The sequence below is a fragment of the Anomaloglossus baeobatrachus genome, chromosome 5 (assembly GCF_048569485.1).
Source record: "Anomaloglossus baeobatrachus isolate aAnoBae1 chromosome 5, aAnoBae1.hap1, whole genome shotgun sequence".
Classification (NCBI taxonomy): Eukaryota; Metazoa; Chordata; class Amphibia; order Anura; family Aromobatidae; genus Anomaloglossus; species Anomaloglossus baeobatrachus.
In genome coordinates, this window is record NC_134357.1 from 373535162 (window position 1) to 373679340 (window position 144179).

The 144179-nt window shown below is 49.1% G+C and overlaps 1 protein-coding gene across 1 annotated transcript; it reads right to left on the minus strand.

Annotated features, from left to right (window-relative positions):
- Window positions 1-30091: 30091 nt before the first annotated feature.
- NAGLU (N-acetyl-alpha-glucosaminidase) lies at window positions 30092-107878 on the minus strand. Its single transcript, XM_075347621.1, has 6 exons — window positions 107236-107878; window positions 63668-63815; window positions 45925-46071; window positions 37529-37614; window positions 34188-34444; window positions 30092-31464 (listed from the first exon to the last, which is right to left on the minus strand). Exons 1-6 carry the CDS (start codon window positions 107643-107645, stop codon window positions 30254-30256), a joined length of 2259 nt encoding a protein of 752 aa, XP_075203736.1. The 5' UTR covers window positions 107646-107878; the 3' UTR covers window positions 30092-30253.
- Between the last annotated feature and the right edge of the window lie 36301 nt (window positions 107879-144179).

The following is a 144179-nucleotide window of genomic DNA, read 5'->3' on the forward strand; positions in this document are numbered from 1 at the left end:
AAATCACTGACGTGTGAGCAGACCCATTCATTACAATGGGTCTGCGTATGTCAGTGATCCTGGTACGTTTAAAAAAAAGCACAAATGTACCAGAATCACTGACGTGTGAAAGGGGCCTAAGGCTATGTGGCCATGATCCAGCAACACGGCGTCTAGTACACAGTGCCAGCCTTCCTGCAGCTGCCCATGCCCACGATTTGGGTTCAGGCTGCTGTGGAGCTCTATGCTACCTGCAGAGAACACTCATCTCCGCAGCATAAATTGACATGCTGAGGCTCGGGAAGCTGCGCCACCGGTCAGTTTATGTTGCGGAGAAAAGAAGCACAGTGGGCATGGGATCTCCAAAAATCCTTCCACTGTGCTTCTACTGCACAACGCAGCGTTATGGACGCAGGGAAACACTCAGCGCCCATAACGCTGCAAACCCTGATTGTGGGCACACAACCTAAAAAGTGTCAATGGATGAATGGATGTCAAATATATATAACGTCCCTCCCCCGCCTGCATATTCTAAGCTGGCACCTTTAGTACCTTTCATGTGGCACTAAAGGGTGCCTAGCTTAGTATTTATCCAATAAAAAAAAAAAAAAAAAATTAAAAAAATGGCGTGGGGTCCCCCCTATTTTTGATAGCCAGTCAGGGTAAAGCAGACAGCTGTAGCCTGCAAACCACAGCTGGCAGCTTCATCTTGTCTGGTGATCAATTTGGAGGGCTTCCCAGGCTTTTTTTTTTTATTTATAAATAAATTTAAAAAAAAATAACGTGGGGTCCCCCCAAATTAGATCACCAGCCAAGGTGAAGCTGACAGCTGGGGTCTGGTATTCTCAGGGTGGGAAGAGCCATGGTTATTGGACTCTTCCCAGCCTAAAAATAGCAGGCCGCAGCCGCCCCAGAAGTGGCGCATCCATTAGATGCGCCAATCCTGGCGCTTCGCCCCAACTCATCCCGCGCCCTGGTGTGTTGGCAAACGGGGTAATAAATGGGGTTGATACCAGATGTGTAATGTCACCTGGCATCAAGCCCAGCAATTAGTGATGTCACGGCGTCTATCAGATACCAGACATAACTAATTGACAGTAAACAAAAGCAAAAAAAAATGACAAAAATTTTTTTATTAGAAAAAACACTCCCCAAATCATTCCCTTGTTCTCCAATTTAATCAAAAAATTTGAAAAAAAAATGGGTCCGCAGAAATCCATTTGGATGTCCCACGTCGCCTCTGGACCTTTTAGAATATGGGGGCACGTTCAGGGAACGTATCCCCCATTTTCTAGGAGGGCAGACCCTCCATTTGAGGAGAGTGGGTGCAAAGAATCTGCACCCACTCTCCCCGGGTCACAGCTGCAGAGTGCGAGCAGCCAGCACAGCTCTCTGAACACAGTGCTGGCTGTCAGCTGCTCTGCTCATGTGACCGGCCAGCGTGCACTGTGAAGGAGGAGGGGGCCGCGGGGGATCAGCGCTGTGACCGGACAGGTAAGGGGGAATACCGGGGGAATAGGGGGTGACCTGGCAGGGCCTGGGGGGGCATTTTTCTGTCGCATGTGTTATTGCACATGCGACAGAAATCATAGGAGCAGGGCGGCCGGCGCGCTACCGTGCGCGCGGCCATGTTGGATTTTCGGGAGGGGGGTTGGGGGTCAGGGCGGGCACTTTGGCGACACTGGGGGCTTTCCAGGACTTTGCCAGGAAATGAGGTCAACAGGAAACCTCTTGACCTCACTTCCAGGTAAATGCCTGCGTTCTGGCGTGCCGACAAAGCCCGCGGACCGCAACAAAAAAGCAGCTCACTGCGGTGTAGCTGCGTTCTGACCCACATCATTGATTCAATGGGGGAGAGAACGCAGCCACACCGCACAAAAGAAGTGACATGCTGCTTTTCTTTCCGCACCGATTTTTGGCATCCAAAACGCTGCGTTTAGAAACGCAGCGTGTGCACTGATTTTTCAGCTTTCTCATACACTTTGCTGGGAAAGCTGAAAGCATGCAATTTGCCACTGAAACGCTGCGGTTCTAAACGCAGCGTTTCCGCGGTAAAAAACGCAATGTGTGCACACAGCCTAATATACATTCTGAGCTGATGGGAGGGAGCAGCCATTCGGCTCTGCATAAAGCAGTGTCAGGTATTTCATTTTTTCTAAAAATCTGGGGTTTTCAGTCGCTGTTTTCGTTTTTTTCTGTTAGGCAGTTTTTTAAAGGGCTCAAGAAGGGATCTGTTCAAGGGGATAATAGACGTCCTATCTCGATGGAATTGTTAGAAGAGCTGTGGGTTGCTTTGGAGTCAGTTTGTAGGGATGCTTTTGAGACTTTGTTGTTTCGAGCAGCGTTTGTTATTGCATTTTTTCGCTGCGCTGCGGATCTCTGAATTAGTGGCGCATAGTAAAAAAGCGGTTAGTGGGTTATTAGTTGAGGACGTGAAGGTTTTTAGATCTCATTGTTTTATTTCTGTTAATAGCTCTAAAACCGATCAATTTAAGAAGGGTCATTTAATTAAGCTTTCATGCATTCCTGATTCACTAGTATGTCCAATTGCTAACCTTCGGCATTGGCTGAGTGTTCGCCCTCCGGTGTCGGGAGCATTATGTATTCATAGCTCTGGCGACCCAGCGACGAAATTTCAGTTTAACTCAATGTTAAAAAGTTGCTTGTCATTTCTGGGAAAGAATGATTTGAAAATATCGTCACATTCCTTTAGAATTGGGGCTGCCACGGTGGCAGCCAGCTTAGGATTATCTAAGGGGAAAATTATGAAGTTGGGGAGATGGTCATCTGGACGGTACAAACTGTATGTAAGGCCTCAGCTATTGCTTAATTAATTATCTTTATTTATAGAGCCACTGACTGTATGGATCATTGGCCACTCGTTTGTTTACTGGGCCCAGAAACGCGCCGCTTCTCGGATTTATACAGAGAATCTTACTTTTGGACTTGAACAGGTTAATGTTTTTTGGCTTAGCAGCCGGGGCATGAAATGGGAGCATCTTGTAACTATGCTGAGAAGGAATATTGCGTATTACCCAACTCCTGATTTAATAATTATTCATGTAGGAGGTAATGATGTGGGAAGAATCAGAACTCTTGATTTTCTTGCTCGGGTGAAAAGAGACATTATTTTGGTTAAAAATATTTTTCCTACAGCAGCGTTGGTGTTTTCTGAGATTATCCCCAAATTGGTTTGGTGTGGATCCCAATTTTCTTTTGTGGAGAAGATTAGAAAGCGAATTAATAGGGTTTTAGCAAAATTTTTAATTTCTATTGGGGAATCGTTTTTTAGGCATATTGACTTGGAAGGTTTTGAGCAAGGCATCTATAGGGCAGATGGGGTGCATTTATCTGATATTGGGATCGATATTTTCAACCTGGGCCTAGAGAGTATGGTGGAGAATTGGCTTGGTAGCCGGGTGGGGGGACACTAATGATGCATTAGCGTCCGTGTGGGAAAAATCGCCCAGAGGCTCTGGGTGGATTATGGTAATTAGCTCCTTGAATTTGGTTTTGGTTTATTATGGTAATGTTTGGTTATGGTTTATATACCTGTTATTTGGTAACCCTTAATAATAAACAAATGGCCAATTCTTTCCAACCTATACTCTGTAGTCTGTCTCGGTGTTATTTGTATGGGTATGTATGGATCTTGTATGATCATGAAAAATCCCATAGCAACTAGCTGGGGGATTAACATGATCATACAGGTCCTGAGGTATTTTCTACCTAGTAACACGTGTGTGTGGCCTGTGGCCAATCGGAGCACTGCGTGGATGTTTATAATATTTTGTGAGGTTATGAGGTAATTTTCTGCCTAGTAACGCGGGTGTGTGGCTCTGGCCAATTAACACACCGCGCGGGTGTCTGTGTAAAAACATTAAAATTAATACATCTAGTTATCAAATAGTTTATAGTAGGACATATAAGTTCATAGTTCTGTTTATGTTGGAGGGCATAGTTTATTAATAAAGTTTTTATAAGGAATAAGTATTAAAATGCCCATATTGAATATATATATATATATATATATATATATATATATATATATATATGTGCTGAGCATGGAAGGATATATTTATATTCTTCCAGAAGCTTCTAGAAGATTATGTCATGGAACTGTGTTCAGTTAAAACACCCTATATGGTTTGGACAGTTGCCATATAACACACGATGGAGGGGGTTAGTGCTCGCTCCTGCTCATGTCAGCTGCCCAGAAGACTCCGCGCACTGCAAGATGAACAGACACGCTGTCCGGCCTAAGAGATGACATCCCCTGCCTTGCCATTCAGGACCCAAAGAGAGATGGGTAAAGATTTCCCATTGTTCAGTATGGACTAAACGAACTCTTTGCGTAAGCTAACAAAGGATATTATTTTTCCTTTCTGTAACTGAACCCTGGCAACCATTTTTTAAATAGATAAAATACATTTATTTTTTACATTTTTGAAGTCTTTTCTTTCATGCGCTTTTACGTATTTGAAGAAGAATATATTTAAGAGTATATTTTTTAACATTTTGGCGAGCTCAGTCATTCGTGATTTTTTTTTTACATTTTTGTTGTTCCTTCACTTTGCATAAGGGGGGTATCAAGTATCTCCTGCAAAGGATCAGGAATCGACAATTTATAAAAATCACGCAGAACCTAGGAAATACGTATAAGTCAAGTTGCATGAATGTTTTTTTTAATGAACTTTAAAGTCTTTACAAAGCTACAGAAGTTAACTTTTGACGTATTTTTGAGCAAGAAAGATAAAGTCAGTCCATAAGAAGTATTGGACGTGCTGAGCAAGGTGAATCAAGTCTTACAGGATCATCCATCAGATCATCTGATCATTTCAGGTAAGAAAATGGATTTTATCTCTTCATATGTTAAGCAAAGTAAACTTCAGTTCACTTATCCAGATATTTCTAATGTGGAAGAGATTTGGTTACGCTTTTATGAGGAGTGTGAACTTGAGAATTCACGTATAGAATGTGTAAGGTCTTTTAATAGAGAGAAACAGAAAATCAGAAATGTCTGTCATTTAGTCTATGATTTTCACAAGTTAATCGTAGAAAAATGTAGAAATGGTGGAACTAGACAACCTGAATTGTCAGGAGAGTCAGTGACAGAGAAATCCAAAGACTGCTTAGAACCTGGAATGTCAGTCAGTGATATTGTGAATTCTGACTGTAATGTTGGCTGTAATTTTGCAAATCAGAATTTTGATAATGGCGGCAGACATGTGCTACGTAATCAAGGTCATTTTCAGGACACTGGGAAAGAAGCAGGAAATGACGTAGAGAAGCCAGAAGGGGGAGGAGCCAGAGTGGGACACGTGCAGAAAGGACACGTGGAGAGAGAAAATGGCGACGATCAGTTTCTAAAAATGGAACAGGCTAAGTTAGGGATTAAACTTAGAAAAAATTTATTGGACATATGCAAATTAATTCCCGCATATAATCCTAAAATACATGTTTGCAGAAATTCAGAGATATTTGAAAGTTCCATTGAGAAGTTAAATTTAACCAATAGTGAGACGAATCAGTTATTCCGTATGTGGTTACCTCAGCATTTTTTTAGACAATTGGCATTAAAAAAGTCTTCTGACAATGAGACATTTGATTGTTCAAATGATAATGATATCATAAGGCTGAAAAATCTCATCTTCTGTGCAAGGAATGAATCTGATCCAAATTATGAGATGTTGAAGGAATTACAAATTGAACAGAATGAGAGTACGTTCTCATTTATGTTCGTTTTTGAACGTTTGTATAGGGCGGTCATTCCAAATGTCAGATTGGATGGAATGATACGTTTATTCATCAAGAAATTTCATTTCCTTGATAATGCAGCCTGTGCAGTGGCATTAAATAAAAAGTCCCTATTCGAATGTACGACATTAATCGATTTTGTTAGAAGTCGCCAAAGTCAATTAAAACAGAAATTAATTAATTCTGAAAAACCAATACAAAAAAGGGAGAGTTTTTGTGAAAAACCAACAGTGTCTCCCAGATCCAGATATTTCTGTGACAGGGTGTATGAAGTTCGGAGGAAGATGCATACGTGTTATAAACCATACAATCCACCCCAATTTTTGTCATCTAAAAGTCTTTTTCCACAGGAAAAACCCTTGTCACCAGTGAAGGGATCGGTCACTGGGATTGAGGATCCCAGACAAATGATGAGTAAAAGCTTTGAAAACCAGAAACAGGTGTCTTGTACAGATTCTTTCCCTGGGTTGGGATTTCATAGCCAGTGGCAGCTGGGTGGTCTTTCAGAGAGAGACATTCTTTCTCATATAAGAGAAAAACTTGAATTACATAAGTTCAGAGATTCCTATAAGTTTAAAATGGATCTCATAAATCGAATCTTTGAAGAAAAATTTAGGTTTAGTCTTCAGCAAGATAAAGTGGATTTCTGGGGAAATTAATTTTATTGTTTGATAAATATGTTTATTCATATACAGTATTATATATATATATTAAAGGTAGTGACAGTAAATTAAGGTCATATTTTCATTTAATAAAATGATAGTTTAATGTTATAAATTAATAATTTGATCTCTGTATATGAATAATAATATTTAAAATAAAACAATAAGAGAAAGTAACGGATTTTAAGTGTTTCATTTTTATCATAAATATGATAATAATTTTATTCTTTTTATTTCCCTCAGAATTTATCAGTAAAGCAGATTGATGAAGTATTAACTTTTTATTTATACATTTGTTCTTGTCCTCAATCAGGTAACATATATTTTATTGGGTAAGGATAATCGCGAAAGAACGATTAAAAATAATTAATATTTTCTCAGGTACCAATTGCCAGAGTATTATTACTTTAACGTTTCTTTTATGAATATATATCTTCTTTAGAGTTATTAGAAATGTAATCTGAGCTTTGGAGTGTAGTAAAACTGCTTGCTGTTTTGGAATGGTGTTCTTTGCACGTACCAGAGCATGTGACTTTTGAATTATTAAAGCTAATAATAAATGTCTGTCGGTTCCATGGTCAAATGTACAGTATGTAATACATTGGAATTTGTATTTTTCAAGAAGTACTTCAAATTAGTAACATAATTTTTGAAATGCGCATAGAATACTTGAAAAAAAGGGATATGTGTCTGTCAGTTTTTTTGTAGGAGTATATGTTAAAGAACCATGGCAGTCTTGTGTGCATAGATGTGTCTATGAATGATTGATTGTCTGAGCAGCTGCTAAAGTCAAAGTACTTGGATCCAGAGAGGAAAAACAAAAGGGAATTTTTGTTTTAACTTCGAGGTTATAATATTGCACTTGCAATTTATTTATTTATATTCAGGGTATTTTTCATACAATTTTTCTCCTTGGTTTTTTCTAGTCTTAAGGCTGCAATTCACATGCTTAATGTTGCATGTTTACTGAACATTGTTTCAGCTCAGGTTTTTGTGTTTTTTGTATGTTTTCTTGCTTGGTTGCAAGTTGGGGGTGCAGCCCTCCTAGTACTGAGACTGAACAGCTGATTGCGTCTCACTTTGCTGTGTATTTTATCTGGGACACAGCTAACCACTTGCCACCATCCATATTGGAGTTCTGACATGACACAAGTCAGGTATTGATAATGTTTTTAACTTCAGTAGGTTAGGGACTGTCTCAGATGGGTACACCGTGACGAGGTGAGACAGCTTTTTACCTTTTTGCAAAAATGTATACACTAAGTACCCTGTTATTAAGCACTTGCAATTTATTTATTTATATTCAGGGTATTTTTCATACAATTTTTCTCCTTGGTTTTTTCTAGTCTTAAGGCTGCAATTCACATGCTTAATGTTGCATGTTTACTGAACATTGTTTCAGCTCAGGTTTTTGTGTTTTTTGTATGTTTTCTTGCTTGGTTGCAAGTTGGGGGTGCAGCCCTCCTAGTACTGAGACTGAACAGCTGATTGCGTCTCACTTTGCTGTGTATTTTATCTGGGACACAGCTAACCACTTGCCACCATCCATATTGGAGTTCTGACATGACACAAGTCAGGTATTGATAATGTTTTTAACTTCAGTAGGTTAGGGACTGTCTCAGATGGGTACACCGTGACGAGGTGAGACAGCTTTTTACCTTTTTGCAAAAATGTATACACTAAGTACCCTGTTATTAAGCACTTGCAATTTATTTATTTATATTCAGGGTATTTTTCATACAATTTTTCTCCTTGGTTTTTTCTAGTCTTAAGGCTGCAATTCACATGCTTAATGTTGCATGTTTACTGAACATTGTTTCAGCTCAGGTTTTTGTGTTTTTTGTATGTTTTCTTGCTTGGTTGCAAGTTGGGGGTGCAGCCCTCCTAGTACTGAGACTGAACAGCTGATTGCGTCTCACTTTGCTGTGTATTTTATCTGGGACACAGCTAACCACTTGCCACCATCCATATTGGAGTTCTGACATGACACAAGTCAGGTATTGATAATGTTTTTAACTTCAGTAGGTTAGGGACTGTCTCAGATGGGTACACCGTGACGAGGTGAGACAGCTTTTTACCTTTTTGCAAAAATGTATACACTATGTACCCTGTTATTAAGCACTTGCAATTTATTTATTTATATTCAGGGTATTTTTCATACAATTTTTCTCCTTGTTTTTTTCTAGTCTTAAGGCTGCAATTCACATGCTTAATGTTGCATGTTTACTGAACATTGTTTCAGCTCAGGTTTTTGTGTTTTTTGTATGTTTTCTTGCTTGGTTGCAAGTTGGGGGTGCAGCCCTCCTAGTACTGAGACTGAACAGCTGATTGCGTCTCACTTTGCTCTGTATTTTATCTGGGACACAGCTAACCACTTGCCACCATCCATATTGGAGTTCTGACATGACACAAGTCAGGTATTGATAATGTTTTTAACTTCAGTAGGTTAGGGACTGTCTCAGATGGGTACACCGTGACGAGGTGAGACAGCTTTTTACCTTTTTGCAAAAATGTATACACTAAGTACCCTGTTATTAAGCACTTGCAATTTATTTATTTATATTCAGGGTATTTTTCATACAATTTTTCTCCTTGGTTTTTTCTAGTCTTAAGGCTGCAATTCACATGCTTAATGTTGCATGTTTACTGAACATTGTTTCAGCTCAGGTTTTTGTGTTTTTTATAATATATGTATGTATACTATTAGATAATAAGTTATAGTACATAAGTATAAATGAAGGAATTTATACCGAATATATATATATTATTCTTAGACATATTTCTTTAGTATAGAGATATTAGGATTTTTTATTAAGGGTTTATTCTGAAGAGTTACATTCTAGAATAAGGTTATAACGTTTTGATTTTTTTTTTATATCTTTTGTGTTAGTCACTTCTTTTATTGGTACATAGATTGAAAATCATTTTTCTTTTCAAATATGGAAGTGATATTTATAATATGGTCTTGAAGATATACAACACAAATTTTAATTTAATTTAATTTAATCTAAACATATTAATTTTTATAATATCATATTTCATGATATTGAAAGGGAGAGGTTTGGTCTCAATCACACACATTTATATTTGATAAATATATGTGTTTACAGGATACTTTAATAATTAATATTTCAAGTACAAAGGAAGAATTGGAAAAAAAAATATATTTGAAGTATATCATAATGCATTTATATACTAAGAGAAGTGTATTATTTGCAAGGTTACATGACTTAATTATTTTTATAGGTTACTGATAGGTATGGAAATCCTATAAGATATTGGTAACATTAAGGTTCTGTATTATTAAAGACATAGGTGTTATATACAAAGAAGGCCTTATTTTTATTTCAATTTTTATTTTTATTCCGATTTTCATTTTTCCTTTGATTCCTATTTTTTTATATTAATTATTATTTAATATTCACATTTTTAATCAAAATCTTAATTCTACAATTTTTATTTTTTCTTCAGATTTTAAATATCTCAATTGAGAAAACACTTCAATATTTAGTTCAGTAATATCTAATATAAGAATATTACTTTATTAAATATGAATCATATTAAAAGGGAAAAGTTCCATTTTTTGGAAGAAAAGATACTTCCTTCATCAATATATACAATTGTTTACTTTCTGGTAATACATTATTTTTATATTAGTATGTTAACACAATAAGGATGAAATATTACTTATAGTTACACATTTCTTTATAGTAGGTTATTTAATAAATAATAGACAAATCAAATAAATTAAATTAGAGTAATAAAGATGGAAGATCAAGGTACATCTGGGTTTACCTTCCTATATTTACAAATAATATATATTATATTTTCAATCAATAATAATTTATAATGGGTATTATTGTGTTTTGATGAAATCATCCAGTCTTTTCCAAAAGGTTATTTGCTTTGGTTTATAATTTTACAAATGATCTCACTAAAAAGCCACATTGTTGCCTTTCATATTTATAATATGATACATGTTATAGGTACACATTATATTGTTTCATATTTTATATTATATTTTGGTTACATTCAACACATTGCCACCTATGGGTTTGGAAGGGTAATGCACCAACGACAAAAAGGTCATTACAAGGAAATACTATTGTCTATACCATTATGCAGTATTTTATCATTCTAAGTATCAATTATATTAATACTTCTACGATAATAATAATGACATGGTATTATAGTATTAGAGTTATGATACGCTGTGACATTTATTAGTGATAGTTATTGCCATATTTGGTATTTAGATTAGGGAATGAATCAGTCTTCAATCAAGATTATAGAAGATAAAAAGACTTTATAATTATCCTAAAGTTAAAAGGGATTCTGCAAAAAGGTACAAAAGGTAACGTCTCAAATGAGACTGTGAAACATACAAAATACACTTACCGCGTTTGCACCTCAAACACAGTAGTCTAATGGTTCAAGGATGGACAATGACACATGGTCTGGGCATTAAGACCTCCCTACAGATACTAAGAAGAACAATGACGTGTCAAAGTTAACCCCTGTCGTGCTGACCAAGAACGTCTTAACATCTGTTCCAGATTTGACAACAGGCAGCATGAAGGATAAAAGGTGACTAATGCAAATTACACTGCACACACATCAAAGACTTTTGCTATTCTTCTACACTCATGAACTGTGGTTTATCAACATTGGCTATGGACTTTGTAATAAAAAATAAAGTTTATGGACTTTGATCTAACAATGATAAACGCAATATGGGACTGTATAAATTGGTAACCATCCATTTTTATCAAAGGATTTATTTCTAAGAGACTGTGTTTATGCCGGATTACATCAGAGATAAGAAGACATCAACTCAGAGGACATCATATGGTGACCGGATTTGTTTTTTGCATTTCTTTTTAGGTCTAGCGAAGTATAGTTATATATTTTTATATGATTGATCAGTCATGGCCTATCATAACAGGAATCAACATTATTATATTATTGAACTTACAACATGAATAATGCAAATTAATTATTCTTCATCATTATTATTGATATTAATCCGTTATCGCCAAATAAGGAAAGCAGATTTGTTATTTTAATGATGTATTAATTAATTTTCGGGGTTACTCCACCCGCTTCAAGGGGGGTTTGTAAAAACATTAAAATTAATACATCTAGTTATCAAATAGTTTATAGCAGGACATATAAGTTCATAGTTCTGTTTATGTTGGAGGGCATAGTTTATTAATAAAGTTTTTATAAGGAATAAGTATTAAAATGCCCATATTGAATATATATATATATATATGTGCTGAGCATGGAAGGATATATTTATATTCTTCCAGAAGCTTCTAGAAGATTATGTCATGGAACTGTGTTCAGTTAAAACACCCTATATGGTTTGGACAGTTGCCATATAACACACGATGGAGGAGGTTAGTGCTCGCTCCTGCTCATGTCAGCTGCCCAGAAGACTCCGCGCACTGCAAGATGAACAGACACGCTGTCCGGCCTAAGAGATGACATCCCCTGCCTTGCCATTCAGGACCCAAAGAGAGATGGGTAAAGATTTCCCATTGTTCAGTATGGACTAAACGAACTCTTTGCGTAAGCTAACAAAGTATATTATTTTTCCTTTCTGTAACTGAACCCTGGCAACCATTTTTTAAATAGATAAAATACATTTATTTTTTACATTTTTGAAGTCTTTTCTTTCATGCGCTTTTACGTATTTGAAGAAGAATATATTTAAGAGTATATTTTTTAACAGTCTGGTGGTTATTTATTGGTGATTCAATTTTTGTGCGGGAAGGTTTTTCCCTATAAAAGAGTGTGTTTTGGTCAGCTGTGCCAGTCACAGCTGAAGATCAAAGAAGAAGTTGCCCGCCCTCCCGCCCCGTTTTTATGTTCTTTTGTTTTGTTTTGTCATTTGTTTATATTAGAGGGGGAAAAATCGCCCAGAGGCTCTGGGTGGATTATGGTAATTAGCTCCTTGAATTTGGTTTTGGTTTATTATGGTAATGTTTGGTTATGGTTTATATACCTGTTATTTGGTAACCCTTAATAATAAACAAATGGCCAATTCTTTCCATCCTATACTCTGTAGTCTGTCTCAGTGTTATTTGTATGGGTATGTATGGATCTTGTATGATCATGTCCCCCAGCCTGGCTTCCATGCTGGTATATATAATGTTCTCCAGCCTGGCTCCCATGATGGTGTATATAATGTTCCCCAGCCAGGCTCCCATGCTGGTGTATATATAATGTCCCCCAACCTGGCTCCCATGCTCGTATATATAATGTCCCTGAGCCTGGCTCTCATGCTGGTATATATAATGTCCCCCAGCCTGGCTCCCATGCTGGTATATATAATGTCCCCCAGCCTGGCTCCCATGCTGGTATATGTAATGTCCCCCAGCCTGGCTCCCATGCTGGTATATATAATGTCCCCCAGCCTGGCTCCCATGCTATTGTATGTATAATGTCCCCCAGCCTGGCTCCCATGCTGGTGTATATATAATGTCCCGCAACCTGGCTCCCATGCTGGTATACATAATGTCCCCCAGCCTGGCTCCCATGCTGGTATACATAATGTCCCCCAGCCTGGCTGCCATTCTGGTATATATAATGTCCCCCAGCCTGGCTCCCATGCTGGTGTATGTATAATGGTCCCCAGCCTGGCTCCCATGCTGGTATATATAATGTCCCCCAGCCTGGCTCCCATGCTGGTATATATAATGTCCCCCAGCCTGGCTCCCATGCTGGTATATATAATGTCCCCCAGCCTGGATCCCATGTCGGTGTATATATAATGTCCCCCAGCCTGGCTCCCATGCTGGTATATATAATGTCCCCCAGCCTGGATCCCATGTCGGTGTATATATAATGTCCCCCAACCTGGCTCCCATGCTGGTATATATATAATGTCCCCCAACCTGGCTCCTATGCTGGTATATATAATGTCCCCCAGCCTGGCTCCCATGCTGGTATATATAATGTCCCCCAGCCTGGATCCCATGTCGGTGTATATATAATGTCCCCCAGCCTGGCTCCCATGCTGGTATATATAATGTCCCCCAGCCTGGCTTCCATGCTGGTATATATAATGTTCCCCAGCCTGGCTCCCATGTTGGTGTATATATAATGTTCCCCAGCCTGGCTCCCATGCTGGTGTGTCGCGGGCGGAGGAGGGGACGCCGCGCTCTCCCACTGCTGCTCGGGTCCGGCTGCTGCGGCCTGCTGCTGCTCGGTGCTCTAGCGACGCTCCTCGCCCATGAGTGAAAGGGGGGTTTTGGGTGTGGGGATTGTTTATTGTCCGTGACGCCACCCACGGTTGTGGTGATTTGGTTGACACCACCGCTGCTCTGTATGGGGATCCCGGGAAGGATGGTATGGAGCAGCCAGTTGTTGTGTTGCCCCTCCGTGGGTAGGGGTTGGTGATCCCGGGGCCCAGTGATGAGGTGGGAGATGCAGGGCTTGGTGGGGTGCAGGGACGCGGGGGCAGCGCTGTGCTTTGCGGCACTGTGGTACTCACTCAGCCTGAGACGTTGACACAGTTCTCGGTAAAACACACGGCTGGAAAGACGGTTCCCACGGACGGCTGCACTTGCTTTCCCCAGTAGGTGACGGTGATGTCCCTTTTCCTGCACCTAATGTTCCTGTGTTGGTAGCGATGTGTTCCCACCGGTAACCCGCTCCCCGGCTTGGATATGGGCCGGAGGAGCCCTACTTTGCCCGCAGGCGCTGGCCCTGAGAAACTGGTGCCCTGGCGGTGGCGGTGTCTCTCCTCAATGGTTGGACTGTTGCCTTCAATCGGGACTTGGTTGTTTGGAGACAGACGTCCCCTTCACTGACGGATTTGGCAAATTATGGCGACTCCTAGCCTTGCCGGGGGTCCGAGAGGCCCCTGCCCTGGTGCTGACTGTTCTTCGTATACTGCTCCAGACCGCCGGGCCACTCCCCGTCCGCGGTCCTTCCAGCAACCTCCGAGCAGTCACCCCTCCAGACAATCACCGCCGTCTGCTGACCTTGCTGACACTGTCCTGGCACACAGCCGGACCAACTTCAGGCTTTACTACTGTCACTTCAGCTTCTCTCTTTAGCTGTACTGCAACTTCACTTCTACTTTACTTCCCTTAGCTCCTCAGTCAAGCTCCCCCTGAGCTGACTGCCTGATTCCTCCCGCCTCCAGGGCTGTGTACTCCTCGGTGGGTGGAGCCAACCGCCTGGCCCACCCCCCTGGTGTGAACATCAGCCCCTGGAGGAAGGCAACAAGGATTTTGGTAGCCTAGGTGTTCCTAACTGGGGTGTAGGGTGTGGTGGTGTAATGACCTGTGACCCCTGGCTTGCCCAGGGCGTCACAGGTGTATGTATAATGGTCCCCAGCCTGGCTCCCATGCTGGTGTGGCACCCTGGACAAGCCAGGATGTCACAAGTACTGCAACAACACACCCCACACCCCGGCTAGGCACATCTAGGTCAAACACAAATCCTTGTTGCCTCCCTCCAGGGGCTGATGTCCACACCAGGGGGTGGGCCAGGCGGTTGGCCCTGCCCACCGAGGAGTACACAGTTCTGGAGGCGGGAAAAGGAAGGAAGAACAGATCAGTTTTGAGAGGAGTGGAAGTGAGGAGTGAAGTGGTAGTAGAGGAGTCTGACCGTGTCCGGGTGCGTGGCCCGGGCACATACAGCAAGGTTGGCAGACGGTGGTGACCGTCTGCAGGAGAGGCTGATTGAAGTGAACCGTAAGGACCGGGGATGGGCGGTGGGCCGCCGGTACCGGATCGGGGAGCGAAGAGAAGCCAGCACCATCCGGCAGGGCTTACGGACCCCGACCAGGCTAGGAGTCGCCGTAAAACCGGTCAAATCCGTTAGCGAAGGGAACCTCCGGGGTTTCCCAGCAGTCAAGACCCGATTGAAGGCAACCGCTCAAACCGTGAAGGGAAATACAGTGACCGCCAAGGCTACAGTTCCCAGGGCCAGAGCCTGCGGGCAAAAGGGGCTCCCTCGGCATCCATCCAAGCTGGGGAGCGGGTTACCGGTAGGAAGCCATTGGAACCGTGAACACAACACAGGTGCAGGGAAAGGCAGTCACCACCAACCTACCGGGAGAGCTACCGCAGCCGTCTGTGGGACACGTCCATCCAGCCATTTGTTTTACCGGAGACTTTGCATTCATCATTGGCTGAGTGAGTACCACCGTGCTGTGCGGCACAGCGCTGCCCCTGCGACCCTGCACCTCACCAGGCCCCGTAACCCGCCTGCCATTCCTACCCCTCATCGGGCCCGGGACAACCAACCCCCCTACCCACGGAGGGGAGAAAACAACATCCAAGCTGCTCCCTGTCACCGCTCCCGGGATCCCCGTCCAGAGCAGCGGTGGTGTCACAACCTCACCACAACCGTGGGTGGCGTCACGGACAATATCCCTAAACCAAACCACCCCCTTTCACTCACGGGCGAGGAGCGCCGCTCGAGTCCCCGGGATCCGGCCCACCGCTCGAGCCACCACCGAGCAGCAGCAGCAGCCGGACCCGAGCAGTGGGTGAGCGCAGCGTCCCCTCCCCGCCCGCGACACTGGTATATATAATGTCCACCAGCCTTGCTCCCATGCTGGTGTATATATAATGTCCCTGTCACGCTCCCCGGTGCCCGTGCCATGCTCCCCGGTGCCCGTGCCATGCTCCCCGGTGCCCATGCCACGCTCCCCGGTTCTCCTGCCACGCTCCCTGGCTCCCCTGCCATGCTCCCCGGCCACGCTCCCCCGCTCCCGGACCTCGCTTCCCCGCTCCCGTGCCACGCTCCCCGGTCCCCCGCTCCTCAGCCTCCATGCTCCCTCACCTGCGTCCTCCAGACTACCCGGTCCCCGGTCCCGGCGCCCGTCTGCTGTCCTGAGCCGGCCCGGCACTCCTGCCTCCTGTACACCGCATCCTGCTCTGGCTTCTGGCACCCGGGCCTCGCGCATGCGCATTAGGGCGCGCGCGCGGTCATTGACCTTTTCTTAAAGGGCCAGCGTCCTCCAACAGAATATTGAAGATGCAGGTACAGGGTATATAGAGGGTTCCTTTCCAAGTGGGCGGGGCCTGTTCTTCGTGTTTGCTAAGCTAGGAGTCAGGACTCCCTGTGCCATTGTCTCGTACTCACCTATCTCTCTTGTAGAGCCGCTCCTGTCCCGCCAACCGGTCCTGACGATTCCAGAACCCCGAACGGTGACTGTCCGCCATCTCGTCAGTCCCTACCATCTCCGATCCCTGGATCCGTGTGGTGACCCACCTCCTCGCTCTGTTGGTTCCGGATTCTGCCTGACATCATCTCGGCCTCCGAACCTGAGCTCCGTCACCCGGACTACCCTCAGAGACTCCGTGGTCCCAGGGACTTCTTCACTCCACTCCTCTGTACGGACTGTCCTGCTACCCGTAGTGCTCCGGCTACCGGGCACCTTGCCCTCGGTGAGGTGTTCAGCCCAGTGGATCCACCTCCTGGGCCTACCCGTCCTCCTGGTCCTAACAGTAAGAACAGGCCATGGATCCCGCCGAAGCACTAGCGGCCCAGCTGGGCAACTTGCAGCAGGAACTCGGACGACAGCGCGAGACTCAGTCCCGCATGCTGGCCTTCATGTCCTCGGTGGATACCCGCCTGAACACGCTACAAGCAACTGCCACGTCCTTGGCATCTCAGGCTTCTACAGCACAGTCCACGGCCGCAGTTCCCGTGGCAGCCTCCTCGGATACTTCCAAACTTCGTTTGGCCTCACCACCCCGGTACGCCGGTGATCCCAAGACCTGCAAGGGATTCATAAATCAGTGCTCCCTCCATTTCAAGCTGCTGCCGCACCTTTTTGCCTCTGACCAAGCCAAGGTCGCATTCGTGATGTCCCATCTAGAGGGAGAAGCACTGGCCTGGATGAACCCTTTATGGGAAAAGGAAGATCCGATAACCACCAACATCCAGGAATTCCTGCAGGCTTTTCGTAGTACCTTTGACGAGCCCGGACGCGCCTCCGCGTCCGCCTCATCGCTCCTCAGGCTCCGTCAGGGGACCTTGACGGTGGGTCAATATGCCATCCGCTTTCGCACCTTGGCCTCAGAATTGGGGTGGAACAATGAGGCCCTCACCGCCGCCTTCTGGGAAGGACTCTCCAGTCGTATTAAGGACGAGCTGGCAGGCCGCGATGTTCCTTCCACTCTGGATGCCCTGATTGCACTAGCCACCCGCGTTGACCTCCGCTTTCAGGAACGATCCAAAGAGGTGTCCCGCGACAGACATCCGATACGGCATTCCTCTCCTCCGCAGAAGCCTGTCGTACCTCAGTCGGCATCGTCTGGCGTCTCTGTCCACGAACCCATGCAGATTGATCGTGTGCGGCAGTCCGAACAACGCCGAGCAGAACGGTTCACCAAGGGTCTCTGCTTCTACTGCGGAGAGGGCACACACCTGCTACGTTCCTGTTCAGAGAGGCCGGGAAACTCCAAAGCCTAGGGTTGGTAGGAGAGGCCACCCTAGGTGCTGGGACTCTCTCAGACCCGGTTACGTGGACTGTTCAAGTGACAACGGGAGAGACGCGGTTCACGGCAGAGGCGTACCTCGATTCCGGGGCAGCAGGCAATTTCATCCAGCAGGCCATGGTGGACAAGTACCAGGTGCCGGTTACTCCACTCGACAAATCCCTCGTGATTGCCTCTGTAGATGGGAGACCCCTCTCTGACACCATCTCCTGGATCACCAAGCCACTAGAACTACGTATCGGTGCCCTGCACACCGAGAACATCACTCTCTACGTCCTCCCACACATGTCTCATCAAATCCTGCTGGGACTCCCCTGGTTACGGACACATGAACCATCGGTCAGCTGGCGTACTGGTGAAATTACCCGATGGGGCTCCTCTTGCCACGAGAACTGCCTGAAGTCCATACAGCCCATCCGACGACCTCCGATTCCGGAGTCCCTACCAGGACTGCCTTCGGCCTACTGGTCCTTCGCGGACGTCTTTGATAAAAAGGAGTCAGAGGTACTGCCGCCACATCGTCCTTACGACTGTGCCATCGACCTACTCCCGGGAACTACACCACCTCGAGGACGGATATATCCTTTGTCCCCTGCTGAAACAAGAGCCATGTCTGCCTACATCACTGAGAACCTGGCAAGGGGATTCATCCGGAGATCCTCCTCTCCCGCTGGAGCAGGCTTCTTCTTCGTTAAGAAGAAAGAGGGCGACCTGCGCCCATGCATTGACTACCGGGGATTGAACCAAATCACCGTAAAGAATAAATACCCCCTGCCGCTCATCCCCGAATTGTTTGATCGGCTTAGAGGAGCTCGTGTGTTTACCAAGTTGGATCTACGAGGTGCCTACAACCTGGTCCGCATCCGCTCTGGGGACGAATGGAAAACCGCATTTAACACTCGCGATGGGCACTACGAGTATTGTGTGATGCCCTTCGGCCTGTGTAACGCACCGGCAGTCTTTCAAGAATTAGTGAACGACGTGTTCCGGGACCTTCTCTACGTCTGTGTGGTGGTATATCTGGATGACATCCTGGTCTTCTCTCCGGACCTCCAGACCCACAGAGAGAACGTGCAGCTGGTACTACAAAGACAGAGAGAATCGTCTGTACGCCAAGTACGAGAAGTGTGTCTTCGAGCAGTCTTCTTTTCCCTTCCTGGGTTACGTAATCTCCGATACCGGCCTGCAGATGGACCCAGAGAAGGTCTCTTCCATTCTCAACTGGCCCCCTCCTTCCGGACTGAAGGCAATTCAACGGTTTCTTGGATTTGCGAATTATTACCGTCAATTCATCCCTCACTTCTCTGCCCTGACTGCGCCTCTCTCTGCCTTGACCAAGAAGGGGGCTAATCCAAAGGACTGGTCACCTGCGGCCGACGCCGCATTTGGCTCCCTGAAACGGGCATTTGCTTCCTCTCCTGTGCTCCACCGTCCTGAGTTAAATCGACAGTTTACCTTGGAGGTGGATGCCTCCTCCTCTTGAACCGGAGCAGTGCTCATGCAGAAGTCCTCCACCGGGAAGATGGTTACTTGCGGTTTCTTCTCCAAAAGCTTCTCAGCGCCTGAACACAACTACACCATCGGTGACCGAGAGCTATTAGCAGTCAAACTGGCTCTGGAGGAATGGCGCTACCTTCTGGAGGGAGAAGTGTACCCCGTGTTCATTTACACGGACCACAAGAACCTGGAATACCTGTAGTCTGCTCAGCGACTGAACCCACGACAAGCCAGGTGGTCCTTGTTCTTTGCCCGGTTCGATTTTCAGCTCCATTTTCGGCCCGCGGATAAGAATGTGCGAGCAGATGCCTTGTCCAGGTCATTCGTGCCCATTGAACAGGAGGAGGAGACATCCCAGCCCATCATCTGCCCAAGTAAAATCATTCCGGTGGCTCCTGTCACTCTGGCCCAGATACCGCCCGGGAAGACCTATGTCTCTGAGACTGACAGACAAAAAGTGTTGCATTGGGGCCATGCCTCGAAAATAGCCGGCCATACTGGTCAGAAGAGAACATGGAGTACAATTGTACGTCACTACTGGTGGCCATCCCTTCGCACGGACGTCGCGTCTTTTGTCTCAGCCTGCTCCTCTTGTGCCCGGAACAAGACGCCCAAACACCTGCCATATGGTCGCCTTCTGCCTCTGCCAATTCCCTCCATTCCGTGGCAACACATTGCAATGGACTTTATTACAGACTTGCCCTTGTCCGCCGGACACACAGTCATATGGGTCGTGGTGGATCGGTTCTCCAAAATGGTTCATTTCGTCCCTATGGCTGGACTCCCCTCTGCCCAGGAACTCGCTGACGCCTACATACAGCACATCTTCCGGTTGCATGGCTTTCCCTCACACATTGTGTCCGACAGAGGAACTCAGTTTACCTCCCGCTTCTGGAGGGCCCTCTGCAAACATCTGGGAGTGGCTCTGGACTTTTCTTCAGCCTACCATCCTCAGTCGAATGGCCAAGTGGAACGAGTCAATCAGATCCTGACCTCCTTCTTGCGTCACTACGTTAACACCCATCACGACGACTGGTCCACGCTCCTTCCTTGGGCTGAATTCTCCCATAACCATCACATCAGTGAGTCCTCCTCCAGCTCTCCCTTCCATGTCGTTTACGGACTTCAGCCTTCCGTCCGATTACCTGTATCTTCTTCCTCGGATGTCCCTGCTGCTGATACCGTAGTCCGTGACTTTTCTACAATTTGGGACTCTGTCAAGACGTCCCTTGGACGTGCTTCCCTGCGGATGAAGAGGCACGCGGACAAAAGGCGTCTGGATCCTCCGTGTTTCTCTCCAGGAGATCTGGTCTGGCTTGCTTCCAAATATGTCCGTTTGAAGCTGCCATCATACAAGCTGGGTCCTCGCTACATCGGGCCGTTTAAAGTCATCGGCAAAATAAATGAGGTCTCCTACAAGCTGCAGCTCCCGGCCACGATGAGAATACCCAACTCCTTCCACGTCTCCCTGCTCAAGTCGGTTGTCCTTGGTCCCTTCTCCGCTGCTGCCAGCTCTGCTCCTCCTCCTATTGCTGATGATGACATCTATGCGGTAAGGGATATCGTGGCCATGAAGACCGTACGGGTCCGACAGTTCTTCCTGGTGGACTGGGCTGGGTATGGTCCTGAGGATAGGTCCTGGGAACCCCGGGAGAATGTGGGTACTCCTCTGATACGTGCCTTCCTTTCCCGGTTGCGGGGAGGGGGGCGTGGGGGAGGGGGTACTGTCACGCTCCCTGGTGCCCGTGCCATGCTCTCCGGTGCCCATGCCACGCTCGCCGGTTCTCCTGCCACGCTCCCTGGCTCCCCTGCCACGCTCCCCGACTCCTCGGCCACGCTCCCCCGCTCCCGGACCTCGCTTCCCCACTCCCGTGCCACGCTCCCCGGTCCCCCGCTCCTCAGCCTCCATGCTCCCTCACCTGCGTCCTCCAGACTACCCGGTCCCCGGTCCCGGCACCCGTCTGCTGTCCTGAGCCGGCCCGGCACTCCTGCCTCCTGTACACCGCATCCTGCTCTGGCTTCTGGCACCCGGGCCTCGCGCATGCGCATTAGGGCGCGCGCGCGGTCATTGACCTTTTCTTAAAGGGCCAGCGTCCTCCAACAGGATATTGAAGATGCAGGTACAGGGTACATAGGGGGTTCCTTTCCAAGTGGGCGGGGCCTGTTCTTCATGTTTGCTAAGCTAGGAGTCAGGTCTCCCTGTGCCATTGTCTCGTACTCACCTATCTCTCTTGTAGAGCCGCTCCTGTCCCGCCAACCGGTCCTGACGATTCCAGAACCCCGAACGGTGACTGTCCGCCATCTCGTCAGTCCCTACCATCTCCGATCCCTGGATCCGTGTGGTGACCCACCTCCTCGCTCCGTTGGTTCCGGATTCTGCCTGACATCATCTCGGCCTCCGAACCTGAGCTCCGTCACACGGACTACCCTCAGAGACTCCGTGGTCCCAGGGACTTCTTCACTCCACTCCTCTGTACGGACTGTCCTGCTACCCGTAGTGCTCCGGCTACCGGGCACCTTGCCCTCGGTGAGGTGTTCAGCCCAGTGGATCCACCTCCTGGGCCTACCCGTCCTCCTGGTCCTAACAGTCCCCCAGCCTGGCTCCCATGCTGGTGTATGTATAATGGTCCCCAGCCTGGATCCCATGCTGGTATATATATAATCTATTGAAGAGGTTTCTTGTGTTCACGTTTTAACTTCCCTTGATTCAGCCTTCCTCATCCATTTTTCATTAAGACAAAATTCCCACTGTTCAGATGTTTCAGCTGCCTTTGATTCAACCTGTCTCATCTGTTTCCTTTCAAGCCAGGACTTGCTTTGTTCACTTGTCTCAGCTGTTTGAGACAGTTTTGCTTTCTTAGCTTTTGGATTAAGTTGGGGTGTCATTTTTTAAAAAAAACTCTGTAGTATTATGACAATTAGCAATCACCTTATGCTGTTCAGAGATCTAATAGGTGAATCTATACATATAAGGCAGAAAATGTGTGTCCTGAGGAATCTCAATTATGAAAACAGCCTCACAGTCAGACTTTTCTAGTTGTCTATAGCAACAAGAACTCAGCTTTCACTTTCCTCAGCAGCTTCAATGCTAAAAGTTGCTATAAGCAACCAGAAAATTTTTACTGTGAGGCAATTTTCATAAATTAGGCCCCAGTTACTTCTCCAGTAGCTATAGGAAACCAGAACAAGCTTACTGAGAGGCAATTCTCATAAATAAGGCTCCAGTTACTTCGGCAGTGGCTATAGGCAACCACAAGGATTTTACTGTGGGGCAATTCTCATAATTGTGGCCTCGGTTACTTATGCACTGATTGTTGACAGCCGTTGCTATACATCTATATACTTTAGAGCAAAGTATTAGGTTCCCACACCTTAGCAACAATATGGTTGCCCCTTTAAGAGCGACTTTTTGTGCTGTTGCATTAATCTTTAAGACCCTTTGGCGAAAAACTGGTTTTGCAGTCAACACACAGACACTCATTTTCTCCTTTATTTCTAAAGAGCCTTAATTCGGTGGGGGGGCAGATCTCATGAAGGGGGAGTGGGAAATTTCGAGTTGAATGCTTACAGTATTTTTAGTCTGGTGTTAAATTTGGTCCATAGTCAATTTCACTCAAACCAAGTGAAAACTGTGGTTTTGCATTCAACGGGCTACCACACAGATTTTTTGTTTTATATAAAGAAAGCGAGATAATTAGTGATGGCCGGACTCGCAGATTCCTGGGAGATACCTGGGATCAGCGGCTCAATCCAGGTTTAAAAAAAAAACAAAAAAAAAAAAAAAACAAACCCCAAAACTCGACCCACATATTCTCGCCCCTGTTGCACCTGCCAATCAAGTACCAGTGCATTGCTGGAACTTTACTTGCACATATTTCTTAAATAAAACATCCAATCTTAGAACAAAAGTTAAGGTTACATTCAGCATCCTAGCGCCCGTATAGCACTGGCTTTAGTTTACATATGTATGTAAAGTGCTATGGAATTAATGGCGCTATATAAATGAATAAAATTATTATTAATTATTACATATGAAAATCCTGCTGGTTGGTTCTCTTTAAATTACCAATAAAATTAATGTTTTTAATTTACTCCAGTTGGAAATGTACAATGAATCTTTTGATTATTAGTTGGACATACAATATTCTACTCTAAATGATGAATTTGGCTTTTTGACAACATCCAAGGCAGTCAAAGAAAATGTTCCTCACTACAGCTATAAAAGCGATAATTAAGAAATGAGTCATTTAGTACACAGGTCTTTTATATTTTTAACTTACCAGCAAGGTGAGCCACAGATGTAAATAGTCTAACCACATGGCTCTTACCATAGAATCAGCTATTGGTGAGATAGCTTTGACCGTACTATGACGTTTAGGTAAAACTATGATATCTTTGGTTCCACCAGCAGGGCTGTTTTTAGGCAAAGTGGGGCCCTGGGCAAAAGTTAAAAGGGGGGGTCCCAACTACTAAAGTATTGTACCATCACACACAAACATTAAGCTGCATTTACAGGTGCCGATATCAGACCTTTAAACAAGCGCGATCAACTATAGTAATGTCACCCGATGCTTGTGTATAGGCCTCCTCACAAGGGCTGACAAAGAATGATTGGTTTAGAATGATCACTGATAAATACATTTCATGTTATTGGAAGCACATCTCCTGTTTACACCTGGTGATGTGCTGCCGATAATAATGGTCCTGATTCATTAAGGCTGGAGTTGTACATGCCAGTCTTAATAAATGAAACCACTGGAGTAATATTCATCCATTTCATTAAAAGGCGCACACGACTTAATGAATTAGGAATGTTACAAGTTCCGTGCACCTCCAGCACATACAGCATATGTATATACAGACAGAACATACATACAAAATATAATATATACACACTGTGATGAGCAAAAGGGTAGCATATGATTAGTTATGCAGATTCTTGGCATGTCACTGCATTGTTACTGTTTTGATCCTGGTGGTGGAAAATCTTTTTTTTTTTTTTTTTTTTAAACACATTACAATCTGTTCTCACAGTTCCTAATAGCTCAGTGTGTTATTAGGTTGATTCCCAAGTGATTGGTTCGAATTGAGGAGCAGTCATCAAGAAGGTTTTCCAAGAAAAGAGAAACCGCATCATCCAGCTCATCGACAGCGTTCTCTCGGCCAAGAAAATTGCCAAACTGCAACATGTGAGTGCCATGACAGTTGGAAGAATATACGAAATGAAGTCTGTCAAACCATTCAAAAGTCAAGAGGTAGTTGTCCAAGCTTGTCAGTGTGTATATATATTTATTATGTATACACATTATAGATACAAAACCACCATCAGTAAATTAAGGCAGTGCCAGGACCACCATCAGTACATGTATACAGCATCCAGCTTAGTACAGAGATGAATTGTAATGTCAGGTCATCCCCATATATAATAGTATTACTTAAACCTATAATTCCCAGTATAGCCTTATCAATAGAAAAGAGATACTGGGAGTTGTTGTTCCCATTCATCATCAGACTGTGGACCATACAGGAACCACAGCACTGATGAGACCCAGGCAGTATCACAAATAAACATTTACATACAGGTACCTTATAGTTGACATCATCTCAGATTGGAGTTGATCTCATCTCTTTGTCTTCATGACGCCATGATGAGATTCCACTCCCACAGCTTTTCTCTCCAGATTTTCCTCTTCTCTGTCTTCAGCAGCACGTCCCGACACAGTGCCCTTAAAAATAAAAGTATAATTATTCTGCCATACATATATAAATATCTTCCATGCTATGCCCCTGAATAAATAATTGCCCCTCATGGTGCTTCCTGCACAAAATATCCACCCACACTGCCCCTCTCCATACTCTCCCCCACACACACACACACTGACGTTCTAAATAATCCCCCCCATACCCTGCCTTCTACATATCCCCTGCACACTGCTCATCTCTATTATATCCACCCCCACACACACTACCCCTCTGTATAATGTCCCCACACATACTGCCCTTTTCCATATCACCTGTTGTGAATGTCATCCGAGTGGGTGCTGATGTGAAACTCTCTCTGGTGGCCAGGAATGGTAATGAAGCTGAGTCTGAATCTCTGACTCAAACAGGTGATGTAATTAATTAGGAATCCAGGAAGTCCTATTGCAGATCAGCCTAGTGTATTTAGGAGAGCAGTTTCTGCCTGGCGTCCGCCGGTGATGCTTGTTTCCTGCTGTTTCTGAAGATGGCTGGGAGTTTTCCCTTCAGTTTCTCCCATTTATTCTGTGCCTGAATCTACTCCAGATAAATGTACTAGTTTCAGTGCTTAATTGCTGGAATTGCACTTAAGGCTGTTTTTGCTTACTCAATTATGTTTTATGTTTTGGTTTCTTGTTTGTGAGGATCTGTCTCTCTGCTTTTGTGAGCAGGGCAGTTCCTCCAGCAAGAAAGAGCTTGCTCCCTGTTTATGTTTGGATTATTTGCACTTTAGAATATTATTTGTTATGTGATTTTGTTTCTTCCCATTATATCTGCAGTTCTGTTTAAAGTGGCTGGCATAAGAGTACCTGATATAGTGGGGAAGAGACCGTGTGCTCTTAGATCTTTTTTCTATCAGGAGTTTGGTATTTTTTGCAGGGTTTTTTACTGGCCGCAATCAGTTATCTTTCCTGTCCTGTTGTATCTGGTAAGTCAGGCATCTCCTTTGCTTATCTATATTTTCTGTGTATTGTGTTTTCTTACATCACCGTTGTTTACATGTTGGGGGCTTGCTATTTCTTTGGGGACTGCTCCGAGGTAAGTTAGGATTCCTCATTTCTATCTTTGAGGTGTAGTAAGTTTCTCCAGCAGTGACTAGGTGTCTAGGTGTGTTAGGAACATCTCACTGCTACTTCTAGTGTTGTCCGATAGATAGGTGATTGCGGTCAGCTTAGTTTCCAACTACTCTTGTGGTTTTGTTTTTTCCTGATTAATGGGATTTTTAGTGGTCGTTCATGGTTACCAGTTCATAACAATCGCCCCACACACTGCTCCTGTCTATAATATTCCACCACTCAATCCCCCGCTCTCTATTATCCTCCATCCAAAAAAGTCACCAAATTTCTCTTTTCATAATGTCCCCTCAAACGTCCCCTTTCTGTAATATCTGTCTCACACTACATCACCCTCACTCCCCATTATATTATGCCTCCTTTAACAATCTTCCTTAATTGCCTAATAATGTCCTAGTTTTCTCCATAATGTCCTCCATTGTACCCTAATGTTCCAAATTACCCTATAAAGTCCACAATTGCCCCAAAATGTCCCAATTTGCGCCATAATGTTTCCATTGCCCCGTAATGTTCCATTTAAAGTAACACCAATTCTCTCCCACCACGGCCCCCTCACTTAAAATTATACCACATCTCATCTACGGCTCCTCCTGAAGTATTTATTGATGCCTGCCATGTCCTCTCCATCTCTGCAGCACCGCCGGTGCCAGTGTGATGATGTCAGAAGCGTGCAGACCTGATTTCACCTCTTCATGTAGGCGCTGAAGCTGACGAACACCTGGCACCGTGCCCGCACTAATCAAATGTATTTGTGTCTGAAAGATGAAAATACATTAGAATTTTAACATACTCTTGACGACGCTGTTTTTTTGGTCTCTGTTTGGTGTGCCATGCTTTACATAAGCGGCTTTGTTTTGAAACTCCCTAGTATTGATATTCCTAGGTGTGGATTACATGTGTTATAGATCCGTTTATGCAGTGGAAATGCACTAACAATGCATGTGCATTTTTTTCACCTCCGGATTTTCCTTAGCCAATGCAAGTCTATGGGATAAGTCAGCACAGCTGCGGATTGGAAAAACACACCACAGATGAGTTTATGTAGTGTAAAAAAGAAACACAATGGACATGAGATTTCTATAAATCCCATCCACTTTGCCTGAACTGTAAAATGCTTTTTTGAAGTAGCAAAAATATGCAGACTAGGGATGATCGAATACCTCAAATATTCTGCTTCGCGAATATTTTCCGAATACCTCGCCGCTATTCAACTTTTCAATGCACAATGTAAGTCTATGGGAAGCCCAAATAGTACCGAATAGTTGTTATTCAGGTTTCCCATAGACTTACATTGTGCATCGAATATTCGCAAATAGTCGAATAGTGGCAAGGTATTCAGAAAATATTTGCGAAGCCGAATAATCGAAGTATTCGATCATCCTTAATGCAGACTCAAAAACAAGATAACTCATCATGGACACGTAATGTAAGAAGGGAGAGGCGTCTCCTGGTTCCTGTGTGCCACACGTTATGAAGGCTTGTACTCCCACAGTGTTAAGGATCTTTGATGACATCATGGTCACATCACCATGATGTCATCAAAGGTCTTCTGCACTCTATGTGCGCACTAGGCGTTTTTTTCACGCTGCGTTTTTATGTGCGTTTTTGTCTCAAAAAACGCACCCGCGGCTAAAAAACGCGACAAAAACACATGCGTTTTTACCGCGATTTGGTGCGTTTTTTGCTGCGTTTTTGCTCACTACGTTTTTAATCAGTGCACAATGCCATTAAAGATTGTTGATGAAAAAAAAAAAAAAAAAAAAGGTCTGATGTCATTTCCTTCTTCAAAATGTTCATTGTATGCAGGAGAGCAGACAGCTGCAGAACTAGTGTATGCAGGAGAGCAGACAGCAGCTGCAGAACTACAAGGCTCAGCATCCTCCATCCAGGACTGTATGCAGGAGTTTTTTGCCCAAAAAGAAAAAAAAAATGACATGGGCTTTGCTATATTTTTGAATGCTAGCCAGGTACAGCAGGCAGGTACAGGCTGCCCCCAATCCGCACCTGCCTATTTATACCCGGCTGAGAATCAAAAATATAGGGAAGCCCTTTTTTTTTTTTATTTCATGAATTTCAAGAAATAATTAAAAAAAAAAAAATGACATAGGCTTCGCCCAATTTTTTAGTCCAGCCAGGTACAACTAGGCAGCTGGGGATTGGAATCCGCAGTGCACAGTGCACATGCTTTCTGGGATCCCCCACTGCGAATTGCAGTCCGCAGCCACCCCAGAAAATGGCGCTTTCAAAGAAGCGCCATCTTCTGGCGCTGTATCCAACTCTTTCAGCTGCCCTGATGCCGGGTGGCTCACTGGGTAATAATGGAGTTAGGGCTAGCTGTATATTATCAGCTGGCCCTAAGCCCGAAATTCATGGTGTCACGCCAATATTAGACATGGCCACCATGAATTTCTAGTAATGATAAAAAAAAACCACAACACAGACAAATATTTTTATTAGAAATAAAACACAACACAATTAGTGACTCCATCTTTATTGAAATAAAGAACCCCACTCCGCAGTAATCCTGGGTCAAGGGTCCCGCGCCGTCCAATCCGGATCCAATATCATCTGATCGGTTTGCTGGAAGGCAAAGCGATCAGATGATGTGTCAGGTTCTAGGGGCTGAAGCACATCACACATCAGCTGATTGTATAAAAGCCGATTATACAATCAGCTGAAGCATCAGTGCAAAAAAAAAAATAAATACTCACGTCTGTGCTGATTACCGGCAGCTCCTGCAGCGATCAGATGAGAGTCTGATCCTGTCCGATCGCTGCAGGAGCTGCGGGTAATCAGCTGATGAAGTCCCCTGATGGCAGGATCAGCTGATAGCCGGCCGGGCGCGAAAAAGCCGGCGACACCGCGAAAATTACGATCAGCTGATGCGTCAGGTGACTGCATCAGGTGATCCACCTCCAGGTCCTGCAAGCTTCGTACGTGCCCCGGGGAGACTGCACACAGCCAGAGCGGCGGTACCGGGAGGAGATGGGAGTGGGCATGGCACCGGGACCCTGCAGACAGGTGAGTATATATGACATTTTTTTTTTTCTACTGTGCACTTTTATTTTCGCCGCTGCCTCTACCTCCCGCCCAGACATGGCGCCGCACGGAGCTGACATGGCACCGGGCGGGTTGTGGACGCAACGGTGACGGTACCGGGAGGATTCATGCTTCTGTGTTTACCAACAGAAGGAATCCTCTTCCTGTACACGTCACTTTACTGCACACCCCTTGCGTTTATAGCTGCGTTTTTAGTCATAGAAACGCAGCTATATGCGTTTTTCATTGCGTTGTTGAACATCTCATTGAACTCAATGGGTGAAAAACGCAGTGAAAAACGCAGAAATAATTGACATGCTGCATTTTTGTGGTCACCACAAAAACGCAACTACAAAAAAACGCTGTGTGCAGACAGCACTTCTGAAAACCCATAGACATTGCTGGGGAAGCAATGTCACTGCGTTTTCAGCACAAAAACGCGGTAAAAAACGCCGCTAAAAACGCAGCAAAAACGCCTAGTGCGCACAAGGCCTTAACCTCGGAAACTGCAGTCATAATACAGAAGTTTTATTCTCACTGCAGTTTGTTCTTGAAATGCTAGGGGCCCCCAAGAGGGTGAAAGCCCTGGGTAGTTGCCCAGTTTGCCCTCCCCTAGCCACCAGGGCATAATAATACTTAGAGCTACTGGCATTACCAGCTTGAAAGCCACATGTTACTATTTAGCCATTGGTTGAGGACTCTGATATAGTGGCAGTATAACAACAATATAAAAATATTTGATTCTGTATCAAACTACATTAGTGTTTCTACCTGATAGATAGAACTCATGTACAGTTTGGTATCTCTATTGTCCCACAAAAAACCTTAGAAGTAGAAATATTGTGATTAAAAATATTCATTTTTTATTAACCTTCATATCGTGAAGAGCAATGCTGATACAGCAAATGTATATATGAATTTTATATACATTTTAGAATTGTAATTCATATTTACGACTAAAGGAAAGTGAAATTAAAGTACAAAATTTATTTTAGAAATTTGTGTTACCTCTTATAAACCACAATGTCCCATAATTTTAGATTACATCATTTACCTTTACTGCTTTTGGATAATACTTTATAAAAATGTTTTTCACAATATCTATTGTGTCCCCAGTAGGAGTTGAACTATATTTCTTGCTATTGTAAATGAATGCCTTCTCTACACTGAATACAGCCTGATTGAACTTTTCTTGGTGAAAGGGTTGATCAGTATTCAGACTTTCAATTAGGCACCAAAGAAATAGACTCCAGCGTTCAGAATAATAGTCCTGCACTAGTCCACCAAATTGTTTGTTGGCATAGTCCAAAATGTTGCCAGTTGGACCCCATAGAGTGATCTGATTACGAGCATTCATGTCATAAAGAGAAGCCTCTTCTGGAGTTACTGCCACTTTTCTGGCATCTTTCAACCATCTGCCAAGCAAGAACTGAGATTGGCTGGAAAGAAGATTATCAAGGTCAGGGAGAAGATCGTAAACCAATACACCACCTGCAGCCATAAGATTTTCTAGATCTTCAATCTCATAAAATGTTTTGATATCTATATAATATTGAGTTACCAACTGCTGCACAGCTTCTCTAGTTACATCCACCAGATCATAAAGAAACGTAGCACTCTTTGAAAGGGAGGGAGCAGCAAGATACATTAACTTCCAAGCTTCAAAGAGGTAACTTTGATTGTAGCAGACTTCTGTGTTCATTCTAAGAGATGGTCTTCTTACTAGGGGGGCGTGATTATGGTCTTTCCAATTTTGGGTACAGTTGTAGACACTTTTAAGGAGAAGCTGCCATGCGGTCAGAGCATTGGGGTTCTTCTGCCCATAACGCCTAGTGGAATAATCCAAGATCCACTCAGTAAGGTTAAGGGGCTTGGATCTCCAACCAATCTCGTTCATCAGTTCATATATCATGTCATTCTGTTCAATCCCTTCTGGAGTCAGTCCTGTCCCAACCATGGTGGAGCCATTGAATGACATAGCCTCAAAGGGCCCAGAGTTGACAGACTTAACATTTCCATATAAGCCATGGTTGCCACCAAAGTTGTGCAACATGCACCAAATGAATGGTTGCCCAAAGAAAGACTTAGTTGACTGATAAACAGGTGAAGTCTCTGCAAACAAGTCAAGGACAATTATTTTGCCAATGGGTGCTCCGTGAAGTAGTGCACGAATCTGTGCTGACTTCCAGAATGAAGGATTGTTAACAAACAACCAGCCCTGCATTAACCAGATTGCTCCAGGATCCACTAAAACAGATAAAAATAAAAAGATTAGTTGAAGATATATAAACACTTTAGGCTACCACATACATTAGTTAGCTACTGGTCGAAGGATCATTTGCTCCATCACATATCACTCCTGACTCTTTCAGTTACATAAATAATTGGCTGAGCGAAATATTCACAAGTTTTCAATGGGGAGAGTGGAGAAAGCCAGATAACTCTGACAGCAGCTTATCTACTGAATAGGAGAATGGTCAGGAGAGTAAAAATCAAACTGCCTGACTCTTATCTATCCGGACATCATGTGTCAGGGAAGGTCGGGAGGGAGGCCCCCCATACCCATTAGACCTTTGCTTTCTGGAGGCGGACACCCAGACGCAGTCTACTACGTCCAGGTGTCCACCTCAAAAAAGCATACACTCCCAAAAAATGGTGCATGACAGAGCACACGGTGACTCCATCTGCACCATTATAGTCAGTGGCCCCCGTCGGGGCATATGTCCGAATCCCATTTTCTGGGGTGTTTGGACGGAGGTCCCTACGGGACCACTGAATGGAGAGCTGAACACAATGTGAAAGAGGCCTAACAGATTAAATCACCATGCAAATAACAATGTGGTCCAATAGGTCTTGCCCCCGGGATTAAAGGGAAGCTGGCAGTAGATCTCTCTCTAATGAGTCAATGATGGCACCTAATAGTACACTTAAAAACATTTAAAAACCAACTTTTTTGGCACTGGTCAACTTTGCCCAGAAAATAAACTTTTGGGGCTCAATTAATGCAACATTTTTCAAAAGAATTCTAACATAAAACTGCTTGCAATGTTGCAAAATGTTTGTGCAACTCCAAGTCAAAAATGTTAAGTGGGCAGTCCCAAGCCAAGCAAGTGCTCCGGCTGTCATCACTGAAGTCTCCACTACTCATCCTCCTGGGTGTTGATTGACTGAAATTCAGTCTGGACATATTAAAGTTATACAGTGCAGACAATGTCAAGTAACTTGAAGGAGGAAGCTTTGGGTAGGGTTTATTGACAATATCCATAGCACTTGCTGAAGATGCCCTGAGGAGGTCATATAGAAACGGTTTCTATATATGATTTTCAAGATATGTATTTGTAAGTAGAATAGCGTCTATTTTGCAGAGAGATGAGACCTTAAGGAATTCATGATATGAAAATTTGAATATTCTCTAGGCACCTCGGAATTTCTAGATAAGTGCAAAGCCTTATTGTTGTAAATATTGAGGAAAAAAATCTCTATTGACTATTTCCTGGTGTCCTATAACCAGGACTATAGGGTTTTTTAGGGCCAGCTGCCAAGGAATGGGAGCACCGGAAAAATAAGGGTGTACTCCATTGCCAGGCAGGAGTGAGACGGTTGAGGGATAGCCCACACTGGAAAATATTGTAAATGTGTATCTATCATATGTACCGGGTGCCAGAGATCTAGGTGGTCTTTTTCACTATAGAGACTCTTTTTTTGGTTATTGTTTGAGAGGGAAAGAGAAGGGATACACAAGGGCGAGCCGCCGAGGAATGGGGGCATCGGTCAAGTAAGGATGCATTCCATTGACAGGCAGGGGAAGTCCTTGTGAGGGTAAGATTAAGGACATGATTATATTTCTATTTGTCCCCCTCTAGCATTAATGCTTTTCCTAAGAGTATTGTATTTCATCTACCTTACACCTCTCAACTGTCTGAAGTAAAGTGATTTAGACACCTTCTAAAACTTTCACTTTATATGTATTGTTGTTTGTTTGTCTTGGTTTGAGGATTTTTTTTAATGTATATGAATAAAGAAATAAATTTTAATATGTCATTGAAAGGAAGTTGATATTTATTTTAGTATCAAGAGATTCAGTAAAACTTGTATTTCATTCATAGAAATCTCTGGCGTCCTGTAGGTGTCCAGTAGGCGATCAACTCCAGTGATTGAAAGTCTTCCCCATATGACATATGCATGCTAAGATAGCTGTCAATCACTGGGTAGGACTGCCCACTGGACTAGCATCTATATAAACAACAGGGATTTCAATTAATAAAATACAAGTTATACTGCATCTTTTCCAACACAACTATCATTCTACTCATTGTCTATTTCCCTATACTATGCTGTCTAGAGACCATCCAACAGGTCAGGTTCTCTTAAATGTGAAGAGTGTTTTTTTCTGTATTTACTAAATTCGAGGGAAGGGGGAATCTGTCCTGTTTTTCAACTCTCAAATATAGCACCCTAAAAGAGTTGAATAACTACAATAGGCCTTATAGGTGACATATAAGATAACAGGTTCCCTTGATGCAGGAAGGGGTTGTCCAGGCTTCTAATATTACTGCCCTATCCTAAATATGGTTCATCAACTATAATTATCATGTTGGTGGTTGTTTGACACCAGCACCCTCACAAATCAGCGATTTTCAGCTGTAGAGGTGAAAATAGTGAATGGAAATGATACAGGAGAGTTTACTGTCTGTCCATCTAACTGAAATTAATAGGAGCTAAGTTACAGAACCTGAAACTGGCCATTATTACACATTGAATAGTGCTGTGCTGTATCAGCTCAATTAATCATTTACATCCAGTGATGGTGCCATCTGTCAGACACCCACTATCAAATATAGATAACCCATCCCAAGGATCGGTCATCAATATGATAACTCTGGACATTCCCATTATTGTTTTTCATTCCTGAGTACTAAACAACATAAAAAAAAATGAACAATTTACTAGTTAGTAGGTTACACACATACCATTAACCATGGACTTAAAGATGGCACTGCTGATTGCAGACAAATAGACAGGATCAGAACAGGTTGGGGTCATCTCGTTGAATGTGTCTGCATTGTAAATATGATCCGTTCCAAATTCCCGAATTAACTCAGTCATAAAAAGCCCTCCAATCTTCTGGAAAAGTGGATCCTCTGGGTCAAGTAGATAACTGCATGAGTATGTACAATTGAAGTTGCTCCATCCACCAAGTCTTGTCACATTGATTTTAGGAAATATTCTGTAAGAATAACAGTAAAATGAGGAACTTGAACCCATATAGATTTGAATGCAGTAAGGTTATGTGCGCATGTTGCCTTTTTTCCCTGCGTTTTGGCTTCGTGTTAATTTGCACCGGGTCAATGACAAAATGCATGTGTTGTGCTTCCCCAGCAAAGTCTATGAAAGTCAGAAATTTCCATGTACACGTTGCTTTTTTAAGCAGCATTTTGTTTGTCAAGTATATATCAAAATCGTTGCCTAATAAAAGCAGCATGTCACTTCTTTATTGTGTTTTGTTTGCATTTTCCATCCATTGAAATGAATGAGCTGTATCAAAACGCAACCAAAATGTTTAGCTGTACGTTTGCACTGCGTTTTGGTTACATTTTGGATGCGTTCTTGTCAACAAAAACGCAGGTCTTTCTGTCTCTCTCTCTTGGTCTCTCTTTCTCTCTGTCTCTCTCTCTCTTTCGGTCTCTCTCTCTGTCGGTCAGTCTCTCCCTCTCCCTTTCTCCTTCCTTGATACTCACCGATCACTGGTGCGGCGCTGCACGGCTGTTACACTGCTCCCCCGCCCACCGGCGCCTATGATTGGTTGCAGTCTGATGCGCCCCCATGCTGAGTGAGAGCAGTCAGACTGCAACCTATCACAGCTGCGGGTGGGCGGGTCTATATCGTGCAGTACAATAAATAAATAATAAAAAAACCCGACGTACTGCCCCCTTGATTGATACCCAGCCAAGATAAAGCCTCACAGCTTCTGGTTGGTATTCTCAGATTGGGGAGGCCTATCGTTTTTAGGCTGCCCCTCAGCCTAAAAATATCAGCCAGCAGCTGCCCGGAATTGCCGCATCCATTTGATGCGACAGTCCCTGGACCTGGACCTTACCCGGCTCTTCCCGAATTGCCCTGGTGCAGTGGCATCGGGGTAATAAGGAGTTAATGGCAGCCCATATATTGCCACTAAGACCTAGGTTAATCATGGCAGGCGTCTATGAGACACCCCCCGTGATTAACCTGTTAGTGAAAGTAAATAAACACATACACCCAAAAAATCCTTTATTTGGAATAAAAGACAAAAAAACGCCCTCTTTCACCACTTTATTAATCCCTAAACACCCCTCCAGGTCCGACGTAATCTACACGAGGTCCCACAACACTTTCAGCTCTGCTACATCGGAAGCTGACAGCAAGCGGCCATAGAGCATGACCGCTAGCTGTGAGCTCCACGCAGCAACTGAAGTGAGTCGCACTATCAGCTGTGACGTCATTCAGGTTACTCGCAGCCACAGCTAGAGTCATCCACCTGTGACAGCAAGTCGCCTGAGTGACTGAAGTGAGCCGCGTGATCAGCGGTGCCCTCACTCAGATGATTTGCAGTCACGGGTGAGTCCTTCACCTGTAACCGCAAATCAAGCCGCGACACAGAGACAGATCAGCGTGATGACCATGAAGTCGGGTGAAGCTCTGACGTCACAGCTGTGGGGCCCCGCACTACTGCCTGTGTCCTGGCACTGACCTCAGAGGTTCATCAGAGTTCATAACAGCACACAGAGGCAGAGCAGTGCAATGACAATAAAGTCGGGTGAAGCTCTGACGTCACAGGTGCGGCCCCGCACTACTGCCTGTGTCGTGGCTCTGACCTCAGAAGTTCACCTGAGTTCACGCTCATCACATGGCTCTGTCTCTGTCTGCGGGCAGTCATTCTTTCTATTTTTTCTATCTATCCCTCTATGTATTCTACCTATCTATGGAAAAAAAGTTCCAGGGCAGCACTCAGGGATGAACGGTGCTCAGGTCTATGGAAGGCATCCACAATCAAAATTGAAGAAAAAGACCGGCACTCTTCTACCTATCTATCACATCCTATCCTATCATATTCTGTTTCTCCTTTAAAAATGTACTGTCCAAAATGCAGCCCAAATGCAGAGAAAACCCCCAAAAAACCGCAGGAAAAACGCATTGAAAATGCATGCGTTTTTACTGCGTTTTTTTTTCTCAAACGCAGTGTTTACAGTTGTCAAAGTTTGCCAGAGGGTGCATTTTTTTTTTGTCAAATCTAGAATGCAACATGCGGACATACCCTAAGAGTGCAAAAACTGCAAACAAAAAGGAAAGGGAACCAGAACTCAGAATTGGACATAGATGACATAGTATTGTGAAACATAAGTTATGCCTGGACCAGCTGAATAACAGGCAGACCTTCCCAGTGTGTAGAGCCTTATCAAAGCCAAATAGGGCAGGCCTTAATGACACGACAAGATGAATGGGCTACTGGAATAGATGGGGGGCAAAGCATTTCACAATAGGGCACCCCTGGGGATGGCCACATTACATAGTTCATGCCTTGTAGGGTCAACTCCAATGGGGCTTCTGGGAAGGTGGAGATAGTCCTACATTTATAGGTTCCAAAGGCATGTCCTTGTGAGTTAAAGTAGAAATTTAAATTAGCGTCTTTTCGATGGTTAGGTTGAGTGTGTGAAGTTTAAAGTCTGATTTTGTTATACTGTCTTGTAAATCACAGGTATAGAGAAAACATGTCAGGGGTAGTGGCCCGTTTGCTAGCCAGAAAAGGGTCCTACAGTAATACCATGGTTTGCAGAAAGTTTGTATTACATGGATTTTCCTCTTTTGGGGATGTATTTTTATTTCTATGCATGTTTTTAGGACTTAAATTTGTTTTTACACTTGGGCTTACAATTATAAATTATGCACTGATTGCCCTCTATATCCAGTGTTCCACTGCTTTTTGCTGGATGCAGAATGAGTTAACTGAGACTACATCAGAGAGTCTAACAAGAGAATATGTAATTCTTGTAACCTCTTTTTCTGAGCTCCTCTCAGCTGATTTATGGCCACATATCACATCACAGTTGAATGGCTTTGTCAGGCTCTTTGTTTTCCTGTCCAAATGGTGCAGAACATGTAATAAAATTCAATTAAAAAATTATTTTTAGCCCGAAATACATGCATATAAGAAGAAAAAGACCCCAAAAGTGGATAACACCTCTAATTCTATTGGTTATTATATCATGTCATTTGGCTATATTGTTGAATCGTGTGTAGCCTAGAATGCTCAAACAACAGATGCATAATGAATTACCTTAGTAGACCTTGTGGGATATGTCCAGCAAATGCAGGCAGCACGGTGATCATTCCGAGAGATCTCATCCGCTCTACAATCTTGCTCTAAGATTAAACATGAAATATTATTATTATTTATTATAGCGCCATTTATTCCATGGCGCTTTACAAGTGAGAGAGGGTATACGTACAACAATCATTAACAGTACAAAACAGACTGGTATAGGAGGAGAGAGGACCCTGCCCGCGAGGGCTCACAGTCTACAGGGGTAAATACATTTAACATCAGGTTCAGTTACACTCAGAGGGTTATCACCATCTGATAAAGTCATGGCATATAATTATGATAAATGATGTCATTACTTTATGGTCAAGGGGATCCAACCTGTGTGACCCCCACTAGCGCTGCTTTAGGCCATGTGCGCACGTTGCATCCTGTACCTTGCAGATAAAAACACATCCTCTGGCAGAATTTGTCAATGTCAAATTTCTTTGTGACCACAAAAACGCAGGAAAAATGCATGCGTTTTTCTTGCGTTTTGACCGCGTTTTACATGCTTTTTCATTGCTTAAAATGGGATGCGTTTTCAATACAAAGACACTACTAAATAAAGTTTGAACATTGAAACACTAGAAAAAAAAAAATTAAACATCCTTTAAATCAAACATTATAATGATATTTTTCATAAAAGATTATTGAGATTTAATATTTATGTTAAAAATAAATTTATCTTATTGTTTGACTTTTTTAAAGTCGGGCTGCATGTGTGGGCAAAAGGAAACCTCTTGACCTCACTTTAATGCTAAAAACGCATGCTTAAATTTTGACAAAAAAAAAGCATGCGCTTAGCATAAAAAAAGATGTAAAACGCTTGAATTTTGATTTAGGATGCGTTTTGATAATTTTTATTGAGTTCAATGTTAGTAAAACGCAGCCAAAATGGCAAAAACAATTTACATGTTGCTTCTTCAAACGCAGAGATTTTGACAAATTTTTGACACAAAAAACGCAGCGTTTTTAAAAGCAGCGTGCGCACAAGAAAGCCCTATTTCCCATAGGCTTTGCCTGGAAATCAAAACGCTTGCAATTTTGCATTAAAACGCTGCAGCTCAAAACGCTGCGGAAACGCAAGAAAAAACGCAACGTGCGCACATGGCCTTAGTGTTATGGCCTCTTCATTTTTCTCTCTGAACAGCAGTGTCTCAAACAAGCACAGGCCTTTAAAGAGGACTCATTTATTCTCAATCACAAAGTGATGACATAGCCTGACAATATGTCATCACCTTATTAGAGGAGAAGGACCCTACATAGCATTCTACTCCAGTATGCTTCATTTAGTTAGACTGTCTGATTGCAGGTGTCAGCACAATCGTAGCGCCCATTTGGATAAGCCAATTACTGCCTATAAACAAGTCACGATCAACAATGTACAAGTGGATTGACTCTTATTTATAGCACCATTTACACTGGTATACAAAACATAAAAAAGGCGCCTGAAGGGTTAAGGTACCGTCACACTAAGCGACGCTCCAGCGATCCCACCAGCAACCTGACCTGGCAGGGATCGCTGGAGCGTCGCTACACGGGTTGCTGGTGAGCTGTCACCCAGGCAGATCTCACCAGCAACCAGTGACCAACCCCCAGCCAGCAGCGACGCGTGGAAGCGATGCTGCGCTTGGTAACTAAGGTAAATATCAGGTAACCAACCCGATATTTACCTTGGTTACCAGCGCACACCGCTTAGTGCTGGCTCCCTGCACACCTAGCCATAGTACACATCGGGTTAATTACCCGATGTATACTCCGGCTGCGTGTGCAGAGAGCAGGGAGTCGGCACAGGCAGTGTGAGAGCGGCGGACGCTGGTAACGAAGGTAAATATCGGGTAACCAAGGTAAGGGCTTCTTGGTTACCCGCTGTTTACCGTGGTTACCAGCGTCCGCAGAAGCCGGCTCCCTGCTGCCTGCACATTCAGTTGTTGCTCTCTCGCTGTCACACACAGCGATGTGTGCTTCACAGCGGGAGAGCAACATCTAAAAAATGGTCCAAGACATTCAGCAACAACCAGCGACCTCACAGCAGGGGCCAGGTTGTTGCTGGATGTCACACACAGCGACATCACTAGCAACATCGCTGCTACGTCACAAAAGTCGTGCCTCAGCAGCGATGTTGCTAGCGATGTTGCTTAGTGTGACGTGGCCTTTAGTCGCAACAGGGCCAGTTGTGGACTGCCCTTGTAAGAGCTGTGGGGTAAGAAAAGGGTCAGTATAATCCCATACAGGGAGAGCGACTGGACCTCCACCACCGCCCTAGCATGCTGGTATATGGACCACAGCACATAGGAGAGATTGACTGCTCCCGAAGAACAAGGAATATGGTGAGATCGCTCCACTTTTGAATGGTATATGTATGTATTATCGACACAGTGTATATATGGGTACATCTGACTCGCCCACTCCAGGGCTATGGGACACCCGGTGCCGGGCCGGACTAGTCCGGGGGACGTCAGTGGTGGCTGGGCCCGACTCCGTACCCTGGTGAGGTCAATTAATATGGCTTCAGTGTTTTGGGGGGTGATTAAAGTTTATATTTGTCGTGATGCCACCTGTGGTTTGCGGCTATTAAGCCGCCGCTGCTGTATGGGGCCTCCGGCGCTGATGGAATGGCAGCTTGGATGGTCCTGCTCCCAACAGGTGGAGCGGTACCCCGGGGCACAGTTGGTGCTTGTAAGTGTCTATGCAGTGATGGAAGTCTATGAAGATGAAATAACAGAGGCAACACCAAGGGTGCAATTTCAAGATGTTTACTCACAGTTCCTGGTAAGTGCACACTGGTGCCTCTGGACTGCTGAGACCCAGTGTCAGGGACCTCCGCCGATCCTGGGTAGATCTGGGCGTAAAAGCCGGTGCACCCCTCTATGTGTTGCTTTCTTCAGCTGTCTCCTTAAGCCTTGCCCTTGTTGGCTGAACCTGGTTCGGCCTCCACTACAGCCTCCGGGCCAAGGGCTTGCCTGTCGGTAATTTACCCCCTTTCTAGAGGTTCTGCTGTGGGCTGTGGCCCGGGGAGCTTGCAGCTTTCCCTGGGCCTCGGTTTTTACTTTTGGAGATGACTTTTCCTCCTCCAGTGTCTAGGGACCGTCCCCTGTGTGCAGCTTGATCCCTCCACCGAATCTTCTTATTGTGGAACAGGCCACGAGCCTGAAAGCTATCTGTGGCCCTGGAATCCCTTCTTTTCTCTACTTGGTGTCACCTGGACCCTCTGTGTCCCAGGGTCTTCGCCAGGAAGCGTCACTTTCTTCTCTTGCTCCTGACTGACTAGAGCACTACTCTTCTCTCTCTTCTGCCTCCCGCAGAACTCCTTCCTTCTCCTTCACTTCCACTTCGTCTCTCTCTCTCTGCCTCCTGCAGACTTCCTCACTCCCCTCCTCCCTGAGTTAAACTGAAACTCTCTCTCTTGACCTTCCTTACTACTCTGCTCTCAGGCGGCTCCTCCCACCCACCCAGTTGCTAAGCTACCAACCTATGGGAGCAGGGATGGGTCTTACGGCCCCTCCCAGCATGCAGCATGGGAGGGTTGCTGCCACTGTCCCTGGTCCCTGTGTGTACCTAACAATGGGTGTAGTGTGAATTTGCCTGTGGACTGGCGTTCACCCCTTTCCTTACCCAGGATGGGACATCACACCTCTGGCTGGGGTGCAATGTCTCTGTGGCGACGGAAGCCTCAGGGGCGCCACACATCAATGCCATTAGTGCTATAGAGGACCCTTTTCTATCCTGTATATGTGCTCCTGACTATAGAGCACTGACAGATGATTGTATGGTTTTCCATGGGTGCTGGCACATATTGGAACTATTGTGTGCAGAATCGTTATGATTAGTATTGTTTGCATCTTTTTAAAACCCTCCTGTAGGAGAATATATATCTAAAAAAATGTGTGTGTATTGATACAAAAGCTGTGCATGCACGAGTCATCCACGGGTGCATGCACATATTGGAACGATTGTGCACAGATATGATTTGATTAATATAAGACGGCATTGCACATACGGGTTACCATAGGTGCATGCATATATTGGAACTGCTGTGTGCAGATATACTGTGGTTGATATAATAATGCATAATCCTGAACCCTTTATGTAAGAGAACTTTTATCTTCTGAATTGAGTGCTCTTTGATACATCCGATGTGCACACACGGGTGGGATATGCTGCAAATACTGGATGCTGCATATACTGGTTGGATTGTGAATAATTATTGAGTAGATATCTGTATATTATACCTATGGGTGCATACACATATTGGAACTATTCTGCATAGATGTGCCATGACATATTAATTTGCATATTTTCGGGAACAATTTCTTAATCCACTAACTAGTTGTATGTCTGGTGATTCTTGATACTTTTTGTGGTATACACATCTGTGCCGCATAAATATATATCTCCAGTACAGGTCAAAAAAGGGGAATTAAACAAGCTCCCGCATGTATTGAGGTTGTTCCAAGCCTGATATGTTTCTGTAACTATCGGGGGGCTTGAACAATCCCGATTTTAGTAGGTGAAGGATCACTTTATGTCTATTTTTAGACTATTTATATTAAAGGTTATGTTTTAATAACACATGGTGCTTTGATGAATGGTCCGCATGATCCAATCAGCTAGAGAAAACATTCGTCAGGGACATGTTTACTCAGGCGGATGATAGGGAGCAAGCTTTCCTATGCAGTCTTATGTGCCGATTATCAGCCTGAGTAATTGGACTTTTAGGGTATTGTGCACACGATGAAGACCTGCTACGTCCTGGACACGGCGGGTCCTGATCTGTGGGGCTGCGAGTCTCCTCCTCAGAAGACTGCAGCTGCTTGTGCCTATGAATTGGTGCTTGGGCAGTTGCAGTCTCTCGCTGTGTTCTCCCTTTGGATAACATTAGCTTCTCCACAGCAAAGAATTGACATGCTGCGGCTCTGGAAGCCGCACCGCAGTCAGTTTCGCTGCAGGAAAAACAAGCTCAGTGGGCATGGGATTTCTAGAAACACCATCCACGGTGCTTGTACTGTAGAATGCAACATTTTGGATGCAAAGAAAACATGCTACGTCCAAAACGCTGTGAACCCTTATCGTGGGCACACAGCCTTACACTATTGTTCCTATCCTACAGTATATAGTCATGGGCAGGAAACAGAAGTGAAAAAGTAATTGCAATATTGAACGTCATGATCTCATTTAATAAATGTTGAATATAGCTATTAATGCCATTGTCGCGGGCGGAGGAGGGGACGCTGCGCTCTCCCACTGCTCGGGTCCGGCTGCCGCTGCTGCTGCGGCCGCTGCTGCTCGGTGGCTCGAGTGATGGGCCGGATCCCGGGGACTCGAGCGGCGCTACTCGCCCGTGAGTGAAAAGGGGAATGGTTTGGGGGATTAATTGTCCGTGACGCCACCCACGGTTGTGGTGATTTTGGTGACACCACTGCTGCTCTGAACGGGGATCCCGGGAGCGGTGACAGGGAGCAGCTGAGTTGTTATTTCTCCCCTCCGTGGGTAGGGGGTTGATTGTCCCAGGGCCCGGTGATGGGGTAGGAGTGGATGACAGGCGGGTTGCGGGGCCTGATGAGGTGCAGGGTCGCAGGGGCAGCGCTGTGACGCACGGCACGAAGGTACTCACTCAGCCCAATGATGATGACACAGTTCACGGTAAAACAAGCGGCTGGATGGACGGGTCCCTCGGACGGCTGCGGTTGCTTCTTCCCTGTAGGTTGGTGATGACTGTCTCTCCCTGCACCTAAGTTCAGTGTTGGTTGCGATGGGTCCCCACCGGTAACCCGCTCCCCGACCTGGATGTAGGCCGGAGGAGCCCCTTTTTGCCCGCAGGCGCTGGCCCTGGGAAACGGTTGCCCTTGGCGGTGGCGGTGTCTCCCCTTCACTGTTGGACGGTTGCCTTCTATCGGGACTTGGCTGTTTGGAAACCCGGAGGTCCCCTTCACTAACGGATTTGGCAAATTCACGGCGACTCCAAGCCTTGCCGGGATCCGAAAGGCCCCTGCCAATGGTGCTCGCTTCTCTTTGTATGCCGGTCCGGTACCGCCGTGTCACCACCCGTCCACGGTCCTTATGGCAGACTCCAATCGGCCTCCACTGCAGACGGTCACCACCGTCTGCCAACCTTGCTGTTCTGTCCAGGCCACACACACGGACTTCACTTCAGACTCTTTCTCTGTCACTTTTCTCCTCTCTACTACTTTCCTCCTTCCACTTCCTCCTCCAAACTCTATCTGCCCGTGTTTTCCCTCCTCCAGGACTGTGAACTCCTTGGTGGGTGGAGGCCAACCGCCTGGCTCCACCCCCTGGTGTGGACATCAGCCCCTGGAGGAAGGCAACAAGGATTTTGTGTTTTGACTTCGATGTGCCTACAGGGAGTGTGGGGTGTGGTGGTGTTGTTACCTGTGGCCCCTGGCTTGTCCAGGGCGACACACCATCATCTGTATAGTGCTACAGAAGAACCTGTCAGATTCCTGCTACCAATACCATAGGCAGCAGGAATCAGGAATGAAGCCATGCATGTGTTTCTGAAACGTTCCGGGAAATGCTGGGGAAAGCCGTCTGGAGGAACCATTGGACTAGTCAGGTTTATTTTTGTGCTCCCCAGCGGGGTCTTTAAACCATGAAACTCATAATTGTTTCAGCAAACAAAAAGAAAAACATGCCCAGCTGCAATCTTCCAGCCGGACTCCCATTCATGCTACTCACAGTCTGGGCAGCAATAATGGAGTGACAGATTCCCTTTAAATAAAATCAATTAGTAAATCAGGATATGCTCCTGATACCCATCTTCTTAAAGGGATCAGACAACAGTCTAATGTGTATGGGAGTGTATGCGTATCCCTTGTTATATCACTCTCCCCTTTAAAAACATATGAGCATTAAAGAGCAGTGTGGGGGTTGCCAGGCTAAATAGCCGACAACCAAATGGAGTGCACAGCCATCAGCTATCGTATGTGTATGGCCGCCTTAGACATTATACTCAAGTCTTCAAGATCCACCAAAAGATTACATTTTCTGCATTTTCCTAGTATTTCCCAGGTGATAATGCCATCATCTGTACAATATTCAGGAAATCCTGAAAACATGATCTATTGGTGGCTCTTGAGGACTGGAGTTGAGGATCACTGCTATACACATTAAGTAGCGGCCAGCTGACAGCTATTCCCATACACACTTGACTTTGCGATTTGAGTAAGGGGTACTTCTCACATAGCAAGATCGCTATCGAGATCGCTGCTGAGTCACGGTTTTTGTGACGCACCAGTGACCTCATTAGCGATCTCACTGTGTGTGACACTGAGTAGCGATCTGGCGCCTGCTGTGAAATCGCTGCTCGTTACACACAGTGCTGGTTAATTTTTTTGGACGTTGCTCTCCCGCTGTGAAGCACACATCGCTGTGTTTGACAGCGAGAGAGCAACGATCTGAATGTGCAGGGAGCCGGCGTCTGGCAGCCTGCTGTAAGCTGTAGCCAAGGTAAATATAGGGTAACCAAGCGAAGCCCATTGCTTGGTTACCCGATATTTACCTTGGTTACTAGAGTCCGCCGCTCTCAGGCTGCCAGTGCCAGCTCCCTGCTCCCTGCACACGTAGCCAGAGTACACATCGGGTAAATAAGCAAAGCGGTTTGCTTATTAACCCGATGTGTACTCTGGCTAGGAGTGCAGGGAGCCAGCGCTAAGCGGTGTGCGCTGGTAACCAAGGTAAATATCGGGTAACCAAGCGAAGTGCTTTGCTTGGTTACCCGATATTTACCTTAGTTACCAAGCGCAGCATCGCTTACACGCGTTGCAGCTGGCTGGGGGCTGGTCACTGGTGAGACCTGCCTGATTGACAGCTCACCAGCGACCATGTAGCGACGCACCAGCGATCCTGACCAGGTCAGATCGCTGGTGGGATCGCTGGAGCATCGCTAAAGTGTGACGGTACCCTAAGTCACTGTAAGATAATCCACTGCCAGTGTTATCGCCCTTAAGAACTGGACATGTTGAAATTCAATATTCCTGTTCTTCTTTCCCAGGCATTATTTGTCAGGAGAGTCTGTATACCCCATGCACATAAAATGGTCAAAGCAATTCTCTAAGGTACATGATCACCTTAAACTAGAGGTTGCTTCGAGACATTTATTAAATAAAAATGCCTATAAAATTATGACTTTGATAAATTACAATTCTATTGAAGCAAGGGAACAATTTTAAATTATTTCTGCTTGTTAATAATAATAAATCATAATAAATCATCATCCTCTTGTTATTACATAAAATATGGAAATAGATTAAATTCAATTTCACCAATTTTCTCTTCATCATAAACCATAGTAATAAAAGGCCATAACACGGATCTTCAGCTTCTGATTTTCCCCATTCTCAGCAACCTACCTGCAGGGAGAGCTGATTCTGCATCCAGTTGGAGGACAATGGACCACCCCAAGTGTGAATGTTCCCCATCCGACCCCAGGCAAGAAAGGCAGGACCCGTGAAAAAGTCATCAATCTCCGACTGGTTTAATCCCAAAGTCAAAAATACCTAAAATTAGAAAAAAAAAAACACAAAACAAAATCTAGAATAAACGGTTCTATAGTCAATTACCAGGTTGTAGTACTTTTCTATAGCTTGTTATATGGACAAGGTTTATACATAATGTACGTCCAGCCAGAAAATGTATCAGTATATAGCATCCTAATGGGAGAAATTAATAAAATCAAAGTTAAATTTACTAAATGGAGCTACCAACAAAGTATCAAATTGTATACAGTCTGCAAGGTCTTGTAGTATGGTGTACATAACCGATAATACTATATTTTTCAAGAAAGGCATCCAGGACTCTCAAATTTTAGTAATTAATCAACTATTACAACATTAGGTGGCAGAGAGTTCCATAGCCTCACTACTCTTACAGTAAAGAATTTGTGTTTCTATATACATTACTAAGAACTTCTCATGTCATACCCCACCCATAGGCAAAACCTGGAGACCATTTGCTCTGATACAGTGTCTGGGGTTTTCTAGAAAATCTATAACACTCTTCAAACAGAAAAAAAATAAATATCTGAGCTAAATTAGACATTAGTCAAGATGCGTAACAGATGGATTTTCAAAAACAATGTACCAGCCATCAGTCAGGAATCAATAGTATTTTGCGGCATACAATTCAGATATAATCATGTAGTGCCACCTAGTGGTAAAAATTGGAGCTGTGTAAAACTTTGAAAACATGCAGAATGTCATTGTAGTGCTTTGTTTTTTTTTTATTGTATTCCAAGTCTTAAATATTCAAAGCTATGCCAAGTAATGAAAGACATATAGTAGTTTATACTCACATACACACACACACACACACACACACACACACACACACACACACACACGCACACGCACGCTTGAAATTTATTACCACCTTTGCAGTTAGCCAATAAAAGGTATCAACCACTGAGGACTCAGTTCTCCTAACCAATTTTTTTTATCTACTGGCTAACACGGCACACAGATATATATTACCTACACACACACACTACATGGCTTTCATTGCCTGCGAATGCATGTGCGCACGTATACATTATATATATATATATATATAATTGCCTTATTCTGTCTGTCTGTCTTGCTCCACGCGCACGGATTGGCCGCTCGCCTCGCCTCGGCTCCTCCCCCCGCACGGATTGGCCGCTCGCCTCGCCTCGGGTCCGCCCCCCCCCGCACGGATTGGCCATGTCCTTACGGTGACAAATAGCGGATTGGCCGCTGGGCTTGCCATGGCCCCCCCCCGCACGGCTTCACGGATTCGCCATGGCCCCGCCCCACCCGCACGGATTGGCCGCTCAGCCTCACGGATTGGCCGCTCGCCTCGGCTCCTCCCCCCGCACGGATTGGCCGCTCAGCCTCACGGATTGGCCGCTCGCCTCGACTCCTCCCCCCGCATGGATTGGCCGCTCGCCTCGGCTCTGACCCCCCTGCATGGATTGGCCACTCGCCCAGGCTCCGCCCCCCACACGGAATGGCCTCTCGCCCCGAGGTGAGCGCATCAAGGTCCTGCAGCGGCGGAACACACACACACGCACACACATAAGAACAGACACACACACACACACACATCAGATCACACTCACGCTCACACACACTTCACACACACATCAGATCGCATCCACATACTCACAACATCCCGTGATATCGCTTGCTTCTCGGCGGCGATACTGTGCAGTGACCTTCCAGGACCTGCCGGAGGATCACATAGCCGGAAGCATGTGGTATCTCCGGATGTTGTGATTGTGTCAGCACGTATGTGCGATATCGTCAGTGTGTGTGTGTGAGTGTATGCGATCGGATGTGTGAGTGTGTGTGTGTGAGTGCATGCGATCGGATCTGTGAGTGTCGGCAGAGGAGCACGGCGTGCAGCACAGCTGCTGGGACCGCCCACCGGTGGGCACAGGGAGAAGTGGGGTGTGTGTGTGAGTGTATGCGATCAGATGTGTGCGTGTTTACTGTCTGATGTGTGACTGTGGAGCACGATGGGGGGTGCGCAGCATGGGGGATGGAGCACGATGGGGGGTGCGCAGCATGGGGGATGGAGCACGATTGGGAGTGCGCAGCATGGGGGATGGAGCACGATGGGGAGTGCGCAGCATGGGGGATGGAGCACGATGGGGGGTGCGCAGCATGGGGGATGGAGCACGATTGGGAGTGTGCAGCATGAGGGATGGAGCACGATGGGGGGTGTGCAGCATGGGGGAGGGAGCACGATGGGGGGTGCGCAGCATGGGGGATGGAGCACGATTGGGAGTGTGCAGCATGGGGGATGGAGCACGATGGGGGGTGCGCAGCATGGGGGATGGAGCACGATGGGGAGTGCGCAGCATGGGTGATGGAGCACGTTTGGGAGTGCGCAGCATGGGGGATAGAGCACGATGGGGAGTGCGCAGCATGGGGGATGGAGCACGTTTGGGAGTGCGCAGCATGGGGGATGGAGCACAATGGGGAATGCGCAGCATGGGGGATGGAGCACAATGGAGAGTGCGCAGCATGGGGGATGGACCACGATGGGGGATGCGCAGCATGGGGGATGGAGCACGATGGGGGGTGCGCAGCATGGGGGATGGAGCACGTTTGGGAGTGCGCAGCTTGGGGGATAGAGCACGATGGGGAGTGCGCAGCATGGGGGATGGAGCCCGATGGGGAGTGCGCAGCATGGGGGATGCAGCACGTTTAGGAGTGCGCAGCATGGGGGATGGAGCACGATGGGGAATGTGCAGCATGGGGGATGGAGCACGATGGGGAGTACGCAGCATGGGGGATGGAGCACGATGGGGGTGCGCAGCATGGGGGATGGAGCACGATGGGGAGTTCGCAGCATGGGGGATGGAGCACAATGGGGAGTGGGGATGGAGCACGATGGGGGTGCGCAGCATGGGGGATGGAGCACGATGGGGGGTGCACACCTCCCCCCAAAACACACACACACACTGCCACACACACACTGCACAACACACCACACACACTGGGAACCACAAACACTGCCCTACACAGACACCCACACACACAGACAACGCCGCACACACACAACACCCAACACACAAACACCGCAGCATACACAAATATACGCACCTACCGCGCAACACACACACATTGCACCAAACATACCTCCCCCCAAAACACACACACGCACCCCACACCCACACAAACCGCGCAACACACATACACAACGATACAGACACAGCGCTCCACAAATCCACAAATAACGACACACAACGCAACACACAAACAACACCGCTCTCACCCCCCGCCACACCCAGACAACACCCAGAACATGTACAGCCCCTACACAAACACATGGTAACTACAGACAACAACATCTACATTATATATATATATATATATATATATATATATATATATATATATAAACAAAAATCATACATGAACTACACAGTACGTAAATTCTAGAATACCCGATGCGTAGAATCGGGCCACCTTCTAGTATATATATATATACACATATATGGATACATATACAGTATATGTGTGTAACTTGTTTAGGCATGGTAGATAGCATTGTCATGATGTATTTTACCTTCTCACTGTATTTGCTGTAATACTATGTCAGGATGTGATGTCACTTTCCTTTGGTTGTACTTACTGAACACTTTGAAATGTCTTGGGATGTAAGTAACCATACCTTCCCCCCATCTCCTGTGTCTCTGGGCCCATAATGCAATTATCTCCTGTCCACACAGCCAGGGGAACTTCTCATTGTTTCGTAAGCAGTGGATAACGCCAACTACACAAACCTGTAGACATCTCGGAGCCAACCTTCTAGAATCTTCTAGTGGGCCCAACCATTGCATAGACCCCTACCCTTGAGGGGCGGGCCCACGAGCTCAAACAATTCACTCCTGTTTCTAAATGCAGTTGGGAGTTGAATTTTTGAAGAGGAAGGGAGCGAGATCTGAATCTGCGGACAGACCTCGCCGTCCAGTGGATTGTGTGGGATTTCTGGGACTCTGAAAAGGACTATTACGTTGTGATCTGGCACTTTGGATTATCGGGAGGTGCCCCCGAATCTGTTTTATTTGGACTTGTCGTGTGCTGTTCCTGTATTCCTGTTAGTAAACCTGTTGGATCATCCTCGGCCTGTTGTCTCTCTTTGCTCTGATGTACACCCCGTCACAGAAGGGAGCGAGATCTGAATCTGCGGACAGACCTCGCCGTCCAGTGGATTGTGTGGGATTTCTGGGACTCTGAAAAGGACTATTACGTTGTGATCTGGCACTTTGGATTATCGGGAGGTGCCCCCGAATCTGTTTTATTTGGACTTGTCGTGTGCTGTTCCTGTATTCCTGTTAGTAAACCTGTTGGATCATCCTCGGCCTGTTGTCTCTCTTTGCTCTGATGTACACCCCGTCACAAACTGGTGGCAGCAGTGGGATCAGAGCAGAAGAAATGGAGGACAACAGCCAATCGACGTCTGAAACCAGAACCTCAGGATACAGGAACTGGACTGTGGCGAGTCTACAAACAAAGGCCCGTGAATTAGGTGTCGGCTACAAAGGACTCTCTAAGGAGCAACTAATTGAGGCATTGGAACACGCTTGCCTGCAAGATGGCACCGAGGAACAATTTCCACAGCAAGGGGAGCAAAGACGGGAGCCGGAGGTGAATACCCAAAAAAGTCAATGGGTTGTGTGGTACAAGGAAAAGATGGCACTGCTTGGAGATGAGGCCACCATAGAAGATAAGAGGGAGGCCATGCGTGGAGCTGAAGAGAAAGAGCGCAGGATGGAGGAGATGGCATTGCTGGATAAGCAGCTCGCTGTGGAAGCCGCGAGAGGTTCCAGACAGACTGTAACCCCAGCACCCATCATGAGGGAACTTCCCAGAGTGTCCCGCAAAGACTTCAAGCAGTTTAATGAGGCTGCTGGTGACATTGAGGGCTTCTTCCAGGACTTTGAGCATCAGTGTCGATTAATGGAAGTCCCAGAAAGGGAGCGCGTCCGGCATCTGGTTGGGCTCTTAGAGGGTGGAGCTGCTGCAGCCTATAGAGCTATGGACCCTCGGTGGAACTGTGAGTATGCGGATATTAAACAGACTATTCTAGAACATTATGCTGTAACGCCAGACACTTACAGGACTCAGTTCCGTACTCTAGCATGTGATGAGGAAGTGTCCTTCAAGATGTATGCCCACAAACTCAAACATCTGTGGCATCGTTGGTTGGAGGCAGAGGAGGCCTTAACCTTGGAGACCGTCCTCCAGATCCTCCTAAAAGAGCAGTTTTACTTCAAGTGCCCCGCTGAGATCCGGGAATGGGTGCGTGAAAGGAGACCAGCCACTGTGGAGGAAGCTGCAGCTCTAGCTGATGAGGCTCTCACCATCAAGCCTCAGTGGAAAAAACTACTACCCAGTGAGAAAAAAAACACCAACCCCCCAACGCTGGTGGCCCCTGGTCCTTCTGGCCCCAATGTTCACCATCACCCTAGACCGTCAACTCATGGGGACCTTCGTGTGACTGTGCCTCGCATTACTCATGCTCCACCTTTGGGAATACGACGCGGAGGAAGAATCCCAGAGCGCAGATGTTATGGATGTGGGCAGCCTGGGCACATGCAATTCCAATGTCCAGGTGTTCGTAGACAGAACAGCTACAGACCGCCTTTGCCTGTTCATTACCTACAGACACCTTCACCAGGAGAAGAGCTGGATTCTGTGCCTGATGACTTGCCAAGTGACTCAGATATCCTGGCTCCCCTACCCGGAGTCTATGGGGTGCGAGCTCCAGCCACCTGTTCTTCTGATCTTCAGGACAAACATCTACAGGAGGTCGTGCTGGATGGCCAAAAAGTTGTTGGCTTCCGTGACACTGGGGCTTTCCTCACCATAGCCGATCCCCGAGTAATTCAACCACAAGCAATTCAAAAGGGACCAGGAATTGCCATTGAACTGGCAGGAGGTACCCAGAGATATATTCCAAGAGCGAGTGTGACCCTGGATTATGGCTTTGGGGCAAAACAATGTGTGGTCGGTGTGATGAGCGGCCTCCCTGCAGACGTTCTTCTAGGAAATGATGTGGGGAATCTTCATTGCCACTTTGTCGGTGCGGTAACCAGAAGTCAAGCCAAGAGAGCAGCCCATGTGGACGTGTACAACCCATCCATGGAACTGAGGCCACCAGAACTGCCATTACAGCCGGTGAGTGATTCTTCTTGTGGGGATAATATGAATGTTACTTGGTGTCACAAACCACCGGGGGGGTCACTCAGAAATCCCCCGCGCTGGCTACCAGTACGTCACAATCGGGGGGTAACAAGTGGGGGTCACCCCTCCTTTATACCTCCCGACCGACAGACAGAGCACGTGACGCGCTCTCTAGCGCCCCTCTTATAGTCAGGCCAATTATGGAATTGCCCGACCATAAGCAAGGAGGCCGCTATACTACTTATGCCGATTATTGAAGGGTCCCCGGTGAGAGTAAGGTATATATTCCCCCGACCTCCGCGGGCGGAATATATAAAATCTCCCCGAATCTCACTGGCCTCCCCACAATAATCCTTGGCACAATTCGCTGCCACCAACCGATTTACGGTAACTATTAGCCGAACACACAGACGTGGGATTCAAGATCGAGATAACAGAACAGCCCAAGATTAATTATATAATTTAATCAGCCTAAAGCACACTAGAAACTACAATATATACAATAGGGAATCTACAGAATATGCATATGTCAGAGTACAGTTACAATCAAAGCATGGGTTACAAACAGGCATACACAGTTCCAGCAGTTACCTTGTTGCGTCTGGCCACAGGGGGGCGCTGTACCCAGGTTTCTAGGATCCTTCCCACAGATGTTTCCTACACGTGCCCCCAGCGAAAAGAACACTGGAAAATGGCCGAAGTAGGGTTATCAACCTGGGCAAATCCAGGTCCCCTCCTACCTTAGTGACCTCAGAGGGAGCACTGCTCCACCCCTGGCTTGAGTTATGGACAATCCACAACATGGAATATGGGCCATAACTTTGCCTGGGAGCGTCGTAGGCGGACGCCAATGCTCTCATTGTGACAGTTATGAATTTAGCTACAGAACGAGGGGACTCATGACCTGTCTGCCAGTTCCCCATTGGCTGATATCACGCCTGGGGCATTTCCCAATGTCCTGCTCCCATAAAAAGGGTGTGCCGGCATCGTCCGCATGCGGAGACACCATTTTTATGGTTGCCATATTTATCGGAAATATGGCTTGCGAGATATGAACCATTTTTTACTGGAGTCGTTCTGTCTGGCTATTTCCATAGCCTTGCTAACTAGCTAGCAGCCCCCACTACAGGGTCACGGCAGGGAGTCATCCTGTGTCCATTGTCCCCAAGCCACCTAATTTCCATATCACAGGACATGGCCATGGAGGTGTAAGTGGAACACTGAGAACAAGAAGGGAGGGGGCACTGCCAGGGAGTGATGAGGGATTATGACTGGAGTCATAATTCATCTTCATATCCCGGGATTTGCCTCACACCTCCCCCCTTTTGAGGGCGCTAGGGGGCAGCACACTCCGGTGTTCCCCCGTGCGCCCGTCCGCGACCTCTCCTTGTCGGGACAGCCCGTCTGCGTTACCGTGGTCACGGCCCCTTTTGTGGCGAATGGTGAAGTTGTATTGCTGGAGCGCAAGGCTCCATCGCAACAATCGCCCATTCGTCCCAGAGACGGTGTGCAACCAGCTGAGGGGATTGTGGTCCGTCTCCACGATGAAGTGGCGCCCGTATAGATAGGGTTGCAGACGCTGCAGGGCCCACACTATGGCCAGGCACTCCTTCTCCATCGTGGAATAGGCAACTTCCCTTGGTAACAGCTTCCTGCTCAGGTACAAGACTGGGTGCTCTTGGCTCGCAGAGTCCACCTGGCTGAGCACCGCACCGAGGCCGAAGTCACTGGCGTCGGTCTGTACTACAAACGGCCGCGTGAAGTCGGCTGCCTGTAGCACGGGCGGGCTGGACAGGGCGTCCTTTAGGGCCCGGAAGGCTGTCTCGCAGTCCATTGTCCAATCGACTGCAGAGGGCAGCTTCTTCTTGGTGAGGTCCGTCAAGGGCTTTGCCAGGCTACTATAGCATGGAACAAACCTCCTATAGTACCCAGCGGTCCCCAAGAAGGACATCACCTGCTTCTTGGTCCTGGGGGTGGGCCAGGATGCGATGGCTTCCACTTTCTCAGGCTCGGGCTTCAGTGTTCTCCCACCTACCCGGTGACCGAGGTACTGGACCTCGCTCATGGCCAGCTGACACTTTCCCGGCTTGATGGTCAAACCTGCCCGGTGGATCCGCCTGAGCACCTGTGCTAGATGCTCTAGGTGGTCCTCCCAGGTGGGACTGAAGACGGCAATGTCATCCAGGTACGCGGCCGCGTACCCTTCAAGTCCCTTGAGCAGGGTGTTGACCATCCGCTGGAAAGTGGCAGGGGCATTCCTCATCCCGAATGGCATCACCGTGGACTCGTACAGTCCAAATGGGGTAATAAAGGCAGAGCGTTCCCTGGCCTTGCGAGTCAGGGGGATCTGCCAATATCCCCGGCTCAGATCCATGATGGTCAGGTACTGAGCCCCGGCCAACTGATCGAGCAGGTCATCGATGCGTGGCATTGGGTACGCATCGGCGACCGTGACCGCATTGAGCCCCCTGTAGTCCACGCAGAACCGAGTGGTTCGGTCCTTCTTAGGGACGAGGACTACAGGCGAGGCCCAAGCGCTGTTGGATGCCTGGATCACCCCCAGCTTCAGCATCTCGTCAATCTCCTGGCGCATGTGTTGCTGCACCTCCAGGGAGACCCGATATGCTGAACGCCGGATCGGGGGATGATCCCCAGTGTCCACGTGATGGACAGCCAAGTCAGTCCTTCCGGGCTGGTTGGTAAACAACCCCCGGAAGGGGAGGAGGGTGGCCCACAGCTGGGACCGTTGGTCTTCCAAGAGCTGGTGGCCAACCTCCACATCCTCAATGGATCCGCCTGCCCTAACCTGGGCTAGCATATCCAAGAGGGTTTCCGCTTCTCCCTCCTCGGGCAGGTTGCACACGGGGAGCGCACATGCCTCCCGCTCATGATGTGCCTTCATCATGTTCACATGGAAGGGCTTCCGCCTTCCACGGGCAGGGTCCAGGGTGACCAGGTACGTTACAGGGTTGAGCTGCTGGTACACGAGGTATGGGCCTTCCCAGGCTGCCTGAAGCTTGTCCTGTGGTACGGGGACCAGTACCCACACCTTTTGACCCACTTGGTAGGTCCTCTCACAAGCGTTCTGGTCGTACCAACGCTTCTGATCGGCCTGGGCTTGAGCCATATTGTCGTGTACCAGTTGCGTCAAGGTCTGCATTTTGTCCCGGAAGCGCATGACATACTCGATAACCGACACTCCAGGGGTGGCCAAATCCCCTTCCCAAGCCTCTTTCACCAGAGCCAGGGGGCCCCGCACACGTCGCCCGTACAGGAGCTCAAACGGTGAGAATCCTGTTGAGGCCTGTGGAACCTCCCGGTAAGCAAATAACAGGTGTGGGAGATACCGCTCCCAGTCACGCCCATGGGAGTCGACCAACATCTTAAGCATCTGCTTTAAGGTGCCATTAAACCGCTCGCACAGGCCATTAGTCTGTGGATGGTACGGGCTGGCCACCAGATGTCGCACCTGGACTTGCTTACAGAGGGCCTCCATCAGCTGGGACATGAATTGGGTCCCCCGGTCAGTGAGCATTTCCTGGGGAAAACCCACTCGGGAGAAAATCTCCAGCAATGCGGTGGCCACCTTGTCAGCCCGAATGGACGACAAGGCCACTGCTTCCGGGTACCGGGTGGCATAGTCCACTACCGTCAGTATGAAGCGTTTCCCGGAGCTGCTGGGGATGGCCAGCGGGCCGACCAGATCCACAGCCACCCTCCTGAAAGGCTCATCGATGATTGGCAGAGATACCAGTGGGGCTTTGGGGTGTGGCCCCGCCTTCCCCACTCTCTGACAGGTTTCACACGAACGGCAGTAGGCAGCCACATCGGCCCCCATTTTTGGCCAGTAGAAATGCTGGTTTAACCTGGCCTTGGTCTTAGCGATCCCTAGGTGTCCGGCCATCGGAATCTCATGTGCGATCCGCAACAACTCCGTCCGGAACGGATAGGGTACCACCAACTGTCGGTCCCTGGGCCACGCCTCCGGTGAACCCTGCTGGACCGTGGCCCGGTACAGCCGTCCTTGGTCCCAGACCACTCGCTCCGGGTCCGAGTCCGAGGGAGGCTGTGCCGCCTGCTCCTTAAGAGCTTTCAGGCTGTCGTCAGCTTCTAACGCTGCCTGAAACCCCTGACTAGATGTGGCCAGAATCGACGAGACTGTCACATCTTCGGTCAGTACCCCGGGACCTGTGTCCTGGCCTCCACCTGACTCGGCTGCCACTGGGTCAGAAGGGGAAGAGCTATCGGACCTCTGGGAGGCCCCTTGGCTTCCAGCACTCCCACTGCGGGTGACAGCGGCCACAGCCGCTGCGACCGTGGGTCGTGCCTGCTCCTCCTCCGTTCCTGACCAAGTCGCCGGTTCAGGCAGACCTACCTGGCTTCCTGACACCCCGGTTGTGGGGGAACCATGCACCGAGATCTTACCTGGGAGCACTTCCGCTCCTGGACCGGCCCCAATCTCACCTGCCTGTTCCCCTCCTGCAGCAACAGAACCCCGCTGTGAAATCTCTGGGGACCCCACATTTGCTGTGGTAGCCCCCACCCCACACACTGGTCCTCCCCCTGCAGCACCCTGCTCTCTGCTTATCCCTGCAGAGGGCAACAGATCCCAGCTCACAGGCTGATTACTTGTAGAGGCATTGTCACACCTTTCTCTGACCCCCTCCCCTGTCACAGCTGCAGCTGTGTGTGTGTCTATGGTGTCTATGCAAGCAGAAATATCAGAGTTCACTCCCTCCTCCCTTACATCATTCATAGATAACACATTAACATTGTCCGGAGGCATGTCAGTACTGGCTGAAGGTTCAGCCCTTGGTTGGGGCCCAAACTGGGAGGTTATCTGCCCCAAATCTGTCCCAAGTAGCACGTTTGCAGGGATCTGATCAGTTACCCCCACCTCCCTCACCCCCCGCCCTGCGCCCCAGTCCACATAAATGTCAGCAACAGGCAGCGCCGGGTCAGTGCCTCCAATCCCGGAGACAGCGAGGGTTTTTCCAGGGATCAAGTCTTGGGGGGACACCATCTCAGGCCGCACCAGAGTCACCTCCGAGGCGCTGTCTCGCAGTCCTATGGTCACAGACCGGCCGACGGTGACAGGTTGGAAGCTGTCCAGGGACCTACCACCACCCCCACCCACACAATACACCTTGGGCGGCCCTTGGGACGGGGACGGAGCCGGGGCCTTGGGACGCTGAGGGCACATGGCCTTGAAGTGTCCAGGTAGGTTGCACTGGTGGCACCGTCTTGGTTCCGCCACGGGCCTGGAGAGGGGAGTTGAGGGGGACACCCCCTGCAGTCTAGGGGCAGGTGGGGCAGTCGCAGAATTCATCTTACCCCCTCTCCAGGTGCTGCTGGTGGCCGCTCTCCTGGCCTCAGGGGCCCGGTTGTTGGTGTAGTCATCGGCAAGGGCAGCTGTAGCCGTGGACCCCTTTGGCTTCTGGTCTCGGATGAACTGGCGGAGATCCTCAGGGCAGTTCCACAAGAGTTGCTCCGTGATGAACAAGTCCAGGATCTCCGGTCCGGTGGAAAGCTGCAGGCCTTGGGTCCAGTGGTCGGCAGCTCGGGCAAGTGCCCGCCGGTGGTCAGCCCAGGAGTCCTTTGGTCCCTTCTGTAGGCTCCGGAACTTCTTGCGGTAGGACTCTGGAGTGAGGTTGTACTGTTGGATCAGGGCCCGCTTGATGGTGTCGTAGCCCTGATCTGCCTCAGCAGGCAAGTCCCCAAGGATATCCAGGGCCTTACCCCTTAAACGGGGGGTCAGGTATTTGGCCCACTGGTCCTTGTCCAGATGGTGCTGCAAGCAAGTCCGTTCAAAAGCAGTCAAGAAAGAGTCCAAGTCTCCATCCTTCTCCAGCACTGGGAAGTCCTCAACACGGACCTTTGGAAGTTTGGTGTCTCGAAGGTCACATGTGGCTGATGAGGGCCGGAGCTGAGCTAGCTGCAGCTGGTAGTCACGGTCTGCCTGTCGCTCTCGCTCTTCACGCGCTGCCTGCCGCTCTCGCTCCGCAGCCTCACGCTCTGCGTGCCGCTCCGCAGCCTCAGCGTCACGCGCTGCCTGCCGCTCTGCCCTGCGCTCTGCCAGGAGTTCCTTGTAGCCCTTCTGGTCTCCAGCCTGGAGAAGGGCCATAGCCATTTGAAGAAGGCTATCCGAGCCTCCCAGGCTCGGTGGAATGGCACGTGGTGATCTGCGGCACGCTGCAGAGCTAGGCGATTCACTGTCCCTTTCAGAGCGGAGGGCTGGCATCTGGCTCGTTGAGGAACCTTGGGTGAGCTCCTCCTCATCTTGTCCAGCAGTGCCAGGTTGCGCAATGTCCTCGGCAGAACGGTTTTCTGGCGTCGAGCTCCTGGAGGACTCGTGGGCAACCTCCTCATTGCTGTCCACAGCACCGTCCTCCCTCTCTTCGGCTCCTGCCTTAGCATTGGCCAGTTGCATAGCTCTGCTCCTGGTGCCATCAGCCATTCTTGCAGACTTTTGGTCACTGACACAGAACTGACACCTGATGCCTCCACACACCTTACAGTATCTGCACTCTGACACTCTAGTGTTGAGCTAGTCTGAAGACCCCAGCAGCCACAGCTGCTGCAGGCAGTCTTTAGTGTCTGGGAGTATGGGTCTCACACTCACACACACTATTATCTCGATCCCACCGCTATGCCACCAATATGTCACAAACCACCGGGGGGGTCACTCAGAAATCCCCCGCGCTGGCTACCAGTACGTCACAATCGGGGGGTAACAAGTGGGGGTCACCCCTCCTTTATACCTCCCGACCGACAGACAGAGCACGTGACGCGCTCTCTAGCGCCCCTCTTATAGTCAGGCCAATTATGGAATTGCCCGACCATAAGCAAGGAGGCCGCTATACTACTTATGCCGATTATTGAAGGGTCCCCGGTGAGAGTAAGGTATATATTCCCCCGACCTCCGCGGGCGGAATATATAAAATCTCCCCGAATCTCACTGGCCTCCCCACAATAATCCTTGGCACAATTCGCTGCCACCAACCGATTTACGGTAACTATTAGCCGAACACACAGACGTGGGATTCAAGATCGAGATAACAGAACAGCCCAAGATTAATTATATAATTTAATCAGCCTAAAGCACACTAGAAACTACAATATATACAATAGGGAATCTACAGAATATACATATGTCAGAGTACAGTTACAATCAAAGCATGGGTTACAAACAGGCATACACAGTTCCAGCAGTTACCTTGTTGCGTCTGGCCACAGGGGGGCGCTGTACCCAGGTTTCTAGGATCCTTCCCACAGATGTTTCCTACACGTGCCCCCAGCGAAAAGAACACTGGAAAATGGCCGAAGTAGGGTTATCAACCTGGGCAAATCCAGGTCCCCTCCTACCTTAGTGACCTCAGAGGGAGCACTGCTCCACCCCTGGCTTGAGTTATGGACAATCCACAACATGGAATATGGGCCATAACTTTGCCTGGGAGCGTCGTAGGCGGACGCCAATGCTCTCATTGTGACAGTTATGAATTTAGCTACAGAACGAGGGGACTCATGACCTGTCTGCCAGTTCCCCATTGGCTGATATCACGCCTGGGGCATTTCCCAATGTCCTGCTCCCATAAAAAGGGTGTGCCGGCATCGTCCGCATGCGGAGACACCATTTTTATGGTTGCCATATTTATCGGAAATATGGCTTGCGAGATATGAACCATTTTTTACTGGAGTCGTTCTGTCTGGCTATTTCCATAGCCTTGCTAACTAGCTAGCAGCCCCCACTACAGGGTCACGGCAGGGAGTCATCCTGTGTCCATTGTCCCCAAGCCACCTAATTTCCATATCACAGGACATGGCCATGGAGGTGTAAGTGGAACACTGAGAACAAGAAGGGAGGGGGCACTGCCAGGGAGTGATGAGGGATTATGACTGGAGTCATAATTCATCTTCATATCCCGGGATTTGCCTCACACTTGGGATAAAGTTCAGTTTAGACAAGAAGTAGAGACTGACCCCACCCTTGCTAGTTTTAGAACTCGGGCTGAAATAGGGCAGCTAGGGGAAAACGGAGAAAGAATTATCAGAGAAAATGGACTTCTGTATCGGGTTGCCAATGCCGACTCCCTAGATAAGCCCTGGACTTATAGCAAACAGCTGATTGTTCCTCAGAAGTACAGAATTCCCCTATTACACCTGGCTCATGACATTCCTACGGCTGGCCATCAAGGCAAAACCCGCACCGAGAGACGATTGACTCAAACTTTTTATTGGCCGGGGATTTCCCAAGCAGTGGCGCATTTCTGCCGAACTTGTGACATATGTCAGCGTAGAGGGCGACCCGGAGATCACCCAAAGGCACCCCTGCAACCGCTCCCTATAATAGAACCCTTTCAAAGAGTAGCTGTTGATATCATTGGACCTCTGGCTAAACCAAGTAAATCTGGAAAGCAGTACATTCTCACTGTTGTGGACTACGCCACCCGATATCCAGAAGCCGTGGCCTTGTCAAGTATCTCTGCAGCCAAGGTGGCCGAGGCCTTGGTTATTATTTTTACCAGAGTAGGATTCCCCAGTGAGATCTTGTCGGACCAAGGCTCCCAGTTTATGTCAGAGTTGGTCCAGTGTCTGTGGCGCACCTGTGGAGTACGAGCGATCCGAACGACCCCGTATCATCCCCAAACAAATGGACTTTGTGAACGATTCAACGGCACTCTGAAGAATATGCTGAGGGCCTTCACGGACCGAGATTCAGACTGGGAGAAGTACCTACCCCATCTCTTGTTTGCCTATCGGGAAGTTCCCCAGGAGTCCACTGGGTTCTCCCCCTTTGAACTACTCTATGGAAGAAAGGTCCGAGGACCCTTAACCCTGCTCAAGGAATACTGGGAGGGGCAAGTTGAAGATACAGGAACCCCTGTTGTCCCTTATGTCCTAAAGCTGCGAGAAACCTTGGCCCAACTTGCTAGTTTTGCACAGAGTCATTTGCGTATGGCTCAAACCAGACAGAAGACATGGTATGACCGTAACGCACGCTATCGGGAGTTTGTAGAAGGACAACAAGTCTTAATGATTGTTCCCCATCGGCAGAATAAACTGCAGACCACATGGGAGGGTCCCTTCCGGGTTCTCAGAAAACTGAATGATACCAATTACCTTCTTGCTTTAGATGATCAGGGGCTAAGGCAAAAGACTGTCCATGTGAATATGATTAAGGAGTACCATGACCGGAACATTCCAATGATAGCAAGCTGTCGGTTGGCTTCAGAAGATGGTCAAGAGGATGAGGACTCTCTACCTGATCTCGTGGAAGCAGCGAGAGCCCCATCCACTGTGGAACAGGTTCCCCTGGGAGATTACCTGGACTCCTTACAGAAAATCCAGATGCTGGAAGTGCTTCAACAGAGACGGGCTGCTTTCTCATCCCAACCAGGTCGAACCACCGTCACCCAACATCATGTGGACACTCAGGGCATCCGTCCCATACAACTGGCTCCTTACCGGGTACCTGAATCAGTTCGAAACACCATGCAGCACGAACTGGAGGAGATGTTACAGCTTGGGGTAATCCAGGCCTCCCATAGCCCTTGGGCCTCCCCTGTGGTGTTAGTACCCAAGAAGGATGGGAGTACTCGATTTTGTGTGGACTATCGGCGACTAAACGACCATACCGTCAGCGATCCTTACCCAATGCCTCGTATTGACGAACTTCTAGACCGACTGGCTGGGTCCCGATATGTCACTACCTTGGATCTCAGTAAGGGATACTGGCAGATCCCTCTAACGGATGAAGGGAGAGAACGGTCCGCTTTTATAACTCCCTTTGGTCTGTATGAATTTCTAAGCATGCCTTTTGGAATGAAAAATGCCCCGGCCACCTTCCAGAGAATGGTGGATCAGATCCTCCGGGGATGTGATGACTTTGCTTGTGCCTACTTGGATGATATCGCCGTCTTCAGCCACACATGGGAGGAACATCTGAATCAAGTAGCCATTATTTTGGACCTGATTCTTGCAGCCGGCCTAACTATTCGACCCGATAAATGCCAATTGGGGATGGGGGAAGTCCAGTACCTAGGACATAGAGTGGGAGGAGGGAAGCTCTGACCTGAGCCTGCCAAAATCCAGGCTATTAGAGACTGGCCTGTACCCCAAACTAAGAAACAAGTTATGGCTTTTCTGGGCACTGCCAGTTATTACCGAAAATTTGTTTCTCATTTCAGTACTGTGGCCAAGCCTCTTACCGACCTGACCAAGAAAACAATGCCCCGGCTGGTGATCTGGACTCCAGCCTGTGATGAGGCTTTTAACCGGCTGAAGGATGCTTTGATCTGCGATCCTGTCCTGGCTGCTCCAGACTACAAGAGGAGATTCATTGTGCAAACGGATGCCTCTGCTTATGGACTGGGAGCGGTCCTCAGCCAGGTGAATGCAGCTGGGGACGAGCACCCCATCGCCTATCTCAGCCGGAAACTGCTGGACCGAGAAGTGGCCTATGCAACTGTTGAGAAGGAATGTCTGGCTGTAGTGTGGGCCCTTAAGAAACTACGGCCGTATCTGTATGGACGGGAATTCACTGTGGTTACTGATCACAATCCCCTCACCTGGCTGAACAGAGTCTCTGGGGACAATGGACGCTTACTGCGATGGAGCCTGGCTCTGCAGCCCTATAACTTTACCATACAATATAGAAGGGGCAGCCAACACCAAAATGCAGATGGACTGTCCAGGGAAGAGGAGCCTTGAGTCCTGTCAGCCATGCCTGCGTGTACTTAACCAGCGACCTGTAGAGGTCCCTAGTACGTACACAAGTTGGGAGGGGAAGGAATTGTCATGATGTATTTTACCTTCTCACTGTATTTGCTGTAATACTATGTCAGGATGTGATGTCACTTTCCTTTGGTTGTACTTACTGAACACTTTGAAATGTCTTGGGATGTAAGTAACCATACCTTCCCCCCATCTCCTGTGTCTCTGGGCCCATAATGCAATTATCTCTTGTCCACACAGCCAGGGGAACTTCTCATTGTTTCGTAAGCAGTGGATAACGCCAACTACACAAACCTGTAGACATCTCGGAGCCAACCTTCTAGAATCTTCTAGTGGGCCCAACCATTGCATAGACCCCTACCCTTGAGGGGCGGGCCCACGAGCTCAAACAATTCACTCCTGTTTCTAAATGCAGTTGGGAGTTGAGTTTTTGAAGAGGAAGGGAGCGAGATCTGAATCTGCGGACAGACCTCGCCGTCCAGTGGATTGTGTGGGATTTCTGGGACTCTGAAAAGGACTATTACGTTGTGATCTGGCACTTTGGATTATCGGGAGGTGCCCCCGAATCTGTTTTATTTGGACTTGTCGTGTGCTGTTCCTGTATTCCTGTTAGTAAACCTGTTGGATCATCCTCGGCCTGTTGTCTCTCTTTGCTCTGATGTACACCCCGTCACAAGCATTAATAAACATAGATGATTTTTACCCGTTGCCATATGGCCTCTTGGCCTGTAAATGCGAGTGGCATGTTGATTCCATTCAGCGCCATCCAGTCTATTTCCTTTTCCCATCTAGCCCAGTCCCACCAGACAAAGGAATAACTTGAAGTGCAGACATTTTGATAGTAGCGAAACCTTATTTAAAAGAAAAAATGGAAAGTCTGTCAGACAAACAGCAATTATGATATGATTTACAAACAGTGGAGACATTCTAGTATAGATCTGCTGGGCAGCCATGTAACGTTCATCACAGCTCAGGTGAAGTTAAAGCCCGTAGGGCTCCACTCTACTTCTCCAGACATAACCGGTGTTTATGATCCACCCCAGGAGATGCGACACTTACTTCGGTCTTCAAGTGAGCATCCACCATCCCGCAGCCATCATAGATGTGGCAGGGCAACATCACACAGAGTCTCTTTACAAAACAACATGGCATGGTTTATTTGTTCTTAAACTTACGACAGACATGGCCATTCCTATCCCATTCTGCTGCCGCAGTTCCCTGGGGTACTTCCTCTGCCTAGCCCACTGCCTGGGAATAAGGGTGAGAACACACTTTTCGTTTCCACTGCTTTTTTGGTCTGTTTTGAGAAGCACCTTTTTTCTGACAAAATGCATCCGTTTTGATTTTCCAGCAAAGTCAATGGAAAATGTTGATTTTCAGACCGCACTTTGCGTTTCTAACCGCTGCGTTTAATTTGCATATTTTGTGGCAAAAACCATGCATTCAAAGAAGGAGCATGTCAATTGTTTTTGCCATTTTAGGTCAGTTTCGATAACATGAGAGTCAATGAGAAATAGCAAAAACCAAGATTCCTTCAAATTCCTGCGTTTTTCCTGCTTTTTCAGTGCAGAAAACATGCGTTTTGTAGTACCAAAACGCATGCTTTTTGGACATCAAAATAATGATTTTATATGTCCCTTTACACACATACATAATCCGACAATTAAATTTAAGAAAAATATGCATTTATTGCCATTTTTGCGATAAAATGTATATTACCGCTATAATTTGATGAAATATATCTATTTTCATTATTTTTCCCATTAATATAGATATGATCCTTTTTTTTCTCTTTTTTCATTATGTTTGACTGTTTAAACTTTAGTTAGCAGTGTCTTGATGTTCAAAACGCATCTGTCAAAACGCAGGTGAAAAAGCATGTAAAAAGCGCTGAAAACGCATCAAAAACGCGGTAAATACGCATGCATTTTCAGCGCTAAATTTCTGAAAAAGGCAACTTTGGTCAAATCAATTAAGCCCAAAACGTGCGTTTAGAACTGCAAGTAGGAGAATGCAAAGTGCGTTCTTACCCTTAGCCTTCTAACTGCCAAGCCTAAGCCTCCACTTCCCATTGCTCTTCTCTCCATGGCTACCCGTGTGTCACGCGATGTTCGGTACTAGACTCATTAGATGTCACGGCGGCATCAGGCTCTGTTCACACTGCAGGACCTGATAGGCAACCTGATGTCTCCTAGTTGTTCAGCCAGGGCTGTGCGTCGGCTGTTTCATGTGTTCATGTCCTCAGTCCTGCAGGAGTTAATTCCTGCTGACCTGGGGAACTCTGCTAGAAGCTCAGGTTGCTAATTACCGATCACTGCTGTCTCATTCCTATATAAAAGAGTCTGGACCTTGCTACCCAGAGCCGATAATAGCTTCAGCATAGCTCCAGCAATTCCGCTCTAACTGGTGATCCAGTCCATGGTGATCTGTAGTTGCGATTTTGAGTAGTGTGGAAGTTCCCCTGTTGTACATTTACTTTCTTTCTTTTTCTTTATTCCCCTGTATACATATTGTCTCTCCTTTGTGTTTGAGTGCAGTGTGTGCGAGTTACCATTCTCCCTTGTCTATGTCGTTTCTGTGGGAATTTGTTATGATGTTTACGGCCCGCACAAGGGTGGGGAAGAGGGAGAGTAAGTTGAGGGCTCAGGTAGGAGTTAGGTTAATGCTGGGGGCTCAGACATGGCTATGATCAAAATAAATTTTGCCGATGGAAAAAGATGCATATTTAAATATAGATGTAATAATATAGATATAAAAAATACATAATAAATACTGCACCAAAAATCTATGACTAAATAATTAATAAGGACAAATCGCAAAAATTAAGCGGAAAAAAAAAGAGAAGAAAACACAATCAAGAGTCCAAATATGAAATGAATTTTTATTAAACCAAAAAGAAGAGGATAGGTGGTGACAAAGTATGGCGGATATAGCAAAGAACAACTGGGTTAAAAAGGTAAATCTAGGCAATCCAAATACACAAATATGTACAAATAATGGGGAAACATTAATATATTCCTAGGCAGTTATACAGATTAGGGGATATATGCCTAGATGAAGACTACAAAGGATAGCAAAATATAGCCTAAAAGACTACCACAGACCAAAGTAAATGGAATAACTGATTACCAAATCAATAATAGACCAAATGAATGGTCCAAATAAGAAAAAATGAGCATACAAAGGTCCTACGGTAGATAAAAGATATTGTACAGTACCTGTGTACCGCCCCCGTGTGAGCGGTCGAGCCGCTCTGATCCGAAACTGCGGTGGCTCGAGGAGTCTCCGGACCCGGGGGTTCGTGCGGACACTCGAGTTTGAAAAGGGGAGTATGTACAGGGGAGTTAGAAGTTCATGACGCCACCCACGGTGCGTGGTAAGGTGGAGTACCACCGCTGCTGTTGGGGAAGGGGGAGCCCGGTGGCGATGGTATGGCAGCAAGGTATTTAACCCTTCCGTGGGTAGGAGGTTTGTGCCCCGGGATCCGGTGTTGGTGCAGGAGTGGTTTGCAGTTGGGAAAAGGAAGGGTTTCTGCGTACTCACTCAGTCCAAGAACACTGACACCGACAGCTTGTAAACCAGAATTCTGAGCACCACTGCAGCAAGGAGGGAGCACGCTTGGGTCCGTGCCCTGGTTGATGCTTGTTAGCCTGTGACCTTTTCCGTGGCACCTTCTCACTGCTGGACCCTCTAGTATGGAACTATTCGGGTCCCACTCACCCATATGGCTAACGGAGTGAGCTTGCTCTCAGGGTTCACGCTTGGGATTTGGTGGACTGTGTTTTGGGAAAAGTCCTATCCCCTTGTTGCGCTAGTACCCCGATTTTGGAGCAGGTGAGGGATGAATCTTGAAGACTTCACCCCCGTCGGGTAAATTACCAGGACACTTGAAGCTACTTCCCAGCCTAGAGTCCGTGTACCCAGTCGTGCCCTGGCCCCTGCCCGGAGATGGCTCAAGGCCGCCGGCTGCCCTCCTCGGCAATCCGTGCCCCTTGACACGATCCCCTGCGACCGGGGTTCCAACTCCTAGCAGGCCCAGACCAACATCTGCCTCCTAGTAGACTCAAGGAGGCCTGCTTCTGACCTCCTCTCTCCTTTACCTCCAACACAACACTCCGTGACCTCTCCTCTTGAGAGTCACCACTCAACTCCTTTCACTTTTTAACTTTCCCCTGCCAACCCCCCAAGTGGGCAGCCCTATTCCCTTCAGGCCCCCCAATGGTGTGTCTGGTGGGTGTGGTGTAAAGTGTTCCTAGGGTTTCGACTGGCTAAGCTCTTAGCAGCACCAAATGACAAAGATCCGTAACCAAAGAGGATTGGATATCATGCAGAAGGGCAGATTGCACAGATAGGCCAGGGCGTCACACCTGCAGGTCACCGCCCCTGACGAAGGTTTCCACCGAAATGCCGTGCGTCGGGTAGACGCTTACTCCTGGGTCTAATTTATCCTGCACGTACTGTACAAGATCTTTTATCTACCGTAGGACCTTTGTATGCTCATTTTTTCTTATTTGGACCATTTATTTGGTCTATTATTGATTTGGTAATCAGTTATTCCATTTACTTTGGTCTGTGGTAGTCTTTTAGGCTATATTTTGCTATCCTTTGTAGTCTTCATCTAGGCATATATCCTCTGATCTGTATATCTGCCTAGTAATATATTAATGTTTCTCCATTATTTGCACATATTTGTGTATTTGGATTGCCGATATGTACCTTTTTAACCCAGTTGTTCTTTGCTATATCCGCCATACTTTGTTACCACTTATCCTCTTCTTTTTGGTTTAATAAAAATTCATTTCATATTTGGACTCTTGATCGTGTTTTCTTCTCTTTTTTTTTTTTGAAGGCTATGATCAAGCCTACCTCTGAGATAACGGACAGAGCAGGGACTCAAGTCTGAGGGCCAGCCTCAGAGCCCCCTGTTCTGTCATTTCGTACCCCTTGTCCACTCACTATCTCAGATGGCTTCAGCTCCTCAATTTCCCTAGGCCCGTCCCAAAGAACTCACTCTCTCTCTCAGGGATGTCCATCTAGTCCCTGGACTCTTCTAAGCCTGTCCTGAGGAGAGCTGATGGGCCCAAGTTACCAAGCACTATTATTCACATTCCAGGAACCCCTGTGCAGAACTAACTTTCCTCAGACCTGTCTCACAAGCCAACGCTCTGGCTCTCTGTCACTCTTCCTATCCTGGCTCTCCGTTCCCTCAGCAACCGGAAAGTATCTGCCACGCTGTAGATCTAAAACCGGCATGTACTCTATCCCTATCTAGTTAACATCCTTATATTTACATTTAACTAATAATACATTAATCATACATAACAGATTATACTTTACATTACTATAAAATACACAATAATAAAGCACAATCTTCAATAAAAACAAGGCTTTACATGTTTGGCCACTAGATGGCGCTGACTGCTCTGGTTCAGTAACACTTGGTCATTTTATAAAAACAAGTATAATTGCACACACTATAAAATACATATGAAATATTATATTTAACCACCATAGGAGTGGGTTAATCTAACCACCTCCTACAGTACCTCCGAGGCACTGTATCTTACTATAGAAGACTGGTTTGTCAGGTCTCCGCAAGAACAAATGTTTTTCCCTTAGACCCCACTAGAGCTTCTCATAAAGCCAGATCATATCTCATACTTTGTACTGACGAGGGGCAATCACCCCGAAACAGTGTGTCTACAAATTGAGGTTACATAGTTACTTACTTAGGTTGAAAAAAGACCTAGGTCCATCTGTGGCGCCCCTGACCTGGTCAGGCACCACTGAGTACTGCACCCATGCTGGGGACAGTACAACACAGGTAATCCAGAAGGCTGACCGGGGTGTGGTACACAGGCGCATAGTGATCAGGTCTCACACATGTACCTTTGAGAGGACCCCTGGGGATCCCAGGAGGGGGAAAAGCCTTCACCTCCACTGGAATAGTGGAGGGGGCCAAAAGCCTCCATCTCCTCTCAAGGGGTGTGGTAAGAGAGTCTGGTTGCTAGGTGGCGTAGGCAAGAACAGGAGAGGAGGGGCAGTGAGCCAGGGAGTGCAGAGTCCAGGGAGCTCGAGTGAGGAGCAGATCCCGTGGGCTGCTGGAGTCTGACAGCGTCCGCGCAGTGGATACCGACGGGGGAGAACGGTCAACTAGGAGTGCTACCCGAAATCCATCTTCAGCTAGAGAGAGGGCAACGGAGTGGGAAGTAAGGAGACTGCTAGAGAGTACCAGGCCCAAACGGGCGGCAGATCCCGAAGCGGAGATAGATCCAGCTTTCTTTTGCTAAACCTGCCGGTGTGGGGCTCTCAAAGCCCACGCCACAACACCACAAAAGCCGCAGCCACGTAGCCACAGTTAGGGCCCATAGGTCACAGGAGGCAAGCAGCTGGAGTGGCCTGGTCCAGGCGACAAGCAAACGGCAAACGAAGGGGAGAGAGGCTGCAGCATCTTCCCTGGGTGACCCCCATAGGGACTCAAAGTCGGGGTTACCCCAAACCACCAAGGGCTAAGGAAGGCGAGTTAGTAGTCACCCTCACAAGTCAGCCTGAAGGACACCTGGTTCCCACTTGGTTCATCCCAGCTACGCCCGGGTCACTCACCCTGCCATCAACTGTGAGTAAAAACCCTGAAAGACACCCTGCCTGTGTTGAGTCATTCTGCGCCTTGTAGTTCTACGCATCTACACAGGGCCCTGGGGCTTGCCTCACTCTCAGGAGGCTACTACAACTGGCTGCACCCACCATCAGCCCCAGGCATCCCTTAACCTGCAGTGGCGGTCCCCCCACTGACCGCAAATCTGAGAGTGGCGTCACGACAAACTACAAAGAAGGTTTCCTACCTGTGACCAGACAGATCCAGCTACGTGGAGTCCCTGAAGGTAATGCACCGACACAGCGTTTGCGGGGCTCCACATCTGGCGTCACGAACAGGATAAGGACTAGACCTGTCCAGACAGGTGACCATGTGCCTGGGCGGTCCGCTTGAAAAATTGGAAGCGCCGCCATATTGCCACCATGAAAAGCGCGCTGAAAAACAACAGCAGCCCGCGCTGGAAGAAGTTACCGCCCACGAAGAGGTGTGGCTACCCAGAGATCCCCTGCAGAGTTCTGACCTCGCTTGTAAAGAGAGCGGAAGCGTCCGGAGACGGCGGGAAGGAAAGGGAGCCACAAGCCTGCTGCTGCAGAGAGAAGAAATGGAGTCCAGACGTGGATACCCAGAACCAGGCTCTGCTGCCTGGTGGTGCCGGGAGCTTGCTATCTTCTGCGATCAGCTGGAGGCCAGGATTATGCGACAGCTCGGTGAGGGACGCACGGAGCTTCTGGAGATGGCTGCGGCGGTTCGGACCTACGAGGAGGGAGCCGCGCGACGCATGCCAGATCGAGCGGCGACGACTCAGATCCCGATGGTGCCACCGATGGGTGAGTCCAGAGTTGCCCCGGCCAGCGCAAGTGCTCCGACCCCTGCTGCTACGACCGCGGTCCCAGAAGAGGCGCCTGGCGCGGCGACGCTGAGCGAGGCCGCAGCCACGCTAGGTGCGGCCCGCCAAATCCAGGCCGCCGCAGCGACACCCCGCCTGGCCCGCAAAGGTCCGACTGCCACGGCGATACTCATCCGTGCCGCAGGTGTGACGCTGACCCAGGCTGCCACCCTGCTGAGCCCAGTCCGCCAAGACCCCAACGCAGCAGCGACGCTCGTCCGAGCCGCAAGTGAGATGCTGAACCAGGCCGCAGCCCCGCCAGGTGCGGCCCGTCAAGCCCCGATCACTGCAGCGACGCCCAGCTCCACCTGCACGGACCCCATTGAGGATGCGACGCCAATTCAGACCGCGGCTGCAATGCCCAGTCCGGCCCGCCAAGAACTGGCCGCAACAGCGACGCAGATCCAGGCCGCCGCCATGCCAGGCGCGGCCCGCCAAGACCAGGCCGCCGCAGCGATGCCATGCGCGGCCCGCCAAGAAAAGACTACATCACCATTTATCCCGGCCTGCAGGGCCAGAGCAGACACCGCTCCCCAGTCTAAGGAAGTCCCTACTAGGAAATCCCTGGTAGGTGAGGACCCCGCATACTGGCAGCTGAAGGCTGACCTGGAGGCCAAGTTCCCACAGGAGATGGTGGACCAGTACATGCTCCCTCCGCACACCCCTAAGGCAACCCCTGCGGCAACCACGCCGAAGAGTCCACCGCCTGGGCCAGCTGAGGAACACTCATCCCCAGCGCTGCCACGACCAGAGTGCAGCGAAGAACTAAGGGGGAGAGGAGGGCAAGAAGCTGAGGAGTTGCCCCCGGAGCCAGCAGCAGTGCTAGTCCCGGAGCCGGAGATGTTGCCATATTCCCGCTGGGACGAGGAAGACCTGACACCTCCTGCTGAAGAAGACCTGCCCAACCGCCCCACCTGGGAGCTTGTAAGCTGTACTTCGCAGAATCCAGCCCGCAAGACACGGCGCCGAGGCGGTAGTACAAAGTATCCTCCAACATCACAATCTCCTGAGCAGAAAGACGAAGTCACCGCCAGAGACCTAGAGGAGAAACGGTTCCTGAGAAGGTTCAAACCCCAGATCAGAGGACCCCTGCGTCGAGGAATTGTCGAAGATTTCAGCCTCAAATCAGGATACGGCTTTATAGTATCACCTGGTATGAAGGAAGGGATTTTCGTCAATCAAAGGGATGTGAGAGCCCATTTGCCCAGAGGACACCCTGGAAGAAATTTGAAGATAGGAGACTCAGTGGAGTTCACTATGCATCAGGGAGAAAGAGGCTGGTATGCCCTAGATGTTGCACCATGTCCTAGAAGTCCTTGCAGAAGCCCTGCAGTCACAACAGAAGATGAAGACAGAGACACTGAAGAAGAGGAAAGAAAGGATCAAGAAACAGACGATAAAAGCACAGGAAGTAACAGATGCCCCAGCCCTACAGGCCCAAGCCCTGGTAAGGAGGAAACAGGAGCAAAGTTCACATAAAGCAAGAAGAAAGCATGCAGCAAGTTAAAGTTTTGAAAAGTTTGAAGTTTTGCAACGTTTACGTTTAAGTATGTGCCCACATAAACTTGTGTGAGAAAACCATAAACCTTAAGGCTATGAACTGGCTATAGCCACAAACTCTCGCAGTGTAAATAGTTACACCAGAGGCACCACTACCAGAGTCAGCCTGTTTAGGGGCTTGGCTCGTCTGCAACCAGGAGGAGCCCGTCCGTATATAGGGCCTTGGCTCACCTGCGACCAGAGAGCATGCCTGTTTATGGGGCCTGGCTCTCCACCACAAAGAGGGTACCTGGTCAGCACCAACTGTGGGGGCCGCCTCTACATCCTGCCAGAAGTGGCTGAAGGCGCGACTCCACCAGGCCAGGTATACCCTGAAACTACCAGACCAGGAAAGCCGCCTCAACATCCTGCCAGAAGTGGCTGAAGGCGCGGCCAACGTGAGAGGGTCTGGGTGGTTAACGGACTTGTGGGTGGAGGGTGGTGATGTATGATAGCTGGTGGTCTTAAAATGTTTTACCATGTTTTAATGTTTTATGCATTTTAAAATGTTGTCTTGCAGCCCGAGGACGTGCTGGTGATAACTAAGGGGGAATGTGGCGCCCCTGACCTGGTCAGGCACCACTGAGTACTGCACCCATGCTGGGGACAGTACAACACAGGTAATCCAGAAGGCTGACCGGGGTGTGGTACACAGGCGCATAGTGATCAGGTCTCACACATGTACCTTTGAGAGGACCCCTGGGGATCCCAGGAGGGGGAAAAGCCTTCACCTCCACTGGAATAGTGGAGGGGGCCAAAAGCCTCCATCTCCTCTCAAGGGGTGTGGTAAGAGAGTCTGGTTGCTAGGTGGCGTAGGCAAGAACAGGAGAGGAGGGGCAGTGAGCCAGGGAGTGCAGAGTCCAGGGAGCTCGAGTGAGGAGCAGATCCCGTGGGCTGCTGGAGTCTGACAGCGTCCGCGCAGTGGCTACCGACGGGGGAGAACGGTCAACTAGGAGTGCTACCCGAAATCCATCTTCAGCTAGAGAGAGGGCAACGGAGTGGGAAGTAAGGAGACTGCTAGAGAGTACCAGGCCCAAACGGGCGGCAGATCCCGAAGCGGAGATAGATCCAGCTTTCTTTTGCTAAACCTGCCGGTGTGGGGCTCTCAAAGCCCACGCCACAACACCACAAAAGCCGCAGCCACGTAGCCACAGTTAGGGCCCATAGGTCACAGGAGGCAAGCAGCTGGAGTGGCCTGGTCCAGGCGACAAGCAAACGGCAAACGAAGGGGAGAGAGGCTGCAGCATCTTCCCTGGGTGACCCCCATAGGGACTCAAAGTCGGGGTTACCCCAAACCACCAAGGGCTAAGGAAGGCGAGTTAGTAGTCACCCTCACAAGTCAGCCTGAAGGACACCTGGTTCCCACTTGGTTCATCCCAGCTACGCCCGGGTCACTCACCCTGCCATCAACTGTGAGTAAAAACCCTGAAAGACACCCTGCCTGTGTTGAGTCATTCTGCGCCTTGTAGTTCTACGCATCTACACAGGGCCCTGGGGCTTGCCTCACTCTCAGGAGGCTACTACAACTGGCTGCACCCACCATCAGCCCCAGGCATCCCTTAACCTGCAGTGGCGGTCCCCCCACTGACCGCAAATCTGAGAGTGGCGTCACGACAAACTACAAAGAAGGTTTCCTACCTGTGACCAGACAGATCCAGCTACGTGGAGTCCCTGAAGGTAATGCACCGACACAGCGTTTGCGGGGCTCCACACATCTAGTTCAACCTTCCTCCACCAGTTCTACATTTAGTCACTAAGTCATTTATAACCAACAATGTTTTGTGTACTGAGGAAATCATCCAGCCCTTTTTTGAAAGCTGTTATAGTATCTGCCATTACTACCTCTTGTGGTAGTGTATTCCACAGTCTGACTGCTCTAACTGTAAAGAACCCTTTCCTATTTAGGTGTCGGAATCGCTTTTCTTCCACTCGCAGTGAGTGCCCCCTGGTCCTTAGTATTGTCTTTGGAAGAAATAAGTCATGTACCAGTCCTTTATATTGACCACACATGTATTTATACATATAAATGAGATCTCCTCTGAGACGTCTTTTTTCTAAGCTAAACATATCTAACTTTTTCAACCTGTCATCATATGGGAGGCCTTCCATTCCTTGTAATAGTCTAGTTGCCCGCCTTTGAACTGACTCTAACTTCTGAATGTCCTTTTTAAAATGTGGAGCCCAAAACTGGATCCCGTATTCCAGATGTGGCCTTACAAGTGATTTATAGAGGGGTAACAATACGTTGGGATCACGGGATCTAATCTCTCTTTTTATATACCCTAAAATCTTGTTTGCTTTAGCAGCTGCTGCTTGACATTGAGTGCTGCTGCTCAGCTTATTTGTAATGAGAATACCCAAGTCCTTCTCCTGTTCTGTAGTCCCGAGTTTACTTCCATTTAATGTATACGCAGCTATAGGATTACTCCGTCCTAGGTGCATTACTTTACATTTATCAACATTAAATCTCATTTGCCAAGTATCTGCCCATTCTGACATCTTATCCAGATCTTTTTGTAATATTGTACTATCCAGGTCAGTTTTTAATATCTTACATAGTTTGGTGTCATCGGCAAAGACTGACACTGTACTATCAATCCCATCCACAAGGTCATTAATAAAGAGAGTAAAAAGAATCGGTCCAAGCACAGATCCCTGCGGCACCCCACTGCTGACTATAGCCCATTTAGAGAATGTACCATTTATGACTACTCTTTGTTTCCTATCTTTTAGCCAATTCCTTACCCAGTTGCATATTGTGTCCCCTAGTCCTTGCTTCTGGAGCTTTAGTATAAGGCTATTATGTGGTACAGTATCAAATGCCTTTGCAAAGTCCAAATAAATCACATCAGCTGCATTACCAATATCCAGGTTTGAACTTACCCCCTCATAGAACCCCAACAGGTTGGTTAGACATGACTTATCTTTCATGAATCCATGCTGTTTGTCAGTTATCATATTATTTTCTGCAATATATTTTTGCATGTCATCCCTTAAAATGCCCTCAAAAACTTTGCATACTACTGATGTCAGGCTTACTGGACGGTAGTTGCCTGGATCTACCCTCTTACCTTTCTTAAATATCGGTACCACATCAGCAATCCTCCAATCCTGAGGCACCAACCCTGTTACAAGTGAGTCTAAAAAGATGAGATACAGCGGTCTGTCGAGGTTCTGATCTGGCATAAATCCTAGGTCATATGAAAAGACTGCTTGCAGCCTTAAATCATCAGCACCAAAAAGATAGACCTTTAAGTCCTAAACGTGCATGAAAAAACTCACACCAAAACCAAAATGTTGGGCAGGCAAATGGCCACAGCTTTAGTAATTAATTTATTAATTAACCGATATTTGTAAGATATATATATGGCCCAAACAACCCGCCAGCTGTGACAAAGACATACCTCATAAAGCGAGTATGGACCGAAATTCCAACCAACTGTAACGCCAACATACTTCGGAAAATGAGTAGGGACCAAAATACCAACCAACTTTAATGCCGACATACCTCAGAAACCAAGTATGGAAATATTCAACCGGGAAAGGGAGGGTGGGTGTTCGTCCACAAATCCAGGGGGTAAGAGAAAGGGAACCTGTACCCCACAAACTTTTATACCCCTTCTTACCCTTCCCTCGTATCCCCAAACCAATTACTGCTTCGCCATATTTACCAACGCAGGTCATTTTGCAGCCTGTTAACCCTTCGCAGTCCTTGGCCCCTATGGGGATTGCTAGGCTCGTTAACCCTAGAACGCATACCTGGGGCCTCGCAGGCCTGCTAGATCATTTGTTTTCTATGGTAGATTGAATTGCTTGCACGTTCTAGGGTTAAAAGGCCACTTTTGACTTTTAGGATTGCTACCTCCCATAGGTGGCACTAGAGTTCTTCTCCTTCCTCCCTGAAGAGACAAATTGAATATTTCCCAGAGGAGCAATTGCAGCGATAAGACTCCTTACTGGCAGCCAGACTGGTTTGTTAGGTCACCGCAAAGAGAAAAGTTTTCCCCTTAGACCACACCATAGAGGAGGAAACATCCATAATACAGCATGCATCCGGGGAGCCCACATTATTTCCATTCATGAATTCCATGTGATTTAAAGTGGTCCCACACTGTAATGTTTCCATTAGTGATGAGTGGGCACTACCATGCTTGGGTGTTCGGTAATTGTAATGAGCAGTTGGATATGTGGATCGAGTCTCACCCATCTGAGCAACCAACTGCTCGTTATGAGTACCTGAGCATGGTAGTGCCCGCTCATCATCACTAGTCTCTATATCTCCATATTTGTCAACGATCAATGTATAATAGACATATGTATATTCCTAACACAATGTGATTTATTTACAGAAGAAAATAAATCAATAAAAAACAAACACTTTTTTCACACTGTCGCTGGATGTTTTCTAGAAGTCAATAGGACAATCTTAAACACACTACAATGTACTTTATTGTGGTGCTTTTCCTCAAACAGTTACTAAATGGAAAAACCGGTTAATCCGGGCCATGGAGGGCTGAAGAAAAAGGAGAGTCAGCCACACGTTTCTGATCTAGTGATCTGAGACTTTCCCATTTATCTGAATGGCTGGTGTGCCACACCACCTTTGGCCGCAAGACAGGTCATGTGCTCAGAGATCCCTGTATGCCACTGCTACATTGCAGAATACTGCAAGTGAATGGGGTCACATTGGAACCAAAAAGTTACTGCGACACGTTGGAAGTATTCAGAACAAGTTTACATTTTGTTGCTTGTTTGCCATAGGACCGTGTGTGGGTCAAAATGCAACTTCTACTATGCAGATATATAGAGGCAGAATGCAGTGATCTATGGCCATGTGACACCGCCATGTACCTCCAGCCTGAAGTTTGAAAAAAAAAACATATAAGTGCTTCACAAATAGCCTAATTCAGATATATAAAAAGGTTTTTCATTTGTAGAATTTTCGGCAACAATTTTGCCGCATGTGAACATTATTAACTCGTGCTCTCATTATTTGGCCAGAACAGTTGCACACATTACATTTGTATATAGCAAAAACGCCAGAGATTTCATTACAAAATCGCTGCATATTTACAGGACAAACTGCCTGTGTATCATGTGATTTGTGCCGTGTATTTTATTGCAGTATTGCATAATTGTTGCATTGTTATACAGAGGTGAAGTCCACCATGAGTTAAGCAAAATGGCTTAATATGCTGCAGATAAAAAAAAAAAGTGAGATTTCATTTGCATGAGATTTGCAAATGTAGCGCCCCTGAAGCCACCAGGAGCTACAAGGTACTGCATCCTGTCAAAGATGCAGGGCCTACCCTCAGGAACCCGAAAGACCAGTGCTGGTAACAGAAAAGCACATTATAATCCCAGTTTTTCCCTTCCCCAAGGACTGGTGACAGACTAGACTTCGATCCAATTGAGGGCCACCCAGGGGTGGAGCAGATGCAGTCCACTAGACGACAACCAGGTGGGAGGGGTCAGATAGTCAGACAGGGAGTTGGAGTCAGTAAGTGGAAGTGAGAGGAGACGGACGTGAGTGTACCGCCCCACGGGCTCGGCTGCGACCGCCGAGCCACTCGGATCCGTGCTCGTACTGCGGGTGGTGGCTCGAGCCTCTCACGGACCCGGGGGTCACGTCGCTCTGCAAGGGAGTTGGCGCTACATGCGGGGATTTGGGTGAGGAGTTCCACGGCCAGGGCCGCGGTAGTTTGATTTAGGATGTTAGTTCGTGACGCCACCCACGGGTTGTGGTGATTGTAGACACCACCGCTGTGGTGAAGGTATGGGGGCTCCCGGGAGCTGTGTAATGGCACAGCTAGGTGTTGACCCCTCCATGGGTAGGGGGTGTTGGTCCCGGGCCCGGTAGGGGAGGGCCGGGGTGCAGGGTGAAGTGAGTACACCAGTGCGGTGCGGTGCCTGATGGCACTGGTGTACTCACTCTGACACAAGACATTGGAGTCTCTGGTAAACCAAACGGAGTGATGAACGGGGCCCGCAGCCGGCTGCAGCTTCTCCCAGAATAGGTTGGTGGTTTCCGCCTTTCTCCTGCACCTCTGTGTGTAAATGTTTGACTCCTATGCCTAGACACCGGTAGTCCGCTCCCCGACTTGTATATGCCGTAGGAGCCAGTTTGCCTGCAGACGCTGGCCCTTTGAGTCTTTATGCCTTGGCGGTGGCTTTACCCTGTATGGTTGGGCTGTTTTCTTCTAACGGGACTTGTGTGGGATAGGTCCTTAAGTCCAGTCCGCAATCAGTTGATTCGACTCGGCCCTGCCGGTTCAGGGCTTTGTACTGGGTTTGAGTACCCTGCCTGGTGCTCCGGTATCCAGTTGGCTCCCTGGTTCGGTTCCGGCGGGTCACTACCCTGTCCCGGTCCTTTACGGTTTCACTGGTAGTCTTCCCGGTCTCCTGCAGGCGGCCACCACCATCTGCCTCCTTGCCAATGAAGACTGGACTCCGACTCAGCCACCTGGTAGTCTCTTGACAGCCTGGACACAGGACTGCCCGTGAACTTGACTGCTCTACACTTGCACTTGAACTAGACTCCACTACACTGTGTGTTTTCCCGCCTCCAGGCCTGTGAATTCCTCGGTGGGCGGAGACAAACCGCCTGGCTCCGCCCCCCCTGGTGTGGACATCAAACCTGGAGGGTGGTGACAAGGTTTTTAGTTTGACTGGTGTCACCTAATCGGGAGGGAGTGTGGTGTTGTGTGTGACTACCTGTCACGCTTCCCGGTCCCCGTGCCCCGCTCTGCGGTCCCCATGGCCCGCTACCCACTCCCCGGCGGCGTCCCCTGCTCACCACTCCGGTCCCGGCCTCCTCTTCCCCGCCTGCGCCCTCCATGCGTCCAGCTCCCCGCTCCTGGCACTCCTCTGCGACGTGGGACACCCAGCCTGGCACTCCTGCTTCCTCTGCACCGCTCCCTGGACTGGCTTCTGGTACACGGGCCTCGCGCATGCGCATTAGGGCGCGCGCACGGTCATTGACCCTTTCTTAAAGGGCCAGCACCTAGAAACAGGAAATTGCATAGACAGGTACAGGGTATATTAAGATTCTCTTTCCTGGTGGGCGGGGCCTGTTCTACGTGTTTAACAAGCTAGGAGTTCAGGTCCCCGTATTGCTGTGTCCTGTATTAATCCCTGTCTGTCTCACAGAGCCTGCCCTGCCACGCCAGCCGCTCCGGACCACGTCCATTCCAGTACCCTGACGGTGACTTAGGCGGATGTTCCACCACCTCTGCAGCTCCGCCAGTCTCAAGTCCCTGGCTCCGTTTGGTGACCCGTCCCATCACTCAGCAGGTTCCGGATTCCGCCTGACCCTACCACCCGGCCTCGGACCCTGAGCCTCGTCACCCGGGCTACCGTCTAGAACTCCGTGTTCTCAGCAACATCTACCTTCCAGCTCCCCTACGGACTGTCTTGCTACCAATAGTGCTTCGGCTGCCGTGCATCAAGACCCTCTGGCGGGGTGACTGGCCTGGCTGCCTCCCCAAGGGAACCCGGTGTACGGTCCAGTGTTTCCACCACCCGGACGTAACAGCTAGAACAGGCCATGGATCCCGCCGAAGCACTAGCGGCCCAGATGGGCAACTTGCAGCAGGAACTTGTACGACAGCGCGAGACCCAGTCCCGCATGCTGGCCTTCATGTCCTCGGTGGATACCCGCCTGAACACGCTAAAAGCAACTGCCACGTCCTTGGCATCTCAGGCTTCTACAGCACAGTCCACGGCCGCAGTTCCCGTGGCAGCCTCCTCGGATACTTCCAAACTTCGTTTGGCCTCACCACCCCGGTACGCCGGTGATCCCAAGACCTGCAAGGGATTCATAAATCAGTGCTCCCTCCATTTCAAGCTGCTGCCGCACCTTTTTGCCTCTGACCAAGCCAAGGTCGCATTCGTGATGTCCCATCTAGAGGGAGAAGCACTGGCCTGGATGAACCCTTTATGGGAAAAGGAAGATCCGATAACCACCAACATTTAGGAATTCCTGCAGGCTTTTCGTAGTACCTTTGACGAGCCCGGACGCGCCTCCGCGTCCGCCTCATCGCTCCTCAGGCTACGTCAGGGGACTCTGACGGTGGGCCAATATGCTATCCGCTTCCGCACCTTGGCCTCGGAATTAGGGTGGAACAATGAGGCCCTAACCGCCGCCTTCTGGGAGGGACTCTCGGGTCGTATTAAGGATGAGCTGGCTGGTCGTGACGTGCCTTCCACTCTGGATGACCTGATCGCCCTAGCGACTCGAGTGGATCTTCGCTTTCAGGAACGTTCTAAAGAGGTGTCCCGCGAGAGGCGTCCGATAAAGCACTCCTCTCCACCACTGAAGTCCATCGCTCCCCAGTCGGCGTCACCTGGCGCGTCTACCTATGAGCCCATGCAGATTGACCGCCTGAGGCAGTCTGAGCAACGCAGAGCAGAACAACTAGCAAAGGGTCTCTGCTTCTACTGCGGTGATGGTACACACCTGCTACGCTCTTGTCCCGAGAAGCCGGGAAACTCCAAAGCCTAGGCCTGGTAGGAGAGGCCACCCTAGGTGCTGGGACTCTCTCAGACTCCGTTACATGGACTGGTCAAGTGACTACAGAAGAGACCCGGTTCACGACAGAGGCATATCTCGATTCCGGAGCAGCAGGCAACTTCATCCAGCAGGCTACGGTGGATAAGTACCAGGTGCCTGTTCTCCCACTAGAGAAACCGCTGGTGATCGCCTCTGTAGATGGAAGACCCCTCTCTGACACCGTCTCGTTGATCACCAAACCTGTGGAATTACGGATCGGTGCCCTGCACACCGAAAACATCACCTTCTACGTCCTCCCAAGTACAGTTAGGTCCAGAAATATTTGGACAGTGACACAATTTTCGCGAGTTGGGCTCTGCATGCCACCACATTGGATTTGAAATGAAATCTCTACAACAGAATTCAAGTGCAGATTGTAACGTTTAATTTGAAGGTTTGAACAAAAATATCTGATAGAAATTGTAGGAATTGTACACATTTCTTTACAAACACTCCACATTTTAGGAGGTCAAAAGTAATTGGACAAATAAACCAAACCCAAACAAAATATTTTTATTTTCAATATTTTGTTGCGAATCCTTTGGAGGCAATCACTGCCTTAAGTCTGGAACCCATGGACATCACCAAACGCTGGGTTTCCTCCTTCTTAATGCTTTGCCAGGCCTTTACAGCCGCAGCCTTTAGGTCTTGCTTGTTTGTGGGTCTTTCCGTCTTAAGTCTGGATTTGAGCAAGTGAAATGCATGCTCAATTGGGTTAAGATCTGGTGATTGACTTGGCCATTGCAGATTGTTCCACTTTTTTGCACTCATGAACTCCTGGGTAGCTTTGGCTGTATTCTTGGGGTCATTGTCTATCTGTACTATGAAGCGCCGTCCGATCAATTTGCGGCATTTGGCTGAATCTGGGCTGAAAGTATATCCCGGTACACTTCAGAATTCATCCGGCTACTCTTGTCTGCTGTTATGTCATCAATAAACACAAGTGACCCAGTGCCATTGAAAGCCATGCATGCCGATGCCATCACGTTGCCTCCACCATGTTTTACAGAGGATGTGGTGTGCCTTGGATCATGTGCCGTTCCCTTTCTTCTCCAAACTTTTTTCTTCCCATCATTCTGGTACAGGTTGATCTTTGTCTCATCTGTCCATAGAATACTTTTCCAGAACTGAGCTGGCTTCATGAGGTGTTTTTCAGCAAATTTAACTCTGGCCTGTCTATTTTTGGAATTGATGAATGGTTTGCATCTAGATGTGAACCCTTTGTATTTACTTTCATGGAGTCTTCTCTTTACTGTTGACTTAGAGACAGATACACCTACTTCACTGAGAGTGTTCTGGACTTCAGTTGATGTTGTGAACGGGTTCTTCTTCACCAAAGAAAGTATGCGGCGATCATCCACCACTGTTGTCATCCGTGGACACCCAGGCCTTTTCGAGTTCCCAAGCTCACCAGTCAATTCCTTTTTTCTCAGATGTAACCCGACTGTTGATTTTGCTACTCCAAGCATGTCTGCTATCTCTCTGATGGATTTTTTCTTTTTTTTCAGCCTCAGTATGTTCTGCTTCACCTCAATTGAGAGTTCCTTAGACCGCATGTTGTCTGGTCACAGCAACAACTTCCAAATGCAAAACCACACACCTGTAATCAACCCCAGACCTTTTAACTACTTCATTGATTACAGGTTAACGAGGGAGACGCCTTCAGAGTTAATTGCAGCCCTTAGAGTCCCTTGTCCAATTACTTATGGTCCCTTGAAAAAGAGGTGGCTATGCATTACAGAGCTATGATTCCTAAACCCTTTCTCCGATTTGGATGTGAAAACTCTCATATTGCAGCTGGGAGTGTGCACTTTCAGCCCATATTATATATATAATTGTATTTCTGAACATGTTTTTGTAAACAGCTAAAATAACAAAACTTGTGTCACTGTCCAAATATTTCTGGACCTAACTGTATGTCTCATCAGATCCTGCTGGGACTCCCATGGTTACGGGCACACGAACCGTCGGTCAGCTGGAGTACAGGTGAAATTACCCGATGGGGCTCCTCGTGTCACGAGAGATGCCTGAAATCCATACAGCCCATCCGATGACCTCCGGTTCCAGAGTCTCTACCAGGACTGCCTTCTGCCTACTGGTCCTTCACGGACGTGTTTGATAAAAAGGAGTCAGAGGTACTACCGCCTCATCGTCCCTACGACTGTGCCATCGACCTACTGCCGGGAACTACGCCTCCTAGAGGAAGGATATACCCCTTGTCCCCTGCTGAAACACGGGCCATGTCTGCCTATATCACCGAGAGCCTGGCAAAGGGGTTCATTCGGAGATCCTCATCCCCTGCCGGAGCAGGTTTTTTCTTCGTCAAGAAGAAGGAAGGTGATCTGCACCCTTGCATTGACTACCGGGGATTAAACCAGATCACCGTAAAAAACAAATACCCTCTGCCACTCATCCCCGAACTATTCGATCGGCTCCGAGGAGCTCGTGTATTCACCAAGTTGGACCTCCGTGGGGCCTATAACCTGGTTCGCATTCGCTCTGGAGATGAATGGAAGACCGCATTCAACACTCGGGATGGGCACTACGAGTATTGTGTCATGCCCTTTGGTCTGTGTAATGCTCCGGCAGTCTTCCAAGAACTGGTGAACGACGTGTTCAGAGATCTCCTCTATGTCTGTGTCGTGGTATATCTGGATGACATCCTGGTCTTCTCTCCGGACCTACAGACCCACAGAGAGAACGTGCAGCTAGTACTCCAAAGACTTAGAGAGAACCGTCTGTACGCCAAGTACGAGAAGTGCGTCTTTGACAAGTCGCCCCTTCCCTTCCTGGGTTATGTAATCTCGGACACTGGCCTGCAGATGGACCCAGAGAAAGTGTCTTCCATCCTCAACTGGCCTCCTCCTTCTGGACTAAAGGCCATCCAACGCTTCCTTGGCTTTGCAAACTATTATCGTCAATTCATCCCGCACTTCTCTGCCCTGACTGCGCCTCTCTCTGCCTTGACTAAGAAGGGAGCTAATCCTAAGGACTGGCCACCGGCGGCCGATGCCGCGTTCTGCTCCTTGAAACAGGCGTTTGCCTCTTCCCCGGTTCTCCATCGCCCTGAATTGAACCGACAGTTCACCTTAGAGGTGGATGCCTCCTCCTCAGGGGCCGGGGCTGTGTTGATGCAGAAATCCTCCTCCGGGAAGATGGTCACTTGCGGATTCTTCTCCAAGAGCTTCTCGGCACCCGAACGCAACTACACCATCGGTGATCGGGAGCTACTGGCCATCAAGCTGGCCTTGGAGGAATGGCGCTACCTCCTGGAGGGAGCAGTATACCCTGTGATCATCTACACGGATCACAAGAATCTGGAGTACCTGCGGTCAGCCCAAAGACTGAACCCGCGACAAGCCCGCTGGTCCTTGTTTTTTGCTCGATTTGATTTCCAACTCCATTTTCGGCCCGCGGATAAGAACGTGCGGGCAGACGCCTTGTCTAGGTCCTTCGTGCCCGTAGAGCTGGAGGAGGAGACGTTCCAGCCCATCATCAGCCCCAGTAAAGTCATTCCGGTGGCTCCTGTTGCTCTGACTCAGATACCCCCTGGGAAAACCTATGTCTCAGATACTGACAGACAGAGAGTCCTGCAATGGGGCCATGCCTCGAAGATCGCCGGCCATGCTGGTCAGAAGAAGACTTGGAGTACGATTGTCCGTCATTATTGGTGGCTGTCCCTCCGTAAAGACGTCGCCACCTTCGTCTCAGCCTGTCCATCCTGTGCCCGGAACAAGACACCCAAGCACCTACCATATGGACGTCTTCTGCCTCTGCCCATTCCTTCCGTTCCGTGGCAACATATTGCAATGGACTTCATTACGGACTTACCCTTGTCCTCCGGACACACGGTCATATGGGTTGTGGTGGACCGTTTCTCAAAGATGGCTCACTTCGTTCCCATGGCCGGGCTGCCCTCTGCCCAGGAGCTAGCTGACTCCTTCATACAACACATATTCCGATTGCATGGCTTTCCCGCACACATTGTGTCCGACAGAGGAACTCAGTTTACCTCACGCTTCTGGAGGGCTCTCTGCAAACATCTGGGAGTATCCTTGGACTTTTCTTCGGCCTACCACCCTCAGTCGAATGGCCAAGTGGAACGGGTCAATCAGATCCTGACCTCCTTCCTGCGCCACTACGTCAACATCCATCATGACGATTGGTCCACACTCCTACCTTGGGCTTAATTCTCCCACAACCAACACATCAGCGAGTCCACCTCCAGCTCTCCCTTCCAGGTCGTTTACGGACTTCAGCCTTCTGTCCCGTTGCCAGTATCCTCGGCTTCCGATGTCCCCGCGGCAGATGCTCTAGTCCAGGACTTCTCAGCTATATGGAACTCTGTCAAGACTTCCCTAGAACGTGCTTCTTTGCGGATGAAGAGACATGCGGACAAGAGGTGCCTGGATCCCCCGTGTTTCTCCTCAGGTGATCTGGTCTGGCTTGCATCCAAATATGTCCAATTGAAGTTACCATCATACAAGTTGGGTCCTCGTTACATCGGGCCGTTTAAAGTCACCAGCAAGATTAATGCAGTCTCCTACAAGCTGCAGCTCCCGGCCACGATGCGGATACCCAATTCCTTCCATGTCTCTTTGCTCAAGCCTGTCGTCCTTGGTCCCTTCTCCGCTGATGCCGGTACTGCTCCGCCTCCTATTGCTGACGATGACATCTATGCGGTAAGGGATATCGTGGCCATGAAGACCGTGCGAGGTCGGCAATACTTCCTGGTTTACTGGGCGGGTTATGGTCCCGAGGATAGGTCCTGGGAGCCCCGGAGAATGTTGGCACTCCTCTGATTCGTGCCTTCCTGTCCCGGTTGCGGGGAGGGGGGCGTGGGGGAGGGGGTACTGTCACGCTTCCCGGTCCCCGTGCCCCGCTCTCCGGTCCCCGTGGCCCGCTCCCCGCTCCCCGGCGGCGTCCCCTGCTCACCACTCCGGTCCCGGCCTCCTCTTCCCCGCCTGCGCCCTCCATGCGTCCAGCTCCCCGCTCCCGGCGCTCCTCTGTGACATGGGACACCCAGCCGGGCACTCCTGCTTCCTCTGCACTGCTCCCTGGACTGGCTTCTGGTACACGGGCCTCGCGCATGCGCATTAGGGCGCGCGCACGGTCATTGACCCTTTCTTAAAGGGCCAGCACCTAGAAACAGGAAATTGCATAGACAGGTACAGGGTATATTAAGATTCTCTTTCCTGGTGGGCGGGGCCTGTTCTACGTGTTTAACAAGCTGGGAGTTCAGGTCCCCGTATTGGTGTGTCCTGTATTAATCCCTGTCTGTCTCACAGAGCCTGCCCTGCCACGCCAGCCGCTCCGGACCACGTCCGTTCCAGTACCCTGACGGTGACTTAGGCGGATGTTCCACCACCTCTGCAGCTCCGCCAGTCTCAAGTCCCTGGCTCCGTTTGGTGACCCGTCCCATCGCTCAGCAGGTTCCGGATTCCGCCTGACCCTACCACCCGGCCTCGGACCCTGAGCCTCGTCACCCGGGCTACCGTCTAGAACTCCGTGTTCTCAGCAACATCTACCTTCCAGCTCCCCTACGGACTGTCTTGCTACCAATAGTGCTTCGGCTGCCGTGCATCAAGACCCTCTGGCGGGGTGACCGGCCTGGCTGCCTCCCCAAGGGAACCCGGTGTACAGTCCAGTGTTTCCACCACCCAGACGTAACACTACCTGGGACGACCCGACTAGTCCGGGGCATCATATGAGCGCACCTGATGAGAGTGTGTGACGGTGACCTAAGGGCCCAGGCGTGTGGTTGCCGGTGGAGTACGGTGAAGTGCTCCCGGAACCATAGCACCGACGGGGTACAGAATCCTAGGTCAGGCAAACGCTCCAGGCAGACCTTATAAAGTCTGCACAGTGAGGGGACCATCCAAGACCTCACTGACCAAAAAGCCCGGGGGTACCAGCAGTGACGGGAGAACTAGGGACCGGAACCGAACACCTACCCTAGAGGGTTCAAACTGCCCGCCGTACGGACTAAAGACTAAAAGACTACAAGGAGGAGACCCCAAGATGCTCCAAGCCATGGGGATCCACCAACAAGAGAAGGGTGCAGGGGAAAGAAGCCACCAGGTCACCAAATCGGCACTGGGACTAAGGGGACCAGTGGTAAATACCAGCCTTCCTCCGGGTACCAGCCACCAAACCACTGTGAGTAAAGAACCCAGTTACACTGCAATCCCGTGTGTGGCGGGACACAAACTCTTAAATCTTAGTTGACCACCAATGGCTGTATAATGCTGTGTAACAAGTCCACCAGTGGCCAGGGCAGGTCTGACCCAAGTTTGTTGGAAATAGGCCCTGCATCTTTATGTACTCCTAAAGCATTACTGTTGTACACTTATAACGGTATCATTGCTCAGAATGCTTTAATCTTTGCACCAATTACATTTCAACTTACCGTAGCTATGAATAACAATTGCTGTCCTGCTGGGTTACCTTTCTCTTGCAGTACATAGTGCATACTTAAACATACCTCCCAACTTGCGAAGAATTTAAAGCGGGACAAAATGAGATGCGTGTAGCATGCCATGGCAAATTTAGACCATGCCCCCTAGCCACACCCATTTGGCAGTAAGGGTCATTCAGCAGATGCCCTGGACTGTTCATTCATAGTCATAGCAGCCAGAATGTTCTTATATTTATATAAGCATCATTTCACACATATTGCTTATTTGTGTCTATAAAGCCGTGTTCACACGTTGCATAAATCCGGTGGTTTTTGTTTCTGCCACTGTCTGCACCAAACTACACAATAACAATCTTCTCTGATTATCGCATTTGTGCTGTATTTATTATGCCTTTTCCCCAGTATTTCATGCGTTTTTGGTGCAGATGTGAAGCTGCATTTTTAAGTGTTTTTATAGTACAGAAAATATTGGATTCTGCACTTAAAGTAACTGCAATTTTCTCCTGCATTTTTTTAAGCTCCACATAGAAACCTCCAGAGAAAAAGCACAAAAAATGCAGAGTTCAGCGGCGTCTTTTCAAGAAATCACATCCACTTTGCTTGGACAATTAAACAAAGAGAATTTATGTGCAAAAAAGCATCAGGGAAAAAAAATGCAGCATTTACACTACATGTGAACACGGACTAAAATGTCCAAGCAAAATGGATGAGACGTCATGAAATCTCCGCCCTCTGAGCGTCTAAAGACACCGCTGAACTGTGCAGTTTGGATGGGTTTTTTTCTTTATAAGCTTCAGGATTCACATCTGCACCAAATATGTATCAAATAAGGGGACAATGCATACAAAAATACCGCAGACATGCAATAATCAGAGGGGATTGTTATTGTGTTGTGTGCTGCAGACACCTGCAGAAAAAAACGCAGCACTTCTGCTGCGTGTGAACACGGCATCAGCAATACATTTTTATTACATTTTTTATGGGTTTTAATAAAGAAAAATAATCAATTGTGCTATTTTTTTTACGCCATTTACCGATCCCTATAAATAATCTGATCGCTGTGCTGTTTGAGTCGTTACAATTACAGGGACACCAAATATGTCAATGTTATTTGCTGATTTGTGATATTTATTATTTTATGAAAAAGCACAAAAAAAATAATTTATTCAATTTTTTTTATTATTATTTTTAGTAATTTTAATAGAAGAAAAAAAATCTATTTTCCTCACCCTCTAGAACACAAGACAAAGAGATGCTGCTCTGTACGATGGAGCTCTATGTCCTGTGTAGTCTGTTGGGTAAGAGGCTGCATTGCAGGCTCATCTATATAAAATCCTCCCTTTGAAATCATCATTTCTTGTGGCTCAACAGCTAGGAGGGCTGCTGGACACATGTTTGAAAGTTGCTGGTTAGAATCCAGGGGAGTGAAAATAAAGAATATATATATATATATATATATATATATATACATATACATACATACACACATACACAGTATAAGTATATATACAGTATATAAATATTATTTTCTATTTTTTTTTTCATTTCTTTATAGTAGTTTTATGGGAATAAATGAACCTGACTCTTTCCTTCACCTACATAGAGATTCACTATATATTTATTATCTAACTATTATCCATCTATGATATATTATCTATCTGTCATCTATTATCTATCTGTCAGGGCCGGGAGTACTGGTGGGCCCAGGAGGTGGATCCACTGGACCTTGCACCCCACCGGAGGGCAGGGCACACGGCAGCCGGAGCACTGACGTGGCAGGGACAAGTATAAGCAGGTCACCAGGGTCACAGAGTTCTTTCGAACAGTAATGTAAACAGGCACAGGTACCAGAGTGCAAGGACAAAAAGTCAGTAGGACACGGTACCAGGGGACCTGAGCACCTAACTCATAAGACTAGCTACAAGACACGTTGATCAGGCCCCGCCCACATGGAAAGGCCAGTCTTATATACCCAGCACAGCCTCATGTCATTTCCTGCTGCAGGTGTGCTGGGCCTATAAGACCAGGAGAGTGGGCGCGGCCTGGTCCTATACAGAACCATGTGGCTAAGACTCAGAGTCAGACTCATAAGACCAGGAGCAGGACACAGGAGAGCACGAGCGGGAGCTGCAGCCATGACTGGTGAACACATGGACTGGATCAGTGGGTAAGGAGCGGTGCTGGGACACGGGGAGCGTGACAGTACCCCCCCCTCTATGCCCCCCCCCTCCGTGCACAGAACCCCAGTGGCACCCCGGATCGAGTCACCGGACCAGGATCCAACACAAAGGCGGGGAAGGACCGCTGATCCCGTACCGCCTTCCTGGCCGCACGACGCCTAGCCGATCTACCAGCAGTGGCAACGGGGGCAACGGGAAGCGGGGGGAGACAGTCAGAAGCAGGACTGGAGTCCTGGACGACCGGATCGGGCGCCTCGGGCCGGATACAGGACAATGTCTCTTCCTCGGTAGCCGGTGGCATCACAGTCTCAGTTGTCAGGGATGGTGGAACGTCGCTGGAGTGCGTGGTCTCCTCTGGTTCCGGTGGCACGACAGGTACAAGTGACAGGAGTTGTGGTACGGCACTGGACTGCGTCGTCACCTCTTCCTCTTCCTGCGGCATAACAGGTTCAGGTGACAGGGGCCGAGGAACGGGCTGTAGGCAGTGGTCATGACACAAGGGCCCCCAGCAAGTAATAGCGCCAGAGCGCCAACTAATGGCAGGGTCATGGAGTTGAAGCCAGGGCAGACCCAGCAGGAGCTCAGGAGCCATTCTTGGGATGACATAGAAGGCAATGGTCTCAGTATGCAAAGTGCCAACCTGGAGTCTCACGGGTTCAGTGGTATACCGGACAGGTTCGTATAGTGGTTTACCATCCACGGAGGCGAACCAGAGGGGCTTGGCAAGCGGGATCACAGGTACCTGGTATCGGTTCACTGCAGACTGGTGTATGAAATTACCCGCTGCCCCAGAATCAATGTGGGCCTCTGCTGTGAACCTGATCTTCTCCGTCGTCACCTGGACAGTCTGCGTAACTGGAATGGAGGGGATTCCGGTGCCAAGGGTGGCTGTTCCCACCTCCCCTTGGACCTGGGGTCTACCAGGTTTCTCCGGGCAAGAACGTAGCATATGTGACCCGTCTCCGCAATAGAAGCACAGGCCCCGGGCGAGCCGTTCTGCACGGCGTTGCTTGGCCTGGGTCAGACGGTCCACCTGCATGGGTTCTGGCGATAAGTCACGGAAAGGCAGGGACGAGGGAACGGTAGGTCTCTGCGAGGGCAAGGCATGGCAAGGTGGTCGCTTCTCCCGGACTCTCTCTTTGGTACGCTCCTGAAAGCGAAGATCAATCCGGGTGGTGAGGGAAATCAAAGCGTCCAGGGTGTGAGGGACATCACGGCCGGCTAGTTCGTCTTTAATACGACCAGAGAGACCCTCCCAAAAGGCTGCTGTTAAGGCCTCATTGTTCTAGCCCAGCTCCGAAGCGAGCGTGCGGAACTGGATGGCGTATTGGCCGACTGTTTGGGTCCCTTGGCGTAGCCGGAGGAGCGTAGAGGTCACTGCGGTAGTTCGTCCGGGTTCGTCGAAGGTGCCTCTGAAGGCTCGCAGGAACTCCTGGATGTCGGTGATCATTGGATCCTCGTTTTCCCACAGGGGGTTAATCCAGGCCAGGGCTTCGCCTTCCAGGTGTGACATCAGGAATGCCACCTTGGCCTGGTCTGAGGCAAACAAGTGCGGGAGCAACTGGAAGTGCAGGGAGCACTGGTTCAGGAAACCGCGGCAGGACTTGGGATCCCCTGCATAGCGAGGCGGAGCAGCGAGGCGAAGTTGCGAGGCCATGGAAGAAACTGGTTCGGACCTGGAGAGTGGTTGCTGCGTGGACGAGACGGCAGTCTGCAGCGTATACAACCGGTGGTCCACGGACGTCATGAATTTCAGCATCCGGGTCAGGGTTTCACGCTGTTGTGCCAGCTCCTGGCGCAGCTCAGCCAGCTCTGATGTTTGTGCTCCAGCGGGATCCATGGCCTGATCAATCTGTCAGGGCCAGGAGTACTGGTGGGCCCAGGAGGTGGATCCACTGGACCTTGCACCCCACCGGAGGGCAGGGCACACGGCAGCCGGAGCACTGACGTGGCAGGGACAAGTATAAGCAGGTCACCAGGGTCACAGAGTTCTTTCGGACAGTAATGTAAACAGGCACAGGTACCAGAGTGCAAGGACAAAAAGTCAGTAGGACACGGTACCAGGGGACCTGAGCACCTAACTCATAAGACTAGCTACAAGACACGTTGATCAGGCCCCGCCCACATGGAAAGGCCAGTCTTATATACCCAGCACAGCCTCATGTCATTTCCTGCTGCAGGTGTGCTGGGCCTATAAGACCAGGAGAGTGGGCGCGGCCTGGTCCTATACAGAACCATGTGGCTAAGACTCAGAGTCAGACTCATAAGACCAGGAGCAGGACACAGGAGAGCACGAGCGGGAGCTGCAGCCATGACTGGTGAACACATGGACTGGATCAGTGGGTAAGGAGCGGTGCTGGGACACGGGGAGCGTGACACTATCTATCCTTCTATTATCTACCTATCTATTATCTATCTATATCTCCTAGCCATCTATCTATTATTTTTTATCTATCATCTATCTATCTCTCTATATAGCCGAATAAACTTGTTTTTGGTTTCTCTGTCTGTAATACAGGTCAAGATTACCAAATCTTCCTATGTCTTTCAATAGAGGCAGTGGCTCAATGGTAAAGCTGCTACCTATGAATGGGTTCATGAGTTTGAGTCCCTTTTGGTTTCACTGCCAGCAATACACATCAGGATTACCAAATATTGAGAATTTAATTTATGCATTGAACTGAGTTAATTTATTCACTGCACTGAGGGGGAGGAGCCGGGACAAGAGCTGTGAACAGCGGGACTGTGGGAGGGAGCCCTCAAATTGGGACAGTCCCGCTGAATTCGGGACGGTTGACTTAAATCTTTACTGCACACAGTAGGAGGGCTGACTCTTTAATACTTGGCTTATCTCCCTAGAGTTGCTTGGCTTGTTACTGTTCCTCAGATGACACTAGACTTCATACTCTGCTGTATTTTAATGTACAGGCTTTTCCCTAGGCCTCCAAACAGCCAGGTTCTCACACTACACTCGTCTCCTGCTCCTGACACTTCTACCCTGATGCAACCATTGTCATCAGTCTTTATATCAGCTCACCAGCCTCTTCTTGGAAATAGCACTAAGGCATTGCTACCACCACCCATTTGGCACTTTAGATATCTGGTACATTACCTGGGTACCCTACTGCATAGCTCCAATCTCACCATCACTCTCTTTGGCTATTCTGGTTTTCTAAGGCTACTCTTCTATTTCAATTAATGCAGTCACACTTCAAACTCTATATTAGCTTCATTCACTTTTATGGACTCGTCTCTGGCCTTCTAATTGGCATCTTTGCGCTCCACCGTTCACTCATGTGTCTGCACTGGGCTGTGCTTGTGCCCACGCTGTCACTGGCATCTCCTCCTGCAAGCTGGCAGCCAGAAATCTGATAGTGCCCAGAGACTGACAGCATACTACGGGTTGGGGCAACAGCATGAGCTGTATCCATATTAGATGTTTAATGACTACTTAGTGAAAATATATAGCTTTAAACCAAAGCATTTTTAGAGGCTATGTTTGTCTCCAGATGTCAATAAAATCCTTAAAAGACGGAGGCCATGATGAATAGCAGGAGGCCAGGAAGTTACACTAACCCTTCCAGATGTCCCATTACTACAATGGATTGGTTCATTTAATGTGCATTTTGCATTTCACAAAAGTACGGTAATTCTGAGATAAGCCGCGGGACCAAAATATGTGAGACTTGCTGCCTCGTAACTATTTTAGAGCTGTGATTCTCTGTAGAGAAAAAGAAAACGCTCAAATGTCAGGTCACAAGCAAGTCGCAATTCATAAGTGACTTGCATTGAAGCCTATGGTAAGTGTGTCACATACAACTTACAATAGCAAATTCAACATATTTGAAAACATTTGTGATTCTGTTGCAGGAGATTGCAGGTCGCAATGTGACTCCATAGGAAATCTTTACATCCAATGTTGCAATGCGACACGGTTTCAATGTTGCGCAACACATGTCGCCATGTAGCCCTAGCCTAAGATCAATATAACACTGCAGAGGTCTATGATTAGTGATGAGTGAACCGAACAGCAGGTGTTTGGGTCTTGGACCCGGATACAGACTTTTCAGGGAAGTCCGTGTTACACAGTTCGGGTTTGGCCACCCAGTTAATAAAAAACAAGTAAGAAACAAAAGGGTTGAAGCAGGAGAATATACTTACCGAGCCTCCTGTTCAGCTGTAACACTACTTCCGGGTCTGCTCATCAGTCCTCATACATACTTACTGCTATCCCCGCCCACAGCGGCTCCGGTTGGCTGCCGATACTCCATACTCCCACCCTCGCTAACAGCGCCTGTGATTGTGTGCTTATAGTGGAGTGTAATATAAATAAATTAAATAAAAATAGCGTAGGGTCCCCCCAAATAGTGATACCAACACAGATGAAGCCACGGCTACAGGCTGCCACCCCCAGCCATGGGCTTATCTTGAATGTGTATGAAAATAAGAGGAACCGCATGCGGCTTTTTTAAAAAAAATAAAAACATAAATAACTTAATTTTAAAAAAATGATATGCGGTCCTCCTAATTTTGATAGCCAGCCAAGATAAAGCCAAGAGATGAGGGCTGGTATTCTCAGGCTGGGGAGGCCCAGGGTTATTGGAACTGGGAGTTCCAATAACTGGGGGCCTAAGAATAGCAGCCTGCAGCCTCCATGCAATTCTTGCATCCATTAGATGCGACAATCCTGGTGCTTTCCCCGGCTCTTCCTGATTGCCTTGGTGCGGTGGCAATCGGGGTAATAATGGGGTTCATGACAGCTCTGAGCTGCCACTAAGCCCAGAATTAGTGATGGGTAGTGGTCTATGAGACCTCCCCATCACTAATCTTATAAGTTAAAAGACATAAAACAGAAACAGTGACAAAAATCCTTTATTTGAAATAAAATACAGCACCCTCTTTATTAGCCACCAAAAGACCCTTGAAGTTCCACCGTAATCCACACAATTCAGAAAAAAGACTGACTGGAACACCTATGTGTGTGAATTAGATGCTAGCCTAAAAATACATGACTATAATAAGGATAATAAGCTGCAGTGCACATTAACCACTACAAAAATATAAACAGGAACAATGGTAAAGCATTACTGCTATAGGGATACTATGAACAATGAAAAATACATTTAGCTATCTGGAAAAAATGAAATACATGAAAAATGGTATTGCAAAACTGCTATGAATATTTGAAAGTAATAGATGTTTAGCAAATGTATTGATCAATGCAAATGAACCCGAAAACCAACGACAAGGTAATCTCTAATTTTTCGGCAACCTAACCTTAATGCCTCTATGTGCTATTAAAAATCTGCAAGTATGGGCAGACAGGCTCCTGGCTATATAGGATCATGAATAGAGTCTGGTAATAGGGCAGGGTTCTGGGTTCTCAGTCAGAAGAAACTTCATGCTATTCAGAAAAAAGACTGACTGGAACACCTATGTGTGTGTGAATTAGGTACTAGCTTAAAAATACATGACTATAATAATGGAAAAAAAGTCAAATGTGGCTCTTCTTTTGATACACAGCCAAGATAAGCCCATGGCTGGGGGTGGCAGCCTGTAGCCGTGGCTTTATCTGTGCTGGTATCAATATAGGGAACTCTATGCTATTTTTTTAAATTTATTTATTTATTTTACACTTAATTATCAGCATGCAGACAGCGCCTGTGATTCCAACCAATCACATAGATAAACTAGAAAAGAGAAGCGCTGATAGGGTTTTACCAGATAAAACACACGGTTAGCAAATGGTAAATGCACTCACCGATTGAGGTTGTGAGAGGTCACAACCACCACAGATAGCATGAGATAAAGGCAGCTGCAGCGGCCCCACGTGTTTCAGACTTCAAAGTGGAGAGGGAGAAGGGGTTAAACCCGCGCAATCCGCCAGTAATCCAGAAGGAGATGTTGATAAATTAAACAATCTTTTATTCCATGGGTCTACGCGTTTCAAGGTCTAAGACCTCTTCTTCAGGACCAGTAAATCAACACTCAGTGCGAGCCACTTGCAGTCTCTAAATGGCTCTCAATGTTTTTGGATATAGCATGTGTAGGTAAGTGGACACAGCAACAACTCATTCATTCAGACTGACCTAATGAGACTAGTGACGGGACACTGCCGTCTGCTGGCCAAGCATATCGCTCAGGCAGGCAAGTTCCTGAGAGGAAGCTGATCTGCAGAAGACTGGGTCAGAGCTAAATGCCAGTGGCTAGAAGTGCCTTGGGCGTGACTGGCTTGGTTTGTGCGTGTGGTGATGTTTGCTCTTGTCCACTGCAATGATGCAAGGGGGAGGCTTTGCCCCTCCCTGCACACCCCCACATGGATGTCTTATCCTCAGACCCCTGCTTCTATTATAAACAAGTCCATGCCCACGTAGACTTAAAAAAAATAATGTTGCTTAAGTTTCTGGCATCAGCTAGTTGGTAGAGGCTCCGCCCCTTCTAGTCACATGGGCATGACGTCAGCAGAGGTGCCTTAGCCCATTCTGATTTAGCAATTATCCAGAGGTGAGCAGTGATGCAGCAAAAGTGGATAAGAGCCCCAAAGGTGACTGAAAAAGAGGTTTGGGCGCCAAAGAGAAGAAGCAAGGAGACGCATATGCAGGAGTGAGAAAGATTGCCTCCCCTTTAAAAGAGTAGAGTGGTCCGATGACTGCACCCAGAAAGCCCTTGTCAGGTAGTTTGCTGGAAGAAAACTCAGAGCCCCATTGCCGTACTCAAACTGCAGACACCGCCTGTGAAGCCACAGATGCCACCTGTCAGCACGCTGAGCCCAGACTACGTGGTCAAGCCACAGAAGTTGCCTGTCAAGAACCCAAGCTCAGACTATGAGATCAAGCCTCAGACATCGCCTGTCAAGACCGTTACCCCTGGGTGATCCCAGTGAGCCGGGTCGTTCCTTCCTGCTTGGCCAAGCGATACCTTATGTGGGGACTGTAATTATACTGCACCAGACAAACTGATCTACAATATATTGTTTGTTGTTCAGATATTCAGGGTACAGTACTCCTGTGGCTATAGAAGGATGACTGCTTGAGATAGTGGCCCCAACATACACATGCCCCTGATAATAGTTCATTTGGGTTACTAATTGATTAGTAGTGGGGAGTTTATCCCAAGGCCAACCATATTAGGTGTATGTAGACATGTGTTATGTTCATTGCATGTGTAATTTGAATAGATTGTGATCAGCTTCTTGCTATCGCTATTCCCCCTATTCCATTTTGTGTCATAATAAATATAATTGGGAGTTACTGTAGCGCCCCACGGGGCAGGTGTTTTAACCTACTCGTTGCCGGGCCGGGGTTGCAGATCCTCTGCATTGTCACGGGGTGGCCTAACCCAGTTCCGTTACCCCGAGGTGTACAGGAAGGAGGGTTGGAGGGTGGCAGGGAGGATGGAGGTAGTAGTTGGAGGTTAGGAAAGTCTATTAGATGAGGATCGTGATGCTACCTGTGGTATGCAGCTAGGGATAGGCCGCCGCTGCAGGGTCTCTCACCGGGGCAGATGTCGGGTGCAGCCGTGATGATATCACTCCTCGCAGGCGGAGCGGGCCCCGGGACGATGGCAGGGGTGGTGGTAGTCCCCGTTGGCACCACAGTGCTGGCCGACAGCGCCAGTAAAGGAGAGGCAGAGACAGGGATTTCCGTTCCAGGTCTTTTTACTCACAAGTCTTTCAGGCGCTGCCCCAGAGTACCGATCTCTGCCACGATGGACTCCAGCCGATCCCGGATCCGTGGAAGGTCAAGTCCGGTGTGTATGTCAGCCTGTAAGTCTTTTCCTTCTTTGATGCGCTAAGTATCGGTCCCCCGTTGCTTGAAGCACTTGTGGATTCCGGTGTCAGTAAAGTGTCCCGTTCTGTATGCTGATAGCGCGGTTCCGTTATGGGACCGGTCCTCAACCCTGGATCCTATATGCTAATTGCTGCAGACTCGGTGGAACGGGTCCGGTGATTGTTCTAGCCGTTCCCCACAACCCTTGCAGAGTTGGTAGATAACATAAAGTATATCTGCTTTAGGATTCTGTATCCCGACAACGCCGGTCCTGTGGAAGCAGCTGCCTGATTCTCCCCAGTGACCGTGTTGAACACCCTGGCCCACAGAGCTGTTTGCGGCACATCTGCTCTGCTGTGTCTGAAGTTGTTCTCTTTGTTGTAGTTGTGTTGTGTGTTCTGAGATGGTGCGCCCAGCCACTGACACCGGCTAGTTCACTGCTCTCACTAGAGCAACCTGCTCTTCCCACTGTGTGCTCCTGTCTCCCCCTGGTGGTTGCCTCACCCTGACACTGAGTCCCTGGCTCCAGTGGATCGGGGAGCCCCTGGTGCGGTGGCGTCCTATAAACCCACTGCTGTAGTGACCCCCTACTGTGATCCGACCCTGGCCCAGTCCCCATTGGTGAGGGCAACCCTCTGACTGTATGTTTGTGTAAGTTGAAACCAACATCGACCCTGCCTGGACCCGTGATAAGTACTACACACTAATGGGGATGCAGTACCCTGTGGTGCCTGAAGCCGCAGGGGCGCCGCATCACCACTGTGTCTTCTCTTTCTGTGCATTGCATTCTGGGCCTGTGATTACATGTGTTAAAAAAAAACCTGCCCTCCTTCCCCTGGAAGTGATCTGTTTATGACTGCCTGTATGTGGGCGGAGAGCCAAACTGTGCAATCAGAGACTTCCAATGGGGTTCAGGCACCAAGATCAACCCCAGGTCCCAAACTGAACTATCTAAAGTCTGTCTGAACCCGGACTGCCAAAGGACGTGTGACGCCCTGGGCAAGCCAGGGGTCACAGGTCACAACACCACACGCACCCCACATTCCCTGCAGGAACACCAAGGTCAGAACACAAATCCTTGTTGCCCTCTTCCAGGGGCTGGTGTTCACACCAGGGGGGTGGGCCAGGTGGTTGGCACCACCCACCGAGGAGTTCACAGTCCTGGAGGCGGGAAAACCAGGCAGTTTAGCTCAGACAGGGCTTGAGTGAGAGTCAAGCTAGAGAAGTGAAGGAGTAAACAGTGGAGAGTTGAGTTTGAGAGTAGAAGGAAGTGGCAGTGGAGCTAGTGACAGGAGTGGAAGAGAGAGAAGAAAAGTGACAGTTGAAAGCCTGAAGTTGGTCCGGGTGTGTGCCCCGGACTGAGACAGCAAGGTTGACAGACGGCGGTGACCGTCTGCGGGAGAGGCTAATCGGAGGTTGCCGAAAGGACCGTGGACGGGTGGTGGCCCGGCGGTACCGGAGCGGTATACAAAGAGAAGCCAGCACCAGTGGCAGGGGCCTTTCGGATCCCGGCAAGGCTAGGAGTCGCCATAATTTGCCAAATCCGTCAGTGAAGGGGACCTTCGGGTCTCCCAGCAGCAAAGTCACGATTGAAGGCAACAGTCCGACCGTGAAGGGGAGACACCGCCACCGCCAAGGCACCAGTTTCCCAGGGCCAGCGCCTGCGGGCAAGAGAGGGGCTCCTCCGGCTCACATCCAAGCTGGGGAGCGGGTTACCGGTGGGAATCCATCGCTACCAAAGAACCGTACTTAGGTGCAGGGAAGTGACCGTCACGGCTAACTGCAGGGAACATCAGCACTGTAGCCGTCCGAGGGACCCGTCCAACCAGCCGTTTGTTTACCGTGAACTGTGTCATCATCCTTGGGCTGAGGGAGTACCTCCGTGCCGTGCGGCACAGCGCTGCCCCTGCATCCCTGCACCTCCACAGGCCCCATAACCCGCCTGTCACCATCCTGACCTCCCCATCATCGGGCCCCGGGACTACCAAAACCCCTACCCACGGAGGGGCAAACCAACATCTAGCTGCTCCATACCACCACTCCCGGGATCCCCAGACAGAGCAGCGGTGGTGTCCACACAATCACCACAACCGTGGGTGGTGTCACGGACATTAATCAAATCCCCCACCAACAAATCACCCCTTTCACTCACGGGCGAGGAGCGCTGCTCGAGTCCCCGGGATCCAGCCTATCGCTCGAGCCACCGAGCAGCAGTAGCTGCAGAGCAGCGGCGGCCGGACCTGAGCAGTGGGAGAGCGCAGCGTTGACACCCTCCTCCCCGCCCGCGACAACTTGGCATCACGAACAGGATCTTACCGCTCTGCCATCTGGTAGAGGTGCGCCTTGTTACCGCCGGAGGTGTCCGGCCAGAAAATTTCAGAAGCCGCCATCTTGGGCGCGAAAAGTTCCCGCTCGAGCGTCTTCTCGAGTAGTAGAGGCGCGAAGGCCAAAACCCCGCCCCGATAGAGGAGGAGCCGGAAAGAGGCTAAGAGAGACGGAATGGCGGCTGGTCGCATGTGAGGAGGCTATAAAAGCAGGGACGCCAGGACCCTGTGGCCATCTTGTTGCTAGTTCCTGGAAAGCACGACTGCCGAGGTGTCCGCTCCAGCTAATAACAGCAAGACCTCCGCGCCCGGCACGGCGACGTGGTTGAGGGACCGGACCGTCCCGCTGAGTAATCGTCTGTAGGCCCACATGCAACTCCTCCTGGAGGAGTGGGAGACTGACATGGCGGACGTGGTGGCTGCTATGCGAAGACGCGAGGTGGAAGAGGATTTGGAGGAGCGGGTAAGAGACCCACGCCCCTGTATTCCTGAGGGATCGGCCATTGAAGCTGAGGAGCCCGGCCGGCTTCCGCTCACCCTGCCTCTCTCCCCGCTACCCGTGCTAGCTGCTGCCACCCCGCCACTAGGCCCGCTACCTGCCCAACCGGTAGCGATACCCTGCCAAGCCGTCCCGGCGGACCAACAGGCTGCAGACGTCCAGGACGTCCCAGAATTACACCAGGGGGAACCGCTAGGACCGCGGCCCCTTAACAGAATGGTGCCAGAAGTCCCGGCGGTGACTGTGACGGACCCAGAGCTCGGGACCGTGGCCTGGATGAAGGCCCGGGTGATTCAATTCCATCAACGCCAGCAGGATCAGATCTTCCGGATGATGGAGCAGTGGACCAATGAGGTGGAGATGTTGATTACAACTGCCCCGATGTACGGGAGGGGAATAAGTGTAACAGAGTCGACTGGTGACCCACGTCCCTATGTCCTACCAGGACCGGCCACTGCGGCTGAGGGGCCCGGCCTAGTCTCGGCCTATGCATCACCCTTGCCGTTACTTATGGGGCGCCTCAGTGTAAACTCGCCTGATCTGCTGCTCCGTGTTACCGCAGAAGGGTCTGAAATGCTGGATGCTGGAGGCCAGGAGGCTGCGGCAGCTGGCGGTAACCCGCCTGACGCAGGAACAAGAGATGATGACTCCGGCCCCAGCCCCGGGTCCGCTGCTGAGTTTGAGGAGGCAAGTGAGCGTTCCCGCTATGAAGGGGATCCAGTGGTTTTCCATACCCCGCGTACCGGTGGAAATGGGTACCGGGTACCCCTGTCACAGCAGGCATGTCAGTGCATGTTTGATATGCTGGTAGAGGGGGATGGATCCGCCTTAGCCGAGGACTCTGAGTAAGGCAGCGGAGCACCGTTGTCCAGTCCCCGTTGGGACCACCAGTGTGTTTGTTTAAAAGTTTGAAAATGATGATAAGTGAAATGGAACCGAGAAAGTAACCTGATTATCCTACCGTGATTTGCAACCGGCCGTTGCCGGCACCGTTGTCCCCGTGGGGACCGATGGAAGTTGTTTGCATAGGGACTCCTATGGACAAGCCCGTGAACTTGCAGGGCAGCCACAAACGTTAGTGGCTTGTAAATATGTTTCCGTTGCAGCTGCCACCGTACCGCCTCTGGAGAGGCAGATTGGAGGGAGGGCCCGCAGTGGAGCAGGCTGGGGCCCAGCCACCACCGGAACCGGTGGCTACCCTCTGGAGGGGAAGGACAGATCCCGCTCGGGTAACTTGGTTCAGGACTGGGGTCAAGGGGTGCTGCCTGTTTCTTAGGGGCAGCATCAGGGCCAGGTTACTTGGGTGGGAGAGAGCGGCAGCAGCAACCGTTAAAACCATTAGTAACGTTTAAGAAAAGTGCCTCCCGTTGTGGGATGATGTTAATATGTTTGTATGTGTTACCGTTTTTATCTTTTCAGAGAAAAAAAAAAAAAGGAAAATAAAACCGGTGTTGGACGGGCAGCCCGAGGACGGTCTGCGTTTTGCTAAGGGGGAATGTGACGCCCTGGGCAAGCCAGGGGTCACAGGTCACAACACCACACGCACCCCACATTCCCTGCAGGAACACCAAGGTCAGAACACAAATCCTTGTTGCCCTCTTCAAGGGGCTGGTGTTCACACCAGGGGGGTGGGCCAGGCGGTTGGCACCACCCACCGAGGAGTTCACAGTCCTGGAGGCGGGAAAACCAGGCAGTTTAGCTCAGACAGGGCTTGAGTGAGAGTCAAGCTAGAGAAGTGAAGGAGTAAACAGTGGAGAGTTGAGTTTGAGAGTAGAAGGAAGTGGCAGTGGAGCTAGTGACAGGAGTGGAAGAGAGAGAAGAAAAGTGACAGTTGAAAGCCTGAAGTTGGTCTGGGTGTGTGCCCCCGACTGAGACAGCAAGGTTGACAGATGGCGGTGACCGTCTGCAGGAGAGGCTAATCGGAGGTTGCCGAAAGGACCGTGGACGGGTGGTGGCCCGGCGGTACCGGAGCGGTATACAAAGAGAAGCCAGCACCAGTGGCAGGGGCCTTTCGGATCCCGGCAAGGCTAGGAGTCGCCATAATTTGCCAAATCCGTCAGTGAAGGGGACCTTCGGGTCTCCCAGCAGTAAAGTCACGATTGAAGGCAACAGTCCGACCGTGAAGGGGAGACACCGCCACCGCCAAGGCACCAGTTTCCCAGGGCCAGCGCCTGCGGGCAAGAGAGGGGCTCCTCCGGCTCATATCCAAGCTGGGGAGCGGGTTACCGGTGGGAATCCATCGCTACCAAAGAACCGTACTTAGGTGCAGGGAAGTGACCGTCACGGCTAACTGCAGGGAACATCAGCACTGTAGCCGTCCGAGGGACCCGTCCAACCAGCCGTTTGTTTACCGTGAACTGTGTCATCATCCTTGGGCTGAGGGAGTACCTCCGTGCCGTGCGGCACAGCGCTACCCCTGCGTCCCTGCACCTCCACAGGCCCCATAACCCGCCTGTCCACCATCCTGACCTCCCCATCATCGGGCCCCGGGACTACCAAAACCCCTACCCACGGAGGGGCAAACCAACATCTAGCTGCTCCATATCACCACTCCCGGGATCCCCAGACAGAGCAGCGGTGGTGTCCACACAATCACCACAAACGTGGGTGGCGTCACGGACATTAATCAAATCCCCCACCAACAAATCACCCCTTTCACTCACGGGCGAGGAGCGCCGCTCGAGTCCCCGGGATCCGGCCTATCGCTCGAGCCACCGAGCAGCAGTAGCCGCAGAGCGGCGGCGGCCGGACCCGAGCAGTGGGAGAGCGCAGCGTTGACACCCTCCTCCCCGCCCGCGACAGACGCACTCCTCTCTACTCTCGTAAAAATCACCTTTAGCAGCATAGATTTAGTGGTGATTTACAAATTAGGAGTTATAGAGGTGAACTGATATGTAGATAAGTTACAACCCAGCACATCACCTTTTTAGGCCTCCAACACACATCCGTGCCGCCAGTACGTGTTTGGTACGTTTTTGCACGTACCGGCGGCACGGAGACACGTACACCAATGTTACCCTATGGTGACAGGCACACACACGTAAAACCACACGGAACGTGTGTCCGTGTCGTTTGTACGTGTGTGCGTTTTTCCACACGCTGAACATGTCAGTTTTTCTCCGGCTTCACACAGGCATGGACGCGCTAAGTCAATGGGTCCGTGCCTGCACATACGTGACACGTAGCATGTCCGTGTGCTACCCATACCGTCCGTGTGCGTTTTTAATCCAAACATCACCTACACTTGTTACCAATCTGGCAGGTCAATTAAGGTTATTAATTCTGGTGCCAATACCTTATATCCTGATGAGAATATGGCACAAACCAAATCTCCTTGAAATCAACCATAGTAGATACGTAGTTACTCAGTTGACAGAGACATCTTTGTGTTTGTCTATTGAGCAAAATAAACCCATTTAACTGAGTTTAAATAAGGTTTCCCAATTAGTTGTAATTATGGCAGCTAATAGTCCAATTAAACACACCAGTATCTCATGATGATGCTTTGTCTACGTCATTTTTACAGAAAAACGGATCAGTTCAAGCGGAAAGCACACGGACATGACACATACGTATCTCACGCATACACGGACATTCCACAAGCACACACAGCGAGCATACGTCATCACACGGATGTCACAGGTACCGGAGAAACGCCCATAAAAAACGGAACACGGACCCGAAAAACGGAATGTGATGCACGTACGTGTTTTTTGCGGACGTATGGCAGAGGCCTTAATGACTTTTTCATCATTATATTCTGGTTTGTGTGTACATCACTTAGTGAGAAACAAAATTATAATCTTGTAGTTCTGATACTTGTACTAAACTTTATTCTTTTTACTGTACATGATTTGGCAAATATAGAAGGTATATATTTATGTACAGTAAATAGAATGCTAAAAACAATGAAAAAATATACAATACACATATAATTTTTTATTTGTTTACATTTTTGTTAATATAAACCATATGTTCACAAGTCTGCATTTCATTAGAAGTAACACTATGGGGGCATTCTTTACATCCCCTCAATAACATAGAGGCACATCTGCAATAATTCAGTAAATTACCCAACGGAATCTTTTTCCTAAGAAGAAGGAATATGCTTTTGGGGCGCAAGTAGACCTCAGGGTATTCTGATGTAAGTCATAACCCCTGCCTCCCAGGTCCATTGAATGCCATGGCTATGATCTTCTCCCTGTGGACTATAATGAGGACAGAGGGATTGCATTTTTTTTTATTGATTTCTCATGGGAAACCTTCACTACTATGTTATTATTATTTGTAAGAGATGTTAGTTTATGGGAAACACAAGTATTCACTAAAATTAATTCTTATGGAGGAGATGACGCACGTGGTCTTCTCTATGCCAAAAATAACTCCAGGACCCTTATTCTCAAGGTTGTGGGAACCAAAAGTTAGTCCCTACCTATAGTCTCACTGAGATGCAATGAATGTGAATGAGTGGGACAATCCTTAAGGAGCGGCATAGCTTGGATTCCTATTATTATAAGGAAAAAATACAATATCTAACATATGAGGAAGTAACGTGCATTTGACTGCCTGCATGATCACGTGGAGAAAGAAAAAGGAAGGAGGTCATGTGTCCTTGTAAAATGATTTGAGAAAAAAAAACAACAGTTCCTGGTCCATGTACAGTAAATGGTAGAGATCGAAATGCTACAACTGTCGCTTGACTTGGCCATCAAATAATTATAGTATTAAACATGTATATCAGCAGAATTAGGATACATGTACAGAATTACACATAGGCTCTGTCCGGACAAATTAATGTGTAAAAAAAAAACAAAACCCAACAGATATAAGGTATCAGTGTTGTGATCCAATGGTGTCTTTAAAGGGGTAATCTGGCTCTGCTCTGTCCCACATCAAGACGTGAGCAGGGTCGGTGACATTACATCTCCAAACATCTGCTGTCTTGTGTGGTCGAGCGGCAGCTATCACACACTTGTCCTATTCTAAAGAAAAGCTGGGTTTTCCCTTTTAATTAAAAGTGTGCCATATATCGTATAATCGATTATTTAATCTTTTCTTTTTACTTAAATGGTTAAAACACCTTTCACTTTGAACTTTTATGTGTGGCATTGAGCCATTGTACAGCCATATAGCTCCTTTAATGGACCTCCACAGCCCCTGTGTGCTGCCATATAGGCTCCATTTGGTGTCGTCGTACAGATATACTCCCCTACAAACAAGACTACTGCATTATTTTCGTCAGAATTTTATATAAAAAATACTGTAAATTTGATATAAAAATTACACCCAGGAGCATATGGTGGAGAAATAAAGTCCCGCATGATTATGTGTGTCACATTAGGAGTACCACTCAAGCGTTTTTCTAATTTAAACGTCCTCATCGTTTAGCTTTATGTTCAGTATATGCTATCTTCTGCTATTTCTATCGCTGCATCATGTGACCGCAGCTCCTTCTGGCTGGCTCATACTGTGAACCGTTAGTTTCTTCATGTAAGTCTATGAAAGCCTCGTTCGGAGTCCATTTACCCAATCCAAGGCACAGAATGACCCCTGATCAGCCACCCGTTTGCTGATTGATCATTTACTAACACAATATAAAGAAAAAAGACATGAATCGCACATCCCAAAAATACAATGATCTACAGCCACTAGGCCAAAATTTAAATAATAGAACATAAGGTTCTTTTGTTACCATTCTGATCAGACTGTATTAAGCCCACTGCCACGTCACGGCGAACCTCTGAGAGGGTCCCTATTCTAAACCTTATAGTGCGGCACTGTGCACTAACCACTGCCACAGCGACAAAGCACCAGCAAGGCAGGTGAACTCACTGCGCCCATGCTGCAATGCGAATTCCCCATGGCTCCAGGTCACACCGCCTCACTGACACGAAACCACCACAACAGCAGCCACTTGACCTCCTCAGAGGTTCGCCGTGATGTGGCAGTGGCTTAATACAATCTGATCAGAATGGTAACAAAGAACCTCATGTTCTATTATTTAATTTTTTTGCCTAACAGCTTTAGATCATTGTATTATCTGGGATGTGCAATCCATGTCTCTTTTTTCTTTTTATAGTGTTATTGATCATTTAATAGCCTGACTACATAGGCAGACTTCGTCCAGATGTGAACTGAACAATCTGTAATAAATTGTTCAGTTTACATAGGCTGCCATTGATCTCAGTCCTGTTTACACAGGACAATGTGCTTCAGAGAATAATGATCTTTTGTGTAGCACAAATGACTAATTCATCCGACGAATTATCTTAACACTTGTTCGTTGGGTGAAATTACCTTTTGGGCTGCCTGAACAAGCATTTTGGTCATTTTTTAAATCATCACCAGCCTTTTAGACTGCACAATTATCATGAAAGGAGCATTCCTAGGAATTAATTCACAATAGAGCGGTATAAATGGACCTTCATGTCTCTCTCACATGAGCATATAAATCGGACGAGTGCAATGCCAGAAAAAAACACTATGGTGCACACTCGGACCAATGTTATTCAATGAGGCAGTGCAAATCTGCACACATGGATCATCCGTACCATACGTGTTTTACAAATACATTACCATTCTGTAGCATGGAATACTGGAAATGGTCCTGTAAATGATTGTAGAATAATATTTCCTCATGCTGAGAATAAAACCCACGTGTAATACAGATGCTAGGTGAGAAAATAATCGCACACTCACATGACATGGAATACCAAACAGATTTCACTCGTCCAACTCTCTTGGATGAAAATAGGTCAGATTTTTATATGATCCTGTGACCCCATCCTTAAAATGATTTCTGGTTCGCACAGAAATGCTGTGCATGATTGCAGTCACATGATGCAGGAGAAGACAAGAGCAGCACTGGAAATAGCAGAAGATGGTGACTGGTAAGTATTTTAATGCTTACTCTAAACATACATTACTGCAGTGGTATTTCAAGCTTCTGTATTTCTCAAAGGTTGTATGGTACCGATATATGGACATGTGTATATGCTCTAGGGCAGGCGTGGACATATTGGTGCAGCCGGCTGAAGAGGTGAGGTGGCTAGAGTTGAGCGAGTACCTCGCTATACTCATAACGTGTACTGTCTAATACTCGCGTATTTGTTACAGATAGCATATGCAAAACTCACAATGTAACAAGTAACCCGAATTCCGCACTATACATGCGAGTAGCTAATAATGCGGAGTTTGGTTTATTCGTTACATTGTGAGTATTCCCCATTGACTTGCATTGCACATGCAATTTGGAACGAATACGAGAGTATTAGACAGTACTCGTTATGAGTATCGCGAGTACGAATAGTTAGGTACTCACTCAACTCTAGAGGTGGCCCATTTCTACCTCCAAAGCAGGTGAAATGATGCATTTTAATGAGCTATCCGACTGTAAAGGGCCCATATATTGTTCTTGCACAGCGTCCTTTCTGTCTGTCTCTGCCAGAGCCCTACGGTGGCATTGTCCCATTTTTTTGTCTAGCTATTGCTATGTTTTTATATTTCTTACCTGTTTGGTGTTTTCACAGTGATGGGTGAAGGCACTTTAGGGAGAGGTGATGGGACTTGCAGCTGGACTCCTGACCACGAAATGTGGCAGCCACAAAAATATTTCAAGTAATTGTAGCATCCTGTGGCAGCTGCTACCCCACTGCTGCCCACGACAGCCACTTTACCTGCACCCAAAGAGCTCAGCTGGTAAGTGTCCAGGCCATCATTCCCAGTCAAGGAGCTGTTTACTGTGACCACAAACTCATAAGAACGGTCGCCAATCAACCGATAAAGGAGATCTTGAACAGCGGCGCTCTGGACATTATCCCGGTACTGTGGCTTAAGGTGGGATAAAGTCTGGAAAACTTTTCCTGAAACCACTAAACCCAGAGAGGACAGGAGAATTATAGCCAGCTCCGCTACCTTCATCCTTGTGATTGCTATCGAATGCCCATTGAAGAATCTTGATCAATGTGGTCCACCAGAAGCGTGCAAGTGTTCTTCCTTAAATCCGGAGTACTTCATCCATTACATTTACAAGTTGAAGGCATTCGCATGTAACGTGAAATTAAGGAACTTGTATTCTCCAAATAGTTAATAGCTTTGAGCAATTACAAGCGTGGAGCACTACAGAGACTTTCCAGGGACTGGGACAAGATGCATCTGCATTACAGATCAGCTGAGGGAGAATTTTACATTTCCTGATTGTGGTAACATGAGACCCAGTGTCTTATTGGCCCCATGCAGTATGGTGCTATTGGTGTTCTGTCAGGCGCTGAAGGATTGGCCACTGCAGAGACAGGATTGGTTCTCAAAGTGTCTCATTAGGCGAGGGCGACTGTTTGAACAGGCTGCAGGGACAATAACACAGCCGGCTGGTTCTTGTTAGTTGCAGGCGACTGCCTGGAGAGGAGTTTTGCAATCCTTCATGCTTAATGTATGTAGTAACTAATCCACATTGTCAGAGTTGTGGTTTACTACACCCCGCAGTGTTGGACATACCACACTGGAAAACGAGGCTGGGGTCTAGCTTCTCATGCTTCAAATACGTGCACACAAACTTTTTTTTTCGTTCCATGTGGAAAACAAATTACTGACGAGGGGCAACACCCCGAAATACCGTGTCTGCAAATTGGGATTCTGATCTGGCAAATAAATCCTAAGTCTTATGAAAAGGCTTGTTTAAAAAGCCACATTTGACTTTTAGTATTGCTACTTCCAAAAAGTGGTGCTAGAGTTTATTTCCTTCCTCACTGGAGGGACAATTTGAAAACAAATTACACAGGGACAGCGCACTAACCTATATTAATCAATGGTGCAGTCAGATTGCCTTATAAATTGGACCGAGATTGGACTCCAATGCTTCAACTAGCCATGGCGGTCACCCTCGGGTCAGGAGAGCTGCCTACTGGTCCATGCATTGCTGATTTATACGGCCGTCTGGCTGCGCCCTTAGGCGAGCTTTGCACACTGCAACATCGCAAGCCGATGCTGCGATGCCGAGAGCGATAGTCCCCGCCCCCGTTGCAGCTACGATATCCTTGTGATAGCTGCCGTAGCGAACATTATCGCTACGGCAGCTTCACATGGACTCACCTGTCCTGCGACCGTCGCTCTGGCCGGCGACCCGCCTCCTTATTAAGGGGGTGGGTCGTGCGCCGTCACTGCGACATCACACGGCAGGCAGCCAATAGGAGCGGAGGGGCGGAGATGAGCGGGATGTAAACATCCCGCCCACCTCCTTCCTTCCGCATATCCTACGGAAGCCGCGGTGACGCCGGTAGGAGATGTTCCTCGCTCCTGCGACTTCACACACAGCGACGTGTGCTGCCGCAGTAGCGAGGAACAGCATCGGACCGTCGCGTCAGCGTAATGATGGATTACGCCGACGCTGCACCGATGATCCGATTACAACGCTTTTGCGCTCGTTAATCGTATCATCGAACCTTTACACACTACGATGTCGCATGCGATGCCGGAAGTGCGTCATTTTGACCCCACCGACATCGCACCTGCGATGTCGTAGTGTGCAAAGCCCGCCTTAGTCTGATCCCTTTTTCAGATTAGAATCGCCTATATATTTTTACGGGTGTACAAAAAACCCCCACAATACCTTACAGACATTGTTCTTGGTGCATCTGTGACGCCCTGGGCAAGCCAGGGGTCACAGGTCATCACACCACCACACCTTACACCCCAGCTAGGCACATCTAAGCTACCAAAATCCTTGTTGCCTTCCTCCAGGAGCTGGTGTTCACACCAGGGGGTGGGCCAGGCGGTTGGCTCCGCCCACCAAGGAGTTCACAGCTCTGGAGGCGGGAAGAACCAGGCAGATAGGGTTTGGAGTTTGAAGTGGAAGGAGTAAACAAGTAGTGAAGTGAAGGAAGTAAAGTGGTAAAGGAGGACAGTAAGAGTGGTGACAGAAAAGAAAGAGTTTGAAAAAGCCTGAAGTTGGTCCGGCTGTGTGCCCGGATCGTGACAGCAAGGTCAGCAGACGGCGGTGACTGTCTGGAGGGGGACTGTTCGGAGGTTCCTGGAAGGACCGCGGACGGGTGGTGACCCGGTGGTCTGGAGCAGTGGACAAAGGACAGTCAGCACCAGGGCAGGGGCCTCTCGGACCCCGGCAAGGCTAGGAGTCGCCATCATTTGCCAAATCCGTCAGTGAAGGGGACGTCTGTCTCCAAACAACCAAGTCCCGATTGAAGGCAACAGCCCAACCATTGAAGCAGAGACACCGCCACCGCCAGGGCACCAGTTTCTGAGGGCCAGCGCCTGCGGGCAAAGAGTAGAGCTCCTCCAGTCCAGCTTGAGGCCGGGGAGCGGGTTACCGGTGGGAACCCATCGCAACCATCATCAACATAGGTGCAGGACAGAGGGACCGTCACCGTCACCTACTGGGGAAAGCAAGTGCAGCCGTCCGTGGGAACCGTCTTTCCAGCCGTGTGTTTTACCGAGAACTGTGTCATCGTCTCAGGCTGAGTGAGTACCACAGTGTCGCAAGGCACAGCGCTGCCCCCCGCGTCCCTGCGCCCACCAGGCCCTTCATCTCCCACTTCATCACTGGGCCCCGGGATCACCAACCCCTACCCACGGAGGGGCAACATAACAACTTGCTGCTCCGCACCATCACTCCCGGGATCCTCATACAGAGCAGCGGTGGTGCCAACAAATCACCACAACCGTGGGTGGCGTCACGGATAATAGACTATATCCCAAAACCCAATCCCCTTTCACTCACGGGCGAGGAGCGCCGCTCGAGACCCCCGGGATCCGGCCCACCGCTTGAGCCACCACTGAGCAGCAGCAGCCGGACCCGAGCAGAGGGGTGAGCGCAGTGCTGACCCCCTCCTCCCCGCCCGCGACAACTTGGCGTCACGAACAGGATCTTACCGCTCTGCCGTTGGGTAGAGGTGCGCCTTGTTACCGCCGGAGGTGTCCGGCAGAAAAATTTCAGAAGCCGCCATCTTTGGCGCGAAAAGTCCCCGCTCGAGCGTCTTCTCGAGTAGCAGAGGCGCGAAGGCCAAAACCCCGCCCCGAGAGAGGAGTGGCTGAAGAGAAGCTAAGGGGGACGCGATGGCGGCTGGCTGCATGTGAGCGCAGCTATAAAAGCAGGGATGCCAGGACTCTGCAGTCACCCTGTTCCTGGAAGAAGTCACCATGTGGATGCCGTCCCGCGACACCGTGGCCCCCGCGCCTGGAACCGCGGCGTGGGTGGAAATCCGGACCGCGCAGCTTTACCAACGGCTGCAGGTCAAGATGCAGCTCCTCATGGAGGAGTGGGAGACCGACATGGCGGACGTTATAGCAGCCGTGCGGAGACGCGAGGAGGAAGGGAGGGTGAGTGACCCACGCCCCGATGCCCTTGAAGGGCCGGTCATCGCGGCTGCGGGACCCGGTCCAAGCCCTCTCCCCCCGTTGCCTCCCTCGCCACCCGTCTCGGAGGCTGTGACCCCGCCACTAGGCCTGCTACCACCGCAACCGGTAGCAATACCCAGCGTCCCCGCCCAGGCGGGCCGACCTGTAGCCGGAGCGCGTAGTCGACCGGAGGTGTTGCCATGGAAGGCCCCAAAGATTGAACCGGAGGCATCCCCTGAAAAGTCCCCCGAGCTGGAGCTGATGACCCGCTCCGAGCCGAAGGCCCAGCAGCGGAAAGCCCCTGTGCCCATGCCCCACACCTCGGCTGAGGTAGCGCCGGGTTGTTGCTGTAAGGCAGCGCCCAAGGCCAAGACACCGCGGGACACGCCGCCCAGATTCCTGACAGTGGGCAACGTCCAGAATGTCCCGCGGGGCCCGACCCGTGCGCCGGAGCTCGCAGCAGCGCCGTATTGGGATAGGGAGCCGGTACCGCTGGGCCTGGAGATCGGTGAACGAGAGAGGAAGAAGGCCGAGCTGGTGGCCCGAGCGATAAGGGAGAAGGAGAATCTCCGCCAGGCCACGTTCCGTGTCCGGGGCCCGCTGTACGAGGGGCAGCTGAGGCGGTTTGATGTCCGCCGGGGCTATGGGTTTATTTACGAACCGGGCCTGGAGGCCGAAGTGTTTGTAGCCCGGCGGGACGTGAATGCCCACCTGCCTGAGCAGCATCCCGGCCGTAACTTAATTGCCGGGCGACATTGTGCAGTACACCCGGCACTGTGGGGAGAGGGGGTGGTTCGCGCTGGACGCTAAGCTAAGAGGCAGCCAGGAGTCTCGAGTGAGCGCCGCGCCCCCTCCCTTGGATGAAGCCGAAGCCGACTACCAGCAGTAGGGCAGCGGATGACCGCTGCAGCAGTCCCCGTTGGGACCAAAGTTTTGTTTGAAAGTTTGCAGAAATGATAAGTGATCAACTGATGGAGTCACCTGATTGTCTTAACCATGATTGAGGAAACCGGCCGTTGCCGACACCGTTGTCCCCGAGAGGGACCGTTTAAAAAGTTGCATGAGGAACTGCTCATGGACAAGCCCGTGAACTTGCAGGGCAACCACAGACGTTAGTGGCTTGTAAATAAGTTGTTTACCGTTACCGTTTCCGTATTGCCGCCTCCCGGAGAGGCAGGTTGGAGGGAGGGCCCGCAGTAGAGCCGGCTGGGGCCCAGCCACCAAAGGGACCGGTGGCTACCCTCTGGAGGGGAAGGACAAATCCCGCTCGGGTAACGTGTGCTGGACTTGGGGACAAGGGGTGCTGCCTGGGTTTTAGGGGCAGCATCAGGGCCAGGTTGCTTGGGTGGGAGAAAGCGGAAACCGTAACCATAAACCGTGTTTGCAACGTTTAAGTAAAGTGCCTCCCGTTATGGGAAGATTTAATAAATGTAAATATGTTACCGTTTTACCATTTTCTATGCATTTTCAGAAAAATAAAACTGGTGTTGGACGGGCAGCCGACGGACGGTCTGCATTTTGCTAAGGGGGAATGTGACGCCCTGGGTAAGCCAGGGGTCACAGGTCATCACACCACCACACCCTACACCCCAGCTAGGCACATCTAAGCTACCAATATCCTTGTTGCCTTCCTCCAGGAGCTGGTGTTCACACCAGGGGGTGGGCCAGGTGGTTGGCTCCGCCCACCGAGGAGTTCACAGCTCTGGAGGCGGGAAGAACCAGGCAGATAGGGTTTGGAGTTTGAAGTGGAAGGAGTAAACAAGTAGTGAAGTGAAGGAAGTAAAGTGGTAAAGGAAGACAGTAAGAGTGGTGACAGAAAAGAAAGAGTTTGAAAAAGCCTGAAGTTGGTCCGGCTGTGTGCCTGGATCGTGACAGCAAGGTCAGCAGACGGCGGTGACTGTCTGGAGGGGGACTGTTCGGAGGTTCCTGGAAGGACCGCGGACGGGTGGTGACCCGGTGGTCTGGAGCAGTGGACAAAGGACAGTCAGCACCAGGGCAGGGGCCTCTCGGACCCCGGCAAGGCTAGGAGTCGCCATCATTTGCCAAATCCGTCAGTGAAGGGGACGTCTGTCTCCAAACAACCAAGTCCCGATTAAAGGCAACAGCCCAACCATTGAAGCAGAAACACCGCCACCGCCAGGGCACCAGTTTCTGAGGGCCAGCGCCTGCGGGCAAAGAGTAGAGCTCCTCCGGTCCAGCTTGAGGCCGGGGAGCGGGTTACCGGTGGGAACACATCGCAACCATCATCAACATAGGTGCAGGACAGAGGGACCGTCACCGTCACCTACTGGGGAAAGCAAGTGCAGCCGTCCGTGGGAACCGTCTTTCCAGCCGTGTGTTTTACCGAGAACTGTGTCATCGTCTCAGGCTGAGTGAGTACCACAGTGCCGCAAGGCACAGCGCTGCCCCCCGCGTCCCTGCGCCCACCAGGCCCTGCATCTCCCACTTCATCACTGGGCCCCGGGATCACCAACCCCTACCCACGGAGGGGCAACATAACAACTTGCTGCTCCGCACCATCACTCCCGGGATCCCCATACAGAGCAGCGGTGGTGCCAACAAATCACCACAACCGTGGGTGGCGTCACGGATAATAGACTATATCCCAAAACCCAATCCCCTTTCACTCACGGGCGAGGAGCGCCGCTCGGGACCCCCGGGATCCGGCCCACCGCTCGAGCCACCACTGAGCAGCAGCAGCCGGACCCGAGCAGAGGGGTGAGCGCAGTGCTGACACCCTCCTCCCCGCCCGCAACACATCCAGTTTAAATTAATGAAATTAGTAACATAGGAAATCGTGTGGAGCGAATATATTTGCATTATTCGTTACTTGCACGAATATTAACCCATACACGACGTCTACTTCATTGGTCGCATATGGTTCTGCCCTGCATATGTCTGCTGATCTGACATATGCAGCAGACATCTCTGATCTACCCGTGCCTGTTAACCCCTTATATCGTGCTGTCAAACTCTGACAGTGCACTCTAAAGCGCAGTGGTGGAAACCGTGCTGTTCCCTGTAGTCATCGGCAGCCACATGACGCAATCACGGGGCACCAATGGGTTGCCATGACAGCGCAGAGTCAGGTGATGACCCCAGTCGCTGCCATGACATGCTTCCTGTGAATGCCGACAGAGAGCTGGAACTCACAGGAGAACAGTATTTCTCCTGATCAGAGCGATGCTGAGCCAATGCTCTGATTAGGAGAAGTGATCGGATAGTCCAGGCATAAAGTCCCCTATGGGGACTAGTAAAATCAGTAAAATATGTACACACAAAAAAAGTTTTTAAAATAATGAAAAGAAAAACAAAAATCTAAAAGTTCAAATCAACCCCTTTTTGTCCCATTGAAAATAAAACAATAATAATAAAAAACACATATTTGGGCATTTCTGAACGTGATGATACCAATCTATCACAATATAAAATCAACTAATCTGATTGGTAAATGGCGTAGTGAGAAAAGAAAACAAAACACCCAAAGTGTGTTTTTTTTGGCCGTCGCAACATTACATTAAAATGCAATAACAAGTGATCAAAACATCGCATCTGCCCAAAAATTGTATAATTAAAAACATTAGCTCAAGATGCAAAAAATAAGTCACTGAGCCCCAGATCCAGAAAAATTAGAATGCTATGAATGGGTCTTGGAGAATGCCGACAAAAGCGCAATTCTTTTTTTTTTTTTTTTCTTTAAACGTCTGATTTTATTTTCACCACTTAGTTAAAAATAAAACTAAACATGTTTGGTATTTATGAACTTGTACTGACTTGGGGAATCACAATACCAGGTCAGTTTTACCATATAGTGAACATGGTGAATAAAACCTCCCGAAATCATCATGCAATTGACATTTTTTTGCAATTTCAACACACTTGGAATTTCTTTCCCGTTTTACAGTACAATATGGGGAGGAATGAATGGTGTCAGTCAAAAGTATAACTCGTCCTGCAAAAAACAAGCCCTCATATGAGTATGGCTAGTTTCACACTTGCGTTGGGTTGAATCCGCTGGGTCCGTTGCTGCGTTGTTTTGACGCATCCATTATTTTTGTGTTGTCAACAGATGCAACGGGTCCGTTATTTCACAGGAATCCGTTAGCTGATTCCTATGAAATAACGGACCCGTTGCATCTGTTGCATCAGTTTGGCGTCCATCTAACGGAATACGTCGGCTCCATTTTTGTTTTTTTTCCCCATTTTTTTTTCATTCTCAGCATGCTCAGTAGAAATTAGCGTAATCCAGCGGCGGATTCCGTTGTAAAGCACTTTGCAACAGAATCCGCCACCATAGGGATCCATTATAACTATTGACGGATATAACAGAATCCGCCGATCGGCGTCATTTTAACGCAAGCAATTAACGTTACATGCTGCGTTCCTTCCGCTCGGCAGCATCGGCCAGCGGAAGCAACGCAGGTTCTTTTGGCACAATCCGTCATCCATACAAGCCTATGGGAAACAGCGGAATCCGTTAACGGATTCCGCTGTTTTCCAAAACGGCGGATTGCAACTGAAGGAAAACAACGCAAGTGTGAAAGTACCCTTAATTGACAGGAAAATAAAAAAGTTAAAGGCTCTTGGAAGACGGAGAGAAAAAAACGAAAGTTCACAGCCTCCAGATGTCGCAGCAGCTGGGAACTACAGGGACCTTAAAGACTCACTTAAAATTACTGGGTAGACAGCTAAAAGGTACCGGAGCTCACAGCCATCGAGTCTCACAGAAACTATGAGGTCTGGAAAATTTAAAGGAGTCTTTAAGGTAGCCTTTAGGACATCTGGAGGCTGTGAACTCTTGTATGACAAATCACAGATGAAAACAACCCCATATACATCCAAGATTGTCACCACACCAGGGTAATCAGGATGAGCTGGGCAAAATGCTACAATTTGTACATCTAGTGGATGCACTAATTGTGAGGTGGACCAAGAACCTTCCCAGACTTAGAATACCAGTCCCCAGCTGTCTGCTTTATCTGCACTGGTTATCAAAAATGGGCAGGAACCTATATCTTTTTTTATTTAAATAATTAAAAATGTTGTGGGGAAACCTCTATTTTTGATCTGACTTCGAGTATATCACATGACAGGATATCAGATACACACAGACCAGGCTGGAGTCCAGGGGGATGCCTGTAACTGGATACACCAGTCCCTGAATACGCAGGTACCTGAATACACCAGGACAACGGTTAACCAGACTACAGCTAGGATACCAGATTCAGACAGGTGACCGGACTCAGGAAGTATACTGGACTTCAGGAACAGAAGACTCCAGCCCTTCAGCATAAACACCAACAGGGCAAACACTCATCGAGTACAATACAACAAAATGCTCTGCCCCTCCTATCAGGGGAAGGAGTCTTAAATAGTTAGTGCCTCCCAGCAAAAAGCTGGGGACACCTTAGCAAGGTGTGCACATCTCCCTATAAAAGACTAGGAAGTGTGTGTGTGTGTGTGTGTGTGACGCCCTGGACTAGCCAGGTAGTCACAGACATAACAACACACACACCCCCATCCCTAGACAGTCACAACAGTCAAACAAAAACCCTTGTTGCCTCCCTCCAGGGTCTGATGTCCACACCAGGTGGGGCGGAGCCAGGCAGTAGGCCCCACCCACCGAGGAGTTCACAGGCCTGGAGGCGGGAAAAGTGACAGTTAGTGAGGAGAGCAGTGAGTGTTTGGAGGTGAAAGTGAGGGGTCAGAAACTACAGGTGTTTGGGTAGGGGCCTAGACACGGACAGCAAGGTTGGCAGACGGTGGTGGCCGTCTGCAGGAGTTAGTGGACCTTTGAAAAACCGTAGGACCGGGGTCGGGCGGTGGCCCGCCGGTACCGAACCGGGGAGTGGAGTGAAGCTAAGCACACAGGCAGGGCCATCGGACCCCGACTAGGCTTGGAGCCGCCGACAACGGTCAAATCCGAGTGTGACAGGAACCCCAGGGGTTTCCTAACAACAAAGACCCGACAGAAGGCAACAGTTCACACCGTGAGGATATACAGCCACAGGCTAGAGATCCAAGGGTTAGCGCCTGCGGGCAAAACGGGCTCCTCCGGCACCTATACACCGCGGGGAGCGGACTACCGGTGGGCAACCACAGGAGTCAGAACATTCTAACAAGGTGCAGGGAAAGACAGCCACCATCAGCCGTCTGGGAAGAGCACAAAACACTGCAGCCGGCTGCGGGACCCGTCCATCCAGCCGTTTGGTTTACAAGAGACTCTGTCATTGACTTCCTGAGTGAGTACACCAGTGCCATCCGGCACCACGCCGTGCTGTCCATGCAACCCTTGCTCCCAGCCATCCAGCCTCCCCGTTACACCACCGGGCCCCGGGATCACCAACCCCTACCCATGGAGGGGACAACATCCTAGCTGCTCCCTACCATCGCTCCCGGGATCCCCATCACCAGCAGCGGTGGTGCCCATTATCACCACGACCCGTAGGTGGCGTCACGAACTATCTCCCACAACAAACCACCCCCTTTTCACTCGTGGGCGAGGAGCGCTGCTCGAGTCCCCGGGTCCGGCCCACCGCTCAAGCCACCGAGCAGCAGCAGCCCCGGACCCGAGCGTGGTGAGCACGTCCCCTCCGCCCGTGACAACTTGGCGTCTACGAACAGGATTAGAACCAATCTACCTACCGGTAGAAGTGCGCTTTGCAGTCCCCGCCGGCGGCGTCCGGCCGAAAAATTTGAAGTGCCGCCATCTTTGGCGCGAAGATTTCCCGCTCGAGCGTCTTCTCCGAGCAGGGAAGACGTGAAAGTGAAGCCCCGCCCCAAAAGAGGAAGTGCTAGAAAGAACCAAGGGAGGACGGGAAAAAGATGTCGCAGGAACCGTAGGAGGAGTGGCGGTCGCAGCCGCAGCGGCGCCCGCGGATGGAAACGGGGTAGCCCGTGCTCCGGCCGCAAGAGCGGGGGAGGCCACGGATCCAGCGGTCGCCCAGGTGATGCTGTTCTCCCTGCCCTATGTGCCTGGTGCTACCTGGCTGCCGCAGTACGATGGGAAACCTGATGCTTTGCAGGTGTTCCGGAAAAAGATTAGCCCGGTCCTCGATTTATATCCCTTGACTGACAGGCAACGGGCAGCGGTAGTGCTAGGGCAGCTAACCGGCGCGGCTGAGCAGCAGACGGAGACGTGGACCGACGCGGACCGGGCCTCAGTAACTACCATTTTTGAGAAACTCCAAATCGCTTTTGAGACCCGCACGGAAGCAGAATTGCGGATGCAGTTTTATCAGTGTCGACAGCGGCCTACGGATAATATATGCCCTGCGCCTGCAAACAGCCCTCCGTACGCTGAAGCGGGTGGACACTATTAGCGATGCGGACAGCAATAAGATGCTAGTGGAACAATTCTTGCAAGGGCTGGGGTCTGCGGACGACCGCAAGCAGCTACGGCTGTGGGTCCTGGAACACCCCAATCTGGACTTTGCAGTATTGAAGGAGAGGGCCATCAAGGCCCTGCAGGCCCCAACGCCAGACGCTCCTGAGGCGGCTCCATGGCCGGCTTAAACCACTCCCATCACGGTGGCACCTCCTCTCCCGGCTCTACCGGCCCCTGCAGCGCCCATCGGGATGATGGAGGAGCTAGCTGCCCAGGTCCGCCGCATGGATGGAGACCTAGCCAAGATCCTCGCCGAACTCCAGCTTCCGACGAGAGTCAAGCCCCCAGGGAGGATCCAGCTCTCCGACAGCCCGGAGGACGTCCCCTGGATGCAGCGGAGAAGGACCAATGACTCGCGGTATGGGACTCCTATTTGTTACAGGTGCAGCAAGCCTGGCCACTACTCTAGGCGATGCCCATTAAACGAGCAACCCCTGGGGCCAAGGGCCAATCCTCAGGAGTAGACACCAATGGCCCCCCCGACTGGCGAGACCGGTATGTCGGAGCTCGCCCCATCATCCCTCTGGCAGTGGACGGCATCCCGCTCATGGCCCTATTGGACACAGGATCACAGGTAACCACTATACCATATACACTGTACCAGCAGTATTGGGGTACTGACGAACTTGCCCCCTCTGATGATAGCCTGACCCTTGTCGCGGCCAATGGACTCCCTCTAACCCAAGTGGGATACAAACAAGTGACCCTGACCGTGGGACGTGCGGAGTTAAGGCACCAAGGAATGATTGTGGTGATGAATGAACCCAGTGACCATCACCCAAAAGTATTTCTAGGGACCAATGTGATGGAGCATTGTATGAGTGAGGTGCTGAGTTTGTTGCAACAGTTGGCCGCCACAGCAGGAAGAGGCCAACAGGGGTCTGTGCAGCGTGAGATCCGGGCCCTCCTATATCGGCAACAAGTGAATTCAATGGGTGGAGAGATTGGTGGAGTGAGGGTGATGGATGTGGCCCCCTTGGTAGTGCCACCCAGAAGCGAGATGATGATTTGGTGCAGGGCAGCAGTAGGCCCCCAGGGGCGCGACTACCCGGCAATGGTGGAACCCACGCCTTCTGAACACTGGCCCACGGTGATGGCGGCCAGAGGGGTGGTTGATGTCAAAAAGGGGAGAGTGCCTGTAAGAGTGCTGAATTGTGGAGAGGAGGAAGTTAGGCTTCCCCGTTACGCTACCCTTGCCAAGTTGCTTACCCTAGACCCACACACCATTCACGAGGCCGCCCCTCCTACCTCAGCAACCCCTGCCAGTAACCATATATCCCCCGAACGGTTAGAGGAGTGGTGCCAGGAACTACATGTAGGCACTGAAGCCACACCCATGCATCACAAAGAGGGGGTACACAGGGTAGTACAGGAGTAGGAACAAGTTTTCAGCAAGCACCCATTAGATTTTGGGAGGATTAAAGGGGTTCAACACCATATCCCTACAGGCACACATCCACCCATCAAAGAAAGGTATAGGCCCATCCCGCCAGCACATTATCAATGCGCCAAAGACATGTTGAGGAACATGAAGGAGGCAGGGGTCATTCGGGATAGTTGTAGTCCCTGGGCGGCCCCACTAGTGCTGGTGAAGAAGAAGGACGGCACCATGAGAATGTGTGTGGATTACCGGAAGATCAACCAGATAACGCATAAAGATGCCTACCCTCTCCCCCGTATCGAAGAGTCGCTAGCTGCGCTGAGAACTGCTAACTTCTTCTCTACCCTTGACCATACCAACGGATACTGGCAGGTGGCGGTCGCCCCAGAGGACCACAAGAAGACTGCATTCGCCACTCCCATGGGACTCTGCGAGTTCAACAGCATGCCGTTTGGACTGTGCAATGCCCCTGGAACCTTCCAATGGCTCATGGAGTGTTGCCTGGGGCATCTCAATTTCGAAACTGTCCTGCTGTATCTGGATGATGTGATCGTATACTCCCAGATGTACGAGGCCCATCTGGAGCACCTGGCTGAAGTGTTCGCGTCCCTAGCCAAGTATGGGATGAAGCTGAAGCCCTCCAAGTGCCACCTACTGAAGCCTAGGGTACAGTACCTCGGATACGTGGTGAGCGCAGAAGGTGTCGCCCCAGATCCCGAGAAGATCACTGCTATCCAGGACTGGCCGAGGCCAACCAACAGTGAGAGAGGTGAGACAGTTCCTGGGCCTGGTGGGCTATAATCGCCGCTTCATCAAGGGGTATACGAAGATGGCTGCACCTATGCAGGACCTCCTCGTGGGACAATAAGGAATAACGTTTGGAACACCATTCTAAGTCTGAACTGGGTGCAAAAACCTAAAAAAACATCACTATGGGGAGATAAGGTATGCAACACCAGTGACTATGTAAGGGGAATACATGGAATAGCAGAAACTGCTGTGTGAATACTGACTTGAAAAATCCAATAGCTACATGTAAGAGTGAAAATGTGAAAAATGGAATCTGCATTACTGCCATGAACATATGAATAAAGAGAAATTTAGCTACTGAATTGATCAATGCAATAGAGCCCCAACACTACGCCAAAGTATTTCTCTACGTTGGGGTCCCTAGCTTGTGTGTGTCCTCTCATGCAGTTAAAAAACTTACCGTGTATGGGAAGCTGAGACCCAGGCTATATATGCGTATGATATGGATTGGCAATAGGTGTGTGGGGAGGGTTCACAAACGAAAAACTACTAACAATAAGGAATAACGTTTGGAACACCATTCTAAGTCTGAACTGGGTGCAAAAACCTAAAAAAACATCACTATGGGGAGATAAGGTATGCAACACCAGTGACTATGTAAGGGGAATACATGGAATAGCAGAAACTGCTGTGTGAATACTGACTTGAAAAATCCAATAGCTACATGTAAGAGTGAAAATGTGAAAAATGGAATCTGCATTACTGCCATGAACATATGAATAAAGAGAAATTTAGCTACTGAATTGATCAATGCAATAGAGCCCCAACACTACGCCAAAGTATTTCTCTACGTTGGGGTCCCTAGCTTGTGTGTGTCCTCTCATGCAGTTAAAAAACTTACCGTGTATGGGAAGCTGAGACCCAGGCTATATATGCGTATGATATGGATTGGCAATAGGTATATACTCCTCGTGGGACAGACCAAAGGTGGCAGGGCCCCTGGGCCCCCGTTTGTGTGGGAGGAGAAGCATGAAGAGTCCTTTCACCAACTAAAGACGGCATTGACAGGAGAAGAAGTCCTGGTGTACCCCGACTACAGCCTCCCATTCGTCCTCTACACCGACGCCAGCAATGTGGGCTTGGGAGCCGTTCTGTCCCAGGTCCAGGACGGGAGGGAAAAGGTGCCAGCAGAAAACTCCGGCCCACGGAAAGGAACCCCGAAGATTACAGCTCCTTCAAGCTTGAGTTCCTGGCCCTGGTGTGGGCAATCACTGAGAGGTTCCGACATTACCTCGCAGCGGCAAAATTCACTGCCTACACGGACAATAATCTGTTGACCCATCTGGACACGGCCAAACTGGGCGCTCTGGAACAGCGGTGGGTGGCCAGGCTGTCTAATTATGACTTCAGTATCAAATACAGATCCGGCCGCAAGAACACCAACGCGGACGTGTTATCCCGGATGCCCCACCTGCCGGATGGAGGGTCGGAGAACGATGACCTCGAAGAAATTGAGTTGCCCGCGTTCCATCGGCCACCGGTCGAAAAACTATATGTTAAACAACAACAGGCAAACCTGGACCTGCTACCCAGTCAGGGATGGCAAGAAGCCCAAGACCAAGCACCTGCCGTCCAGCTAGTCAAGACCATGATTGAGCAAGGCTCCTCCAGACTGGATCCTGCAGCTCCCTCTGAGGCCCAGCGGCTGTTGAAAGAACGAGCCCGCTGTACCTGCATGAAGGGAAGCTGTATTGAGGGCTGATCAACCCGAAGACTCACGAGAAGGTTCGTCAGCTGGTGGTCCCTCAGGCCAGCGTGCCCAAAGTCCTAGGGGCATATCACGATGGTGCCGGGCACTTCGGCTGGAAAAAGCTGGAGATGTTGCTGAGAGAGCGGTTCTATTGGAGTGGGATGCGAGAATCTGTGGAGGCCTGGTGCCGAGAGTGCGGCCCCTGTGTGCTGAGAAGGAAGGATGAAGTCAGCCAAAGAGCCCCTCTACAGCCGATCATCACCCATCAACCGCTGGAGTTGGTTGCCTTGGACCACGTCAAGCTCACACCCAGCCGGAATGGATATACCTATGCCTTAACCATCGTGGACCACTACTCCAGATTCACGGTGGTTGTTCCAGTCAAAGATTTGACCGGCCGTACCGCAGCTAGGGCATTCCAGGCCTACTTCTGTCAACTGCACGGATACCCGGAGAGGGTGCTTATGGACCAGGGTTCAGCCTTTGAAGCAGAGGTGTTTCAAGAGTTCTGCCGATTGTACGGTTGTAAGAAGATCAGGACCACGCCATACCATGCCCAGACTAATGGGATGTGTGAGAAGATGAACCACCTGGTCCTGGATCTCCTCAAGGTGATACCGTTGGAAGAGCGGAACCTGTGGCCAGAAAAGCTGCCTGACCTGGTAGACATGTACAACAACATCCCCTGTAGTTCTACCAAATGCACCCCGGCGTATCTGATGAGAGCCCAACCAGGCCGGCTGCCGGTGGACCTAGAAATGGACTTGGAGGCTCCAGAGGCCCTTCCTTCGTCTGCCGGCTGGGATACTCAGCGGCAAATCCAATATCAACGGGTTCAGGAGTATGTGGAGAGGAATCTCGGTCAGAGCTGAGAGAAACAGGCACAATGCTTTAACAAACGAGCGTCAGCCGTCCCCTTTGAGACGGGGGATGTAGTGCTGAAACGGAAGAGAAGGACCCATAAGCTTGATGACCAGTGGGAAAAGACCCCGTATGTCATACAGCCCACTGAATGGGAGAATGAGAAGGCTTATCTGATCAGTCGCGACCAGGGGAGGACCGCCACTACAGTTTCCAGGGACCACATGAAGAAATGCCCTCACCCCTTGAGAGTGACAAATGAGGTTCCGGTTCCTACGCTGAGCGGGGTAAAGGAGAAGGAGGTGATCCACACAGTGATGGGTGATTTTCCAGCAGACTGGCCTATGCAAAACGATGGGTGATTGTTCCGGTGATAATGTTCCCACAACACGTGGAAGAAATGGAGATGGAGACGCCCGCCAGTGAGCCACTCGAACAAGCGCCCAGGGATGCACCTATACCCCCTCCCCATGGGTCTCGACTTGCCATATATGACAGACGGGAAGAGAAAACGGTCGTCTCCTCTATCCCCTTGCCTGCTACTAGCAACCTTGTCCTCCGAAGGTCCACAAGCCCCAACCTAGGTAGGCCCCCGCTTAGGTATAGGGAAACTACCATCTAGGGGCGCAGTGTGTTGATTGTGTAAATAGCTAAATGAATGAATACCAATCGTCTGAGTTTATTACCTGATTAACAACAAATTGATTATACCGGCCGTTGACAACAAGTTGTCCCCGTAGGGACCCTATGTGTTTTCACCGCCCACATGAGGAACTACTCATGAACATGGCCGAGAACTTGCAGGTCACCCACGAACTTGTGGGCTTGTAAATAGTTTGTGGGCCGTTTTCCGTGCCGCCTCCGGAGAGGCAGATTGGAGGAAGGGCCCGCAGCAGAGTAGGCTGGAGTCCGGCCACCACCTGGACCGGTGGCCATCCTCCGGGGGTCAGGGGTCCCCCTGGACGTGGGGTCCCCTGAAATGACAGCCGGGTGCGAGATACCGTACCCGTTCCCGCTTGGGTGACCTGGAACCGAGTTCCTGCTTCTGAACTGGGGAAGAGGGGTGCTGCCCGTTTCTTAGGGGCAGCATCAAGGTTTAGGTTACTTGGGTGGGGAAGCGGATGAACATGAACCCGTCCGTTATTATTAAAAATGTTTATATGTTTGCAACGTTAAAGTGCCATGCCTCCCGTAAGGGAAGAACTACAAATATGCTTGTGTTAAATGTTTTTATGTTAATTTATCTTTTACAGAAAAATAAAACTGGTGATGGACGGTCAGCCCGCGGACGGTCTGCATTTCACCAAGGGGGAATGTGACGCCCTGGACTAGCCAGGTAGTCACAGACATAACAACACACACACCCCCATCCCTAGACAGTCACAACAGTCAAACAAAAACCCTTGTTGCCTCCCTCCAGGGTCTGATGTCCACACCAGGTGGGGCGGAGCCAGGCAGTAGGCCCCACCCACCAAGGAGTTCACAGGCCTGGAGGCGGGAAAAGTGACAGTTAGTGAGGAGAGCAGTGAGTGTTTGGAGGTGAAAGTGAGTGGTCAGAAACTGCAGGTGTCTGGGTAGGGGCCCAGACACGGACAGCAAGGTTGGCAGACGGTGGTGGCCGTCTGCAGGAGTTAGTGGACCTCTGCAAAACCGTAGGACCGGGGTCGGGAGGTGGCCCGCCGGTACCGAACCGGGGAGTGGAGTGAAGCTAAGCACACAGGCAGGGCCATCGAACCCCGACTAGGCTTGGAGCCGCCGACAATGGTCAAATCCGAGTGTGACAGGAACCCCAGGGGTTTCCTAACAACAAAGACCCAACAGAAGGCAACAGTCCACACCGTGAGGATATACAGCCACTGCCACAGGCTAGAGATCCAAGGGCCAGCGCCTGCGGGCAAAACGGGCTCCTCCGGCACCTATACACCGGGGAGCAGACTACCGGTGGGCAACCACAGGAGTCAGAACATTCTAACAAGGTGCAGGGAAAGACAGCCACCATCAGCCGTCCGGGGAGAGCACAAAACACTGCAGCCGGCTGCGGGACCCGTCCATCCAGCCGTTTGGTTTACCAGAGACTCTGTCATTGACTGCCTGAGTGAGTACACCAGTGCCATCCGGCACCGCGCCGCGCTGTCCCTGCAACCCTGCGTCCCAGCCACCCAGCCTCCTCGTTACACCACCGGGCCCCGGGATCACCAACCCCTACCCACGGAGGGGACAACATCCTAGCTGCTCCCTACCATCGCTCCCGGGATCCCCGTCACCAGCAGCGGTGGTGCCCATTATCACCATGACCCATGGGTGGCGTCACGAACAATCTCCCAAAACAAACCACCCCCTTTTCACTCATGGGCGAGGAGCGCTGCTCGAGTCCCCAGGTCCAGCCCACCACTCGAGCCACCGAGCAGCAGCAGCCCCAGACTTGAGCGTGGTGAGCGCATCCCCTCCGCCCACGACATGTGCGCGTCCCCTAGGCTGGAAAGCAGGAAACCCCACACAACATGTGCAGAGCCTGCAGCCTAGGTGGGAGCAGAGCCGACATTTACGTGATCATCCACCAGGAACCAAACCCGGGGACTACACTTATACATGGGCGGCAGAGAAGAGGGAAGCAGGTATACAGCGCGAGGTGCAGAGGGGCACTGGCATGCTAGGGAAGCCAGTGTTACAACTTTTCATCGTAATGCAGCTTCAAATGCATAAAAAAGGGTTAACATGAGGACAATGAACAGTATTGGGTAAGTGGTGGCCTTCCTGCTGAAAACAATAGGCTCCTTATCATTATTCCCTGTGATCCTAAAGCTGGTGTCACACTAAGCGACAGCGACAACGACGTCGCTGTTACGTCACCATTTTCGGTGACGTAACAGCGACCTTGTAAGTCGCTGTTATGATCGCTGCTTAGCTGTCAAACACAGCAGAAGCAGCGATCATAACGTCGCTGTGCTACATGTGCAGAGAGCAGGGAGCCGCGCTTAGCGCTGGCTCCTTGCTCTCCTAGGTACAGTACACATCGGGTTAATTAACCCGATGTGTACTGCAGCTACATGTCACAGTGCAGAGAGCAGGGAGACGCGCGCACTGCTTAGCGCTGGCTCCTTGCTCTCCTTGCTACAGTATACATCGGGTTAATTACCTGATGTGTACTGCAGCCACATGTGCACAGTGCAGGAGCCGGCGTCTGGCAGCAAGGGCGGAGGCCGGTAACGAAGGTAAATATCGGGTAACCAGGGAAAGGTCTTCCCTTGGTTACCCGATGTTTACGCTGGTTACAGCTTACCGCAGCTGCCAGACGCCGGCTCCTGCTCCCTGCTCGCTTCATTTCGTCACTCTCTCGCTGTCACACACAGCGATGTGTGTGTCACAGCGGGAGAGTGACGACCAAGAAATGAAGCTGGACATTCAGCAACGACCGGCGACCTCACAGCAGGGGCCAGGTCGTTGCTGGATGCCACACACAGCGACAGCGACGGGACGTCGCTGCAACGTCACAGAAAATGGTGACGTAGCAGCGACGTCGTTGTCGTCGTCGTTATGTGTGACACCAGCTTAAGGACTGTACAAAGCATAGCTTGTTAGGAATGAGCAAACCTGATTGGTAAAGTTCAAGGTTTGTACCAGACACCTGGTGTCTGGGGCTCGAACTCGAACACATAAGGTGGCTTTACACACTGCAACATCGCAAACGACATCGCTGTAACATCACCGGTTTTGTGACGCAATAGCGACCTCCCCAGCGACATTGCAGTGTGTGAAACACATCAGCGACCTGGCCCCTGCTGTGAAGTTGCTGATCGCTACAAATCGTTCAGGACCATTCTTTGGTCCTTTGTTTCCCGCTGTGCAGCAAAGTCTCAGTGTGTAAAAGGACTTTACAGCGACTTTGTTAGCGACTTCCCTTTCAAAAAGCTGCTTTACAACGTCCCCAATGACTAGCTAGGTCGTTCTGCAGGTCCAGATCGCTGTTGCGTCGTTGGCCAGGTTTGCCTGTTTGACAGCTCACCAGAGACTTTGTAGCGATCCCGGCCAGGTTGGGATCGCTGGTGGGATCGCTAGAAAGTCTCAGTGTGTAAAGGGGCCTATAGTTTTAAAAAAAGTCTGTGTCTGAGTTTGAAGTTCGGGTGCTGTTTGTATGCTAATTCATTTTTGAAAGGTTTCAGCACAGCCAATCAACAAGCTTTCCGGCATGGTGAAGATGCCTGTTTGGTGCTGTGAACAAAATAAAATTAATATATAACAAAAAATTAAGTGGGTTCAACAGGCAGTAGTCCCTCACTAGGGATTAAGGTTTCTCTTCTACTCTCTCTGAGGGGGTTGTGATCAGTGAAAGGAAAATCTGATAATTACTTATCACAGTAGTGATGGGCGGACTCGCAGATAACTGAGAACGGCGGGTCTAACCAGATTAAAAAAAAAACCATTCCAGCCTAGGATTGGTCCCAGATCTGTGTCCGGACACAGGTCCCCATATAAGTCTATGGGGACCAGAAATCGGTGATTGAAAATGGTGGTAGAGGGGATCAGGGGATAGAAGCAAGTTCTTCATAATTACTGAGGCTCCAATGGGCTGTAACTGCTCCCGCGGTCGCTCATTACTGTTGTTGCATATGCACTGCTTTCCTTGCCCTAAGGCAGTTCTGACACCTGTGATTGGTTGCAGTCAGATGCATTCCCAACCTGTGTAACAATGTGTCTGATGCTTCCAATCACAGACGCTGTCTTCGTGTCATTATGGTGGTGTAAAAATAAATAAATAAATCAGCGTAGGGTCCCCTCCATATTATGATACCCAGCACAGATAAAGCATACAACTACAGGCTGCAGCCCCCAGCAACGTGGTTATCCTGGCTGTATATCAAAATAAGAGGAACTGCATGCAGCTTTTTAAAAAATTATTGAAATAAATAATTGAAAAAAACTGGTGTGCGGATCCCCCAATTTTGATACCCTGCCACAATAAAGCCTGACAGCTGGGGCTAGTATGCTCAAGCTCTGGAGAAGCATGGTTATTGACCCCCTCAGCCTAAGAATAGCAGCCTGCAGCTGCCCGGAATTGCCGCATCCATTAGATCCGACAGTCCCAACGCTTTACCTGTCTCTTCCCAATTGCCCTGGTGTTTTGGCAATTGGGGTATTAAAGGGTTAATTGCAACTTACAGCTGCCACTAAGCCCTAGAGTAGTAATGGGAGGCATCATTTGTCCATCTTTTCCATTGTGTGAGTCTACAGAAATCCAACTGCACTCAGATGACATCTGATTGAAGTCCGAAGAACACATCCACAAACTTGAATGGGTACATGCCATCTGATTTGAGCATCAAATCGCAGCATATCAGTTTAGTGTGATCTGATTCTCTTGGATGAGAAAATTGTAGTGTCGTGCCCAGGGATATGGGATCAGTGTTTCTCTTGGGAATGTCACGGTGGTGGCCATTGCCCGGTTCCGTGCCCTGGGCTCTTTTTGTAATGGGCGAGTATTTACATTTTCTCAGTATGAGAAATAAAACATTGATCAGCACTATCTACAGATCATTGGTCCGAGAACTATCCGATAAAAAATGAGACAGCACTCGTCCACTATATATACGGGGAGTGAGCAAGCCCTTACCATAATTAACCTAATTTCACATAAATATGGAAAATGCCATCAGTTTTCAGTCATAAAAAGATAAATCCACACATTTAGGACTAAAAAGTTAATTAACTGGTCTTTTATTTACTTTAATTTCCTTTTCCACATTTTAACCCTCATTATTAACTATATAGCTATTTTTCAATTCCTGAAATTCATTCTCATTTCACCATCAACCCCTGGTTACGTAAGTATAGACCTCAAGGATAAATCGTCAATGTCTTAGAAATCCACTGGAGTTTTGGCAGCATTCCTTCTCTCTTAACACATTAGTGCTACTTAACCAGTACACAAACTGAAAAGTTCTTATTACAGGGTTTACCATTACAGGGTTTCTGCAATACTCTTCTAGTGGCTTACATGAAAGTCAATAGCACTTAGATTGCTCCTTGAATACAGCAGATATTAAAGATTGCTACATGCTTCTGGCATCTACCCAACTTTAGTACGGAGCTGAGGTGGAGGGATTTAGGGTAGAGCGGATTCACATTTGACAGATATTTTTACAGAAATTTCCAAAATTATGCTCCATTTATCTGAATAGGGATCTTTTGGTGCCGGCAAACATGTAGATTTTTCCAAGTTCAACCAAATAAATAGGACAGTACCAGAGATTTCTGTAACAAAATCTATCACACATTAATCCACCCTAAAGCTGAACATTGTCCAGAAATTTTGTATGGCAGAAAAGACTAAATTTAGCCACTTTCTGTCAACCATGAGATCCTCTTGATTTTATGAACGAGAGTGAAAAATGGCGCCTGAGGGCAGATATATCGGAAATTGATCTGCTTTGCTGAATTTTTTAGGTCATTATTGGATTCTGTAATTCAAAAGGCGCTCATGCCATTGAGATCTGCATCCCATGAATGGAAGACCACCAGCCTAGGCCTCAGATTACATTAACCTATAGCAGTGTCCAAATCTACAACATTGACCAATCAACCATAAAGAACAAGGTTGTTTTTTTTTATAAAATCACCAATTTAGATTATAATTAGGGATGATCGAATACCTCAAATATTCAGCTTCTCGAATATTTGCCAAATAGGTCGCCGCTATTCTACTATTCGCAATGTAAGTCTATGGGAAACCCAAATAACAACTATTCGGAACTATTCGGGCATCCCGTAGACTTACATTACACATCGAATATTCGCATAGCGGCGACCTATTCGTCGGATATTCGCAAAGCCGAATATTTGAGGTATTCGATCATCCCTAATTATAATGCATGTGTAAACCCATGACCTAGTGGATTGTGCACACGACTGGTTATATCAGAGGAGTGCTATCCATGGTATTCATAGACTGCACTCTTGCCCATGATATTCTAAGGGACTATGCACATGTCCGAATTTTTCCTGGGACAGATTGTAAATTTTTCTGAGGAAAAATTCGGCAACATGTCTGATTTTTATTAAAACCAGAAATACAAGTCTATGGGTTTATGAAAACCTTCAGACCGCAATTGAAGCACATCTGAGTGCAGTCTGATTTCATGAACTGACATGCTGGAGAAGCTTTTTTGTTTTCTCCGCCTCAAAGAAAAACTGATGCCACTCTGATCAGAATAATCAGTCTGTTTTTGTTGGATAGAGAGAGAACGGTCATGTGCACCTACCCTAAGGGGTATAGCTCCCCTGCTAACCCCAATTATTAATTACCATGCTGCCACGTAAAAAGGGACAAACCTGGATGGTGGAGAAAAAAGTATTATTATTATTATTATTTATTATCATAGCGCCATTTATTCCATAGCACTTTACATGTGAAGAAGGTGCACACATAGACAAGCAGGGCCATATTTGCCACTAGTCACCCGTGGTCCCTTGCCTGGGGCGGCGCGTTGCGGGGGGCGGCACTTTCTGACAAAAAAAAAAATGTTTTTTTTACACCCCCCCCCCCCGTGTTAGACAGTCTAATGAATCCGCTGTGTTTTCGGAAGGGGTGGGGGTGGGTGGGAGAGGCACACCTCTATTTATTTATATCCGCGTCTTTAAGACACGAATACAAATAAATACACTTCAGGCGCCGGGCACATGGAGCTGATTGACCCCAGAAGTACCAGCGCCTGCACTTCTGGGGTCAGAGGCGCGTGCGCGCGCCAATCAGCTCCCTGCTCTGTGCTGTGGCGTCTATTGCAGACGACACACGCCGCGGAGGAGGATGCGGCCGACGCTGGAGCCAGAAGAGTATTCTCACCGGAGCAGAAGGAGGAGAAAGAGCGTGGCGGGCACCGGAGCAGGTATGTGCTCACAGAGCTGAAGATTCGTGGGTAAGGTGGAGGTGCCGCTAAGGCTACAGACTGGGTATGGGGGGGAAGAATAATGCTATATACATGGGCGGATGGGGTAAAGAAAGGCTGATACTAACACTAAAGACTGCAGGGGGGAAGGAAATAGTAATACTAGAGACTACAGGGGGGAGGGAAAGAGAGTAATACTAGAGACTGCAGGGGGAGGGAAAGAGAGTAATACTAGAGACTGCAGGGGGCTGGGAAAGAGTAATACTAGAGACTGCATGGTGGAGGAAAAGAGGCTAATACTAGAGACTGCAGGGGGGAGGGAAAGTGGCTAATACTAGAGACTGCAGGGGGGAGGGAAAGAGGCTAATACTAAAGACTGCAAGGGGGGAGGGAAAGAGTAATACTAGAGACTGCAGGGGGAGGGAAAGAGTAATACTAGAGACTGCAGGGGGGAGGGAAAGAGGCTAATACTAGAGACTGCAGGGGGGAGGGAAAAAAGGGAATACTAGAGACTGCAGGGGGGAGGGAAAGAGGCTAATACTAGAGACTGCATGGGGGAGCGAAAGAAAGGCTAATTCGAGAGACTGGAGGGGGGAGGAGGGGAAGGGAGAGCCTATTGCTGTAGAGGGGGGGTAAGAGGGCCTGTTGCTGTAGAGGGGAGGTAAGAGGGCCTGTTGCTGTAGAGGGGGAGTAAGAGGGCCTGTTGCTGTAGAGGGGGGTAAGAAGGCCTGTTGCTGTAGAGGGGGGGTAAGAGGGCCTCTTGCCGTAGAGGGGGGGTAAGAGGGCCTATTGCCATAGAGGGGGGGTAAGAGGGCCTATTGCTGTAGATGGGGTAAGGGGGCCTATTGCTGTAGTGTGGGGGTAAGGGGGCCTATTGCTGTAGGGTGGTAAGGGGGCTTATTTCTGTAGAGAGGGGGTTTAAGGTTTACAGAGTGAGAAAGTGCAAGGGACAAAATCGATGGGGAAAAGTAAGGACTTAGTATGGAGAGGGGGGGCAACATGAGGAGCTCATTATGGAGAAGGGACACCATGATGATTTAATATGGGGAGTGGCAGTGTGAAGACTCAGTATGGAAAGGGGGCAACATGGGTGGGCTCAGTATGGAGTGGAGCAATGAAGGGGACTCATTATGAAAAACAGGATAGTGTGATAGCGTGAAGTAGCTTGATGGTGTCAGTATAATGAGTGGGGAAGTGTGTAGGTCTCATGGAAAAGAGGCAGGCAGCATTGGGAGCTCATTTTGGAGAAGGGGCAGCATGGGAGGTTCAGTATGGAGAGGGGCAGTGTGAGGGCTCAGTATGGACAGGGGCAGCATGCATGGAACATTGTGAGGACAGTGTACAGATCATGAATCATAATTGAGGAAGGTGTGGTGAGTATAATTTATAAGGGGGGACAATTTGGCGTTTTTGCTTATTAGTGGGCAGTATGACATTCATAGTACACCAGGGCGGACAGTGTGATGGTCATAGTACTCAAGGGCGGACAGTGTGGCGGTCATAGTATACAAGGGAGGACAGTGTAGTGGGAATATTTTATAGGAAAGGATAGCGTGGAGGCCATGTACTATAAGAGGCACAGTGAGGAGCAATAATTTATTCAGGGGCACAGCACAGGGCTCATTTAAGCCACAGCATTAATTCAGGAACATTGTGATGACACTTATTTTTCAGGGCACAATGTTAGGATGTGCTGCAGAAGACTGAAGAAGAGGGAAGTCTGCAGAGACGAGTTGTGGATGTGACATCATTACGGAGTCAGGGACATGAGAAAACAGCGATCGGTGAGTGAATTATCACAGACCTTACACTAAACTAACATTTACACATATTTAGGGGAAAAAATGACTGGAGTGCTTCTGTAATATTTGCAGAAAAATCTACCTTTTATTTAATATGTAAATGAGGGCACTTCGGTGCACCGTTTATACGTTTCTGCTCACCATGAATTGCTGCAGCGATCGCTCCTGTTTCAAGTCTGCAGTCATCTGCCGGTTAGGTGTTTCCAGTGATTTCCCAAAAAAAGTTCCAATGCTGCAATTCAGGAATCCCTAAAAATTCTTTTATTTAGTCCAAGTATTAAAACATCAGATAAGTCTATATAGGTATGTACACTATACAGGCAAGTACAGGCTCATATGATGTTTTAATACTTGAAATAAATAAAATAAAATAATTTTTATGGATTCCTGAATTGCAGTTTGGAACTTTTTATGGGAAACTTCAGTGCACGGTTGGTGTGGTCTTTGCGTCGGTGCACCGTTTGCGTGCTGTTTGCTTCAGTGCACCGTTGGTGTGCAGTGTGGTCTTTGCTTCTGTGCACCGTTGGTGTGGTTTTTGCTTCAGTGCACCATTGGTGTGGTCTTTGCTTCGGTGCACCATTGGTGTGGTCTTTGCTTCGGTGCACCATTGGTGTGGTCTTTGCTTCGGTGCACCATTGGTGTGGTCTTTCCTTCGGTGCACCATTGGTGTGGTCTTTGCTTTGATGCACCATTGGTGTGGTCTTTGCTTCGGTGCACTATTGGTGTGGTCTTTGCTTCGGTGCACCATTGGTGTGGTCTTTGCTTCGGTGCACCATTGGTGTGGTCTTTGCTTCGATGCTCCATTGGTGTGGTCTTTGCTTCGGTGCAGCATTGGTGTGGTCTTTGCTTCGGTGCACTATTGGTGTAGTCTTTGCTTCGGTACACCATTGGTGTGGTCTTTGCTTCGGTGCACCATTGGGGTGGTCTTTGCTTCGGTGCACCATTGGTGTGGTCTTTGCTTCGGTGCACCATTGGTGTGGTCTTTGCTTTGGTGCACCATTGGTGTGGTCTTTGCTTTGGTGCACCATTGGTGAGGTCTTTGCTTGGGTGCACTATTGGTGTGGTCTTTGCTTCGGTGCACCATTGGTGTGGTCTTTGCTTCGGTGCACCATTGGTGTGGTCTTTGCTTCGGTGCACCATTGGTGTGGTCTTTGCTTTGATGCACCATTGGTGTGGTCTTTGCTTCGGTGCTCCGTCGGTGTGGTCTTTGCTTCGATGCACTATTGGTGTGGTCTTTGCTTCGGTACACCATTGGTGTGGTCTTTGCTTCGGTGCACCATTGGTGTGGTCTTTGCTTCGGTGCACCATTGGTGTGGTCTTTGCTTCGGTGCACCGTTGGTGTGGTCTTTGCTTTGGTGCACCATTGGTGTGGTTTTTGCTTCGGTGCACCATTGGTGTGGTATTTGCTCCGGTGCACCGTTGGTGTGGTCTTTGCTCCGGTGCACCGTTGGTGTGGTCTTTGCTCCGGTGCACCGTTGGTGTGGTCTTTGCTTCGGTGCACCATTGGTGTGGTATTTGCTCCGGTGCACCGTTGGTGTGGTCTTTTCTCCGGTGCACCGTTGGTGTGGTCTTTGCTCCGGTGCACCGTTGGTGTGGTCTTTGCTCCGGTGCTCCGTTACGCCCTCGTATTTGTATTTTTAAAGTCTTTAGTGTTTATTGACAGCGCTCCATTAGTAAAAGTAAGTGCTGTCTAAAATCTCCTTGCATGTCTGATTTTACCGTGCTGTCAATCAACACAAGGGATTGGCTTTCATATGCAAATAGAAAGGCATAAGGGTGCACCAAAGTCCAATCATTTGCATATTTAAAATAGATTTTGAAGTAAATATTAAAGGAGTTGTCTAGTCTAGAATGACAAGTCTGCAGTCACTCTGTGTGTGTCACTCTGTGTAAGTGCAGATTTGTGAATCCTCCCAGTGCACTCACTGTGTGCTATGAGGATTCTCCAGAGTCTGCGCTGGGAATGGTGCTCAAGTATGCGATATGCAGACTCCCCACTAGAACCCGTCTAGGGGACGCAGCCTTGTTCCACACAAGTGCATTAAGCGAGGCCGTACTGTGACGCCCTGGGAAAGCCAGGGGTCACAGGTCATCACACCACCACACCCTACACCCCAGCTAGGCACATCTAAGATACCAAAATCCTTGTTGCCTTCCTCCAGGAGCTGGTGTCCACACCAGGGGGTGGGCCAGGCAGTTGGCTCCGCCCACCGAGGAGTTCACAGCCCTGGAGGCAGGAAGAACCAGGCAGTTGAGCCCAGGCAGGGCTAGAGTGAAGTGCAGTTTAGGAAGTGAAAGTAGAAGGAAGTGAAGTGGTAGAGGAGCTGGAGTAAAGGAGTAAAAAGTGAGAGTAGTAAAGCCTGAAGTTGGTCCGGCTGTGTGCCCGGACAGTGACAGCAAGGTCAGCAGACGGCGGTGACTGTCTGGAGGGGGACTGCTCGGAGGTTGCTGGAAGGACCGCGGACGGGTGGTGACCCGGCGGTCTGGAGCAGTATACGAAGGACAGTCAGCACCAGGGCAGGGGCCTCTCGGACCCCGGCAAGGCTAGGAGTCGCCATAATTTGCCAAATCCGTCAGTGAAGGGGACGTCTGTCTCCAAACAGCCAAGTCCCGATTGAAGGCAACAGTCCAACCATTGAGGAGGAACACCGCCACCGCCAGGGCACCAGTTCCTCAGGGCCAGCGTCTGCGGGCAAAGTAGGGCTCCTCTGGCCCAGATTGAAGCCAGGGAGCGGGTTACCGGTGGGAACCCATCACAACCATCATCAACATAGGTGCAGGACAGAGGGACCGTCACCGTCACCTTCTGGGGAAAGCAAGTGCAGCCGTCCGTGGGAACCGTCTTTCCAGCCGTGTGTTTTACCGAGAACTGTGTCATCGTCTCAGGCTGAGTGAGTACCACAGTGCCGCAAGGCACAGCGCTGCCCCCGCGTCCCTGCGCCCACCAAGCCCTGCACCTCCCACCTCATCACTGGGCTCCGGGATCACTAACCCCTACCCACGGAGGGGCAACACAACAACTGGCTGCTCCACATCATCACTCCCGGGATCCCTATACAGAGCAGCGGTGGTGTCAACAAATCACCACAACTGTGGGTGGCGTCACGGACAATAGACTTTATGCCAAAACCTAATCCCCTTTCACTCACGGGCGAGGAGCGCCGCTCGAGACCCCCGGGATCCGGCCCACCGCTCGAGCCACCACTGAGCAGCAGCAGCCGGACCTGAGCAGAGGGGTGAGCGCAGTGCCGACACCCTCCTCCCCGCCCGCGACAACTTGGCGTCACGAACAGGATCTTACCGCTCTGCCGTTGGGTAGAGGTGCGCCTTGTTACCGCCGGAGGTGTCCTGCAGAAAAATTTCAGAAGCCGCCATCTTTGGCGCGAAAAGTCCCCGCTCGAGCGTCTTCTCGAGTAGCAGAGGCGCGAAGGCCAAAACCCCGCCCCGATAGAGGAGTGGCTGAAGAGAAGCTAAGGGGGACGCGATGGCGGCTGGCTGCATGTGAGCGCAGCTATAAAAGCAGGGACGCCAGGACTCTGCAGTCACCCTGTTCCTGGAAGAAGTCACCATGTGGATGCCGTCCCGCGACACCGTAGCCCCCGCGCCTGGAACCGCGGCGTGGGTGGAGATCCGGACCGTGCAGCTCTACCAACGGCTGCAGGTCAGGATGCAGCTCCTCATGGAGGAGTGGGAGGCCGACATGGCGGACGTTATCGCAGCCGTGCGGAGACACAAGGAGGAAGCGGAGGAAGGGAGGGTGAGTGACCCACGCCCCGATGCCCTGGAAGGGCCGGTCATCGCGGCTGCAGGACCCGGTCCAAGCCCTCTCCCCCCGCTGCCTCCCTCGCCACCCGTCCCGGAGGCCGTGACCCCGCCACTAGGCCTGCTACCACCGCAACCGGTAGCAATACCCAGCGTCCCCGCCCAGGCGGGCCGACCTGTAGCCGGAGCCCGTAGTCGACCGGAGGTGTTGCCATGGAAGGCCCCAAAGACTGAACCGGAGTCATCCTCTGAAAAGTCCCCCGAGCCGGAGCTGATGACCCGCTCCGAGCCGAAGGCCCAGCAGCGGAAAGCCCCTGTGCCCATCCCCCACACCTCGGCTGAGGTAGCGCCGGGTTGTAGCTGTAAGGCAGCGCCCAAGGCCAAGACACCGCGGGACCCGCCGCCCAGATTCCTGACAGTGGGCAACGTCCAGAATGTCTCGCGGGGCCCGACCCGTGCGCCGGAGCTCGCAGCAGCGCCGTATTGGGATAGGGAGCCGGTACCGCTGGGCCTGGAGATCGGTGAACGGGCAAGGAAGAAGGCCGAGCTGGTGGCCCGAGCGATAAGGGAGAAGGAGAATCTCCGCCAGGCCACGTTCCGTGTCCGGGGCCCGCTGTACGAGGGGCAGGTGAGGCGGTTTGATGTCTGCCGGGGCTATGGGTTTATTTATGAACCGGGCCTGGAGGCCGAAGTGTTTGTAGCCCGGCGGGATGTGAATGCCCACCTACCTGAAGAGCATCCTGGCCGCAACCTAATGCCGGGTGACATTGTACAGTATACCCGGCACTGTGGAGAGAGGGGGTGGTTCGCCCTGGATGCCAAACTGAGGGGCAGCCAGGAGAGCCGAGTGAGTCCTGCACCCCCTCCCTCGGATGACGCTGAATATCCAGAGTAAGGGCAGCAGAGCACCGTTGTCCAGTCCCCGTTGGGACCACCACTGAGTTGTATTTGTTTGAAAAAGTTGAAAATGATAAGCAAAGATGATTACTGAAGAAGTGACCTGATTCTACCGTGATTTGGAAAACCGGCCGTTGCCGGCACCGTTGTCCCCGTGGGGACCGTTTAAAAAGTTTGCATAAGGGACTCCTTATGGACAAGCCCGTGAACTTGCAGGGCAACCACAAACGTTAGTGGCTTGTAAATAAGTTGTTTACTGTTACCGTTTTCCGCATTGCCGCCTCCAGAGAGGCAGGTTGGAGGGAGAGCCTGCAGTAGAGCCGGCTGGGCCCCAGCCACCACAGGGACCGGTGGCTACCCTCTGGAGGGGAAGGACAGATCCCGCTCGGGTAACGTGTGCTGGACTTGGGGACAAGGGGTGCTGCCTGGGTTTTAGGGGCAGCATCAGGGCCAGGTTGCTTGGGTGGGAGAGAGCGGAAACCGTAACCGTAAACCGTTTTGCAACGTTTAAGTAAAGTGCCTCCCGTTATGGGAAGAAGTAATAAAAATGTATATATGTTACTGTTTTACAATTTTATATATTTTACAGAAAATAAAACCGGTGTTGGACTGGCAGCCCGCGGACGGTCTGCATTTTGCTAAGGGGGAATGTGACGCCCTGGGCAAGCCAGGGGTCACAGGTCATCACACCACCACACCCTACACCCCAGCTAGGCACATCTAAGCTACCAAAATCCTTGTTGCCTTCCTCCAGGAGCTGGTGTCCACACCAGGGGGTGGGCCAGGCGGTTGGCTCCGCCCACCGAGGAGTTCACAGCCCTGGAGGCAGGAAGAACCAGGCAGTTGAGCCCAGGCAGGGCTAGAGTGAAGTGCAGTTTAGGAAGTGAAAGTAGAAGGAAGGGAAGTGGTAGAGGAGCTGGAGTAAAGGAGTAAAAAGTGAGAGTAGTAAAGCCTGAAGTTGGTCCGGCTGTGTGCCCGGACAGTGACAGCAAGGTCAGCAGACGGCAGTGACTGTCTGGAGGGGGACTGCTTGGAGGTTGCTGGAAGGACCGCAGACGGGTGGTGACCCGGCGGTCTGGAGCAGTATACGAAGGACAGTCAGCACCAGGGCAGGGGCCTCTCGGACCCCGGCAAGGCTAGGAGTCACCATAATTTGCCAAATCCATCAGTGAAGGGGACGTCTGTCTCCAAACAGCCAAGTCCCGATTGAAGGCAACAGTCCAACCATTGAGGAGGAACACCGCCACCGCCAGGGCACCAGTTCCTCAGGGCCAGCGTCTGCGGGCAAAGTAGGGCTCCTCTGGCCCAGATTGAAGCCAGGGAGCGGGTTACCAGTGGGAACCCATCGCAACCATCATCAACATAGGTGCAGGACAGAGGGACCATCACCGTCACCTTCTGGGGAAAGCAAGTGCAGCCGTCCGTGGGAACCGTCTTTCCAGCCGTGTGTTTTACCGAGAACTGTGTCATCGTCTCAGGCTGAGTGAGTACCACAGTGCCGCAAGGCACAGCGCTGCCCCCGCGTCCCTGCGCCCACCAAGCCCTGCACCTCCCACCTCATCACTGGGCTCCGGGATCACTAACCCCTACCCACGGAGGGGCAACACAACAACTGGCTGCTCCACATCATCACTCCCGGGATCCCCATACAGAGCAGCGGTGGTGTCAACAAATCACCACAACCGTGGGTGGCGTCACGGACAATAGACTTTATCCCAAAACCCAATCCCCTTTCACTCACGGGCGAGGAGCGCCGCTCGAGACCCCCGGGATCCGGCCCACCGCTCGAGCCACCACTGAGCAGCAGCAGCCGGACCCGAGCAGAGGGGTGAGCGCAGTGCCGACACCCTCCTCCCCGCCCGCGACAGTACCCACTAGGCGAGTTCTGACCAGGAGTCTGCATATTGCATACTTGACCACCGTGCGTGCAGTGGGAGAATTCACAGGTCTGCAGTCATAGAGTAAATTTTCATGTATGTAAACAGAAAAATAATTTTACATACAAGCATTTTGCTTGTGCATCGGGTGTTCTGACAGTCGGTTTAGTTACACCAGTAATCAGTTTCTGATTATTAGCAGCATTGTAAATGCACCTCACAATAACTAAACTTTTGGGAGAATTTTTTTTATGTTTTATGCCCAATAATTCTGAGCAGATTTGTGGGGAATCTGGTCCAGAGACCCCCAACAACAGCTGAAGAGTCTTTTTTGTAGAGAGCACAGAGCGGATACAGGTGAAAGTAATAGGCCTGTCTCCTGAGCTGTGTACTTCTAAGGGGTCTTTTGCACAATCTATGGGGGTCTCAGGACCCAGACCCACACCAATGTGATCAGAATTAATGGACCTAAAACATAGAAGAATTCTCACGAAAATTAAGGTATTTTTTAAATGTTGAATAGTGCTACTGCCTGCCCCTCATCAGTACTGCGGTTCCTGTATGGTCTGGAGTCTGATGATGGTTGGTAACAACAACTCCTGGTATCTCCCTACCATTATTAAAGACATACTAGGAGCTTCAGTTTAAAATCAGACAATTATATGTTGGGCTGGCTTTGGTTCTGGTGATGGAATCTTGAATTCAGATTGTTTCTGGTGATGTAGTAGTGATTTGATGTTGGTTATAATAATGTAGCTGTGTACAGATGGTGGTTCTGGTGATATACTAGTGATTTCAGGTTAGTTATGGTGATGTAGCTGTGTACAAATGGTGGCTCTGGTAATGTTATCATGATTTGAGGTTGGATCTGCTGATGTAGTCGTGTAGATGTAGCAATATTGAATCGCGCAATCACTTAAAGTGCCTAGGGCAGCATGAAGGCAAAATACGGCCCTGTAGACAAGTACAATAATCATCAACAATGCAAGGCACAAACTGGTACAGGAGGAGAGAGAACCCTGCCCGCGAGGGATCACAGTCTAGAAGTAGATATTGAAAATGTAGGATGAGGAGGAGAAAAGGTAATGTAAACACACAAGGGTCACAGTAATACCATAAACACTACAACTTCCTAATTTGTGCTGTACAGAGAGTCGGTACATCGGAGACAGGAGCAAAATGCCGGGGAATGGGAGCTAGGTTAGTATGTGGATTTTTTTTATATATATATATATATATATATATATATATATATATACAGTTAGGTCCAGAAATCTTTGGACAGTGACACAATTTTGGCGAGTTGGGCTCTGCATGCCACCACATTGGATTTGAAATGAAACCTCTACAACAGAATTCAAGTGCAGATTGTAACGTTTAATTTGAAGGTTTGAACAAAAATATCTGATAGAAATTGTAGGAATTGTCACATTTCTTTACAAACACTCCACATTTTAGGAGGTCAAAAGTAATTGGACAAATAAACCAAACCCAAACAAAATATTTTTATTTTCAATATTTTGTTGCGAATCCTTTGGAGGCAGTCACTGCCTTAAGTCTGGAACCCATGGACATCACCAAACGCTGGGTTTCCTCCTTCTTAATGCTTTGCCAGGCCTTTACAGCCGCAGCCTTCAGGTCTTGCTTGTTTGTGGGTCTTTCCGTCTTAAGTCTGGATTTGAGCAAGTGAAATGCATGCTCAATTGGGTTAAGATCTGGTGATTGACTTGGCCATTGCAGAATGTTCCACTTTTTTGCACTCATGAACTCCTGGGTAGCTTTGGCTGTATGCTTGGGGTCATTATCCATCTGTACTATGAAGCGCCATCCGATCAACTTTGCGGCATTTGGCTGAATCTGGGCTGAAAGTATATCCCGGTACACTTCAGAATTCATCCGGCTACTCTTGTCTGCTGTTATGTCATCAATAAACACAAGTGACCCAGTGCCATTGAAAGCCATGCATGCCCATACCATCACGTTGCCTCCACCATGTTTTACAGAGGATGTGGTGTGCCTTGGATCATGTGCCATTCCCATTCTTCTCCAAACTTTTTTCTTCCCATCATTCTGGTACAGGTTGATCTTTGTCTCATCTGTCCATAGAATACTTTTCCAGAACCGAGCTGGCTTCATGAGGTGTTTTTCAGCAAATTTAACTCTGGCCTGTCTATTTTTGGAATTGATGAATGGTTTGCATCTAGATGTGAACCCTTTGTATTTACTTTCATGGAGTCTTCTCTTTACTGTTGACTTAGAGACAGATACACCTACTTCACTGAGAGTGTTCTGGACTTCAGTTGATGTTGGGAACGGGTTCTTCTTCACCAAAGAAAGTATGCGGCGATCATCCACCACTGTTGTCATCCGTGGACGCCCAGGCCTTTTTGAGTTCCCAAGCTCACCAGTCAATTCCTTTTTTCTCAGAATGTACCCGACTGTTGATTTTGCTATACCAAGCATGTCTGCTATCTCTCTGATGGATTTTTTCTTTTTTTTCAGCCTCAGGATGTTCTGCTTCACCTCAATTGAGAGTTCCTTAGACCGCATGTTGTCTGGTCACAGCAACAGCTTCCAAATGCAAAACCACACACCTGTAATCAACCCCAGACCTTTTAACTACTTCATTGATTACAGGTTAACGAGGGAGACGCCTTCAGAGTTAATTGCAGCCCTTAAAGTCCCTTGTCCAATTACTTTTGGTCCCTTTAAAAAGAGGAGGCTATGCATTACAGAGCTATGATTCCTAAACCCTTTCTCCGATTTGGATGTGAAAACTCTCATATTGCAGCTTGGAGTGTGCACTTTCAGCCCATATTATATATAGAATTGTATTTCTGAACATGTTTTTGTAAACAGCTAAAATAACAAAACTTGTATCACTGTCCAAATATTTCTGGACCTAACTGTATATATATATGTGTTTGTGTGTGTACAGGATGTTTGCATGTATATGGCTGGCTATGTGAGGGCTTATACTTATATATTATTATATACACATACTGTATTAGAAGGCTATGTGGGGGCTCATACTGTATTTAGTTAGCTATTTGGGGACTTATATATAGCAGGGCTATTTGGGGACTCATACTGTATATAGGAGCTATTTGGAAGCTTATACTGTATGTAGAGGGGTTATATGGGGGCTCATGCTGTATATAGTAGGCAGGGCCAGATTAAGGTTGGTGGGGGCCCCTTGGCAGAAAATCTGGTAGGGGCCCCATAACGTTAACATTTTTAGCCATTACAGCGCGAACTGTAGCATATAGATATAAATCCAATGAACATTTATCTTATCCTGTTTTGCCACATTCAGATTTACAGTACTACTGTAAGGGGTAGTCGGACCCCTGGTAGTGAAGGAGCGGTTTTTCCCCCCTGAAAATGCCACAGTAGCATGGTGGCAAATTGTAAATGTTGATGGTAAAATGTTACCTGTCATAAACTGTTTCCCCACTAGGTGCCAGTGTAGAGCAGTGGTTCCCCTGGTAACAGTGGCAGGGAAGGAAGGGGCAGGGCAGCCTAGGTGGGGAAGGAAGGGTTCTGAATGCAGAGTCCAGTGTGCAGTGAGATGTGAGAGGCGAGCAAGCTCGGTCTGAGGTGACGGGGCAGAGTGTGGGAGTTAGACAAGGCAGTCAGCCTGAGTGAGTACTCTTGGCTAGAAAGCAGAGGAAACCCATGAGAAACGGTGGAAGAGTTGGGACTAGTCCGGAGCCGGTGGTGTGTACTAGAGTGGAGTGCAGCTATCAGGGGGATAACAAGTGGCCCCTGCAGGCGAAGGTTAGTGCCCTGACAAAGAAGTGGAGAGGTGAGAACTTATCCAGAGCCGGTAGTGTGTGCTGGATCTGCCCTACAGTAAATCCGGGTTAGAGCGCAGCTACTAGGGGGTTAACGTATGTCCCCTGCAGGCAAAGGAAAGTGCCCGTAGAGAAAAAGGAAACCGTTTTTGTAGAAAAGGACTTGTAACTTGTAACGTACTAAAGTAAGCCTGCTGCAAACAAAAAGATGTAAGCTTTATTTAATAAAACGGTGTTTGGTTTACCCGCTGCCTGCAATTGTCTCTTTCCTGAAAGTGAAGAAGGAGCTGGAGAGCACAGAAAGAACGCTGTCATGAATGGGCCCCATGCATCCACACTCTGCCCCAACAACACACCTGCTTTGCAAGTAACGGCCGGGCCGGCGTTCAGCCTGCGGCCCACAAGGCGAGGGGACCCGACTACACCCCCTGAGGCGCCCCCTGCCCCCGTTACATTTTGGCGTAGTCGGCAGGATCAAGCCCGCAGAAGAGAAACCCCGAGCAAAGACCAAGTGGTGCCTGATGTACTGAACAGGCCACAAGATGGCGGCAAGATGGCGGCCGTCCTCATGGATTTAGTGAAGGCACGAAAAGTGGGCGCCAAACGAAAAGCGCTGGGCTGGCCTGTAAGGAAGAAGCCCGGAGTGCACCGCCGAAAGAGGGGAGGTGCTTGCCCCGAGATACTGCAGAGGTCTAGAGACGTGGGCGGCGCCGCAAGAAAGAAGAGGCGTCGCAAACGCTGTGCTGACCTGGTGGTTGAGGCCGGGGGCGGAGTATGGGCAGAAGCGGGAAAAGAAGAACCGCCTCCACCTTCCCCGGCGCGATTGCAACCCCGGCAGTGGAAGAAGAAGCAAACTCCAATACCTGGACCAGGCAGAATGGAGAACAGAGCGTGGCGCGCTCAGCATAAGCAAGCGCTCGCTGAAGCCTGTGGGCTGAAGAGTACCCCGACGGTCGCGCCAAAA

Bases quoted from the DNA above. Each gene is read 5' to 3' on its own strand.
- NAGLU (XM_075347621.1), bottom strand. From the start codon at position 107,645: ATGAAGGTAGCGGAGCTGGCTATAATTCTCCTGTCCTCTCTGGGTTTA. The intron at 63,816-107,235 runs GTAAGAAATATA...CTTTTAAATAAG, and splicing joins ACTGTGAAAACACCAAACAG to GTTTCGCTACTATCAAAATG. The intron at 31,465-34,187 runs GTATGTGTGTAA...TATCTGTTTTAG, and splicing joins CTTTAAGTCCATGGTTAATG to TGGATCCTGGAGCAATCTGG.